We start from the raw sequence: 120896 nt of genomic DNA on the forward strand, positions 1-120896 counted from the left end.
AGGAAAGGTTATCCGCCAGATGAACACCAAGGAATTTGGTGCTCTTGACGATCTCCACTGAGGATTCATCGATGATAAGTGGAGAATGGTCACTCTGTGTTCTCCTTTAGTCAACAACCATCTCTTTAGTTTTGTCCACGTTCAGAGACAGGTTGTTGGCTCCACACCAGGCTGTTAACCGTTGCACCTCCTCTCTGTATGCTGACTCGTCGTTCTTGCTGATGAGACCCACCATGGTCGTGTCATCTGCGAACTTGATGATATGATTCAAGCTGTGCGTTGCTACACAGTCGTGAGTCAGCAGAGTGAACAGCAGTGGACTGAGCACACAGCCCTGAGGGGCTCCAGTGCTCAGTGTGGTGGTGCTGGAGATGCTGTTTCCAATCCGGACTGACTGAGGTCTTCCAGTCAAGAAGTCCAGGATCCAGTTACAGAGGCAGGTGTTCAGGCCCAGTAGGCTCAACTTCTCAATCAGGTGCTGAGGGACAATCATACTGAATGCTGAGCTGAAGTCTATAAACAGCATCCTTACATAAGAGTCCTTGTTGTACAGGTGGGTGAGGGCCAGATGAAGGGTTGTGGAGATAGCATCGTCCGTGGAGCGGTTTGAACGATACGCGAACTGCATGGGGTCCAGTGCGGGTGGAAGCTGGGTCTTGATGTGCCTCATGACAAGCCTCTCGAAGCACTTAATCACAATGGGTGTGAGTGCAATGGGACGATAGTCATTGAGGCAGGAGACAGAAGACTTCTTCGGCACAGGAATGATGGTCGTTGTCTTGAGGCACGTAGGAACAGTGGCGCTGCTCAGGGAGATGTTGAAGATATCGGTGAAAACATCCGCTAGCTGTTGTGCACATTCCCTGAGCACTCTGCCAGGAATGTTGTCTGGTCCAGCAGACTTCCGTGGGTTAACTCTGCATAGAGTTTTCATAACTTCAGCTGTGGTTAGACAGAGCACCTGGTCAGTAGGAGGAGGGATGGTCTTCCTCGCCACCATGTTGTTCTGCATGTCGAAACGGGCGTAGAAGTCGTTCAGTGCATCTGGGAGAGGCGTCATGGTCACAAGCAGGTGATGTTGTCTTGTAGTTTGTGATGACCTGGATGCCCTGCCACATGCGCCGGGTGTCTCCGCTGTCCTGGAAGTGGCCGTGGATTCTCTTGGCGTGTGCACGCTTCGCCTCTCTGATGGCACGGGACAGTTTGGCCCTTGCTGTTTTCAAGGCCGCCTTGTCCCCTGCTCTGAAGGGGGAGTCTCTTGTTTTTAGCAGCGCACACATCTTGGCGGTCATCCACGGCTTCTGGTTGGAGCGTGTAGTGATGGTCTTGGAGATGGTCACATCATCAATGCACTTGCCGATGTAGCTGGTCACTGTTGACGTGTATCGCCATTGATTGCAGCTTCCCTGAACATGTCCCAGTCAGTGCATTCAAAACAGTCCTGGAGAGCAGACATGGATCCTGCTGGCCAGGTTCTCACTTGCTTCCGAGCTGGTCTTGAATGCCGCCTGAGTGGTCTGTATGTTTGTGTGGTCTATGTTTGTGTAAACAACATCCAGCACGTTTTATCCTCTGGATGCAAAGTCCACATTCTGATAAAATTAGGGAAGCACTGTCCTGAGATTTGCGTGATTAAAATCTCCGGCGACTATAAACAATCCGTCAGGGTGTGTTTTGAAGTTCGCTAATGGTCCCGTAGAGCACGCTGAGCGCTTCCTTAGCATTAGCGCTAGGTGGTATGTACACTCCGAGCACAATAGCAGTGGTGAATTCCCATGGTAAATAAAAAGGTCTACATCTCACAACAATAAACTCTAGCAGTGATAAGCAGTAGGTAGAAGCAAGGACAGAGTTCTTACACCGTTCCTTCTTGATGTAAACAAACAGACCGCCGCCGCAAGTTTTACTGCACAGAGCTGCATTTCGGTCAGCACGAAACGCAGCTAGCCCGTCCAGCTGAATGGCGGAGTCCGGAACTCTGTCGCTCAGCCACGTGTTAGTAAACACGAAAACGCAGCAGTGTATGTACTCACACCGAGTAGCTTGTTGATGTAATCAAATTTATTGTCCAGGGAGCAGACATTAGCCAGCAGTAGAGATGGTAGAGCGGGCCGGCTAGGGTTAGCTTTTAGCCTAGCATTAGCACCCGCTCGCTTTCCGCGCTTCCACTTCCTTGTGCAGCGCTTTCGATTCCCCCTCCTCCGTCCATCCGCCGCAGGCGACGCCGAGGTCTGGAGGCCTGGTTCTTGAAGCACGCCGAGGTCGTGTAGCTTCTGCCACAGGTCATCATTTATTGTGTTGTTTGGGTTATTTCTGAGTTCTTCGCCCCGTGCAGACTCACCACTGGTGTCCCACAAGGCTCGGTACTTGGTCCCCTCCTTTTCTCCCTCTATACCCACTTCATTGGTGAAGTTATATCCTCACATGGGTTTTCTTATCACTGCTATGCAGATGACACTCAACTAATCTTTTCTTTCCCTCCATCAGATACCACAGCTTCCGCTCGGATATTAGCATGCTTGACAGACATATCTTCATGGATGAGTGCTCACCAACTAAAACTCAACCCCAGCAAAACAGAACTGCTGGTCATCCCAGGTGATTCATCTCCAGGTCAAGATCTCCAAATAACACTCCATGACTCTCTGCTCTCCCCTTCAGCCCCTGCTCATAACCTTGGAGTAACTATGGACAATGAACTGTCCTTCTTCCCACATGTCGCTAATGTTGCTCGTTCTTGTCGATTTCTTCTCTATAACATCCAAAGGATTCGACCATTTCTGTCCATACAGGCTGCCCAGGTGCTTGTTCAGTCTCTTGTCATTACAAGACTTGACTACTGCAACTCTCTGCTGGCAGGTCTTCTCCTGAACGCTATTTGTCCACTGCAAATGATCCAAAGTAGGGAATCATGCTCCCATCAACTGACAGCCACTTATTAAATGGTAGAATTTTGTATGAGCTTTTAAGCGCCTGAAATATTGGCCTCACCTTAAGGAAGCGGTTATCATCAAATCTGTTTCTTCTCATAGCAGTAGAGATGCTGTTGATGTGGACATTACCAACCAGTGACCAGATCAAATGTCGTAGTGGAGGAGTAGAATATCCAGAGGTATGAAGCACACAATAGAATACCAGCAATTCCTCCATGATTAAATTAAGAGGTTTGTCTTTGTTTCGAACTGAGTAGAGATTTGACATTTCTATGGTAAGCTCTCTCAGAGATGCTGGGTACATTGCTAGAAAACCCATCTAAGAGATTTGCATTTGTTGCTTTTAGAAGTGTGCTGCACAATGTAGTCAGGCAAATGGCTTTTTGCTGTTTTTTTTAAGTTTATGAAATGTCTACTCTTATTGTTTCTTTTAATCAGCTGAGCAGGGATGCCTTCTGCCATGGTCACTGGTATGGTGGCAGTAGCAGCTGCTATATATCTTCTATATAGCTGTTATAAATGACAATAAACATGAAGCAGCTTCGAGCATTTTTGCGATACTTCTTGTTCGGATTGTGAACAAGTTTAGTTCAACCTCTTCAAAATGATCAGATCCAAACAGTTCTGCAGTAGAATTCCAAATTCTTTATTGTAGGTGACCCGAGTCACCAGTAAAATCCATGTCAGATGCATCGCTATTACATTCACTTTCAATTGCATCCTTTTCTGTTTTTAGAACCACTGCTATATTGTAAATTGCAGGAACTGGATCATTAGCATCAAGTAAATCTAAAACCTGACTTTTGGTCAGTCTGATTAAGTCAGAATAACACAGAATCACATATGGGGGAGATGTTGTGTTATACCACCGGTCACAATTGTGACCGTCTTTATTTATCAGCAGTTTGACAACAAAATAAACCATGTAATAATATATTTTCAATATATATGTATAGATAACCCTTTCATGATGATGTATGCAAAAAAATGTATGTGCTATTGAAAAATTAACTTCACTTTCATTTCTGAGATTTTACTTAATTCTTGCATTAAGATGGCAGTACCAGGAAATACAGTTCAACCTTGATTTTTCCTTTCATACTTAAAATAAATTAATTTGAGAGGGTTACTGCAAACTGGGCTTGCACAAACACACACACACACACACACACACACACACACACACACACACACACACAAACACACACACACGTTTACATTGAAGTCTTTACAACAAATTAACCCGGCTCTTTTTTCTGTCTGTTTAAATGCTGCATTGTCTGTCTCTGCATTTGGTCTCTATTAATCTGTATGTCTTTGTCTTTGTCTTGTCCCCCCCCAATTCTTTCTTACTGTCCTGTCTGCCTGTACTTCTGTCTCTGTATCGATTTGTTTGTCTCATTCTCTCTCTCTCTCTCTCTCTCTCTCTTTACACACACACACACACACTGCGTGTGTATAGTAATTACACATGATTGTTGCCGTGACTATGTGTGTATTCGTGTCTCCGTTGGTGGTGGCCGGCATTGTCATTGGCCTGGTGCTCTTCCTCTCCCTCATCATCATCATAATTGGCAGTATAAGGAAGAAAAAACACTCAAACCTCAACACAGATGGTAAGTTCTAACAAACACACACTTCAGATACACTCTAAACACAGTGTTTCTCTAACAATTCTCTAACAGCCAGAATTAAAAAAAAAGAAGTTTCTGGATCAATGGCCCAACTAACATTGTTAGAAACCCACCATTGATAGAAATGTACCTGATGTTACAGTTTTTACAAGTCTCTTTTTTTTACAGCTACAGATGGGTTTTCTTTTGCATGTTTGACAGATGAGCTGAGGTCGGAGTGTGTGGATGAGTTTCCTCCTGCATTTGACTTTGACTCGTACCCAGAGACACTCTCCATCCCACAGATCAGTGCCCTTTATCCTGATGCACCACCTCAGTGAGTGACTTTTGACCTTTGCTCTATGTATGTGTGTTTGTTTGTTAGAATTTCTCACACTCCTGCAAGGCATTCCAACAAAAAAAATAAAATTGTAAAAAATAAAAAATAAAATTGATATTGATTTTGATATTGAAAATTTTCAGAAAAGAGAATTTTGTGTTTCTTTGTATCTTACTGTCACAGTGGTGGTGTTCGGGTATTAATTTGTTGTTCTGCCTTTGATTCTATTGTGATTTAATGAAAAAATCTGAAATTGTATAAAGGTGAAAATAATGAAGAATTATTATTTTTTATTTAAAATGAAAGAAATCTTTTTGCATTAGTCACGTTTGACTTATGTCCAAATAGCTTGTTTTCTATGGATTATCCCACTCATTCTTCGGCATGATCAGCAAGGCATAACCATATAGAACTTCCCAATGGCCAACAGTATGACAAAACAGCCTCTACTGTCCACTTCTGTAATGTCATGTCCTCTACCACACTAAATTTGTATACAGTAGAACTTATGAGTAACTTTGAATACGAGCAAATTGAAATATGAGCATTAATTTCGAATACATTTTGTATTAGGTTGCGAGTGTTTTGTATAATGTTGCGCCATATAGGCATTTTTCATGGGCAAGTACGAACGAGACTCAAGCGATGCTCAGAAAGCAGAGTCGCACGTTGCCTCGTAGAAGGAGCGTCTCATGCAAGTATTTGGAACTGTTATTTGTCCAGTTGTGACGCTATTGTTTCTTCATAGACATTTTGCACTGCACTGTAAAGTTAACAGTACTGTATAGTATCGTGACAATGGCCCGCAAGATGGAAGATGATGAAGGAGATGATTACCGTAGACATTTTTTTTAATACACTCCTACCATCTGGTTTGCAAGCAGGACCCTTGCTCTTACCTCTTTCTGGACCGGCAGTATAAACCACTTCCTCACAGTTCACACATCAAAGCCAGCCTGGGATATTTCTGGCTGGCTTGCCTCTCCATACTGCAGCATCTCTTTCTGCTGAGTATGAACTCCTTATACAGGCTGCCTTTTTGGAGCTTCTGTTGTTCTCAAATATATTGATGCTTCTCAGGCTTCATGGCATACATAGCTACCTGCTAGGGTACTGACTGCTCCTTCTCTCCAATCTCTCCATGCTTAATTAGACAAATGTGTAAATAAGTGATGGCATTAACAATGTGTTTAAAAGATTTTATGAATTTTATCAGTTTTGTTTATCTGATGTAGGAATTACTCATAAAATTGCCCCAGTTTTATTTTTTTGTTGAACTAAATGCAGCAGTACATTTTCTTCATTGTCTGTGGAGTTTATCTTTCATTTTATTTTATGTTTTAAGAGTTTTGGCATATGTGGATGTTTTGACCCTGTAAATTTCAGTAGGAGGTGACAAACAGGATAAATTATTGAACAGGATAATTAACTGAGCTGCCATTTAGATCAAACCCTCCGAGTATCCATCTATTCTGTCAGCAGGAAACACTGCCATTTATAATGCCATTTATAAAACACACACACACACACACACACACACACACACACACACACACACACACAAAGTGAGGGAGGACCAACACACTCACAGAACACACACACAAAGAGAACTCACACAAAACACACACACTACTACTATTACTACTGCTGGTACTACTTTAAACCATACTAATTTTTTTTATTCCAGTCTTCCTTCTTTTTTTTACTTTTCATTCTTTCATTCTTCACATGTACATTTATATGTGTGTCTGCATGTGTATGCTTGTGTGTGAGATAGCATCTTGGCTTAATCCCAGTCACAGATGAGAGCTTGTACAACAGTGCCAGGTCAGATATACACTCCCATGGCCCCAATGAGTGTGCTTGTGTGTGAGTGTTTTGTGTGCGTGTGTGTGTGTGTGTGTGTGTGTGTGTGTGTGTGTGTGTGTGTGTGTGTGTGTGCGCCACAGATGGTGGAGGTGAACTCTGAGCTCAGGCCGCACATATGATCCGAAAACCTGTGGAGCACATAAACCAGAGCTTCCGACAGGGAGAAAGTGCGCTCACACACACACACACACACACACACACACACACACACACACACACACACATAATTTCAAGACTTAGTTACAGTTTTTCCATTTTTATTGTTATTTACATAATGTGTTCAAGGTTTTTTTCTACATCATTCAATCTATAATACCTCAGTTTACATCCCCTTACAAACTGTATAGTTAAAACCTTTATCTTTATTTGTTATTCTATTTTACAGGGTTTTTTTACTAGTTTTCCATATTTCTATAGCACCAGCACACCATGACAAATTCCTTGTACATGCAACCCATAATACTAAACACACTCACCATTACACATGAAAAATAAATGATCAGGGACAAAAAAAACTGCGAAGATGAAAATGTGTTTTAACATAAAGACAAGACAGAAATGAAAAAGAAAGTAAATTAAAACATTTATATTATAATATTTGAGTATGGGCATGGCGAATGTGTAATAACGTCTCTAGGTTACGTATGTTACCCAGGTTCCCTGAGGGAACAAGACGCTGCGTCTACAATGCTTTGGGAGAACGATTCTGCATTGTCCATGCTCTGAATCATGTGTAATCTGTCCAACGAACAACCCCACCGGTTACGTCACGACCAGGAAGCTATAAAATGCCCATGTGGTGGAGCAAACGCTAGCTGAAAGGGAAGGAAGTGCCGCAAGTAGTGTGGCTTGGAAATGCAGCATCTCTTTCCCTCAGGGACCCTGGGTTACATACTTAACCTAGAGTCCCCAGAAGTGACAGGGCCATAGAGAGAGTGTGAAGTTCCTTGACCCTCTTCAGGGAGGAGAAGAAAGGTGGTCTTGACCGACAGAAACCTGAGGGCCACATTGGCCAAGAGTTCGAAGGGATGCTTAGACAGGGCCTCCAAAAAATGGCCAAGTCCCACTCAGGTACTCTGGGTCACCCAGTTAACTGGGTCCAACTGGTGATGCTCCCACCAAAAACAGATCAGGCACCATTTAGCGGCGTACAACCTCCTCATGGATGGAGCTCTGTAATGGTCTATACTACCTCAGTAGAGAGACCAGTATCTAAGAACTCTGGTGCCTCAGGGGCCACAGCCAGGGTGACCCCTGCCTGGGAGAGAAGATCCCTCCTTGGAAGAATCTCCCTAGAAGGTTGTTTAAAAAGGGCCACAAGGTCCAGAACCATGGTCTGCCCTGGCCATCGAGGGGACACCTGGAGATGGGCTCCGTCCCATCAAACTCTCTCCAGAACTTCCAGGAGCAGCGCAATGGGTGGAAGGCGTACAGGCACAGGCTCGGCCACGTCTGTACCATGGTGTCCAACCAAAGAGGGGCTGGGTGAGTGAGGGAAAACCAGAGGAGACTGTCCACTTGTGCTCTGCAAAGACTTCCTCCATGTCTGCTCCACCACCTCTGGGTGGAGCCTCCATTCCCCAGGCCTCACACCCCTTGCTTTGAAAGGCCATCTGGACCCTGGTTTAAGTACCCTGGGATGTAAGCTGCCCTCAAGGAAAGCAGTCTTCCCTGGGCCCACAGGAGCATCTGATGCACCAGCCTGTATAGGGAGCGAAATCACAGACCCCCCTGATGGTTGATATAGGAGACCACCTATGTGTTGTCTGTACGGACTAGCACATGGCGGTCCCTTAGGTCTGGGAAAAAGTGCTTCAACCAGAAGCACAGCTAGCATCTCCAGGCAGTTGATGTGCCAAGTGAGACAGAGCCCACTCCTCAAGATCCGAGTGGGAGACAGTTGTGCCGGCATAAAGATTGAATCCCACGCTTAAGAAGGTGGATCTCTGTACTGGAGAAAGCATACTCCCCTCGGCGTTTAGTCTTAGCGCCAGCTCCTTCATATAGACAAGAACAACTATCTCGATGCCAGGCTGCCAAAAGCTCTGATTTAGCTAATATCAACCAATCATCGAGCCTCAGTCGCATTCATGCATTTTGTGAAGGTGTAGGGTGAGAACGCAAGGCTGAATGGAAGGACCCGGTATTGGTAAGCTTTGGAACCGAAAGCAAACCTCAGCAACTTTCTGTGGGAAGGGAGGATGGATACATATCTCCTACGTGATGGATCGTAACTCTGTACTATCTTTAGGTCATGTCCCTAAATCCCTCAAGTTAACAGTTATTAAGCCCCTCATTAAAAAACCTAATTTGGATCCAAACACGCTATCAAATTACAGACCCATTTCAAATCTCCCATTTATGTCTAAGATTTTAAAAAGATTGTCGCTGCCCAGTTATGTTCCCACTTACAAGAGAACCATATATTTGAAGAGTTTCAGTCAGGTTTTAGGCCCCATCATAGAACAGAAACTGCTCTAGTTAAAATCACCAATGACCTGTTTTTAGCTTCAGACCAAGGCTTTATCTTGCTGTTAGTTTTACTAGATTTTAGTGCTGCATTCAACACTATAGATAATGATCTCCTCCTAGATAGCTTACAAAATTATATCGGCATTCAGGGACAGGCATTAAGCTGGTTTAAATCCTACCTGCCGGATCGTTACTATTTTGTAGACTTAAATGGAGAGCTATCCAGGGTAATGCTAGTAAATTATGGCGTGCCACAAGGTTCAGTTCTAGGACCCCTGCTTTTCTTCATATACATGATTCCCTTAGGAAATATTATTAGTAGGCATGGAATTAGCTTGATGATACTCAGATATATATCTTATCAAAACCAGGAGATACAGCTCAATTAGCTCGCATAACTAAGTGTATTATTGAAATAAAACACTGAATGACCCATAACTTTCTACTATTAAATTTGCTCATCAGCCCAAAAACCAGTTCACATAAGCTCCAGCATTTCAACCTGCATTTAGACGGATGTTTTGTAACTACTAGTTCAATGGTAAAAGACCTGAGAGTTATTTTAAACAGCAACTTGTTTTTCAAAATTCATATCAACCAAGTTACAAAAACAGCCTTCTTTCACCTTAGAAATATTTCTAAGCTAAGAACAATGTTATCTATATCTGATGCAGAGAAGCTCGTCCATGCGTTCATGACCTCTAGAATAGACTATTGTAATGCATTACTAGGTGGATGTCCTGCATCGTTAATAAACAAGCTTCAGTTAGTTTAGAATGCAGCAGCCAGAGTTCTCACAAGGTCAAGGAAATATGATCATATAACCCCAATCTTATCGTCCCTACACTGGCTACCTGTTAAGTTTCAAATCGACTACAAACTACTACGTCTTACTTATAAAACACTAAATGGTTTCGCTCCCATGTATCTATTCTGTCTTGTAACACACTATAATTCGTCGCGCTTCTTGAGATCCAAAACTCTGGACTTCTAGTAGTTCCTAGAATAGCAAAGTCCACTAAAGGCGGTAGATCATTCTCACATTTAGCTTCTAAACTTTGGAATAGTCTTCCTGACAGTGTTGGGGCTCAGACACACTCTCCCAGTTTAAGAACAGATTAAAAACGTATCTTTTTTAGCAAAGCCTACACATAACATACATCACATATCATAAACTTGTGCTCCAGTACATCTGCTCAAATGCACATTATCAACTTGTGCTGTTAATATCATGAACAGCAGCCACACTGATTCTCTCCACTGCTTCTCTTTCTCTCCCCATCCCGAGGCATCCTAAGGTTTGGCCAGCTCCAGTCACGTCCCACCTCATGAAGATTATCTCCCTTTAAAGAAATAGATGCGGAACTCCCAAACTTCCTGTACCACCCATAGACGTACCAGTGCCAGCTGGATCCCACTTTATGTTTGGAGTGTTGACATTGGACCTCCTGGTGTGTTTAAAGGCTCTGGCATGGAGAAGCTGGTGTTGGATCTGTCATGATCACAAATGTTGAGCTATTTTATGAGTTGCTCAGTAGCTCCTAGTTTTATAACCATAATGACTGTTTAAGACTGTAGAAAGAACATTACTTATAATTTTACACTCCAGTGCTCATGTTAGTTCTCACTCTCCAGTGTTCTGTATTGTTTAAAGATTTATGATCACACTCTTGATGTCACCAAAATGAGGATGGGTTCCCCCTTTTTGAGTCTGGTTCCTTTCAAGGTTTCTTCCTCATAACATCTAAGGGAGTTTTTCCTTGCCACAGGCTTGCTCATCAGGGATAAATGCACACCATTCACCTTGACTGTTGATTTCTGTAAAGCTGCTTTGAAACAATGTCTGTTGTAAATAGCGCTATAGAAATAAACTTGACTTGACTTGACTTGATACATCCTTTAGATCTATTGAGACAAACCAATCCTCGGATCTAAAGTAAGACACGACCTGCTTTAGGGTCAGCATTTTGAACTTAAGCTTCAGTAGTAAGCAGTTTAGCTTATGTAGATCTAGAATTGGACACTACCCCCTTCCTTTTTGGGAAGTATGAAGTACAGGCTGTAGAACTCTCTGTCTGATGGAGGGGCCACCTCAATGGCCTCCTTCCTCAGAAGAGTGTCTACCCCTTGTTCCATGACCAGAGACTGCTCAGGTCCCACTAGAGTGACGAGACACGAACTGAATCATATAGCCTCTGTCTACAGTACGCTGGACCCATCGAGACACATCTGGCAGAGCTTCCCATGCTGCAGGGTTGTCTCTTAAGGGTATCAGTCTCTTGAAACTGACCTCTGCTACGCCCTGGTGCACCTCTAGTGGCCTCCTAGGAGGCAGCGCGTCCTACGGGTCTGCTACGATACTGGGCAGAAACTGAGGAGGGTGCTCGCTAGAGCTGGCCATGCCGTTAAGCACTGAACAAGGCAGGGTTAATGGACCATGTCCCTAGGGCACCGGGGTGGGGCAGGCACCATATAAACAGGTGCACAATGTCCCTTCCTGGCAAAATCCCCAGAAAATCCTGTGTCAGGATTTCTTGGCTGAAGCCCTCCTATTAAAGATGATGGTCCTCGGATCTGTCACCCCACAGGACTCTGAACCTCCAGAAGGAGGTGCATTTTTGTGTATAGAGCAGGAGCTACACCCTGGTGCAGCCAGGACATTTATCCCTAAATATTTACTCCTCCAGATAAGCCTTTTATTTTTTATTACATGATTCCTCCCATTGGCCTCAAATATCTCAGGTTATTGATTCCTCCAGCTCCACTTATGTCTGGATAGCCCCTTTTCTTTTTTAGAATAGCAACCATAAATTAGATGTTGTGTAACAGTTATTGAGGGTACAGGAAAACTACAAATAAATATTTTCATTATGATTGCACTTCTCTTGGCAGGCAGCAGAGTTACAGTTATACATTTGTATGTGAATATTTTAGCTTTCCTTGTATGTTCATTGATTCTTACCATTAGCCCACTTGTAAGTTCTTCTGTATTACTTCTCCTTCAGATTGTTTTTCTAATGCTGCTGTCTCACAGCTGTTTTAATTAATTTCCTTGTTTGTTTATTTCCGTGTTCTCATTAGATGAACAAATAAATAATTATTGGATGATGGTTAATGTTATGTTAATTTGTTATAATTGGTAAATATTTTATTTTATTGAAATTAATTAATTGTATATATATTTTTTTCTATTCTTTCAGTTATGATGAGTGTGTGGGACGAGACGCAACACAAATATTCACTCCTACAGATGATCCGCCTCCGTATTCACACATCTCACAAATACACACCTGCATAGAGGAGCATTCTGAAGTTACTTCCTGGTGGTCTGCACATACACATGTAGCTTCCCATCATTCTATCAGATTGCAGGAGGTTTCTTCTGTGTTTGTTTTGTCTTTGGATGAACTGCCTTCATACGAGGCCGCGATGGAGCAACTGAATCGAACTATTCCACTGATTCCCAACGAAGATGCGAAACACATCACTGAATAAACACACACACTGTGTTCAGCTCCAACACTGAGAACCAAAGATATAATTAACGACTAATTATCATGTTTCAGATAAAATACTTTGTGTTAAAATATCTATAATTACTTTTGTAGTAAATCTATACAGATAATAGTTTATCAGAAAAAGATTTTTCCAACAAAAACATTTGTTAACAGATTTATTTTTAGATATATTTTTGTCTATTAATTTTCTAAAGATAGATTATTAAAATGTGGAGTGGTTGTTCAATTTAAGCAGAAACACAAAGTGGTTTTCATGACATAAAACTAAAATGCAAAGACAAAAACATGTGTAAAACAGATAAGGTAGCTTCTTAGCAAAATCATTTTTGCATTGAAATTAAAATAAAAGGGCCTCTCATTTATATGCATATGTCTGATTACCAACATCTTGCGAAATTATTTTGAAACTAATTCTGTGTGCTGATATCATGTTACATCGTTATGCTGGCAGAGTATTTTTTCTAGTTAGTTGTTCCATGCTGACTAGGCAAGAAAATGCATCATAGTTCTAATATTATAAAAATTATTCTAACATTATAATCATTATTTAAACATTATAAAAATTATTTAACCCCTTAGTGTAATGTTAGCTACCTTATTCAATAATTAGTTCATGCATGCTCTGTAACTTTAGCAACAATGTGTTAAATTTTTAACACATACGTGATAATAGTTATTTAAAGGTACAATAAATAACTATACTTTAACTATATTATTCAATGAAACATATTGTAAGCATAAAAATCACAAGAGTGCTTTAAGTCTGACTGTGATTTTCAAATGTACAAAACTTTGTTTTATTTGTACCTTTTTTGCTCATTTGTAGTTTAAAGAGCAATTTAAATTGATAAAACTTGAAATCTTTCTACTGTCATCATTTAAAGTAAATGTTAGTACTTTCCTGATGTGAAAAATTTACTAAAAGATATTTATAGAAATTCAGCTATTGTTTGATTTTCTATTTGTCTTCAGTCATCATCAACAAAAAATATTCAATGCAAATACATATATTGTTGTTTTCCTTTATCTTTAATATCATGTGGCAGTATCTTATCTAACTTGTTGCTGTGTCACAGGTTTCAATTAATGAAATAACTATAATTAAATTAATAAAATAATTACTACTAAATAATAACTAACGGTACAAATTTTTATTATTATTATTATTATTATTATTATTATTATTATTATTATTATTATTGTTGTTGCTGTTGATATCGTTATTGATTAATTATTTGTACTAGTTTTTGTTTCTGTCTTTTAAAGCTCAGATTGGCCATTTATTCCAATGTTTTTAACTTTTATTTCCTGATAATGGTGATTGTTTAAAACCCATACAATAATCTGTAAATAATCTAAGAATGACCACAAAATACAATACAATACAAATTTGTGTTAAAATTGATTTTTCATTGTGTTTATTGCTGACTTTAAAACGAAGTTGCTGATGTAAACAGTAATATGGTCAGGTTAATGGTTCTGACTATGTGACAGCGTGGCGCCCTCTCGTGGTTGTGAGCGGTTTGTGCAGGTACGCGGCTCTGTGTCATTACATCATCTGCAGTCTGATTCGTGCTATTTGCTATATAAACATCTACTGATTTACCCTGCGTGCCGTAACGATAATCCCGGACACACTGAATGTCCAAACTTTATAAATCTAAATGCTTTATCTTTGAGTTAGGGATGGAGTACAATCTGATGAACTACTAATTTTTACTGCTGCATCATCTAGAGCAGGGGTCAACAACCTTTTTTAAACTAAGAGCTTGGGTACCGATTAATGTGAAGGGCTACCAGTTTGATACACACAGTTTTCAGTTTGATCTGAAATAACAAATTTGCTAAATTTACCTTTTATTATATGTCATTATTAATAATTAATGATATTCATCTATGTGAAGACACTGGTCATGTTAATGTTCTCATGATAATGATCAACAATAATTTAACAAAGTAGGAAACAGCTATTTTTAGTTTATTTTTGTTGGTGACCCCTGATCTAGAGCATCCTGACCAAGTCCATCACTGTGTGGCTCCACAGTGTGTGAACGCAAGGCCCGGAAAATGCGGGCCAAAACCGCCCAACGCATCACTGACATCCAACTACCTGCCATTGGAACCCTTCACCACAGCAGATGTCTCGCAGAGCTCACAACATCATCTAGGACTCTCACATCCCAGTCACAAACTGTTTAAGCTCCTTCCATCAAAAATGAAATACAGCAGGTTCAGGGCCAAATTGTACTTTTCAACAGTGTCTGCACTTCTCTTTACTGCTATAGCCTTTATATTTATTCACTGTACATATGTATATATAGATATATATATATATATATATATATATATATATATATATATATATATAAAATGCTGTACATATACTTACATATTTATATGCACGTCAATTTGCGTTAACAAAAAAAATGGCAACACAGATTAGGTATGCGGATTATGTCCGAAAAATAAATTTCGATATGAGAATATCCTTAAATACAAGTTATATAAATTACTATATATATTTATTTTACATGTTCTGAAACAGAAACAAACATGAAGTCATGACGTCATTGGCATTACAAGCTTGCGGCTCGGCAAAACATTTCCATGGTAACAGCGGCGCCTCTGATTGGTGGGGATTTCTTTCGGAATTCTGGGTAATGTGGTGTTTCATGGAGAATACAACAATAAAACACTTTTTTTTTTTTTAAAGAAATGAAGTTGCAGTCACGTTGATTCATAGCTCCGGGTGGTAAATATGATTTTGCTATTTTTAAATAGTAAATAACCGAAAGCTTATCATTTATCAAAGCGAATAAAATCCTAGATTTGTGGTCAGAATTCGAGTATGTTAAGTTACTTCCGGAAACAGCTGGATTTGTCAGAATAGAAAGGAAACAGAAGTGGATTTGTTCTTGTGTTTGGAGTTAAGACTAAAGATGAAGGATTTTAGGCGTAATCCAAATGTAGAAACCAGTTCATTTTATAAGAAGCTTTTTTATTATTGTTAATGCTATTATTACAATAATTATTTGATCAGTCAGTGACAGTTGCCACATACAGGATGAGGAAGTGCAGTAAACTGCAGGACTAAATATTATTATTTCTGGTTTTGGTGAGTTTTTGGTGTTGTTTTGGTGGTGCTTGAGAAAAATGCTGCTTGAAATAACTATCTGTAAATCTACAGAATAAAAAAAAAACTTGTCATCTTTACTTTCACTTCCTGGTTTTTAGCTCTGTGCTGCTGCTTCACACACATGAGAGGAAAGCACACATCATGACCACCATGGCTGAAGGTGAGGGGGCTAAAACAGGACGTGAGGATGTCCTGGAGCGCTACGTGACTTTCTACAGCCGTCCATGGAGTGAGGGCAGAATGATGGTGTGTAAAGATGCACAGCTAATGGACCAGGCCAGGCAGGTGGTGTTTACCCAGTGTGAAGCAGCTCACACATTCACACTTCTGCCATTTTACCCAACTGTGATCGACATCATCAACACAAACACCAACATCAACATAAGCCCCACCAGTGTGCTTCAGCGCCTGAGCAAAGCCTTCGAGGTGCTCGAGCTGTTCTGCGTCAACCTGTTCCTCTTTCCTTGGAAAAAAGAGTTTAAAACACTGAAGGTGAGAGTAAAGTGTCACACACGAACATACACACACTTCCTGTTTCTGTCATTCATATTTATAATCCACAGTTTGAACATTCTACACTGCACTGACTTCAGTTTACTGAACTGAAAATACACTTTTAAACTCATTGTTAATCTTAAACTAATAAACAATAAAATAGTAACAATAATAAATAATAATACTCAGTAGTGTTAGAACTAATCTTATTCTTTTAATCTTATATTATTGAAATATATCAAATCTAAAAGTGTAGATCAAATATTCTGAAAATACTGTTTCATAACAAAATCCTGTTTTGAGGCAATAGTGTTAATTTATAAAACATAATAAATTAGACTTAATTATCTTATTAATATAAGATCACATTATGGAAATGATTAGTCATATACAATTTTCTATAGAAATTAGATTTTAGTAATCTTTCTGCAGAAATTATAATTTACAAAACTTCACCTGTGGTTTTAAAATTAAATATAATAATACATAATAATATACATTATATAATATTTTATGATTTAAATGCTTTTAAAATGTAAAAACTTTTGTTTAATACTTTAAAAAAAAATACGTAAAAAAAAATATATATATATATATATATATATATACATATATATATATATATATATATATATATATATATATATATATATATGTGTGTGTGTGTGTGTGTGTGTGTGTGTGTGTGTGTGTGTGTGTGTGTGTCATATCAATTAATTAAGCTCTGTATTCTGACTTTGGGGCACTCCCCCAGTTGAGTATAGCTTGTAATTTTTAAAAGTTGGATATTGAGTATTGAGTTTTAATTTAAATGAATTTCTTGTCTTACAGAAATTCACTGGTCATTTTGTTTACTACATCAAAGCAGTTCTGCCACTGCACACAACTTGGAGTATTCTCCAAAGCATCGGTTATGATTCTGAAACTGACACTGAGTATAAAATCTCTGACAACCCAGACCCAAAACAGGCTAAGGAAATGGGCTTTGATCTTTTTCTTGCCCGGATTGAATGTGAACATCTGATTCAGATAACAAGCCAGACATCTCATGCTGAATGCCTGGAGATAATAAAAAAACGACATTCTGCCGTGACTCCTCAGGAGGAACCGGAGCTCATTAACACCCCAAACGGGGTTCTGGAGGAAGATGGAGAACCAAAAACCAACTTACTTTTAAATCCTGAACCTAGTTTAAAACCAGTAGATCAGGAAATAAACCAGCATCAAACCTCAGAGCGTGGATCATTCCTTAGTGAAGATAAGTCTATCCTGGAGATGCAGAAGGATTACCCAGATCTCACATTTAGACAGCGGCCCATCTTTAAAACCTCGTCTGCCAGGGGGAAGCACCCCCAAGAAAAAGACATGAAGCTCAGCCGTGAAATGAGCAGCTCTCAGTCCATCGCAAAAAACACTGAAGTTTCAAAATTTGCTCTAGAACCTAATTCCTCAGTAGAAAAGCAGCTACATGTTGGAGCCGAGTCACACATTTCGGGGATAAACCGCAATGAGGACGGCTCCCTGGGAGACCTTGCTGAGAAGATGGACAAGCTGAAGCTGATAGAGTTCCCTGGCGAGGAGCCTCTAAAGTGTCCGATAGAGGAGACAGCACAGGGTGATAAGAACGAGAAAATCCCAATCCTCTGCAGCCCCTCACACGAATCCATCTGTAACATCACTGACTGCAGCAGCTGTTCTTCCTCAGAACAACTCCAGCAGCATCACAACATCACAGAGCCACCACAGTCCTTTTACATCCCCAACCGTGTGAGCAGTTCTGCTATTGAGCCCCATGTAGAGCATGAGGAGAACAACTATGTATGCTGCAAAGCAGGAGCTGACCCTGTTCTTCACCACACACCAGAGATCTGAGGATCCTGATCATCAGAACAAACTGGCTTACTTCTACAAATCACACACACACACAATAATTCTTAACACTGTGATAGTCACTCAGGTCAAAGTGTGCTTTATACATTGAATGTAAGTCATGCTAGGATGATTTCTTTAAGACAAGTTGAAATAACAAATTATTATTTTAAAGAGCATGTTTTTAGGGTAGTGGTAGCTCAGTGGTTTAGGTGCTGGGTTACTGATCGGATGGTTGGGGGTTCAAGCCCCGGTATCACCAAGCTGCCACTCTTGGGCCTTTGAGCAAGGCCCTTAACACTCTGTGCTCCAGGGGCCAACCCTGCTCTCTGACCCCAGCCTCTGAGCAAGCTGGGATATGCGAAGAACGAATTTCACTATGCTGTAATGTATATGTGACAAACAACGATAGATATCCTATCTAATATGCTGTAGAAAAACACAAATGTGTCCTGAATTTTGTAATAAAATAACTTTAAAATGGTATAGAGAGGCACTTTGTGGGATACACAAACACAAACTGCAAAGCACCTGCAGTTATATTTTTATTATTGTTTGTTTGATTAAATAAGCAATAAAACATGAAAGTTTAATAGCAACTTTGACCGTGTTGTTTTGTCAGTTATGTAATGTAATGGTGACCCCAACTAAGGATTTACATAGTCGAATATCAAGTCTTGCATATAGTCAAATCGTGTGCGTGTGTGTGTGTGTGTGTGTGTGTGATCAATAAACTTAAAAAATAACAAATAAATTTCTGCAGACACGTGTTTTGCATTTCACATTATTTAAATTTCACGTTGGCTAAATTGCCTGTGCGAGTGTGCTCTAATACAGTGCAACATTGAAGCACCAAAAAAAATAATGAAAATGTACAAAAATTTTAATGTACAGAATTTAATTTGTACATAATATTTCAGACATTGTTAAATATTTACTGCAAAGATGTGTGTGAGTGCCTGTGTCGGTCATGGATCATGGAAAGTAAAAACACAGTGGGTGGGGGGTTGATTGGATTTATTCATTCATATTAAAAATATTAATTAAAAGCTTCTTTCTTTCACATTTTATTTTTAGCATTGTCATAATAGAATGTATATTAACTTATTTGGAAACAGCCAGTAGTTCTATGTGAAATCAGACATTGAGCACCCCCATATAACCAAAATGGTATGATCCTCCTTTCATAAAACCTCTGCAAAGATTCAACTGTGAGGTTGGTAGTCGAATCAGGCTCCTCCTATCGAAGCATTGAATCTTTGACTATTCAGGGTCACCCCTAGTCTAATGTAAAAGCTGTGCTAGAAATTGTACATAAAGTCTCTGCCATGTAATTTATAATAATATGAAGTGATTGGTTAACTTGTGATTGGTCCATAAACTGTAGTTAGTTTGTTTTTTTTATTCAAGAAATCCTTTCTCTAAGGTGAAGGGCTACAGAAGCTGATTCGTATGTTTCATTAGCACTATGTTTTTGTATTAAGCACATTGTTATTTAAGACTGAAAAAACGGACCAACTCTATTTGTTTTCCTCTGCACAAGACTCTGTAAAGTTCTGAACATCTGATTAGAATGTAAAACTATAATGATCTTTTTTTCACCTGGTAAATCAGAGGTGTCAAACACATGACCAAATCATTCTTCTTTTTGAAACAATTGTTCACTTATAACTGAATTGAAGTTTTTTTTTTTTTGTTACTACACTTGGGAAAGCAATAATATGCAAACTAAAAACTCACAGCAATAATTGAGGTGGGTGGAAGCTCATCACTTCCAGGTTTAGCAGAATGGAACTGTGTTAGATAGTTCAGTCTAATGGGTTTAAAACTACAAATAAGAGGATTCTTTATAAGCCATACCAATTATTATTAAAGTAAAGAAATTCAGCATTAATGAATGGACATTCAGTGTCCTCCAGATGAGGATGGGTTCCCTGTTGTGTGTGTGGTTCCTCTCAAGGTTTTTTCATTCTAGCTTCTCAGTGAGTTTGTTGATGCCACTGGATTCTCTGGCTTACTTACAAACATATAGGTACTAATGTATTTATTTAAAATTTGTATCCCTAATTTTGTTGTATTTATTTGTGTAAAGCTATTTTTGACCATTTCCATTGTATAGCACATTTAACACAAAATTTAATTGAAAATGTATTTAAATCACACGGTTTACATTCAGGAGTCATAACCTACTAAACCATGTCAGCATATATTGAGGTTATTACCTACACTCCTCCTCAATCCACCTGACTCAAATGTTCCTGTACCCTACACATCGAGTGTTTCTAGTCAGACCCAATATGCTGCCTGAAATGAGTTTCACACCGCTGAGTTGTTTGAACAAGTAAAGGACAGCTGTTTTGTTTGTGTGTGTGTGTGTGTGTGTGTGTGTGTTAATGCTTTTGTGCCTTACTGATGCGGAATCAAAGCAGATTTTGCACCTGCGTGACGTGTAATGTGTGAACATTTATGTAAAATGTATTTATGTTTGTGTTTACCATGTGCCAGAGGTGGCAAAAGTACACACATCCTTTACTTAAGTAGAAGTACAGATACTCATGTTTTAAAATACTCAGGTAAAAGTTAAAGTACTGATTATACCTTTTTACTTAATGAAAGTAAAGAAGTCTTGGCTCTGACATGTACTTAAGTAAAAAGTAGTTATTACTTCTACCAGTTTTAGCTGTTAACTGGACCTCACATCATATTAATATTTGACAGACAGACAGACAGATAGAACTTTGTCATTGCATAGTACAGGTACACAGCAACGAAATGCAGTTTGGCAAGTGCAAAAAGTAGCAATCGTGCAAATAGTGCAGCATATGTAAAAAAGCATATGTACAGTGATTAAATATAAAGGCTATAACAGTGCAGAGATGTGTGGACATCATTAAGAGCCTTTGCTATGTTTCCACACAGACAGCTAATGAGAAAGTGCACCTCTTCAAGTCAAGAAGCTTTATATATATATATATATATATATATATATATATATATATATATATATATATATATATATATATATATATATATAGACATTTTACAGATTTGAATGAGGTTTTGTTTTTATCTGTACGATCAATAAAGACAGTAATTTATGTTCGTTTCGCCATTATGAGGGAAAAACCCACAAAACGCCACCCAGAGGGTAAATTGTGTAAATCATGGCGGATTTGGTGTTTGATTTGAGACTTGGCGCAGAAATAAAACAAAAGTTTACTGATTAAAAATATTTTTCGGTGGAGTTTATTTATTTATTTTATATCTAAGTAAAGAAGGGACGTTGTGAATAAGTGTATGTTTTGCTGAAGGTTTTAATTTCGCCTCTTTTATATTTAGTTATTTATTTATGTATTTACATTTTTTTTTTTTAAATAAAAATGGTAAAAACAGAAATGCGCGCTGAATTGATAGCGTTAATAACATCTAGTGCACAATCATCCACATTAACCCCAAACTTCTTACTGCCTTCTGCCCTGCTGATTCTTATCTTCATAAAGAGTGAGAGTCAGGACTTTATACACCAGCGGATTGAAAAAGACACGCAATGACAGGAAAGCGGTTGTTCGGCTGAAATCGGCGCGCAGTGAAAATAAAAAAAATATATTTCACCAAATCAGTGGATTAAAACTAAAGTAACGAACCTGTTTTAAAAATGTAAGAAGTAAAAAGTACAGATATTTGTGTAAAAATGTAATGAGTAAAAGTAAAAAGTTGTCTGAAAAATAAATAGTGGAGTAAAATACTGATACCAGAAAAATCTACTTAAGTACAGTAACAAAGTATTTGTACTCCGTTACTTCCCTCCTCTGCCATGTGCAAGCAACCAATTACAAAAAGTAATACAAATAATAATATTGTGATAAAATATCAGATGATAACATTTTATTTGTCTCACATAAACTGTACGGTACGACAGTGAAATGTTTTTGTGGCGTCTAATTGTCAGCACATTAATTATTTTGGATAAAGTAAATATTTTAGTAAATAAAAAAAGTTATTTACAAATTAAATTTTGTACTGTAATTGTATACTCAATTACAAAGGGCATGGCAATTTGCATGTTTTCAACTTGTTTAATAAAATTTCTTAAACAACAGTAAAAGTACAAACAGTCTCGTCCACAAAACAAAACAAAAAAGTTTTTTTGTATAAATCGAAATAACAGTAAAATTTATGAAAATGTTACACAGCTCTTGTAATGAAGGTCATATTTATGGAATGATTTGTGATTTACCAATTGATATACAAGTTAGGTAAATAAATAATAACATAAAAGTAAAGTTCAGTTTAGCTAAAACTGTTGAAGCGTTACAGCACTTACAGCACTAAGCTCAGCTCACTAACACACACCTCAACCACATACCTCTGTGTGTGTGTGTGTGTGTGTGTGTGTGTGTGTGTTTTGAAGGGATGCAACTGGCAAAAAATTAAATGTATTGATATAAGAATTCTCTTATAATAAATATGAAATGTTTTTTATTATAGTTATTATAAAACAAAATAATAATGTCTATATAACAATTGGTAAAGTCTTTTAGACAAACATTTGATGCATTGATTCACTGTCATTCTAAATATATATAATCCCGAAATCTTTTATTTTTTTTATAATTATGTTTAATAATGAACCAAACACACACACACACACACACACACACACACACACACACACACACACACACACACTTGATGTTAAAACAGGTCAGGAAACACACACAGCCTGATCAAATTCTGTCACTGGAACAAAATATTTTTATGAAACCTTTCGCTTTATGAAGCCCGAGATACAGTGAAGATCTTCTCTCTGTGTTCCTCATACTGATGGAGCATCTTCTGAAGGTCATGATCAGCTGGGATCACCTGCACACACAGACACAGTGTCCTTCACAATTTCAGTGATATAATAGTGTCAGCCTGTCTTTCTGGCTGGCTGTCTTTGGTACATTTCTGTCAGAGTTTAAAGGTGTTTTGCAAGGGAAATGTATTTAAATTTAAAGGCAAGACATTATGGGTTTAAATAGAAAATTCCAGGTGGCCTGAATTCATGATATTCATACACCTGTAAAAATTACAGGTAAAAAAATATATTATAAAGCTAAATGTATTAAAAACATTTAACTGAAATATTTGTAATTTGTATTTGTAATGATAACAATTAACTTTAATAATAATGTAATATAATAATAATACAATAAATATCTTAATAAAAGAAACATATTTACAAGAACGGGAGCAGGAACTTTAAATGAGGTTTGATTTATCAGCCAGTCTTCATGCAGATGATGAAGAGTCTCCAGGTACTCCTGAACATCACACAGACACACACGATTAAATTCAATATCACACTGCAAACAAAGGCAACTAAGCCAAATTAATAAATACACAAGAGAAGAATGAAGAGTTTTTCAGTCATACCAGTGGAATGACTTTTTCTTCTTCTCTGCATCTCTGCTTAAGACGATCCAAACACTTTTGAGGAGTTGTCTGCAGGTAAACTGCAGCACACAAAGCATGAACACACAAAACAGGGAGAACACAGCAAGTATGTTTAAGAGACAAGTAAAACATTGTCCCAAAGCAGAGATAAAGAAGGTAAAAATATATATTTATAAGTGTTTCCCTTATAAGTTTATCCTTAACAAGCAAGCCAATTTAACATTTTACTCAATTATTTTTAACTTCTTGTTTCTTTGGTATTTACAGAACTACTAAAGCCTGGTATTGGTATAAGAATTACACAGGTTTATCAAAATATAAATGAGAAGCAGCTCAACGACTTCATGGCCAAAGTGCTAAAACCAACAATTAGCAGCAATGAGAATAAATACAATGTTGCATTTTACTAGTTAACACTAGAGGTCTGATCCTGACTACTGCACCTTTAAGATCAGATTTTTTTTCCTTAATTAGCTGTATATATCATGTTTATACAGGTTACTGAAGTCAGAAACCACATCCACATTATCATCACTAAAATATTAGATTTTAATTTTAAACTCACCAATCAGATCTACAGGTATATAAATGTTACTGATGATCCACTCGAACCACTCGCTCAGGACAACATAATCCACTTCAGGCATCTTCCCACTGTTTATACAGCACACACACACACACACACACACACACACACACACACACACACACACACACACACACACACACATACACACACACACACACACTTTTTTTCCAGACTGTCTTATAATAATAATCTAACACACACATTCACACACAATTGTCTAGTATAATTACTGTGCCTCAATATCAGCTACTGTTTTCTTTCACATTTGTACACAAACAAAGTAAAATGTCAGGTAAAACAACATAATTATTTAATATACAAAGGAAAATGAATAATAAAATTAAATAAAAAAATATATAACTCAAATAAAGAATTCTGTTTTATAGATAAACTTTAAATTAATTACCTTTTATACAGATTTTCCACGAATATGTATTTTGCGCTATACAGAGATCTTTCCATCATCCTGACTGGTGCTGTCTATGCAAAGAAAATATAAATATTAATACATTTTTTACAGCAGATATAACAGTATTAACAAGAGACAGTGACTTTACACCCACACACATGAGTGAGGAAATAAAGTGATCATTAAAGATGTTAAACAGGGATGAAGCATACTATTTTAGACAGGTGATGGTCGAGGACAGTGAGCTGGATGTAAGTCTGCAGTGTAAGACCCCACCTTACCGGGTCCTCATACATCAGTGCCTGCAGGAGAACACACACACAACAACCTCTTCTCAGTCATCATCATCATCATCATCATCAATACCATACATTATCTCTAAACAGGAATAGTATGGATGGTAATCATAAGTATAGTGGAATTATCCATTATTAATAATTAATAATAGATGTTTTTACAACATTTAATTAAGTCACTGTACAACATGACATCTGTTTATGATTAAAAATAAATAAATACATATATACATACCAAATAAGAAAGATTTATAATTTTATATGTTTTAACACTGCCATGTAAAGAAATATCTATAAAGAATAATTTCTAGTACTTACTAGGGGATTATGTCCTTGAACATTTCTCCATTTGGAAACTGGCTCAGTCAGAACCTGAAAGAGTCACATTTACAGCAAAATATGTAAACTAGAACAAAAACACTCACAAGCTTACATGGTCCTCTCTCACACCTTGACCCCTCACCTGCCACTCTGTCCCACTATGAACCCTCACCTTAACTTCTGTCCCACTCCGAGCCATCCCCTTTCTCACCTATTATTGTTTTAGTAGTTAAAGAAAGTGGTTAGTACTGCCATGTCCCACGTGCCATTTCCTTATAAATCAGTGTAATATTTATGCATTAGTGTAATTTTTCTGTTAATCCCTAACACACTGATTGTCTCTCTTTACAGCAGTAAAGACAGGTGGACTGATCTCAGACAGACTGTAATCAGCATTATGCTGTGCCAGTATCATGGCTTCAGACAAATGTTTCTGTTTAGTCCCTCAGGAGCTGTGTGGGAATGTCAGACTTTCGAATTTAAAAGAGCAAACTTTCCAATCTGCTACATCTGATGCCTGTGATTAAAATATTTTTCTTATACTGCACCTCTTCCTGCTGAACTCTTTGCACTCCTTTGGTTTTTTTTTGGTTTTTTTAACAGCAACAAACCCAGGTAAAGTGAGACGGCTGTGGTAAGATTGGGATTTATTTAAAACTCTCCAGCATCTCCACCCGCTTTTAGTGTTTGTTTAGTGTTTCTTACATTAATGTTGCTGGTTTTGCTGAAATACTCCAGACATGTTGTTTTTCCACTTGCAATGTTCCCCTCAATGCAAATCTAAAAAAAATAATAATAATAATAATACAACAAATACAACAGTTTTTTAATGTGCCCAAACTGAGAGACACTTTAACTTCAACACCACCATGAGGTCTTATTTAAACACATACATGCTCATGGTAAGAACATTTACACTGAGATACTGAAGTGTGCATGAATTATTTCTTCTGGGACATGTAACAATACAGAAGAGTTTCTTTAAAAAAGATACATTTAGAATTATACTGTTTTTATCTATATTCCTAAATTAGTGAATTCATATATTTGTACAGCACAGAAGCTGTAGGACCAAACTCATAAGTCAGATCATAAATGTTGCAGTTATTCTGTCTGTCTCAAAATAACTGTCTGTAACTGATGATGAAAGTCTGAATGAATTCACAAATTTACATCAGCTGCTTTATGAGTTTAAGAAAACGATTACAGATTTTCTAATACAAATGACAATGACAGTGATGATGAGGAGAAGGATGATGATGAGATCTGATCCTGTCTGTCAGGATTCTTTGTAAAGGCATGTGCTTCAAAACTATTTACTTCCTGTAAGCTAATATTATGCAAATATTGACAAATGAGATGCCTCTGAAAATAAACGAAAGGAATATTACCAGTACTACTATTATTATATCCAAGATAAACTTACCACTGGTTTCTTGTCCTCACCATCACGGACCAGTTTACCTTGAGAAGACGACAACACAATAAAACAAGCTGAACTTGAAAGTATTAAGAAAGAAAGCAAATATAAAGCACAAACACCAAGCCTTAAACCAAGCAGGAGATAAAAACCACACGTCAATAAATAAAGGGTTCAAATATAAAACAAATAAACATAAAACTGACTCATACAGAGAGCAGAATAAGGAGAGAACAATGGACATATGTTAATGACAACAACACAAATAAAATGAAGACCTCATTCAGTATTTTTCTGGAACTATGTTTTAATAAATGATCTGATCATAATACTAATATAGGATGTTATTATTAATTTTAATAAGTGAATATGACAGTTAATGCAGATAAACAGAAGAGAGGGGAAATAAAAGATGATTACAATGTCTACTGTAAAAGCTCTATAAAATAAATGTCTATATTTTGTTATAAAATAAAAATAATGACAAAGTAGTAATAATAATAATAATAATAATAATAATAATAATAATAATAATAATGATAATAATAATAATATTCACCTGCCCTAAACTGTTTGTTGGTCTGACATCCGCGCGTGACTCTCTGATTTCTGTCCGCAGGATTTCGGAATAATGTCTTAAACACATTCACGACTGCAGTTTTGGACCCAAAAGGACTAAAAGTCGCTCCGAGTCTGTTCCCCAGCCCGATCATCTCTTAACATTACAGCAAAACTACTGCATGGCAGCGATTAAAGAGACATCACGTGACAGCACACTTCCGGGTTGTGAGTCGCGTATCAACGTCAGACGTAAACCCCGATACATCATACGTGTGCGACGAAGACATGAACCCAAATATATGTCTTATTCTGTACTTTATACACTTTTTTAAAGCAATAATACGTTTATATTATAAACTTTAATATATATTTAAAAATTCCAGAAATAATATTGTTTAATTATTGAATGATGAATATTTTAATTATTAAATTATGAACATGTTCCAGTGTGTGAAGGTAAAAGAAAAGAAAATTGTTCATCATGCTAATCATATGTTCATTATGTGCATGGTCCCAGCCTCATTTCATTTCATTTATTTTTTATTTGTATAGCGCTTTTAACAATGGACATTGTCTCAAATCAGATTTACAGAGTTAAAAATTTTATTAAATTGTATAAAAGAATGTATGTTTTTGTCCCAATACATTTGTTTCTTATAATTTTATGTTTGTCTTTAATGAGTGAGCCAGTGGTGACTGTGGCAACAAAAAACTCCTTAAGATGTCATGAGAAAGAAACCTTAAGAGTAACCAGACTCAAAATGAAATGCATCCTCATCTGGGAAGCACCAAATGTCCATTTATTACAGTGCTATTATTGTTAAGGTGTTCTGTTCAGTGATAGGCACTTAAACACAGAACTGTTCATGCAAACTGCGGTCCTAAGCCATTGTAGAGGCTGTTGATAATAATTACAGTTCAAATCCATCCTCAAAATTCTTGAGTTGCTCAGTAACTCCATGAATCTTAATGCTGTGGATGTGGAACCATCAGAAAGAAAACTTAATCCAGAAAGAAAATTTTTATTACGAAGAGAAGAAAGAGACAGGAACACTGGTCACTGGTATCTCCTTGTTTCATAAATGTTTACAGTGATCATGGTGCATTTAGGGACTTCGGTGACCCTAGCTATGGCAACTGAACTAATAGGGAGAGACGGTAACAAAGACATCATCTCTGGGATGAGACACGCCCCACCACACCACCATAGTCAACATACCTGAGTAAACCCGTGAGAGTGGGGGGATGACAGCATCCAAACATCCCAGTTCACCAAAACATTTTATATCCATCATATCTCCAGGATGGCTCCTTCACCTAAGAAAAAATTACTGACAAAAGGCTTGACTAAATATGTTTTTGAGACTGTGTTTGAGTCTCAAACAGTAATTAGAAGTCTGTTGCTTAACTGTGGAGCTTTGTAGGAGAAAGCTCTGCCCCCTGCTGTAGTCTTTATTATTTGGGTTTCTACAAATAGCCTGCATCTTTTGATCAAAGCAGGCATGGTGGATCATAACTGAAGTTTACTTATGCACTTACTAGAACGTTCAGACAGAAAGGCATTATAACAGTCCAATGTGGATGTAATGAAAGCATTAACTAGTATTTCACCATACTGTAATGACATCATATTTCTTATTTTAGTGATATTTATAAGATAAAAAAGGCAATCCTGGTAATCTATCTACATGAGCCTCAAAGGAAGTCTTAAGTGATTACTGATATATTTTGTGTTTGAACAGACTTTGCTGATGATCAGTGATAGTAGCACAGAAACAAGATTGTCAAAGATAAACTTTCTATTCTGGTTATTGCTTACAGTCCATTTTTTAGGTGAGAGGAAGTTTAACTCACACACACACACACACACATGCACACGCACACACACACGCACACTGACTGACAGTTTTTAGACATAAAAATCTAAAAGTCTATGTGAGTATTATTTATTTTACATTTCAGAAGTGTTTTGTGTATGCATTTTATAAGTTTATGGCTTTCATTACAAATCTACACAGCAACTATCTGACATTCATCAGCTGCACTGTACATGTTTGGCTATATTTAGATCAGTGCCTCATTTCCTGCTTTTAGTTGATGAACTAGAATACAGAGAAGAAAACATGTCAGAAATGCACTATATATATAGAGTCATGAACTATATAAGTTTTGCAATCTGCATTTGCATTTTGCATTGCCACAGTGTTTTTAGTTTTGTGCATAATAACTAAACATTCTTACCAGTGGTCATGGTGTAACTTGAAATGCGCATAAGAGTGTGGGTGGGTGTTTGGGTGTATGTTGTGTATGTGTTGCATAATAGTTATTTCTTCACACTGCTGAATGAGAAGGATGTCAAACCTGCAGCAGTGATATTTCATGTTTTAGTTGTTTCCTTTATTTTCTGGTCAGGAAGTAGCAGTGTTTTGTTTTAACGGCTGGTAAAAAAGAAAGAAAGAAAGAAAGAAAGAAAGAAAGAAAGAAAGAAAGAAAGAAAGAAAGAAAGAAAGACATGAGAGAGAGATGGCAGAGAATCAAAGCTTCATAGAGGTCGATAAGGCTTTCCTAAAGTCCAAACGAGGTTTACTGAAAATAGCAGAACTGGTAAGAAAACAACTGATCTTTATTTTACATACTTTCACAAAGTCACTACAAAATAACTTTGTTTATGTCACATTCAAAGGTATAGGATTATAAATAGGATTTCATTGTGTTAAAATGTGTTTATAATAATAATCAGAAGAAGAACAAGGACAAGAAAATAGCAACAAGACATAATGATTACTTTTACATTCAGTGTTCAATGGTGTGTGAATCTGTTGCAACTAACATACTAGCAGCTGTTGCAACCTTACAAGTTTTTTTTTTTTCGTCCTTTGAAGTCAATAGTTGAAAACCGTAAACGGTATTGTTTTATAATTAAACTGCAAAGATGTGTAAACTGTCCTGAGCTGGGACACTTTGTTACAGATTTGCCTCAAACTGATTGAGCGTTGACAATGGAAAATCCTTCCAGAAACATTTAAATAAAATAAAAGTGTATTAGATATAAAGAATGTTTGGTTCACTGTTAGTGTTCACAGGGAAAAAAAAAACTATTCGTTTTATCTATTCATCACTCTCTTTTCAGGTGGTTCTGTTTGTGGCATTTGTGTGTTTCACTGTGGCATCACGGCCTCCCTACATCTCAGCTACATGTTTGGAGTTCATCATCACACTGGCTCTGCTCATCCTTTACTTTCTGAAACTTCACAAATCACTCACCTTCTTTTTCTGGCCATTGATTGTGAGTCATAACCATGTACCAAACACTAGCCAAATTCTTATTATGATTCATGCAGAACTCTACACTACATGCATTGGGTGTTGTGGGTGTGTAGAGCATAACCTTCATATTGATAAGAATGTGTTTTATATTTTACTAAGAAAACTAAGTAGATGTAAATCCAAAGGTTTTAAAACTTGATGATGAATTTCTTGATCAACTGTTACAATAATAATTTGATTATTTTGTTTACAGGACGTTTTTAACTCCTTCTTTGCTGCATTGTTCTTGTGTATTATCAGCCTTGTGGCTGTGTCCACATTCACTACCAAGGGCACTTTGGTGGGAGGGGTAAGTATCCCAGTTTATTAAGACTACAGCTCTGATTATATACTGTGTTTCATAAGTATGAAATATTTTACAGTATTGTTGTACAAATATAACTTTCAATAAAAGTATTTTCTCTTTAGAAATGCAATTTATTTTTAAACATGGGTTAAAAAATGATGGAAAGTAAGAATTTGCATGATCATTTAATTTATTGTATTTATTTAATTTATTTATATCTAACTTAAAATAAACAAATCTCCTCAAAACCATAAATGAGTAACAGTTAAATGGTTTAAAATGTAGGCAGAGTTGTGCGATGGTTTAGAAGTTGGATTGTGTCAGAAGTGCTATTAAATAAGTGATAAGTGGTGCTATGAGAGAGATTGTGGGTAGGGTACAGGTGTGGTTAATTAATTTTCTACCTTTATTCAAAAACGTGATGTTTTAAATTATTAATATACCTTAAATATACTCATATCTAAGTGCCGGTCCCAAGCCAGGATAAATAGGGAGGGTTGCGTTAGAAAGGCATCCAGCGTAAAAACATGTGCCGAATCAAACATGCGGATGATCCGCTGTGGCGACCCCTAATGGGAGAAGCAGAAAGAAAGTTTAGTTTATACAGTACTCATATTTAAATGTGAATTTGATTGTTTTCACATTGTTGCTTTGATTAGCTATTTTAATCATAAAATAAATAAAGATTTCTGACCTGTAACACTCAAGAAAAGTACAAATACTCCAAAATGTTACTTAAATAATAACTATAGTTACTGATTTTATTTATTTACAAAAAAGTGAACTGAAATATGTCATATTGTAGGTTCTTTAAAGTAGCCACCTTTTGCTTAGATTACTGCTTTGCACACTCTTGGCATTCTCTTGATGCCTACTTTAAAGAACCTAGAATATGACATATTTTAAGTTCACTTTTTTTGTTATGTATATAAGTCCACATGTGTTAATTCATAATTTTGATGCCTTCAGTGTGACTATACAATTTTCATAGTCATGAAAATAAAGAAAACTCTTTGAATGAGAAGGTGTGTCCAAACTTGGTCTGTACTGTATATATAATATATATATATATATATATATATATATATATATATATATATATATATATATATATATATATATACAGTTGTGTTCAAAATTATTAAACCCCCAATGCTGTAAATGGTTTTAGGGAATTTAGTTCAATTAGTTTTGTAATACAGTAGTAAATGTTTCTTTTGTGAATTCTTCATTGACATAATTATTCAACCCCTTAAAGACTACCACTCTGAAGAACAGAGGTTCAATGAAGTGTTTTCAATCAGGTATTGAAAACACCTGTGGATATCAGGGAGCAGCAATAAAGCCTAATAAGCACCAATTAGGCAGCTTTAAAATGACTGTGATACTCAGCTCCTTCTAGACATTTACTGGTGTGGTTACAAACATGGTGAGGTCAAGAGAATGGTCCAGGAAGACAAGAGAACAGGTGATTACTCTTCACAGGAAGGGCAATGGCTATAAGAAGATTGCAAAGATGTTAAACATACCAAGAGACACCATAGGAAGCATCATTCGCAAATTCAAGGCAAAGGGCACTGTTGAAACGCTACCTGGTCGTGGCAGAAAGAAGATGCTGACTTCGACTGCTGTGCGCTACCTGAAGCGTAGAGTGGAGAAAAGTCCCCGTGTGACTGCTGAGGAACTGAGAAAAGATTTGTCAGATGTGGGTACTGAAGTTTCTGCTCAGACAATACGGCGCACCCTGCGTAATGAAGGCCTCCATGCCAGAACTCCCAGGCGCACCCCCTTGCTGTCCCCAAAGAATAAGAAGAGTCGACTGCAGTATGCCAAAAGTCATGTGGACAAACCACAGAAGTTTTGGGATAGTGTTCTGTGGACTGATGAAACAAAATTAGAACTGTTTGGGCCCATGGATCAACGCTATGTTTGGAGGAGGAAGAACAAGGCCTATGAAGAAAAGAACACCTTGCCTACTGTGAAGCATGGCGGGGGGTCAATCATGCTTTGGGGCTGTTTTGCTTCTGCAGGTACTGGGAAGCTTCAGCGTGTGCAAGGTACCATGAATTCTCTTCAGTACCAGGAGATATTGGATGACAATGTGATGCAGTCCGTCACAAACCTGAGGCTTGGAAGACGTTGGACCTTTCAACAGGACAATGATCCCAAGCATACCTCCAAGTCCACTAGAGCATGGTTGCAGATTAAAGGCTGGAACATTTTGAAGTGGCCATCGCAGTCACCAGACTTAAATCCGATTGAGAACCTCTGGTGGGACTTAAAGAAAGCAGTTGCAGTGCGCAAGCCTAAGAATGTGACTGAACTGGAGGCTTTTGCCCATGATGAATGGGCGAAGATACCCGTAGATCGCTGCAAGACACTTGTGTCAAGCTATGCTTCACGTTTAAAAGCTGTTATAACTGTAAAAGGATGTTGTACTAAGTACTAAGATTGAATGTCACTTGGGGGTTGAATAAAACTGATAATGATGTGAGCTCAGAAAAGACATTTGTGGTTATTTCATTATAAATGTTATATTTGTCTGACCTACACGTGCCTCTTTGATTTAATTGTAAGCAGGATGACTGAATGATCATAATCAATGTCAAACCGACCAAAACAATCAATTTCAGTGGGGGTTGAATAATTTTGAACACAACTGTATATATATGATAGATAGATATAGATATAGATTGATTGATTGATTGATTGATTGATTGATTGAGTGTGTGTGTGTGTGTGTGTGTGTGTGTGTGTGTGTGTGTGTGTGTGTAGGTCATGGGTTTGGCGGCTGTAGTATTGTGGTGCGTTGATGGTTATATTGTCTTTAGGAAAATCACCTTCAACCAGACGATGGGATCAACGCCTTAGTAACTCAAATGTTCACCTGCACACTTTACATGCACATGTGTACTAATGCGCCTTTTCTATTAATATATAATACATATGTAATGACTTATGAAATAGAAAAAGACTTCTTTGGCTCGGTTTTTAAACTTTTTGTGGAAAATGTTTGACTTCTAGGTATGTATATCATATAATTAATCTATATTATATGATTTCATTATATAATGTCAAATGTCAAATAAATAGTATAGTTATATTATAAAGCAATATTTATATTCAGTTGGTTTTCATCTTTACAAATTCACTGAGCTTTGCATATGAGTTTTGTTCACTTTTGTAACTTGCTGTTATACACACCCAATAAAAGCGTTAAAACATCTGTAATCAATGTTTCTTATTAACATTATTCATTTGTTTTATGAGTCGATTGAACTCGAAGACTGAAGCTTGTGCAGCTGCGCCGCTTTTTAAAGATGCCCGTTTCCGCTCTCTCTCTCTCTCTCTCTCTCTCTCTCTCTCTCTCTCTCTCTGTGTCCGTTTCCGTTTCCGTGCAGTTTTTCTGTGATATTTAAGCTTAGAGTTACTGGAATCGTGTAGAGAGGTGGTTAAAAGCTGTAACTGAGAGATATAATGGGGGATATCGAGTCTCCGGACAGGAGCGGGTCTCGCGCAAATGGCGTGTTTTCCCTTTTATTGACTAAAGAACTGATCGGATCCAGAAAAGGACAAATTTTACTGTCAGAAGTGGTAAAGTTTTTTTGTCATACTGTTCATTTATTTTTTTCCATGCATTTCAACATGAATAACAGAAACCTGGAAACTCCAGATGAAAGCTTTGTGAAAGTTTTAGGGTGTGTGTGGGTGTGTGTGTGCGGGTGCACGCGTGTGTGTGTGTGTGTGTGTGTGTGTGAGTGTGCGGGTGCACGCGTTATCTGCATGCATTATTACAGTTTTATATTCCTGATGTTTATTCCACACACACAAACACTCCCCCCCCACACACACATACACACAATCAGTTATACTGTACAGAGAATTTTACTAACAATAATATTTCACAGCTGTGATTCAAGTTTATTGCTTTTATTAATATGCTATTCACACTTTTATTCACACGCCTTAAAACATGCGTATTGCTTTTTTGCCACGTGGTTCCTACACATACTTAATTTGTCCTTGCACATAGAACATTCAAACTTATCTATATTAAGCCACATGTGTTCATTTGAGTTAATGTGTTCAGGATATAGCATGCTGAACGTCACCTTCGTAGGATCACATGTTAAATCTTAAAAATAAAGTTTATATAACTGTGCACGAATACATGAATAATAAATAAAAGTGACGTGGCTTACACACACACACACACACACACACACACACTCTCTCTCTCTCTCTCTCTCTCTCCCTCTCCTCATTTACTTGCTGATGGAATGTTCCATTGTGCTTCAAAAATTCCATATTTCTCCTCCGTGTACAAAAAAACAGACCCTGAGTCTAAACATTACTCGTTGTACTAAACATAATCTCGCCTAAAGCAGATAGATGTTTATCTACGTACACTCTTTTGGAACAGGAAGTACTTCCCTTTATGAGATTGGCGTTTTTCCCTTCACACTGTTCTTTTAACACTGACCACTGTTAAGAAATCTAGTCACAACAACATTTATTGTGTACTATGTTACACAATAACACTAGTGTTTCAGATAGAACTACAAAAAAAAAAAACAATAAATGACAAGACACAAACTACAGATCAGGGACAGAGTACTAAATTCTGGGTTGTCAGAAGGTGTGGATTATTTATTTATAACAACAGCTGTGACAGCAGCACAGGTTTATATCAATGCACTTGTTCTCATATGTTATTGTTTCTAAAATAACAGATCAATCACTGGGATTTGTTCAGCATATGTCCAATAATAATCAAAATCATGCTTTAAATGTTTCCACCTCCTGTCTTTTACTCAATGCCACAGTCTCTAAACCATACAACATCGCAGGTCTCATCACAGTCCTATAAACTTTCCCTCATATATCACTCCTGCCACTCTTCTCCACCCACTCCACCCTGCCTGCACTCTTTTCCTTACTTCTCTAACACACGCTCTATTACTTTGCACTGTACTTAAGGTACTTAAACTTTTCCACCTTTTCTCCCTGCAACCACACCACTCCACTGCCCTCCCTCTCATTCACACACATGTACTGTCTTACTCCTACTGCCTTTCATTTCTCTTCTCTTCAGCGCATATCTCCACCTCTCTAGGCTCTTCTCAACCTGCTCCCTACTCTCACCACAAATCACAATATCATCTGCAAACATTATAGTCCATGGAGACTCCTGTCTGATCTCGTCCATTAACCTGTCCATCACCACTGCAAACACCATCACCCGCTCCCTCCATCTTCTCAACACACTCTCCTCACCTGTCAACATATTTCCATCTCCATCCTTTATTGCTCTAACTTGCAGCACATCCTTCCCAACTGGGTCCCTTTTCTCCTTCCTTAGTTTCCAACCTCTCATACAGCTCCTCATATGCCTTTTCCTTGGCTTTCGTCATATCCCTCTTCACCTGCTGCCACATCTCTACATCCTAAATATGTTTTGCCAACCTCTTTCTTTTTATGCTTTCCTGCACTTTCTCATTCCACCACCAAATCTCTTTGCCTCCCTTGCTATTTCCAGATGTCACACCAACTACCTTTCTAGCTGTCTCCCTTATCACTTCTGCAGTAGTTGCCCAATCATCCAGCACCTCCTCACCACCACCGAGCCCCTCTTACCTGAATCTCACACTACAGTCTTCCTCCTTCAGTTCCCACCATCTTATTCTTCTTTCAGTCTTCACTCTCCTCCTCTTCTTCTGAACCTACAAAACCATTCTACAGACTGGCATCCGATGCTGTCTAGCTACACTGTCCCCTGCCAACACAGAACATAGAACATAGTCCACCTGTGTGCACCTTCCTCCACTCTTATACATCACCCTATGATCCTCCTTCTTCAAAAAATAAGTATTTACCACTACCATATTCTTCCTTTTAGCAAAATCTACCACTATTTGCAATTCTACATTCCTCTCCTTAAGAACATATCTACCCATCACCTCCTCATCACCTCTGTTCCCTTCACCTACATGTCCATTGAAATCTGCCCCAATCACCAGTCGTTCATTTCTAGGTACACCATCTACCACTTCATCTAACTCACTCCAGGATTTTTCCTTTTCCCCCATCTCACAACCTACTTGTGGAGCCTAGGCACTGATGACATTTATCATCACCCCTTCAACTTCCAGCTTCACGTTCATCACCCTATCAGAAACTCTCCTAACCTCTACTACACACTTACTGTACTCTTCCTTCAGAATCACCCCTACACCATTTCTCTTTCCATCCATACCATGATGGAACAGTTTAAACCCACCTCCAATGTTACTGGTCTTACTCCCTTTCCACTTGGTCTTGTGAACACACAGCATATCTTCCTTTCTCCTCTTCATCATATCAGCTCCCTCTCTCACTTTACCAGTCATAGTACCAACATTTAAAGTACCAACCTAAACCTCCACTCTTCTGCACTTCTCCTTTCTCTGCTGTCTTTGTAGACGTCTTCCTCCTCTCCTTCTGCCATCAGTCGCCTAATTTCCACCGGTACCCTGTTGGTTAACGACACCTGTGGCCTCGACCAATCCTGTATGAATTTGATAAATGCTGGATGCCCTTCTAATGCAACCTTTCCCATTTATCCAGGCTTGGGACCGGCACTAAGAGTGCACTGGCTTGTGCAACCCAAATGGCTGGGTTACTGCCAGGGTTGAAGATATCTAAAGCAAAACTTAAGAATAATAAATAATGACCTCAACAAGAATTTTAAGTTTACAATCAATTAAAGTGTGCGATTATTTTACTGAGCTAATGGATTTAGATTTCTCTCACTGTTTTCTTTTTTCTTTTTGCACAATGCATTTTTTTTTTTTTTACAATAAAAAAATTAGAGAGAAAATAATCAACAATAAAAAAAAGTAGCAAACAGTAATGCATGGTTAAAGGCAAGAACAAAAAGCAGAAATTCATGGTGTTCTTTATTAATAGCAATCAAGGGATCCTATTGAGAAATTAAAGGTGGAGGAGGTGGAGGACAGACACGCAGAACAAAACTGAATAATCCTTTACTGTAAAAGCATTTGATGACTGGAACCGAACAGAAACTAGAAAACACAAAGCACAGAAATTATACAATTAAAGATGCCACGATGAGGGTACACAAAAAAAAAACTTTACACGAACTAGACATGCAACAGGTGAACACAGCAAGGTAACAAACTTATTAATAATTGTTTCTGATTTTCTTCCTTCCAGATTTCATCCTTCATCAGTTTTGTGATTTTTTGTGCTTCGGCAGCAACAGCGTATGTCACTGCTCCACTTCTCGCCTTCATTTCCTCTCTGCTCATCCTATTTGCTCATGCCATCAAATTTAACCAAAGATTTACAGGCTTTCACTGGCCGCTGATGGTGAGAGACACATAGACAGACACACACTCACACATACACACACTCACAAATTTGTATACACTCACACATATACACTCACACACAGACACTCAATCTATTCCATTATTATTTTAATGTTTAATTTTATGTACAGTTTTTATAGTATTTTAATTATTTTATAAACATAAAATCACATTTTCCCATTTATTATTTTATTCCTTGTTTGATTATACAGTAAACATTTAGATTTTTTATTTTATTAAAAACAGAACAAATAAAACTATTAATCCAATAATTACTCTTCCAGCCATATGTGAATATGAACCTCTGTTATCAAATATTAGCTTTTTTTAATTAATAGCAATATGTAGGTACAAAGTTTCATAACCTTAACAATATAAAATATAAAAAAAATTTAAATTATTTCTGTCAAAATTTTTTCTTTATATATGGATATTATTCAATGTTTGATTAAATTCCCCAGCTAAATTGTGTTATAACATACTTTGAAAATGAAATCTAAAAAGTATATATTATTAAACTCAATAAAAGCATAAAAATTTGTCAGTCAACTAAATCAAATGTGATCTCTTTTTTTCTTACAGGACTTTTTACGCTGTATCACTGCCTCTATCGTTTTCTTCATCATCTCCATCATGGCCGTAGCAAAATATCCAGATGGAGCATCAAAAGCTGCAGGAGTAAGAAAAACACTCACACACATGTACTGTATACACGCACAACATCTTTCCATTTTTTTTACACCCAGAGTTGTGTTTCAAAATACCAAAGCATTATTTAATGATTAAATAGTTTTAGAAAATATTCATCATAAAATCTACTCAGTGGGAGTGAATAGTGAATATTGCTCATGGGGGGGAAGGGGGAATAAACATTGCAAAGTAGTGCAAACTGTATTCAATATATTTACACTGGATTGTGATTGGTGTAGGTGTTCGGGTTTGTTGCCACCATTGTGTTTGCGTTGGATTTTTACTTCATCTTTAACGAGCTTGCTGACTTCCTGAAGCGTGGCGGCTCTAATGAGGAACCTCAGAGCAAAGAAGGTAATTAAAGTTCTCTGTTACTATTATGCCTCTAGTTTGTCCATTATACCTTAGACAAGTTGTTTCCTCTCTGCCTTGTCCCTCAGACGCTGACGCAGACTCTGACTCAGAATGAAGCTGTGATTGGGATGTGAAGGAGAGGAGACTACTCCAGTGCCTAAAGGGAAATAAAGCAAACTGTGCAAGTTTACATTCAGGCTCAGGATTACTAATTGAAAATAGACAAAGTAGTAGATGAATAATGTCTGTTATTCAGAGAGGCTTGAGTATGTATGAATAAGCATATAAAAGATCTAACTTGCATTGTGTGATATATTAGCATAAATAATTGTATCACATTTTTACAATTATCCAACACTACCATTATTCTGAAATAATTTGCATATTGGACTGTTTACACAGATTTTGTGACATTGCCAAAGCCCTACCCCTACTGTCCTAAACAGTCATTGAAGAGACTTTATGTGCTGAGAGTAAATCAATTTCATGTGATACTTGTCTTGCAGTGACCAACGGATCAAAGCGGACTGTAAGCTAATGATCTTTGTACGTCAGAAGGATGTTATTTTAGTGTTCTAAAGATCCATTTATTTTATAACTGTTCTCTTTCCGCTAACATTTTTACACAGAACTCTGTTCAAGCAACAGACTGAATAACAATGCTAATTGAACTTAAAACATTTTATTCACCAAAGGCTTATTTTGTACATGTTAAAATCAGAAGCCATTCAAAGCAATTAGTGTGTGTGTGTGTGATGTGTGAGGGATTTCTTCTAAAATAACCACTGATTTATTTCCACTGTGTTTTTGTATTGTTTTGCTGCACCAAAAATATGAATTGTAACTGAATTGATGTGAAGTGTAAACGTTTAAGCCGACAGAAGGGTGTCTGGTTACATTCGTCTGTCCTCTGTTTACTCACGTATGTGCACGTGTGAGTGTATTTTATGTATTTGCATTGACTGTATATTTGAGTGAACATGACTGATATATGTGAGTTACAAACAAGGAACTTATGATGGCATTTTGACTTACATTTATTTTATATACATTTTTAAAGTAATGCTTTAAGCAATACTATTTCAAACTAGTTGGCATTGGCAAAATTGAAGTGTAAATGACTTAAATTACTCACTTTGGATTGGATTTAAAACATCAGTAAAATGAGATACCGCTTGAACATCAGAATAAGGAACATGGCAAAAAAAACTAAAAGATTTCTTCTCTTATGGTTTGTTAGTTTTAAAGTGGTAACAGTTTACAGCAAAACTGAACATAGCTTTATACTTCAGGGGTGTGTATGTGTGATCATGAAGCATGACTGTCCAAAACAGTCAATCACCTCAGCAACCACACCCTTTATAACCAAATGTGCATTTGTCTTAAGGCAATCTATGCAAGGTCAAATCAGAATCACCTAAACATGATATCTTGTAATAAGACAAAACATAACTTATAAATGGGAGTTTTTGTGGCTTGTGCCCTATTCACTGACATAGGAAGAAGTGAGGTTTAAACTGTACTGCAGCCAGCCACTAGAGGGGTTTCAGAGATTTCAGCTTCATTTCAAATACTTGTTACATTTACTCATATATACTGTCACCATTCACATCTCTGTCTGTAATGCTCTGTAATTACTGCTTTATAACACACGTGTGTCTTGTCACACTGCTCTATACGTCACTGATTATGTCACACTTGTTATTATTATTTCACAATTAGCTTCAATTTATTTGAGTAAATTCTTAATGTTATGTTGTGTTTTGTTTTGTTTAATAAAATAAGAGAAGAAATACAGAAACACTTCATTGGTTTGAAGACAAATAACTGATTTTGAAGTAAAACATAAAAGACATCTTTGTTTAATTTCAAATTTAAATCAAATTTATTTGTTTCACAAATGAACAGAGAATTTTGCAAAATGTGTTTTTGTAACACATCAGACAGTTCCATGAATACATAAATACAGATCTGAGAGCGGCTCTGCTCCTGTTTAAATCATCACAGTGTCAGATTATTAAACCTCAGATTTCAGACATGGATAAAAAAACAGGATAAATAATCAACCATATAATTACAATCAGATATTAAGTTATTATTATAATAATGCCTCAGAGTAGAGGAGGGTTTCATTACAGAGTATAAAGCACAACAAACACACACACACACACACACACACACACACACACACACAGTGCTGCTGTTGAGAAATAAAACTTTCATTAGCAAGGTTTGATTGTCCTTCGAAAAACTCACACAGTGTTCCTTAACATATTTTATTCATTATTATTATTATGGAGTTGTGCTGAATTTAGGGGTTCATCCCAAATCACACATTAAACAACACACTGTAGTTAACTTTCATGTTAGAGTACCTGAACATTTGTAGTTTATTCCAATATATTAAATTAGATAAAATGCTGGTAAATAGTTTTAGTCTCTTCCACTCTGTTTAGTAAAATATTCCTCTTTAACTTTTCCTAAATACATTTTCTATCATGAATTAGCACTGAGGTGTAGAGGTGAGAGATCAGTCAGATAATGCATTTAAAGTAAATCTTATTGCTTCAAACTCTATAAAACTGCCTGCAAGTGGACAGAAGATTGCCAAGTAGTGTACAATGTAAATGAAACACTGCAACACTAACGTTACCATAAACAGAATAAAACCAAAAGGATAAATACAATGAAATCTTAAATTCATTACCATTTCTCTCTCACACACACACACACACACACACACACACACACACACACACACACACACAGAAAATGTAAATTATAAAATTAGTACCAAAATAACATTTAAAAAAATAAAATAACACATTACAGTTAAATAACTTTTACAGAGTCTGGTCTTAATCTGAGAATTAAAAAGAAATCTGCTCCAGTTGCTTATTAAATTATTTAAATTAATGTTAATTTCTGTTAATTCGTGTTTTATTAAGTTCACAATTACTTACTTACATAATTACTTATTTTTTATTAATTGTATTCTTTATAATGAGGAAATACACCCAGATGCAAGTAACAAATTTGCAAATGCTATTAGCTAGCCCAAACACAAAACATTTGGTTGGAGTTAGCTATTACTCAAATGCTAACTACACACAGAGATTCTTACTCATCCTCAGTAATGCTAGTGAAAATACAAAAAACTAGCTAAAAATGAGTGCAAGTGAGTTTAGCTAGCATAAACACTAGTAATTAGCCCTTGCAAGCAGACATTTGAAAACTATTCCAAACACTAGCCCAAATGTAAAACTTTGTTTAGCAACTACCTGAAATGCTAATGACTAACATAAAACTGCAACAAATACTACAAATTAGAAAAAAAAACAAGTAACTAGCATATACATTCACACAAGTAGCCCAAATTATTTTAATTTGAATGATCAAGAAGTTCATGACTACTGACTAATGCAAGTGACCAGAACAAATGTGAGCCAATAACCCAAGTGTGAGTAACAAGCCTCAACACTAACAACCAGCCATTAACAGCACAGATTCAGAAATGATTCCACATTATAGCAATTAGCAGGTAATTATAAGTATATGCAAATGCTGGTGATGCAAACACTAGCTACTTACACAAAAGCCAAGAGCTACCTGAAATAGAAACTAGCACAAACGATCAGGATTCATATATATATATATATATATATATATATATATATATATATATATATACACATACACAGTAATCGGTTCGAATCTCGCACCCCTGGTTTATCACAGAATTTTCCTAGGCCCAAATATATATATGTGTTTAAGTTTGTTATATTTGGTCCTGATATAATCTTCATATCAACTCTGTGAACACTATAATGTTTGTAAAATGCAGTGTGTAGTTTGTATTGTGTAACGTGTATAGACTGAAAAGGACATTTGTTTAGTGTCTAATCTGTGTAGTGTGAAAGTTATTGTGTGTCATATGTAAACTATATTGTGTATAGTTTGTGTAGTGTGTAAAAGTGTGTAAGAAGTGTAACTTCATAATCAACATTAAATTACATCAAATGAGACATCAGCTCAGGTGTGTGTATTTATGTGTGTATAGATGTGTGTGTAAGATAGATGATACATTGTGTTTTTTATTCAGGTCGTGTCTCCACTTCACTGCGTGAGGCTGTCCTGGCGCGTGTGTATTCGCTGGTCTGTACAGGCCGCTGGTCACCTAAACGCCACTGTCTCACACACACACCCGTGTTCACACCGTACACCAACATCACCACAAAGCCGAAAATCTGCACAAACACAATCACACGTATATGTTTCAGTATATGTATTTGTGTGTGTGTGTGTGTGTGTGTGTGTGTGTGTGTGTGTGTGTGTGTGTGTGTGTGAGGAGGGGGTGGGGGTGGAGGGTTGGTGTTAGAGGCGATAGGCAGAGGAGCAGGGAAAACTCGTTTTTTTACTATTACTCCTGTACACTACGTATCCCTAAACTTTAAAATTTTTACTTTTTCTTATTTGTTTATCTTAATTTTCGTCACAATCTTCGCTTTCTGGCTTCGATTTGCCATCTAGCAGCGGCGTCTCGAGCTCGTATCTCAAGTTTTTGCTCGCGTATCAAAGCAAAAAATCGACCAAGTGACCGCTCGTACCTCAAAAAACTTGTGTTAGGGCACTCGTATGTCGAGGTACCACTATTTGTGGCTTTTGTGATGGTGATATATTTTTAATGATATGATAGTTAAACTCAATATGTGGATTTTTTTACATAAATACCCTTATACCCTCTAATAAGCAAAACATCTAATTAGTAATGTATATTTTAACTGATTAATTGGAAAAAAATAATTGTCTGATTAATCAATTATCAAAATTATATATATATATATATATATATATATATATATATATATATATATATATATATATATATACACACACACACACACACACACACACACACACACACACACACACACACACACACTCACCAGCCACTTAATTAGGTACACTTGTCCAACTGCTCGTTAACGCAAATTTCTAATCAGCCAATCACATGGCGGCAACTCAATGCATTTAGGCATGTAGACATGGTCAAGACGATCTGCTGCAGTTCAAACCGAGGGTCAGAATGGGGAAGAAAGGTGATTTAAGTGACTTTGAATGTGGCATGGTTGTTGGTGCCAGACGGGCTGGTCTGAGTATTTCAGAAACTGCTGATCTACTGGGATTTTCACGCACAACCATCTCTAGGGTTTACAGAGAATGGTCCGAAAAAGAGAAAATATCCAGTGAGCGGCAGTTCTGTGGGCGCAAATGCCTTGTTGATGCCAGAGGTCAGAGGAGAATGGCCAGACTGGTTCGAGCTGATAGAAAGGCAACAGTAACTCAAATAACCACTCGTTACAACCGAGGTATGCAGAAGAGCATCTCTGAACGCACAACACGTCGAACCTTGAGGCGGATGGGCTACAGCAGCAGAAGACCACACCGGGTGCCACTCCTGACAGCTAAGAACAGGAAACTGAGGCTACAATTCACACAGGCTCACCAAAATTGGACAACAGAAGATTGGAAAAACGTTGCCTGGTCTGATAGGTCTCGATTTCTGCTGCGACATTCGAATGGTAGGGTCAGAATTTGGCGTTAACAACATTAAAGCATGGATCCATCCTGCCTTGTATCAACGGTTCAAGGTGGTGGTGGTGGTGTAATGGTGTGGGGGATATTTTTTGGGCCCATTAGTACCAATTGAGCATCGTGTCAACGCCACAGCCTACCTGAGTATTGTTGCTTACCAGGCACATTCCTTTATCACCACAGTGTACCCATCTTCTGATGGCTACTTCCAGCAGGATAACGCGCCATGTTATAAAGCGCAACTCGTCTCAGACAGGTTTCTTGAACATGACAATGAGTTCACTGTACTCAAATGGCCTCCACAGTCACCAGATCTCAATCCAATAGAGCACTTTTTGGATTTGGTGGAACTTGAGATTCACATCATGGATGTGCAGCCGACAAATCTGCAGCAACTGTGTGATGCCATCATGTCAATATGGACCAAAATCTCTGAGGAATGTTTCCAGTACCTTGTTGAATCTATGCCACAAAGGATTAAGGCAGTTCTGAAGGCAAAAGGAAGTCCAACCCATAACTAGTAAGGTGTACCTAATAAAGTGGCCGGTGAGTGTGTGTGTGTGTGTGTGTGTGTGTGTGTATATATATATATATATATATATATATATATATATATATATATATATATATATATATATATGTATATATATATATATATATATATATATATATATATATATATATATATATATATATATGTATATATATATATATATATATATATATATATATATATATATATATATATATATATATATATATATATATATATATATATATATATATATATGTATATATATATATATATATATATATATATATATATATATATATATATATATATAAAAAAACACAGTGTCACTGTGGCTACTCACTCCGTGAAATAAGAATTATTTTACGCATACATACAAATAGCGCTATTGATTCTTTAGCGTTTGCATGCATGCCCAAAACAATTATTAGTTCAGTACAGAGTAAGCTATTAATTCAAGTTTTTTATTTGTCACAAACAGTTATATGCAGGATACAAACCCAGCCATTAGGGAGGCACAAGCCAGTGCATTCTTAGTGCGGTCCCAAGCCGGGTAAATGGGGAGGGTTGCGTTAGGAAGGGCATCCAGCGTAAAACACGTGCCAAATCAAATATCACGGATCACAAATGAGAATTTCATACCGGATCGGTCGAGGCCCGGGTTAACAACGACCGCCACAGGTATCGTTAGCCGACAGGGTACCGGTGGAAATTGGGCTACTGTTGGCGAAGGAGGAGAAGGAGAGGAGGAAGGCGTCTACAGAGGCGGCAGGAAAGGAGCAGTGTAGGAGAGTGGAGGTTCGGGTTGGTACTTTAAATGTTGGTACTATGACGGGTAAAGGGAGAGAGGTAGCTGATATGATGGAGAGGAGAAAGGTAGATATGTTGTGTGTTCAGGAGACCAAGTGGAAAGGGAGTAAGGCCAGGAACATTGGAGGTGGGTTTAAACTGTTTTATCATGGTGTGGATGGAAGAGAAATGGTGTAGGGGTGATTCTGAAGGAAGAGTACAGTAAGAGTGTAGTGGAGGTGAAGAGTTTCTGATAGGGTGATGATCGTGAAGGTGGAAGTTGAAGGGATGATGATAAATGTCATCAGTGCCTATGCTCCACAAGTTGGCTGTGAGATGGAGGAGAAGGAAAGATTCTGGAGTGAATTAGATGAAGTGGTAGATGGTGTACCTAGGAAAGAACGGTTAGTGATTGGGGCGGACTTTAATGGGCATGTGGGTGAAGGAACAGAGGTGATGAGGAGGTGATGGGTAGGTATGGTTTTAAGGAGAGGAATGTGGAAGGGCAGATGGTGGTAGATTTTGCTAAAAGGATGGAAATGGCAGTGGTGAACACTTATTTTAAAAGAAGGAGGATCATAGGGTGACGTATAAGAGTGGAGGAAGGTGCACACAGGTGGACTATGTGCTATGCAGGAGATGCAACCTGAAGGAGATTGGCGACTGTAAGGTGTTGGCAGGGGACAGTGTAGCTAGACAGCATAGGATGGTGGTCTGTGGGATGGTTTTGGAGGCGAGGATGAAGAGGAGGAGAGTGAGGACTGAAAGAAGAATAAGATGGTGGAAACTGAAGGAGGAAGAGTGTAGTGTGAGGTTCAGGGAAGAGGTCAGAGAGGCTCAGTGGTGTTAAGGAGGTGTTGGATGATTGGGCAACTACTGCAGGAGTGATGAGGAGGCAGCTAGAAAAGTACTTGGTGTGACATCTGGAAATAGAAAGGAAGACAAGGAGACGTGGTGGTGGAATGAGGAAGTGCAGGAGAGCATAAGGAGAAAGAGGTTGGCAAAACAGAAGTGGGATAGACAGAGTGATGAGAAAAGTAGGCAGGAGTACAAGGAGATGCGGCAGCAGGTTAAGAGGATGTGGCGAAAGCCAAGGAAAAGGCATATGAGGAGCTGTATGAGAGGTTGGACACTAAGGAAGGAGAAAAGGATTTGTACCGATTGGCCAGGCAGAGGGACCGAGCTGGAAAGGATGTACTGCAAGTTAGAGCAGTAAAGGATGGAGAGGAAATGTGTTGACTAGTGAGGAGAGTGTGTTGAGAAGGTGGAGGAGTATTTTGAGCAGCTGATGAATGAGGAAAATCAGAGAGAGAAGGTTGGATGATGTGGAGATGGTGAAGCAGGATGTAGATAAGATTAGTAAGGAGGAAGTGAGAGCAGCGATTAAGAGGATGAAGAGTGGAAAGTCGGTTGGACCAGATGACATACCGGTGGAAGCGTGGAGATGTTTAGGAGAGATGGCAGTGGGGTTTTGACCAGATTGTTTAACAGGATTTTGGAAGGTGAGAAGATGCCTGAGGAATGGAGAAGAGTGTGCTGGTACCGATCTTTAAGCATAAAGGAGATGTGCAGACCTGCAGTAACTACAGGGGTATTAAGTTGATCAGTCACACCATGAAGTTATGGGAAAAAGTAGTGGAAGCCAGGCTGAGAGAAGAGGTGACCATCTGTGAGCAACAGTATGGTTTCATGCCGAGGAAGAGCACCACAGATGCCATATTTGCTTTGAGAATGTTGATGGAGAAGTATAGAGAAGGACAGAAGGAATTGCATTGTGTATTTGTGGATTTAGAGAAGGCGTCGACAGGGTGCCAAGAGAGGAGTTGTGGTACTGTATGAGGAAGTCAGGTGTGTCAGAGAAGTATGTAAGGGTGGTGCAGGACATGAACGAGGACAGTGTGACGGCAGTGAAGTGTGCAGCAGGTACGACAGACTGGTTTAGAGTGAAGGTTGGACTGCATCAAGGATCGGCCCTGAGCCCTTTCCTGTTTGCAGTGGTGATGGACAGGTTGACGGACGAGGTCAGACAGGAGTCTCCCTGGACTATGATGTTTGCGGATGATATTGTGATTTGTTGTGAGAGTAGGGAGCAGGTTGAGAAGAGCCTGGAGAGGTGGAGATATGCACTGGAGAAGGGAATGAAACTCAGTAGGAGTAAGACAGAGTACATGTGTGTGAATGAGAGGGAGGGCAGTGGAGTGGTGCGGTTGCAGGAGAAGACCACACCGGTGCCACTCCTGACAGCTAAGAACAGGAAACTGAGGCTACAATTCGCACAGGCTCACCAAAATTGGACAATAGAAGATTGGAAAAACGTTGCCTGGTCTGATGAGTCTCGATTTCTGCTGCGACATTCGGATGGTAGGGTCAGAATTTGGCGTCAACAACATGAAAGCATGGATCCATCCTGCCTTGTATCAACGGTTCAAGGTGGTGGTGGTGGTGTAATGGTGTGGGGATATTTCTTTGGGCCCATTAGTACCAATTGAGCATCGTGTCAACGCCACAGCCTACCTGAGTATTGTTGCTGACCATGTCCATCCCTTTATGACCACAGTGTACCCATCTTCTGATGGCTACTTCCAGCAGGATAACGCGCCATGTCATAAAGCGCGAATCATCTCAGACTGGTTTCTTGAACATGACAATGAGTTCACTGTACTCAAATGGCCTCCACAGTCACCAGATCTCAATCCAATAGAGCACTTTTGGGATGTGGTGGAACTTGAGATTCGCATCATGGATGTGCAGCCGACAAATCTGCAGCAACTGCGTGATGCTATCATGTCAATATGGACCAAAATCTCTGAGGAATGTTTCCAGTACCTTGTTGAATCTATGCCACAAAGGATTAAGGCAGTTCTGAAGGCAAAAGGGGGTCCAACCCGTAACTAGTAAGGTGTACCTAATAAAGTGGCCGGTGAGTGTGTGTGTGTGTGTGTGTGTGTGTGTGTGTGTGTGTGTGTGTGTGTGTGTATATATATATATATATATATATATATATATATATATATATATATATATATATATATAAAAACACAGTGTCACTGTGGCTACTCCTCCGTACGAAATAAGAATTATTTTACGCATACATACAAATAGCGCTATTGATTCTTTAGCGTTTGCATGCATGCCCAAAACAATTATTAGTTCCAGTACAGAGTAAGCTATTAATTCAAGTTTTTTATTTGTCACAAACAGTTATATGCAGGATACAACTTGCAGTGAGATTTTATTTATATATATATATATATATATATATATATATATATATAATTGAAAAAATGAACAATCTTTTTTGGTTAGCGCTATCGATTCATTAGTTTATGTCCGGCTTCACATATCAAGGGAGTGAATGCATGAAGGATGGAAGGATAGAAGACATTTGTTAAAGTATGCTAAAATAAGTGGAACAATCAAGTAGATCATTAAATTTGAAATGTGAAACACACACTTATATAAACGCCTGTATTACTCAGTGGTGGGCCGTCAGGGCCAGCAAGGCCTTCTCTGTTGGCCTAAACACTATCAGAAGCACTGACCTATACTTACAACCCAAAATCTAATATTTGTTTCATGAAATTGTATTAATTTATTCCCAACAGTTTTTTCTCTTCATTTCGTAGCGTTTCTCTTGACTGCACTGCTTCCAGTACGTGTGAAAATCTATGTGCAAAACTGTTACAGCAAAGTTCGCCTCGCAAAACACGTGTGTAGCGATCTGCACACATTAATACATCAGAGTTAGACTTTTTTACACTCACACTGGCTGAAAGAGGAAAAGAAACTTATTTAATCTCAGACATACTTAAAAATAAATTTTCAAGAAAAGCTAGACATCATGAGAAGAGGTCGGCCTGAAACTAGCTAGCTTGTCTCAGCCCGGAAAGGGTTCGTTCACCACTTCCAGACCAAAGCCTATGAGCATTACCACTGGCTTGTTACCAATACTTCTCTCTCTGTAATTTCACGTGTTGTTATATTGCATTTTTGTATAGTGTTGATGGTTTCTATAATTGCGACGTGATAGTGGCGGTATTAAGAGGTCAATTAAGTCGGGTAAGTACCCACTAAATGTCTAGGTACCAAATGCACCTCCAGCCACTGGTATTACCCAAATAGGGTATTACAAATGTAGACTAAAATAAATTTTCCTTTTATTAAATCAATTCCATTTGTTCCAATTAAATTCTTAATATAATAAAAAGTGTATTGTATTTTATTTTATTCTATTTTTTTTAAATATTATATTATATATTATTAACAAAGCGGGCATTTTATTAAAAATTGTTTTAAAAATGTAAACTGTTGATATATACAAATATTCATAATAATGAGTACATCCCTTACATTTCAACAACCATTTTCTCAAGGGACAGTACACTAAATATTAAACCTAGATATATTTTAGTCAATATAAGGCCTGTATAGCAGTATAGATTGTCTGTCCTCTGAAAATAAGTCGACATACAGCCATTATTGTCTAAATAGCAAACAATAAAAGTGAATACACCTTTAGTAAACCTGTCAAAACTGTGTACAAAATGTCAATATTTTGTGTGAGCACCATTGTTATCTTAAGCACTGCCTTAATCCTCCTGGGCATGGAATTCATTAGAGCTGCATAAGTTGTTCCTGGGATCCTCTTCCACTCTTCCATAATGACATCACAGAGCTGCTGGATGTTAGAAACATGGCACTTTTCCACTTTTCACTCGAGGATGCCCCAACAGGTGCTCAATAGGGTTCCGGTCAGGAGACATACTTGGCCACACCATCACCTTCACCTTCAGCTTCAGCAAGGCAGTTGTCCTCTTGGCGGTGTGTTGGGGTCGTTATTATGTTGGAAAACTGCCGTTTGGCCCAGGTTCTGAAGGGAGGGCATCAAGTTCTGCCTCAAAATGCCACAGTACATGTTGGAATCAATGTTTCCCTCAATGAACCACAGCTCCCCAGTACCAGCAGCACTCATGCAGCCCAGAGCGATTATTTTCCAGGGGCTCCTTACCAGGCTAAACAAGTTTAACATATTCTTAACAGACCACTTGACATGGTTCCAGTAATTCATGCTCTTGAACAGGTTGTCTTCTGCCAGCTTCAAAAGAGGCTTCCATTGGGACGATGGCCATGCAAACCGAATTGTTGCTGTGGGCAGAGTATGGTCTAAGCACTGACAAGTGGACCTTCTGCTTCTGCAGCCTCTAAAGCAATGCTAGCAGCACTCATGTGTTTCTGCACCTGATGCACAGCATGAGGACTCAATTTCTTTCATGGACCCTTGCAAGGCCTTTTCTGAGTGGAACCCGTCTTGGAAAGCCTCTGTATGACCCTCACCACTGTACTGTAACTCAGTTTCAGGATGTTAACAATCTTCTTATAGCCTCCGCCATCTTTGTGCAGAGCAACAATTATAATTTTCAAATCCTAAGAGAGTTCTTTGCCATGAGATGCCATGTTGAAAATCCAGTAGTCAATATGAGAGAATTGTACTCTACCGAAATTGATCATTACAGACGTATAGCACAAGTGTAGCGAATACAATAATTTTTGATTATTATTGCAATTTGATTTGTTTGATTTGTTTCGCAGATGCATGAAATGACTAAAGAATCCATAGCAAGTCACGTGGAACCACAGAGGAAGATGGCAGCGTAGCTGTTTAGCTCCATAGGCCAACCAATATTTAAAATTTATTCAAGCATATTCGCTCCACATTTTTATTAGAACTAACATCCATGTTGAAGTAAAACAAAGATGGAAAGCTTTATATCCAAAATAAGTAAAATTAACAAGTAGTGGCCAAAGTGAAGGCAATCCAGCCGAGGGCTACATCTCCAACATGGAAGACATAAACACAGAGCTCATTGGTGATGTGGAACGGCATGATAAACACTTGGAAGCTACGTGGAATTAAATTAAGGGTTTAGAAAACAGGACTTGCTGCAAGAATGTGAGGATGATCGGTCCCAAAGAGGGGCTGGAGGCAGGTAAAATGATCAAGTGCATATATAAAATTATATCGGACGGACTGGGCATTGATCCGGAGCAAGAGTTTGAGATTAAAAGGGTGCATCATGCTACCACTTCCAGGACCAATATCGACCGAACACCGAGAATAGATTTGATTAGGTTTCTGTGCTCGTCAGCCAGGGAGAAAGTACTACAAGGGGACAAAAGGAAAAGGAATGATTGAAAGGGAGGGATGTAGGATTTCCTTCTTCCACGACATGTCCAGAGAGCTGGCCAGAAAAAGGAAGGAATTCACTGCGTCTCGGAGGATGCTGAGAAGCGCTAATGCTAAGTTTACACTGGCATATCTGGCTTCACTCATCTATTTCACATGGCAAGGACATAACAGAGTGTTTACATCGAGTGCGGATGCAGAGAAGTTCATCATGGTTTTTGTTTCTAAAATGTTTAACCGCTGTTTGCGCAACTTTCAAAAAATGTACATCACGGTTTAACGGGTCACTCCTCTGTAGGAGCAGACACTTAACGTATTGGATTACATGCATGATTATGTGCATTTAATCTATATTGTAAATTGGTAGTCACATTAGGTTCATAACATTGAATATTAACGGATGTGGAAACCCAATTAAAAGAAAAAAGGTCCTGTCTAATCTCAAACATAAGCAAGAAGATGTTGCTTTTGTGCAAGAAAGTATTTTAACAGAAAATGAATTACTGAAATTTAAGTGAGACTGGGTGGGACATGGTACGAGCAAACAAAGTGAGGTAATGAATAGAATCTTGTTTATCTTATTTATAAAAACTGTATGCGCCATATTGGGGGGAATATATATTACATAATATAATTTTAACTCCATTAATTAAGAGTTTCTATGCATATAGTCCTTCTAGCATCATCTTTAGTTTCTGTTAACATTAAAAAAGACAAATAAGAGGTTTTATTAATAAGATAAACAAGATTCTTGGGAAAAAAGAGTGGCAAATAATTTTGGCCAGATTGTGGATGGGGTTTTGAATAAGAGCAAATATAAAGGATCTTCTATACCAAGGGATAGGGCTGCCCTTAATATGCTAACAGAGGATATTGGATTGACATATATATGGCACCTGTTAAATCCAGCATAAAGAGAATACACCTAATTCTCAATGCCATATATCCCACTCTAGAATTTATTTTTTCTTGCTTTCAAACTCTATTATTGATCAAGTCATAGATTGTAAATTTAGAGCAATAGAATTATCAGATCATGCAACCGTGCTATTGGATATAGTTCTAAACACAGAAGCTGGTAGAAAGGGAATTTGGCATCTACATACTGCATTATTACTGGAGGAGAGTTTTGGCACATTGCTGGCTGATGATCTGACCTCTTTCTTTAAATGGAACATTGAAAGCACTGATAAGGTTGGTAATATTGTGAGAAGGCTAAATTCATCAGAGAACACTTAGATTGCAGCTATATCCTTGAACAGGCTTTTTACAGGGTGGAGTGGGGCTTTTTAATCACAGTCATGTCAGATTATGGGTTTGGTCATATTTTCAGGTCATGGGTTAGTTTCTTATATAAAGATCCTAGAGCGTTAGTTAAGACAAATGGCATGGCTTAAAATTTCAAGGGGCACTCACTGGGGATCCCCACTGTCCCCATTATTATTCACAACAGTTTTAGAGACTTTGGCCGTTATGATCAGGGCAGACCCAAACATTATAGGAGTAAGGGGGTGGAGGAGGAGATGGAACACAAGTTAATGTTATTTGCAGACGATATTTTATTGTTATCTTATGACCCTTTAAAGATTTTACCTCAATTGATGAGAATTATTCAGTTATATTCTAATGCGTCAGGATACAAGATTAACTGGGAGAAATCTGAGGCTATGCCAGTGTCTAGAACTTTCATATGTCATTCCTATATAGTGACTCAATTTGGCTTTAAATGGATTCCAGAAGGTATGAAATATCTTGGATAACTCAGAGAAGATAACTCAGAATTTGGATGACATAATGGTGTTGAATTATGACCCAGTGTTATCAAAGATAAAAAACAATCTGGAAAAATGGGAACAACTAAAGCTATCTCTGTGGGGCAAAGTGAACCTGGTTAAAATGGTTGTTGCTCCACAGTTCAATTATATATCCATGATGATACCTGTGAACATCCCAGACTCTATCTTCAAGAGATATGATAAAATTATTAAGGATTTTCTATGGGAAAGAAAAAGACATTTAAATTAAGTAAAATGATTTACACAAGGGACAGAGGGGGCCTTGGATTACCGGATGTAAAGATGTATAATTTCTCTTTCGAAATGGCCAAACTGGTAAAACACCGCGGGGAGACTGATGTTGAGTTAGACTGGATCAAAATAGAGATAGAATCAAAATAGAAACATGCCTCAACATTCCATCCCATTTGAATCCTTTTGCAAACTCAAATCCAATAATAATGCACTCAAGACATGTCTAGAGTAAAGTTCATAAATTGAGCAAGACATGTATATATATATATATATATATATATATATATATATATATATATGTGTGTGTATATGTATATATATATATATATATATATATATATATATATATATATATATATATATATATATATATATATGAGAGAGAGAGAGAGAGAGAGAGTTTATAATCAGTAATTAAAAAAGAAATGAGTATTTAAATGAAAAATAACTAATGTGGTTACCACAGCAGCAATTTCTGCTCCACTCTTGTGATTGAGTGCTGCTAACACCACTGAGGCGATAAAGTAGAAGATCGTGCTGCATGCAGCATTAGTCAGGTCCTGCACACAACACACACACACACATTATTTATAATAATGTCACTGAAAACACAAATCAATAAAAAAATATACACTGAAGTTTGTGTGTGTGAGTGTGTGTAGTGTATTTGTGTATTGGTGTAAAATAATGACAAAATCATTTAGTCATTAAGATTGGACCATCCAACTGAGGGAATTAAATTCAGTTTCATTTGCAATACAATAAACGTTGTCACAATATTCAAAACAGACTATTAATAGAAACACATACATTTATCCCTACAAATGTAAACATAATGAGCAAACTTTGCAAAGGTGGCAAGGAAATAAATTCTATTATGAACACGTGCATGCCGCCATAAGGTGGTGCACTAACACTAAACTAACATTAAAATATATCACTAACATTCAACTAGTAAAAAAAACTAATAAAACAACACTTACACTAACACTAAGTACCACTAGACTAGCAATTTTTGAATTTACTCCTTTTTAACGTACCAATGTATTACGATTGAAGATCATTAAACAATGTAGTGGTTGAAATACAGAGAGTATAATGTTCATCATGCTGTATGGTAAAAAAAAAAAAGTGCTGTATTTAAATTTCACATGAACATGTTCTGTGCATGTGTGCGTATGCATGTGTCTCACACACATGGGGAAACAATAGTTCCAGTTGACTGGTTAACCCAGTGACTGAACACATGATGCGAATGACCGAACACACCGTATCACATGACACACTCTCTCTCTCTCTCTCTCTCTCTCTCTCTCTCTCGTTCTGCCTTTCTGCCTCATTCTTTCTTTTTTTCACACTCGTATGGTTTTTCGCCTTAGCTCATAACAAAGTCAAAGCCCTTCTGTGTCAAACGCACCAGACGCACACAAAAAAAACAAACACACGTGAAATTTTCCTTTTTTTTATTTTTTACAATGAACATTAAACGCCATTTGTATGTTTGCCACGCTCGCTACCACTTCCATTTCCATTCTAACCAGAATTTTTGCGTTATTAAAAGATGTTTTAAACAAGCCATTTCACCTGAATTCAACTGACCTGATTTCACTTACTGACAGCAAACACCCTAGAAAGAAAGAAAAAAGTGAAGAGAGCTGCAGTAAAAGACATGGCAGAACACCAGTAGGGAAGAAATCTTGATGTCTCGGAATTCTGAGGTGTACAGCATAAAGCTACATTAAAATAAATGATTTTTGATATAGTAAAGATGTGTACAAGTTTGCAGAGGCTTAAGAGGCTTTAAAGACGGAGTCTCTAATGTCAGCACTTTGTAACATTTAGAGGTATAGCTTGCAAACTATGTTTTCTGACATCTTCAGGACAGAGCTTTTTACACTACATACTAAGATGACAAGATGTTCTGAGTCTAATTACATTTAAGTGAGAAAATAAAGAGAAGCTGGTGAGAGAAGGACTGCTATAATGTAAGCGATGACAGAAACTCAAAAGTTAAAAAGTTGTGATTAAAATATGTGCTTGAGATGTAAGTTATAAAAACACTTGGATGTGGAAGGAATTTAATCATGTCACTGATCCAAATTCATCAGACCACTGATCCATTCATCACATACACACACACACACACACACACACACACACACACACACACACGCATACTAATTCTAACAAAAAAATATCAACTCACTGGTGTGGTTGTGAAGGTGAATGTCACACTGTGGGAAAAAAACAAGCTGGATATCAACCATATCATGAACTGTGTCATTTCGTTCAAGATTCAGCAAGAATACTGACCATTCTGGAATGTAATCATTATACATAAAAAAAACACTTCGAGACGCAGATAAAAAACGTTTTCGCTATGCTTACGTGTGTTTGTGTGTGTGTGAGCTTAAGTTCGAATAGAAAAAGTCTATTTGGAAAGGAAATTGAAATATCACATGGAAGGTAGCAGTGTGTGTGTGTGTGTGTGTGTGTGTGTGTGTGTGTGTGTGTGTGTGTGTGTGTGTGTGTGTGTGGTTTTGGTTGGAAAGGAAAATGTCCTTCAGGAATGTGCTGCTCTCTGGAAATAAAAGTTTAACTTTTCCCTTTGCTTTTCCTCAAATAAATAAATGCGAGCACTTTTGCTTTTAAAAATCCATCATATTCAACAAAATATAAAAAAAAAATTAGTACAAGCACATTGTACCTTTTAACCTTCTACAGGACTTTAACAAGCATTTTACAACTATGGTGTAATGTTGTATAATGGTTTATAATGGCTGTGTAATGGTATCTAATGGCATGTGTAATGATGTGTTTAATGGTGTGCAATGGTGATTAATTGCGTAAGCTTTAATACTAAGGTACCTTTCTGTTTCATCAAATGCAGTAACAAAAGGCCATGCTGTGATTTCTGGATCCGTATATCTGCGGTCATTCATTTTTTGAGTGTCTAAAGATTTTGTTCTCAACATATAAAATAGTTATTGATCAGTTCATTTAATTACACAATCACACAAATATGATTGATGTCCTAAGGGCATGAAGCATGGAGCGGGTGCTACTACACCACGAGGCAACAGGTCCGCCATGCCCTCGACCCTCTGCTGTTTGCATTTCAGGAGAAGGTGGTTGTGGAAGACGTCATTATCTACATATTACACCGATCCCTGTCTTACTGGCTGTGAGAATAAAGTTTTTTTACTTGTCCAGCACTTTCAACACCATCCAGCCAATGCTTCTCAGACATAAACTGACAGAGATGGGAGTGGGCTCATACCTGGTGGTGTGAAATATGCACTACCTGACAGGCAGACATCAGAACGTGCGACTGGCGGACTGCAGGTCTGACACTGCGGTCAGCAGTACGGGAGCACTGCAAGGGACTGTGCTCTCTCTGGTCCTGTTCACCCTGTACCTGTTAGACTTTCAATATAACTCAGAGTCCTGCCATATGCAAAAGTTCAGGGACAACACTGTTATAATGAGTCAGATACCACAGCTTCTGCTCGGATCTCGGCATGCTTGACAGACATATCTTCATGGATGAGTGCTCATCAACTATGGACAATGAACTGTCCTTCTTCCCACATGTTGCTAATGTTGCTCGTTGCTGTCGATTTCTTCTCTACAACACCCGAAGGATTCAACCATTTCTGTCCACACAGGCTGCCCAGGTGCTTGTTCAGTCTCTTGTCATTTCAAGACTGGACTACTGCAACTCTCTGCTGGTAGGTCTTTCTCTGAACACTATTCATCCACTGCAAATGATCCAAAACGCAGCTGCACGACTTGTGTTCAATCTGCCCAAGTTCTCCCACACCACCCCACTGCTGCGCTCCCTGCACTGGCTTCCAGTAGCTGCACGTATGAGATTCAAAACTGATGCTCGCCTACAAGGCCAAAAATGGATGAGCACCATGTTACCTCAGAGACCTCATCACACCTCGCACTGCACCACGCTGTCTGAGATCCTCCAGCACTGTTTGACTGGTACCACCTTCTTTTAGAATGAGAGGTAAGTATACTTCAAGGCTCTTCTCTGTTCTGGCACCGAGGTGGTAGAATGAACTTCCCTAGATGTCCGTACAGCAGAGTCCCTGGCTATCTTCAAGCGACGGTTAAAGACCTACCTCTTCCTGAAACACTTAAATTTGCACTTTCCAAGTTTGCTTTGTAGAATTCAAGAGTTATATTTATATGAATTTTGTAATCTAGCGTACCAGTGTAGATTTATTCATTGCTAGAGACTCAAAGCATTTTGTACGTCACTCTGGACAAGGGTGTCTGCTAAATCCCGCAAATGTAAATGCAAATGTAAATAATGGGCTGGAGGAGAAGGAGTACAGGAAACTGATCCAGGACTTCATGGTGTGACTTCAACCACCTGCACCTCAACACCACCAAGATCAATGGTGACTGTGTGGAGTTTGTAAAGACTTACAAATACCTGGGAGTGCAGCTGGATAATAAAATGGACTGGACTGCCAACACCGACGCTCTGTGCAGGAGAGGACAGAGCTGGCTGCACTTCCTCAGAACCTTTAACAGCTGCAGAAAGCTGCAAATGTTCTTTCAGACTGTTCTGGCGAGTTCCCTCTTCTATGTGGTGGTGTGTGGGGAGGCAGCATTAATAAGTAGGATGTCTCACGCCATCTATCTATCTATCTATCTATCTATCTATCTATCTATCTATCTATCTATCTATCTATCTACCTATCTATCTGCACAAATGATCAATAATATGCTACAAACTAGAGAAAAAGGTGTTGGGTGGGGTGGTGCAGGGCTTTTTCTGTAATGAGTGTCTGCAATAAGAGTTACTGTTGCTTTTAAAAAGCATGTATTGATTAATATTAACTTCCTTGGGCAAAGTCAAAATGTTGGATGAAGTCACTGATGGTTGACGATTGATCAGTTATTTTACATTTAGGTAATTCAAGAGTACCACAGATGCCAAGAAACTATAAATGAGGCATATATGAAATATTTTACATTTTAAACTGATTTTTATGTTCAAAGCACAAAATCAAACGAACACAATGTATACAACCTTATAGTCAATCCTTATTGACTCCAGTTTTTCTTTAAAGCTTGTACAGCTAATATTACTAGGAAAACTCTTTTTTAAACACAGCAATATTGCTAAGATAAAAAAAAAAGTACTTTGTTACATGATGCAAAAAGTCTAGTTCAAGCTTTTGTTACCTCTATGTTGGTCTTATTGTCTGAAAGTTCTAGTATGTGCATAAACAAGCTCAAATTCATCCGGTATGAAGCAAGTGTCCTTGCTAGAAATAACCACATGTCCCCTATCTTATCCAGAATGCATTGGCTACCAAACAAATCTCGCATAAATGACATAAAAACTACTACTGATATATAAAGCACTGAATGTTCTCACTGAATGGTCTTATGTTGAAGTACGTACATGGATTAAAAAGATGGAGGCTGTTTGTTGGTAGTTGGTAAGATTACAGCAGGGGCCAAGCTTTTCCTCACAAAGTCCCACAGTTTCAGAACAGCCTTCCAATCAGTGTTTAGGAATCAATTTGGGTTCAGTGTTTAAAGTGTAGGTTGTAAAAATACTTGTTTAGTCAAGTCTTTGGTAAAAATGTTTTTCTTAGGTAAAGGAGCAGATCTTGAAGGATTAATGTTACAGAGTGATCTGGTGAACTGAGATGTTTGGATGCTGTTGCTTCCTGCTCTCACAAGTTAACTCAGGTTGTATTAGTTTTGGCAGTCCCTTTTAGTTATGCTGTCATAACTAGTCTTGCCAGGGTCCCAATGTCCACTCTGATCACTATGTGCATTATTGCTAAACATGACATGACAATAAGTATACATAATATTCCATGTTTCTCTCTCTGTCACTCCCTATCTATCAAGCTACACATGATTCTGATATGCCAGTGAAATTCCCCTTCTTCTCTCTGTCTGTTCATTCGAGTTTCTCCTTTTGTGGATGGAGTTCCCAAAAATTGGAAACTAGTTGCTCCACATGACCAGCCTAATAAATAATACTGAAGATGGATTTGGACCGTTTTTCTACAGTGGCTCAGAACTACAGTTGCCACAACCCAAATTCCAAAAAGAATGCAATAATTTGCAAACCTCATTTTAGTAGAACATGGAGAACATATCAAATGTTTAAACTTAACAAATGTACCATTTTAAGAAAAAAAATAAGATCATTTTATATATGATGGCAGCAAATGTCTCATAAAAGCTAGGAAAGGTCCATGTTTACCACTGTATAGCTTTCCCTCACCTTTTAACAACATTTAATAACTGACGAGACCAGTTGCTGGACTTAGTTCCTCCACCTGTAGTGCTGGTAACAATTGCTTTCACTGACTTTTGTTGCAGCCATCAAATTCAAATATTAATATTTGAATACATTGCTGTTTGAAATAAATTTAATTTGAAATTTAGTTTGAAATAAAAAAAATAATTTGCCTCAATGCTTTGTTTAGCCCATTTAACTACACATGCACTGTGTTTCCCACGGACAGTTATTACTGATGCACCACCCACTAAACTCTGGAGCGATCTGGGCAGGTAACACAGAAGACACTGCAGAATGAAAAATGGGGGAACGGGGAGAAAACAGCAAAGGGGTGAGGAGCAAAGAAATTCAGACCAAAGAAAACTGCAGAACGTTTGAAAAGTTTGGAAATTTCTAACTAAAACATAAAGAAAACACCGTACAGTGCGACTACCATTTTTAAAGTAATTTGAAATTGATTTTAATATTTTTATTTATATACAGTGCAGTCAAAAAGGCCCTTCTCAGTGGGGTGTAGAGCAAGTAGCAGAGAAAAAATTGTGTAAAATTGCAAGCAGCTTTCTGGAGATAAGAATATCACATCATGATACTGTGTGAGGTTTAATAAATAAATGCATAAGTGAAAATAATTATAAGTTTCATTAAACAAATAGTTTCCTATAACCTACTATACGCAGCCACCGCGGAGGAACTTTAACACACTTTAAGAACTTTGTACTTTGATGTAATATCACTATTAAATGCACTAAATGGGTTTAGTTTTCTAAAAAGAAAAACTAATTTTAAGAGACCGTCTTATTTTCTCTCTCTTATTTAGTATTGCTCTTTAATAAAGAAAAAGTACGTCTTATCCGATTACTCGATGGATCAATTAAATATTCGTAAGAACACTTGATTACTAAAATAATCGATAGCAGCAGCCCTAATTTAAATATATTGCTATTAATATTATTAATATTTGTAAAATATTATGTTTAAAAATAATATTAAAAAACAATTTTTCCTTAAAATGTTCTTAGTTTAAACTTTTGACATACTTTCTATGTTCTATTGTGAATAAAATCACTGCATTCTGTTCTTATGTACATATTTCCTTTTCACAACTTTTTTGGAATTCGTGCTGTATAATGAATGAATATTCAGTGTCACCCAGATGACAATGGGTTACATTTTGTGTCTGGTTCTCCTATCATCATATCAAGAAGATTTTCCTTGCCACAGTCACCACTGCTTTGCTCAATTGGTATAAAATATAGATGGAGACTAATTTTTTTTTTTTATGTATTTGTTCTACACCGATAAGGCATAACTTTATGGCCACTGATCAGGCACAACATTATGACCACCTACCTAGCCTTTTGTTGTTCCTTCTTTTGCTGCCAAAATAGTCCTGAACCGTCAAGCATTGACAGCATTATCTTCTTCAGCAATTTGAGCTACAGGAGCTTGTCTATTGGATCGGACCACATGAGTCAGCTTTGACTCCCCACGTGCATCAATGAGTCTCAGCCGCCCATGACCCTGTTGCCAGTTCACCAATGTTTGTTCCTTGGACCACTTTTGAAAGATACTGACCTCTGCAGAGCGTCAACATTCGAAAACAGCTGCAGTTTTGGAGATGCACTGACCCAGTTGTCTAGACGTCACACTTTGGCTCTTGTCAAACTCTCTTAAATCTTTACGCTTGCCTATTTTTCCTGCTTCTAACACATCAACTTTGAGGACAAAATGTTCACTTGCTGCCTGATATATCCCACCCACTGACAGGTGACATGATGAAGAGATAATCAGTGTTATTCACTTCACCGGTCATAATGTTATGTCATAATGTTATGCCTGATGAGTGTATAAAACTGTTTTGTTACAATGTCAAATGTTACAATTCCTATACAAATAAATTATATAAATAATGTTTCTTTTTTTTTTTGTAATGGTGTATAATGTGTGATTGCGTATAAAGGTGTGCAATGGTGTTTAATGGAATGTGTAATGCAGTTTAATAGTGTTTAATGGCATGTAATAATGTGCAATGTTTTGTGATGGTGTATAATGTAGTGTAACGGTGTTTTACATAGTTTAATGATGTGTGTGGTGAATAATGGGGTGTGTAATGATGTTACATTGTAAATACAGCTGACTTACCACTAATCTCCAGTTGATCTGTGTGAGGTTGCTATGGAGATTAAGGATGAAGAGCAGGAGTAAAAGTCCCGTCACCACAAAAGAGCTGCAGCTAACAAACTCAAATAGATAAACTCCAGCGCAGGGAGAACACATCATCACCGTCTCAATGCAGATAAACGCAATGAGAGATAGAACCTGCCAAAACAACACACACATTATACAACACTGAACAGTACACATATTCAGTTGACATTAATACACGTCACTAACTGTAATCCTGTGATATGTACCTGTGTGTGTGTGTGTGTGTGTGTGTGTGTGTGTGTGTGTGTGTGTGTGTGCGTGCGTGTTTTCATAGATGATTTTGGGTGTCTTGATTTTGTTCAACTCTCTCTGAATCACAAAGACATGAAACAGGTCACCATCACATAAAACGTGGCAGATCGTAATCATAACAAAAAACTGTATTTTGTAACACAGCATTTCATTGTGTCAGTCGCCACCTGCTCGCTCATCAGGGACAAACTTACACTTACAAAGAACATATACATTTTTTATCACCACATTATCTGTGTAAAGCTGCTTTGAGACAATGTTCATTGTTAAAAGCGCTATACAAATAAAAATAAATTGAACTGAATTGTTATAATGTGATTATATTAGAGCAGGGGTACCCAATACGTCGATCTCGATCAAACGGTAGCTTACAAAGATAGTATGGGTAGATCACGTGCCATTAAAAAAAGTTTAAGAACACTTCTCTTCTAACACCCAGGTCATCACAGCTACTACTAGATGTGAAGGCATTTTAAAAGAAGCCAACACCCCTGTGTTCATTAGTGCTGCATGAATGTGTTTCTGGTTTGTGTAGATTGTGGTAGTGCATTAGTCAGTACTGTTGTGTATTAATGTGTATTAATTTTACTAGAAGTGAAGTTTTGTAGGTTATGCAGGATGGTCATGTAATTCTCTCTCTCTCTCTGTCACTCTCTCTCACACACACACACACACACACACACACACACACACACATACACACACCCACAACAGGACATACCAGTTTGGTTTGTTTATTCTCTACTAATTTAGTATCCTGCTCTACCTGAACATTTAACATACAGGTGCTTACCATTTTTCAAGTCAACACTGACTTTCTGTGATTTTCTGTTAACATTATGGCACTTGCTTTAGTCCTTAGCTCTGTATTCTGTTATGTAGCTTTATGTTGTGTGATGTAGCTCCATGTTGTTTAATGCAGCACCAGGGTTCTGGAGGAACGGTGGCTCATTTCACTGAGTAATGAGTCAGCTATATACAGTGGGGCAAAAAATGTATTAAGTTCTCCCGCTTAAAAAGATGGGAGAGGCCTGTAATTTTCATCATGGGTAACACTTCAACTATGAGAGACAAAATAAAATAAAAAAAATCCTGAGAATCACATTGTCTGATTTTTAAAGAATTTATTTGCAAATTATGGTGGAGAAAAAGTATTTGGCTCTCACAGACCTGTAACTTCTTTTTTATGAGTCTCCTCTGTCCTCCACTTGTTACCTGTATTAATGGAACCTGTTTGAACTCGTAATCAGTATAAAAGACACCTGTCCACAACCTCAAACAGTCAGACTCCAATCTCCACTATGGCCAAGAACAAAGAGATGTCAAAGGACACCAGAAACAAAATTGGAGACCTGCACCAGGCTGGGAAGACTGAATCTGCAATAGGTAACCAGCCTGGTGTGAAGAAATCAACTGTGGGAGCAATTATTAGAAAATGGAAGACATACAAGACCACTGATAAACTCCCTCGATCTGGGGCTCCATGCAAGATCTCATCCCGTGTGGTCAAAATGATCACAAGAATGGTGAGCAAAAATCCCAGAACCACACGGGGGACCTAGTGAATGACCTGCAGAGAGCTGGGACCAAAGTGACAAAGGCTACCATCAGTAACACACTATGCTGCCAGGGACTCAAATCCTGCAGTGCCAGACGTGTCCCCCTGCTTAAGCCAGTACATGTCCGGGCCCATCTGAAGTTTGCTAGAAAGCATTTGGATGATCCAGAAGAGGATTGGGAGAATGTCATATGGTCAGATGAAACCAAAATAGAACTTTTTGTTAAAAACTCAACTTGTAGTGTTTGGAGGAGAAAGAATGCTGAGTTGCATCCAAAGAACACCATACCTACTGTGAAGCATGGGGGTGGAAACATCATGCTTTGGGGCTGTTTTTCTGCCAAGGGACCAGGACAACTGATCAGTGTAAAGAAAAGAATGAATGGGGCCATGATAGATTTTGAGTGAAAACCTCCTTCCATCAGCAAGGGCATTAAAGATGAAACGTGGCTGGGTATTTCAGCATGACAATGATCCCAAACACACCGCAATGGAGGAGTGGCTTTGTAAGAAGCATTTCAAGGTCCTAGAGTGGCCTAGCCAGTCTCCAGATCTTAACCCCATAGAAAATCTTTGGAGGGAGTTAAAAATCCGTGTTGCCCAGCGACAGCCCCAAAACATCACTGCTCTAGAGGAGATCTGCATAGAGGAATGTTCCAAACTACCAGCAACAGTGTATAAAAACCATAATCTGCAAATAAATTCTTTAAAAATCAGACAAAGTGATTTTCTGGATTTTTTTTCTTATTTTGTCTCTCATAGTTGAAGTGTACCTATGATGAAAATTACAGGCCTCTCTCATCTTTTTAAGTGGGAGAACTTGCACAATTGGTGGCTGACCAAATACTTTTTTGCCCCACTGTATGATAGAAATGATGATAATAGCTTCTTGACTTGACCTGGTAAATACAATGTCAAAATACAATTATAAAATTTTAAAGTAATGATAAATGTTTACACTTTACAAAAAAATATTTTATAATTATGAAAAAAAAGCACTTTTTTTTGATTTTGTTCAACTCATCAAAAAACACTTTTTGCATGTCATGACATTCTTGACGTATATGCACACAAACGCACACACACACACACACACACACACACAAACACAATAAATGGTAAAGGTTTTCAGCAAACTACACATTACTGTGGCTAAATTTTGCTCCATCTGAACCAAACCTAAAACCTCAAGAAAAAAACGACACGCACACACAGCAAAATCTCCTGAAAAAAATTGTATTTCCAAGATGATGAAAAATGTGTAAGTGATGAGAGAGTGAACTGAGTATCTGAGGCTAACTCAGACGTTAGATTAAGGGTCTGTGATGCATCTGAAATCACTTTTAAGAAATCTGATTTATTTCTGTTGAGCTGCTTCACCTACTGTCATTTATCTCACACACATTTCTTGGAAAAGCTTAGAAAAGCACAACAGAATGTATTTTTTTCTGAATCTCTCACACATATAAAAAAGCATCTGGAATTCTCATCTCACTCCACAGACACACACACACACACACACACACACACACACACACACACACACACACACACTTTAGAGTCCTTAAAATAATATTGAACTTTCCCTTGCTAGCTTTTGAACTGAAACCCCCTAGCTTCTAGAATAATGTATTTGGTATTATGTAATATTGCCAATTTGTGTATATTTCTAAGCATGGAATTGTTTTTCCCACAACTATTGTAAGCTATTGTGAGCATTGACTAAGACTCATTGATGCACTAATTGGGAGTAAATCTATTTTATGACAGACAGATTCAATGATTTAATGATGTTACAGAAAGTGTCAATTTATCACTGAATTGCTGAATGCCACCAATGTAAATCTTAATAATTGCGGAGCAACTGATAACTGAATTGATTAACTTATAAGGAACAAACTTATAGGCAATAAACTTATACATTCCAACATTATCAGCTTTTTTTAAAACTCTGTAAAGCTGCTTTGGGACAATGTCAAATGTAAAATATTCTGTAAAAATAAAACTGAATTGAACTAAAATGATGCACTGATTTTCTGGAATCTTGATCTTGCCTGAATAGCTGCTTATTAACAAAATAGCTGCTTGGGTCACTTTGCTCTGCTTTTTCCTGCATTAAATAATCTTAACAGCCAATCAGAGCTCTCTCTTGCCTTTAGGCTATCAGTGCTGATCAAGCTTTAATAACAGATCAAGTCAAAGAAAAAAAAAAAAGGCTTTACATGCATCACGATACACAGCCTGGCTGTCAGTGTGCTGGTTCTGGAAAGTGAAGGTCAGTCAGGACTTCGGGTGAGTTACTCAATAACCTCAAGATGTAAAAACATTTAAACTTGCAACAATGAAAGTGAAAATCTCAAACCTGATGAATCATTACTATAAGCAAAGAAACATGACACTTTCATACCTGTCTGAATGGAAAACTGAAATGTTATAGCTGTAGTTAATCATGAAGCAATTCTCAAATCAGTATTCAGACCTCAGATGTAGCTTGTCATAGAGTTTGTCAAATAAACATTAATATTTTTTTAATAATACAAATGAAAATAGTAAATAAAGAGTTATAAAATCTCTAACTGTGTCTATGTTCTGAAATGGTAATAGGAAAGAATCCAGCATGTACACTTCATGGCCTTGAAGTTTTCTTCCTGAACATAAACTGTGTCCTTTTACTGACCTTCAGTAAAGTAAATATCTCATAAATGTGTGATAAGACCAGAAGCAGCCCACGTCAAATCATTCCCTCCTACTACAAGTTTCTTTCCAGCAAAACAACTATAAAAGTTTAATAAACATTTTTTTAATTAAAATTGTAATTGTTTTTAAATAATTATTTATTTTAATAATTTAATTTTAATTTAATTGTTCAATTTATAAACAATTGAACAATTCTGAAATAATGTCATCTTCACTGCTCAACAGTTGAAGGACTTTTTGTCCTGTCTATACCATGCTACCAGAACACCTTTTCCACAAAATAACTAAGGCATTTAAAAAAACAAAAATTATTTTGCAGAAAACACACTGATCAAAATTAGAGAACACTTTCAGATACCTCCCAGTTATTGGTGTTAATCTGGTACCTGGTGCTAATTTCCTTGATTATCTGTCAACCCCTATTTAACTGGCAGCCTAACTTCCAGTTTCACTGACTCTGCAAGATGGTGGGCCGTTCTAAAGTGACTGAAAGCCTCCGGCAGCATGTTGTCCAGATGAAGGCCAAAGGGATGACCCTATCAGCCAAAGCAAGACAAGTTGGTCGTTCCAAATCTGTGATCAAAAGGCTAGACTAAGCATGTTGTGTGGACAGAGAAGAACTGGTCCAAAGTTCACTTCAGTGATGAAAGTAAGTTTAATTTATTTGGGTCTGATGGGAAACATTATGTTCAGCGACAAACTGGAGAAAGACTGAACCCAAAGTGTGTAAAGAAGTCAGTGAAAAGTGGAGGAGGAAGTGTCATGGTTTGGTGCATGTTTTCTGCAGCAGGAGTTGGGCCTCTTATACAGATACATGGCAGAGTGAATGCAAATGTTTATCAGAACCTTCTTCAACAACATATGGTTCCTTCCCTGCATTCATCACCCAATCAGCCCGCAGTGTTCATGCAGGACAACGCTCCATGCCACACAGCAAAACGGGTAAAGCAGTTCCTTGAAACTGAAAACATTGAAATAATGACATGGCCTGCCCAGAGTCCTGATCTCAACCCAATAGAGAACCTCTGGAAAATCCTTGGTGACAAAGTTATGGCCAAGAAACCCACTACAGTCACAGCACTGTGGAGGAGACTGGAAGAAGAGTGGACCAAAATCACACCAGAGCAGTGTGAGAGACTAGTGCTGTCCTGTGGCCGCAGATGTGCTGAAGTCATTCAGAGCAGAGGCCTGTACACTTCCTACTAATTGCTGACTGTTGTAACCTTCAGAACATTTTGTTGTAATCTTTTTCCATGCTACAGTCATTGTTGTTCTCTAATTTTGATCAGTGTGTTTTCTGCAAAATAATGTTTTTGTGGAAAAGGTGTTCTGGTAGCATGGTATAGACAGGACAAAAACTCATTCAACTGTTGAGCAGTGAAGATGACATTATTTCAGAATTGTTCAATTGTTTATAAATTGTTCTCTAATTTTGATCTCCAGTGTATATTAATGCAGACATGCTCTTAATTGACACCATCTTAATTTGCTGATAATAATCCTGTCTGTCTGTGACCTGTCTCTGCCCTGTCTCCATCCTGTCTCTGACCTGTTTTGGTGTCTCTGCCCAGTCTCTCCTGTTTTCCTGCCCAGTTTATACCATATCTGTCATGTCTCTGTGCCGTCCCTGCAATGGTTCCCTTATGTTTCTGCCCTGATTCTGCTGTGTCTCTGCGCTGTCTCTGCCGTGTCTGTGCCTTGTTTAATGATTTCCTCAGTTTCATGGCATTTCCTGTTGGGATGCAGGTCTCCACTGTAAACCTTAGAGCTGAGTATGCACACTTACAGAGCTGGTGTGTGTGTGTGTGTGTGTGTGTGTCACACTGATGCATCGCTGCTTAAATTGTCTTTCGCTCATTCTCCAAAAGACTTGTGGCTTTAATCGGTGAAAAAAGTTTCTTCAACAAAGTGAAAATTTAAAAGAAATTATCAAATAATTTAAACAAGCGTCTTTCATGTTGTCATTATGGGGTATTGTTTGTAGAATTTTGAGGAAAAGAATGAATTTAATCCATTTTGAAATAAGGCTCTATAACAAAATGTGAAAAAGGTGCTGTAAATACATTCCGGATATGTAAACCCAACCTAAAATCTGATCAGAGGAGTAAATCAGCATTAATGCAATTTGAGGAAAAACTATTGAAGCAAATTAGCAAATTCTTTCAGTGTGTTACAAAATCTCTCTTTGTTATATAACTTTACAGTGTGTTACAAAGTGTGTTTCTGTGTGTTGTAAAGTGTCTCTGTTACAGAAATGTGTGTTATAAAGTGTGTTACAAAATGTCTCTGCGTGATCATGAATAAACAGATGGAGAGGAGATTGAAGAATACATTTAGATGAAAGCTGTAGGTGATTACACAAAAGTCAGAGCTAAAGATAAACATGTAGAACTAATGCAGATAATGATTTAAATCTTTACTGTAAATACATGAAAGCCTCTCTATCAACTTAGTTTGAATTATTTTTCAGAAATGTATGCTCTGTGAGATTATTTTAAATAGGTTAAGTAATAGATTGACTAAAATATAGTCTAAAATATAGGTTCTATCTCTAAATGGTTTGGAGGATAGGGGGACATGAGGTGAGGTAATACCTAGAAATAAACACGTTTCTGGTTATCAGTGACACTCCATCTTTCAGTTACATAGTGGAGTATACAGCTGATGATTCTAGTGACAGTGGTTCATGAATTAGACTTCTATTAATACTTGTTAGCCACATCATCATTAGCCTCAAAACCTCAATCAATAATCTTAAAATAACAAATACAAACTTCCCACACTAACTGCCTGCGCTTGTGTTACAGTAGCAGCAGCCGGATGTGACTTTTTACTGAACTGCTCCTTTAACCTCATTTGAGGATCAGCGATGAGTAAAATGGAGATAATAAGAAGTTGATTACAGTGTAATTATTCTGATTTGTGAGACTCACCGCTTCCACGATCTTTAGGATGCCGAGCTGTGAAGTAAGGTAGTGTGTGTTCCAGCTCAGGCTCCTGAACACACTCCGGGAGAGAACAGGCTCTGTAGTAGGCTGATAAGGACTACTCGCCCCTGACACCATTGCCGTGTTAGAGGCCTCGCCATCTAAACCTTCTGCCTCTCCACTGCTCCTCATCCTCACCCGGCTGTGGAGCTTTCAACAATAAACACCGCTCAGACAAGCTGACTCCGGAGCTGAGTGACAGAGGAAAAGAGTTCATCTTTGTTTTATTGTTTACACAGTATCTGTGTGTTACAAAATGTCTCCGTGTGCAACATAATGTCTGTGTTACCAAATAAGCGTTAAACTTTAGTGTTTGTGTTACAAAATGTGGTAAAGTAGTTTTATCACAAAATGCCTCTGTGTTACCAAGTGAGCTCTCTCTCACAAAGTCTCTCTGTTTTGAAATGTTTTCAAGTGTTTCTCTCTGCTACAAAACGAATAACAAACTATCCCGTGTTACAAAATGTGTTATAGTGGTGCTCTGTGTTACAAGCTATTACAAAATGTCTGTTACATTTGTTACAGAGTTTGTTAAGAGTTTCTGTATGTCATACGGTCTGTGTCACAAAATGGGCTACAAACTGTGTTACAAAAAGTGAATGAAAATGTGTCTGTGTTATACAATGTGTTTGTGTTTCTCTGTGTTATTAAATGTGTGAATATGAATACACAGATGAAGAGAAGGTTGAAGGTTGAAGATCTGTTGGGAATACATTAAAATGTAAGATGTAATTGGTGATATATAAGTTAAGATTAAAGGTGGATGAGAGTGATGGAGAAATGAAGCTGAAGATCCAGCAGAGTATTAAACAGTAGGTGGTGATGGAGATAAGGAATAGTGTAAATGAGACCCACACAGATTAGAGATTAAAGATCAAACCTACGGACGTAGATGAGCGAGATATCTACTTTACCTGAAGGTATGAAGCTGCAGATGTATGTAGATCTTCTCAGTTTCTCGAAAGCTCCTGGGTTGTGAATTTGTCCAGAACTGTGCAGACTGAAGCCGAGTTTCAGTTCCTCAGTCTGCGGCATCACTCACACCAACAGTGCGCTGATGGAGCAGCTTCTCATTCTGATGGAGATGGTGGACATGGTGTTTAAGGTGATGATGATGGAGATGATGGTGTTGATGGAGTTGGTGTTTTGGGTTTCAGTCCTGCAAAGGCGCCCAAGTCTCGGAAAAACTCTTCATCAAACCAGAAACATACAAAAATCCATTAATAAAAACACGCCAAGTGTAAATCCGAGATCCAGAGAATGCAAGGAGACCGCAAGGCCGGAGTGTGTGTGTGTGTGTGTGTGTGTAAAACCTGCCTCCTCTGGTGCGGGTTGCCAGGTTACTCGTGATTTAAATAAACTGTTCGAGTATTTAATCGATATATAAGCTGCTTTGTTTAACCTTTTATAAATATATTAATTAATTATTTACTATTGCTAAGTAAAAGAATAGGAACATTAATTTGATAATTCATTTTATTTATTCTCTTTGCCCCATTTTATTAAAAAAAAGTTTGTCTGTTTAAATATAGTTTTTCTCTCTAACAATAATTAATATAATTATTATAAAAGTATAATTGTAATATATATTATGTATAATTATGATAACCTAATAAACAATGTTATTTCCGTTATAGTATGTTACAATTATATCATATTGTTTCCAGTCTATGTTAATGTTTTACATTTATTATTTCTTTAATTTAATTGATGTCCTACCTGTGGATGAGGTTCTCTTCAGATGGAAACTACTGAGGATGGTTACTGTCCACCACTGGCAATTAATATCAACAGTCTACTGCAATAGATTTCTGTGTCCATCCGAACAGAAGACCTCAACAATAAAATAAACTATAATGAATGGACATTTGGTGTCATCCAGACAAATTTAGGTTCCTTCTGAGTCTGGTTCCTCGCAAGGTTTCTTCCTCATGCCATCTAAAGGAGCTTATATTTTCTTTCCACTGTGGCCACTGGCTCGCTCATTAGGGATAAACTTATAGGGGCTGATTTATACATTTACAAATTATATTTGTAATCTATTTGTCTCTAAAAAAGCTGATTGGCCCAATGCATATTGTTAAAAGTGCAATACAAATGAAATTGAATTACATTTGAATGTCTGTAAAACAGAAGGATTACAAAGTACACACTTTATAACTGACTAAAGGCTCTGCTTTTTTGTGCAGATGTTTTACAGATGTTTATTACAAAGATTCTATGAAAGTGTGACTTAATTAATTGAAACCCTTTTCTGTTTATAATATATATATATATATATATATATATATATATATATATATATATATATATGTGTGTATATATATATATATAGATAGATAGATAGATAGATAGATAGATAGATAGATAGATAGATAGATAGATAGATAGATAATTAAATTCAATTTAAATGTATTTCAAATTGTGTGTACACCAATGTGTTTTTTATTTAGAAATTTTATTTAGAAATAAAAAAACATCTGAAAAGTCAGAAACCAGAAGTTTATTCATTTCACAGGGACTAAATGCAGGACAAACTCAAAGTAACTTGACTAGTTTGTGGACCCGGGAGACGTCGGAGCCCCTGCGCTACCTGATTGGGCAGAAAGATTTACTGGAGCCAATTGTTTTGATCGTTGTTTCTGCTTATAATGAGTTAGTTTGTTTATAAGAAAGAGTTCCCTAATGTGATTGGTCGCTCGTCGGAGGCATCATAATCGCAGCTCCGAGACGCTCTTTGTTGTAAGAAAATGGCGGATGGACTGTTACTAATGTAAACACCGAGTCGTGTTGCCAGATTGGACTCTTTCATATTTATTTCAATTTATTGTAACAAATAATTAATCGACAAGCAGATTGAAAATTAGTATAGTACAATATTAATTTTTACTAGATACAGTATTATTTTACTAACCATAATGCAAAAATATTATGACGTAATTGAAAACGTAATTAAACTTTTTAATCCTGTACAATTATACACAAGAAAACTTTCCAATAAATGTTTGTGTAGGTGTTGAATTTGTTTAAGTAAAGTGAACATGAGTTTATTAACATGTACCACAAAGATTAGGTTTTATTCCTTCACTATCTATCCAAGTTGACATATCTCAGCAGTCCTGTTAAACAGCTGTAGAGCCGGTGTGCTCAGTGTCGCCCCCTGTAGGACTGTAAGAATAAAAAAACCTCACATTTCAGCTAAACAGTTATTTTTTAATACTATCAAGTAGTAATCTTTTCATGTCTACAAAATATGGGAAACTATTCTTTATTATTAATTACGCATTTAAAACTCATCATGTACCATTTACACAGGTTTTGTACCTGTAAAGCTTATTTTCTGTATTTTATTTTAACATTGTTTTCTATCCACAGAAAAGAATTACTTCTGACTGGTATTCTGTTCTCAAAAATGCCGTGTTTCCACAAGGCTCAAATTATTGCGATTTTTTTATTTATTTAAATAAGAAAATATTTATTCCTGATGCTTCACGCAAATAAGTGATGCACACAATCTGATATGGTGGTGTAATGCGAGTTACAGTACTCATTCTGAACTTTATTATTTTTCTACGTCATGTATCCGCCATGACTGTTCGCATGTAAGATGTAGCACTGGAAACTCCTTCCTTCAGAATAGTTTTAAGAAATCTGAAATACATCTCAGTGGCATGCTCACAAACAGAGGAGCACAATAAAGAGCAGAGACACGGTAAATGGAGTCTGGATTTGTTTTATTGAAGCATTTGCTTTTTTTGGCAGAAAAGCGAGCAGATCTGCAAAACCGTTATACTTCAGGTGAAAAAAAGGCATACAGTGACACCGATTTAATATAGAGAGAGAACAAAGTGTGAAAACCCGTTCATAAAGGAATTGGACTCTTTCTGTTTGAGGCTGATGAGGGGAAGTGCTTCAGTTACATGTTATACAGCGGATTATACTCCAAGTATAAAAAAAAACCTACTCCATCTGCCATGTCTAATGCACGCACCACTTGTATTCAATGGGATCAATTTACATACAAAACTCATGGTTTTAAAAATAAAAATAAAAATAAAAGAATTCCACCACACATCCTGATAACTTTGATAAAAACACATTCATAGACTTCACTTTCTCTGACGTACAGTATTCATCTTTTTCATAAACATGAAGGTTTAGATAAATGTGAGTAAATTCAGCTGTAAAGCAGAACAGCGTCCATCATCAGCTTCAACACCAATACCTCTCTGACATCTAATCACTCCCAATCACATCCCAACAACTGTGATGTCTCTCCAATAAAATCACATACTGTGATATAAGGTTAGTTAGTAATATACGTGAGTTGATTTGCTGACACATGGCTTGAGTTTAAATGGAGTTTATTATTAATGCGCTTTTACTGGAAGTGCTTTAACAAATAAAAAGTGAACTGGACCAGACTGTGCTTACAAATGTGCAGGAAAGAAATCTTACAAATCTTGATTTTTTTTATACAGCAAATAATACTAATAACAATAATATCCATGCAAAATGAATTCAAAATGTAAAAAAAAATAATAAAAAAAAATAAAGTAGACTCTGCACACTTTGTGGTCTTTTCCCTTAAAGAGACTAAAAGCAATGGGAGAGGATTTATTTGTTTATTTAAATAGGAAAGGATTTGGAAATGAAAGACGTGAGAAAGACAGGGTGAAGATAAATATAGCATGTGTGAGTGCTGGAATGATAATTTCACCAGGTGGAAAAAATTATTAAACTCAAACTCCACCTGGGTCGAGTTTAGGACGCGACTATGACACACACAAATACAGAGATCGCATGTCTTTGGTTCCAATTTTCCTTTTTTCGCTCAAGATTACTTATTTACGTTTCCGCTTAGAATTTAATTACGGGTTGCATGTCCTCGATTTAATTTTCTTTTTTCCTTTTCACAAATAAAGCAAAAAAAACCAAAAACTTTTTAATGTACATTAATAAGATATGAAACACGATCAGCAGAGATTGTAACAAAAATAGAAAAGAAAATAAGCATAATCAATATTTATCCTACATGGCGCTCGTGTGTAATAATGAGGAATGTTTCACGAACACAATCCATTTTTATATATATTGTTTTTCTATTACAGAAAGCAGAATCGAGATGATGCGATGATCTGAGAGTCGAAAGAACAAATGTTGAAAAATGTATTAAGTCGAGTCAGACAAATAAAATAATGAAGCGGTGTTTCAATACTGCTCATCTCACTCCCTTATCCACTTCCCCTAATAATAATTAATCAGCAGCAGCAGTTATAACGGTTGGTTTACATTGGACGTAAGCAGGTTTTTTAGGTGAAAATCAAGCCAATGACACGGCAGACTTTAAGAGCATGACCCAGAATGCATTGCAGCACTAATTACCAGTTCTAACAAAATGGCACATCAAAAATATCTAATCACGTCCAATCTGTTCTACTTCTATACAGTATAAAGTAAATGAACTGAAATATTTTTGCAGTACTGTGAACTCTAAAAGCCTAAGAAAACATCAGCAGCTTCCATGGTTACCGTTGACACAGAAGATTAACATCAGGACTTTAACTATGGGTCTATTAAACAATCTAACATATTCAGGTGGTAGTATTTCTGTTAATCCTTACACTACCTTAAGTGGTACCATAGGTTAATAGTATAGATTAGTGTGTTTCCATAGAAGCACTGAGTATTGCTGGATCGTGCATCTGAAATCATACAGCTAAAAACAAATGCTAAATTTATTACTGATTTTAATTCTACAGATAAGTGCCAGAATCTGACGAGGCTAAAAAGTGCTCAATACCAAAACCTACTTATAAAATGAGTGCAAAGTGCAATCAAGGAACAAGTTTATGATTATTATTCTTTTTGTTCCACATTTTGTAGATGGAAGACAAACTTGAATTTACCAAAGTTTAACAACTATGACACCCATATTATTAGAGCATATTATTAGAGTCTGTTTACAACGATGAATCAGATATCTGGTTATGTTTTTCGGGCAGTAGACAGTGAGATTCTGAAGGATTTAATTGTGATGTATTTGCATCACATTACTTTTAAACACTTCAATAAGGATGTCGAGCTTGAGACAACTACAAACAGAAATAATAGTAATAAATGACTAAGTAAACCAGGTGAAATGTCTCAGCTCAGTCAGGTATAGTGTGGAGAGTACATGCTCGTCTAGGAAGTGAACAAGTCAGGAATAGCAGTACTGAAACTTAAAGTGGTGTAAAATAATCATCAACAAACAGCTGTGGCATGAAAGACAAATGGAGGACAAGAAAAGTCGGAATGAAAATATCTAATAGCTGAAATAAGTAAAAAAAAAAAAATAATAATAATAATAAATTAGCAAGAAAAAGGGAAGTTGAGACCAACAGTGCTACAGTGCATATCCCCTACAACAGGCACTTTGGGAGTTGAGGAACAAAATAAACAAAAACAAAATAAGCTCCATGTCATGCCAATACTTTAGTCAAAATCTGAAGGTCTTCTTCATAAATTTGAACATCATACAAAAAAAAAAAAAAAAAAAAAAAAACACGAGACCATAGCAAATACTATTTTGTGCATATTTACAAAATCGATTTTACGCAAATAAAAAAGGCATTGGATTAGTGTCATGACGTCAGCGGTGTTATGTGAGAGACAGCTCTGAAAAAGCTCCTGTTTTCCTTAAGAATATAAATACACCAGTTTCGCATCGTCGCCATGTTCATGTTAATACACACTGACGGAAATCCACTCTTTTATTTAACACACCCCACATTTTTCTTCTTCTTTAGTTTCTTTTCTGTTTCAATCATCAGGTAAAGCAGAACGAGAAACAGCAGCATGTTTGCAGGAACATGAGTGTAAAGAGTTACACACACACACACACACACACACACACACACACACACACACACACACACACACACACACACACTCTGAATGGATGTTCATTGTTTAACTTTACCATAAATTATCAACAATATATGAAATCAATATTCAAATAAACCTAATCACCTGCAATTTTACAAGCGCTCTCTCTCTCTCGCTCTCTCTCACGCACACACACACACAAACACACACACACACTAAGTGTGGGAATTTGGTCATTATATTAATGTTTTTTGTTTAGGTTTTCCTGTGTGTACGTGTGTGTATGTTTGTGTGTGTGTGTGTGTGTGTGTGTGTGTGTGTGTGTGTGTGTGTGTGTGTACATGTATGTGCCTCTGTGGTGTGTTTACGCCTCGTTCTCCGGCGCTGTGCTGTGATTGGCCGTGGCGGAGTCAGTTTTGTGCGTCATGCGGTCCAGTTCAGCTTGCACGTCACTCAGAGCCGGCTTCTGCCCTTAGACAGAGATAGAAAAGGAAAGAGAGAGGAAGAGAGAGAGAGAAGTAATCTGTAGTATCTGCGAGCTCACACTCATACCAGAAAAAGAAAGTTACCAGAAGTCCACATTCTCTGGATTCACAACAGATCTGTAGCAGAATCTTCTAAATGTAGTTTCTGTACATCTCTGCATATATTACCCAAATGTGCTATTTTATTCAATTAATGCACAATCTACAACCAATCGCTACATATTAAAAAATAATGCCATGAAATACATTTATAACATTATACATTAGGAGTGTAACGGTAAACATATTCACACCAAACCGTTTCGATACAGGGCTTTCAGTTCGGTGCACGTGTACCGAATGCAATCCATTTTACGTGCGAAACGTTAACACTAAAATTTGAGTTCCTTCAGGAACGTATTACGTGGCGGACCGCAAGTTTGTTAAGTCTCCACCTCGCACTTCAATTAATTTATTTGTATAGCGCTTTCAACAATGGACATTGTCTCAAAGCTGTTGTGTAGTGGCACAGATTTTTTTAAACCTACACAACAATTCCAGGGGTATAAAAAAGAAACTGGAGTTAGCGCAGTGTCATTGTGGCTACTCACTCCGTACTGGAAACACAATTTGTAGTGCGTTGTTTGTGCTTGCGTGAAATTGCTGCCACTTCCTGCCATCACCAACGCTAGTGATATGGATTCTTTTGCGTTTTATGTCCAGCTTCAAGAGTTTATCTTAAAAGGAGAACATCTTGACAATTCCACATATCGAGGGAGTGAATTAATGAAGGATGAAAGGAATAAAAACATTTGTTAAGGTATGCTGAAATAAGTAGAACAGTTAATTAGAATATATCTTTAGAAAATAAATATTAAATGTTAAACACACATTTATATACACACCTGTATTACCCAAGGTAATAACAAATGTAAACTACTTAATTACATTTTTTTTTATCAATTTAATTTATGCCAATTTAATCAATTACTCAATTTTATCAATATAATAAAAAAATGTATTGCATTAATAAGATTTATTTTATTTTTAGAAAATATTATAAAGGATTATTTTATATATTTAACCAAGCAGGCATTTTATTTAAAATTGTTTAAAATTGTTTTTAAAAAATACATTTTGCATTTCTTTCCTCTAACCGTACCAAATTGAACTAAACCATGACTTAAAAACTACAGTACGCATCAAAAGATGAATTTTGTGTACCGTTACACCCCATTTATACAAAAAATGATGTAACATACGTGGTCACGCTTTGCACTGTGTGTGTGTACCTGTTTTCTTTGCTGATCCCTGTACTGCTGTCCCTGGACTTCCAGGAGCTCCGGTCTTTTTACTCAAAAGACTGTTAAAGAAGTTTGCCAAAACACCTTCATTTGCAGCAGCACCTGATCACACACATACATGTGTACATAAATGTTTCTGCAAACAAGCACTTTGTAATGTAATCATGTAATCATTTAATCGCATTACAAATATTCCCAGAAGACAAGATCCTGTATTTTTAAAGAAACATCTAATCTAATACAGCTGTTTCTTTTCACTTTATAGCACAGAACACACTTGTGTCTGGTGTTAAACACACTTGTGTTTGTGATGTGTGCACATGCACGTCACCTCACACCCCATCAATGTGTTTAAGCCAATGTAAAACACACAGCGTGCTTATGGGTTAGAAGCCAGTAGATGGCTCACCTTTCATGTTAGGGTCTGGTTTCTTTACAGTCGTCATGGGAGACACGCTCGCGACGTTGGTGGGACCAGTGCGTACATTGGGCCGAGGAGATCCAGATGCTGCCCGTGAAGGAGATTCCTAGCGTGTGCGCACACACACAGAGTTGGGATATTTGCAACTTCATTTGAAATGCTGCTTGTATGTTACAATTAATTTAACACTCAATGATGCAAATCACATTAGACTATAAGCACTTAAACAGGTTAATTCATTTTAAGAAGTTTAGGATAATGTTTATGTTTGGTGTATAAACACTGTAATGCAAATATCAGTGAATTTATTTTTTATAGACTCCAGAGACTCTGCACAGTTCTGTGGAATAAAATTAATCATTCCCAAGATATGGTATGAGGACAATAAGGTAACATGAAATCACAATTCTTAGGCATTTTTCTCCCAAAATAACAGACTCAGAAACAGGCCTAACAGTTTTGTTTTTTTAATGAATATAATGGATAGAAAGTGCAAACAGGAAGTAATGTGACTTACTGTTGCTCGTGATGGAGTGGCCGGCTGCTTGGCTAACAAAGACTGCAGGATTAAAAACACCACATCATAATTAAATACATACTATAACAGCTCCTGTCAAAGTTCACACTGTGTTTCATCGTCTTTGAGTCACATGCATGTTCCGTTTGTTTATATGCATTAAGTTTAATTATTAAGTAAAATGCAAAAACGCACAAGAATTGGACAGTGAATGTCTGGAAAAAAAGTTACAGTAAACAGGTGAGTACAAATTTGACATTTCTGGCTATAACAGATGAACTTAAGTAAGACAAACACAGAAGAGATGATGTTTGTGGAAGCTATTATTCATGCTAAAGGAGGATTTTCAATTAAAGTAAATTTTAACGTGTACATTTATAATATTTGCTTGGTCAAGTAAATCTTCACAGATAAACTACCTATTTTGTTGCATGTTAAAAAAAGGATCATGAAAGTGTCTCAGACAGTAAATGATATATAAATATGTACATTTCAGATTGGCTTTAATTATATTCCAATGCTGATATACTAACAAGATTTCAAACAAATTGGATTACAGCATGAAGGACGTTCCAATTTCATTATTGCATGTACAAACCTGCTGCTTCATGAGGAAGACCTGCTCATCTTCAGCATTGATCTCTTTGTCATGCACTAACTGCAAAAAAAAACAAACAAACAAAAAAAGGAAGAAAAAAGGTCAGAAATGTAATAAACAGTTAATGTGTGTGTGTGTGTGTGTGTGTGTGTGTGTGTGTGTGTGTGTGTGTGTGTGTGTGTGTGCGTGCGTGTTGGGGGGGGTCTCACCTTGCGTACTGGTGGTTTAATAATAAAATCCTCAAACGGATCTTCAGGTCGGACGGTTGTGAAATTTTCATGTAAGATTGAGATTTTTTTCTCGTTGTCCCACCCGGATGGACTGCAAACAAATATTTTGTGAATTTTCCTCGTGGATGTATAAACTTGATGTATTAATTAATCTCTCTCTCTCTCTCTCTCTCTCTCTCTCTCTTCTCTCACCCCAAAAGAGATCAATTAACACTGTCCAATATTATATATATTCATTTAAAAAATTGTCCTTGTGTTTGTGTGTCAATCTGATTTGGTGACATGACCTCAGTTTTTTTTGATGCAACAAAAAAAAATTTCGTCACTGGACCAATCATGCCCAATATAGAAATTATTAGATGAGGCTTTGTGGAAACCAAATGCTTTAAGCTAGAGACCCCATGTTCAAATCTGACTACTGTAATTTCCGGACAATAAAGCGCACCCTTATATAAGCCGCTTATATAATTTGACAAAGATTTTTATTTTTAACATAAATAAGCCGCACCTGTCTATAAGTCTACACTGAAACTAATGAACTTTACACAGGTTTTAATGAAAGACACTAAATGCAATATGTTGCTCTTCTATCAGGAGCATAGCGGTATTTTGGGAATAGGCTGCCACTGCATTCTTCCGCTATTACTGCGTGTGTGGAGACTGAGGATTATGTCCTTATTATTTTCTGATGCTCATTTCTAAGTTTCTTTGATTAACCCATAACGCTGTTGCAAAGAAAAATAAAAAAGCACGAGTTTTGGAAACCTGTCTGTGCTTATATGATTTCTGTTATAACTGGAGTTAGTGAGCTCTCCCTTCACCCAGACTCAACACGCTACAACGGCTTGTATCTAAACAGTGACCAACCAAGAAAGTCATTGTTCACTGTCTTCCTCCTTCCTTTCACAACTACAGTGGTACCTTGACCTACGAGTGCATTAATGTATGAGTTTTCCGAGGTACGAGCGGTCACTCAGACAATTTTTTTGCTTTGTTACGCGAGCAAAAAATTGAGGTACGAGCTCGAGACGCCGCTGCTAGATGGCAAAGCGAAGCCAGAAAGTGAAGATCGTGACGAAAATTAAAGCAAGCAAAGAAGAAAAAGTAAAAATTTTTAAGTTTAGGGATACTTAGTGTACAGGAGTGATGTAGTGCCTCTACCCCCCTCCACACACACACCCCACCGGCGTTTCGTTAGCTCAAGTCGTCTCATCTCCAAGAAAATTACACTGAATAAAACCTTATTATATCTTTACATACTCTTTCTATTATGTTTTTATACAAGATTTGTTATTTAGAAATGTATTTTCCATTTTAATAACATGAAACATAAAACGGGTGTAATTTTGAGGGTTGGAACGGATTAATGCCATTTTAAGTATTTTCAATATGGAAAACTGATTTAACATGCGAGCAAATTGAGATACGAGCTAGTCCATGGAACGAATTCAACTTGTAGCTATAGATACCACTGTATTTCTCTGGGGAGTTTATCTTTTGTCATCGTCATGCGCCACCGGTGGAAGGTTTTTCTCCCGATGCCATGCAGCTCAGAACACAGGTGAAGTGCGTTTTTTCGTTTCTGTTTGGAAATTTCATTGGTCTAATGTTATGTCGCTCAGTTTTTTGGCTTGAAGTTTGTGAAACCAGGAAAAACCCAGGAAAAATCCTTAGCCGCTACGTTGTTTAAGCCACGGGGTTAAAAACGTGGGGAAAAAGTAACGGCTTATAGTCCGAAAAATACAGTAGTTTATATACAGTATCTAACAAAGGTGAGTACACCCCTTACATCTCAGCAACCATTTTAGTATCTACTCAAGGGACAATACTATAGAAATGTAACTTGAGTATATTTTAGTCAATGTGCAGCTTGTGTAGAGGTACAGATTTACTGTCTTCTGAATATGACTCAACATACAGCCATTTTTGTCAAAATTGCTGGCAACAAAATTGAGTACACCCTAAGAGATAACAGATGTATCACAAGGCAAAGCCACGTGTCATATTCATCATGCAAGTTGCTGTCTGCTTGACAGGACCATACAAATTTGTTTATCATATATTAGAGCAGTTCAAATTTGGTGCTTTGTGTACAATTCACTCATACTGACTACTGGATGGTTCAACATCGCATCTCATGGCAAATAACTCTCTGAGGATTTGAGAATTATAATTGTTGTTCTCTACAAAGATGGTTGAGGCTTTAAGAAGATCAGTAACATCCTGAAACTGAGTTACAATACAGTGGCCAGGGTCATACAGAGGTTCTCCAAGACGGCTTCCACTCAGAACAGGCCTTGCAAGTGTCCATCAAAGAAGGTGATTCCTCAAGCTGTGCATCAGGTGCAGAAGCTGCTTCAAACAACAAATTCATGAGTGGTGCCAGCTTTGCTTTAGAGGTTGCAGATGCGAAAGGTCTGCTCATCAGTGCTCAGACCATACACTGCTCATGGCAACAAGTCTGTTTGCATTGCCGTCCTTGGAGAAGGAAGCCTCTTCTGAAACTCTGGTGAATAATGCAGTGCTAAGTAACAATGGTGCTCACAAAAGGTATTGACACTGTACAGTTTTGACATTTCACTTACGTTGAACTCACTCTTGTTTCCAGCTTTTTTTTTTTTTTTTATACAGTAATGGCCGTGTGTTTCTTTTTAGAGAATAGTAAATCTGTACTGCTATACAAGCCGCACACTGACTACTCTGTCCCTTGAGAAAATCTACTAAAATGATTGATGAAATGTGAAGGGTGTACTCACTTTTGAGAGATACTGTAACTCAGTAGTAGTTAGACAGTAGTGCTAAAAAAATAAGACAATGAGGATGTACATAAAGGCTATTCTGTGTGAGCAGAATACTTTGGATACAATTACACCCCTCTTCCCCCCCTTACTAGCAGCTCACTAGCTAATCAGCTGGTTATATTCGGTTAGAAGCATAATGCAAATGCAAAAAAATAAATAAATAAATAAATAAAACAGTTAATCCTAATTATTAAAGTAGTGAGCATATGTGCGTGTGGTGTCTCACATGAACACTGCATCTTTTTCCACCACTAAGGCCGGTGTGTTGAAATGGAAGTCATACAGTTTGTGCACCATGTACTTGTACAGGAGGTCCAAGTTCTTCTCCTCCTTTACAGAAGTGTAGATCAAAGCAGCTCCATCTATGAGACATGGTTAAGGAAGACACAAACAAGGAAATCTGTTCCTTATTATTAAAGACAGGCATATTCTACATGTTTGCTCTAATTTAACACTTTACTCAGATTTAAAAACAGCCATGAAGAAAAATATATAAAAGGAAAAAATAACGTTTACCGTAATTTCCGGACTATTAAGTGCAGCCAAATATAAGCCGCACCCACTGAATTTTACAAAGATTTTTATTTTGAACATAAATAAGCCGCACCTCTCTATAAGTCGCAGGTGTCTACACTGAAACTAATGAACTTTACACAGGCTTTAACAAAAGACAGTGACTGTAACACAGCTTGTATCTAAACAGTAGCCTACCAAGAAATAACCGGGAAAAACCCAGGAAAAATCCATAAATTACCTGCTTCATTGTTTAAGCGTGGGTTCAAAGCATGGGAAGAAAGTAGCGGCTTATAGTCCGGAAAATACGGTAATTCATTGTGGCATCATGTTGAGTATTTTCTCAGAGAGTAAATTGGATGTTTGTTCAAATTTTTATCTTAAAAATCTACAAATAAATAATAATAATAATAATAATAATAATAATAATAATAATCATCCCCGCTTTACCGCGGTTCGAATCTCATGCCCCCGGTTTATCACGGAACTACATTTGCCACATAACTACTTTGTTTTGCTGATTTTCCCAATCTCTCGCAGATAGACCAAAAAACTTATAGGGAATTGTTTTTATGGAGTTTTATGTTAAAATAATGAAATGTTTTAATATAAATATAATTATTAATTATAAAATGAAGTCAAATGTTAATACAGTACAGTACTGTATACATAAAATAGCATTTTTGGGTGGCATCCGTTTATTGCTGGTGGTTTTGGAACATAACCACCACGATAAACGGGGATTACTTTATAAGCGTTGTTTCTGTTTATAAACCGAGCTTGAAAGTGGAGGATACACTGCAGGCAAAATCTCCTGAGGTGCGACTGAATAAAGTCAAAATGCTCCTCTTTGTAGTCATGATCTTTCTCCAGCACAGTGACAGCATCACACTACACACAAACACACACATGCACACACAGAAAGAGAGAGAGATCATTAGATGCTTTTAAGTCAGCTGTTCTCTCATGAGATTCTCTCATAAAAAGACTAACAATAAAAAATACTGCTTTTATTCCTCATCTCTCCAACTGATCACAACTGATCCAAAATATAGGACAACTAAAGAAATGCTAAACAAAAACAATTCCATAATTACTAATTCACTTTATTTGATAATGAATACTATATAATAACTGATGAAAAATGTCATACTGTGTCTAAATTAGTAACAGTAACTATACTGAACTGACTCTGAAGGAAAGCTACGTTCCACCAACAAAACCCCTGAAAGGTGTAATCTGTGATTTTTTTAAGGCTGTTTCTCCAGTTCAGAAACTTGCTCCACCTTCGTTTAAAACAGACCTATTTAGAAACCACACACACAGCACCAATCTTAACACTTGTTCTTTTCATAATTTTTTTCTTGATGACCAACAACTGACAGTGACTGCAAAGGCACATTTTCAGTCAGTGAGAGTCAGAGGCATGAGGCAATCATCAGACTGATGAAGCATGTGAGAATGCTGGTGGATCTGCAGCTTCATTGCTAAAGGGTAAGCAAACTGAACAATGGTGTGCAAAGCCTGAGAACAGCTTAGAGACTTAAGACTGAAAATAATCAGCCAGTTATCAGAGAACACAGTTCACACTCAGAAAGAATGGCTTACAGTTGGTGCCTTTGGCTAGTATGATTGATATGATTAGTATTAAAATCATACAATAATGTCCGTACCTTGGTGCAGACGATTAGCACAGGGATCCCCAAGTTGTGTGTAAGGACGTTTTCTCCCAGTGGCAACACCACAGACTCATCATCTCCTCCTGCAGGAGCACTTCTTCTCTGAGGGGAGGATGAAGTTGCCTCCTCAGGCTCTACATACTCCTGAAAATTCTTCACCACTAAACACATCATACACACAGACAAAATAATTCAGGAGTTAATCGTCAGAGCATGTATTTGCATACTGGTGTAAATATTTTAGTGATATCTGACCATAGTCCACATTGCAGTCAGGACGTAATTATACAGTGTTAAAGCTTATTATTAAAATGACAAAGTTTTAATTAGTGACTTTGCACAAAAGATTCCTGCAATTTTAAAGATTTCAAAGATTTCCTGAGTCTTCAGACTCGAGTCTTTATGAGTGAATTCATTTACTCAATGTCATGTTTATCAGAGGGACTTAATAAACGAATGAGTGTCTATAAAAGAACTTCAGTGTATCTGCTACTCTTCCAACAGAACTTAATAATCACACAAACGTATTTCTTTTAAATAGGTTACAATGAAATAGGTTACCGCTAATAATCACTTATGTACTGAGTTTAGCTCCGCAGTAAAACAGACCTTGTTAAAGGGAAATTTTTGGGGTTATTTAAAGCTTCAGTATCAATTTATCCAGATATCTTCCTCTACATTGCAGATCTTTAAGGTTGGCATCAATAGAAGCTGTTGATGATGAGACAACAGATCAGAATTTCAGATCAAAATTTCCTGACCACACCTGTATGTGTTACCTATACTTAAACAATTGAGCTTGAACCGACACATTTTTCAAGAAATATAATTCAAGGAAAAATAATAGAACATGTTTTTGCATGTGCTCTAGAGCAGCAATCCCCAACCTTTTTATGCCACGAATTGGTTTAATGTCAGACAATATTTTCATGGACCGGCCTTTTAGGTGTGGCGTATAAATACAACACAATAAAATGATAGGGCCGGCATAAAAACTAATGTATAATGTGTTAGCGGTCGGAGCAGCACCTTTAAGAAGGTAGAGGATGTAGTGACATCAACAACCTCCATGAGGCAAAAGTAAATGCATCACAATCCACCATTCAAAGACCTCAGCAAGATGCAAACCACTCATCAGCAGTAAATAAAAAATCTACAGGCCAGTTTGATATTTTATATATATAAAAAAAATACATAAATTAGCCAAAAGAATTCTGGAATGAAGTTTGAAGCAGTTATGATTTAGAATGATATAATGTTCCTTTAGACTTTTGACTGTCACTTTACAGAAAAAAGCATCAAATATAATTAGGACAAACCTCATCATGCTGAATAACAACCATTACTGCTCTAATTACCAGCACCATTATCTTACCAAGATTACATATGAATATAATCATGACTCTACAGCCTGCTTTAAGACAGTAAAAATATCTGTATTCTCTTCTCTCATTGAAGAAGAACACAACTCCTCAAGAGAAAACAAGATTTTCAGTTCAATTAGGCAAAAACCTAAACTAATCCAAACATACTACTAAAAGGTTTATTTATGAAGATAAAGAGCAGTACAGGAGACCTGCTGTACCAACACCAACATATGTTTTATATTCACACAATCACAGCCTTAATATTAATTCAAAACTTTATTATTATGTAACTGTAATGCTAAACATGCTATATAAACATGAGGCTTATAATCTTAGTACATTTTACTGTGTAAACAATCAATTTCTATTGATTCATCTGCTGCAAATCCATCTGGGTAAAGCTGTTCACCTGAAGTAATTCAACTCAATCCCTCATCTTACTTTAACAAACTTCACTAAAGTGTGATGGAACAGGATAGAAGATGTTAAAGCTGACTCAACTAAGGGGAAGTGAATAGGGGAAGTAGATGAGGGGGTGTTAAACACACTTCTGGCCCTAATTCCCATTACTGAATCACTCTTACATACTTCAGAACTTACTAATATACTACTAACATTAGTGACAGTAACTCCAATTACTCTCGGTCCAATTACTCTCGGTCCTAACTGTGCATGCTTGTGTGTAGTCATGTTTATTGGTCAGTGAACGTGTGTGTAAATAAGAGAAAGTAATGAAAACAGTGTGACTTTGACTGACTGGTTTACACACACTTTTACATCAAAACAAATTAAATAAGCCCAAAACCTCAATGACACTCATTTTTAAGGAGAAACCTTTGGAATTTTGAGCTTTTCTGTTTCCACACCAAGTGAAGAACATTTAGAAACATGTAAACACAGACACACATGTTAACTGACTCAGACAATCTGTGGTTTCAAACTAAAGACTGAAAATACACCAGAGAATAGCAGAGCTTCAAAAGCTGACATACACACACTATAATAATTAAAGTAGGATTTTTGACAGGTTTTTATATACATCCTTCAATCACACTCTGTTTTAATTAAAACATTTGTTTACAGACAAGATTTTATTCTGCCTCAACATTATAATAATAAAATATATCCTTAAAATCAAACTAACATTTCAAACCATATTTACCTCTTTTAAATATACTACTACTATTTATTATAATAATAATAATAATAAAACAACAATAATAACTCACTCCTCTGCTCCATGTCCCTCATGTCCTCAGGGGGAATCTTCAGTTTGTCCATGTGTTCTCTCAGGACACTCGTCCACTTCTGCAAAGACTCCATGGTGGACCAGGGTCTAGACATGTCCACAACAAAGACAGCTACACTGTCCTTCAGAGACTCGGAGGACACTGCAAACTTGAGCAGGCCTTTGTGAAAAACGTCTCCATCCAGAATCCACACATTACAACGTGTCAGGTCTGAAAACCAGTAAGAACACAATACAATTCCAAATGTCTCAAATACCTCAAAATATCATAGCACAAATAAAAAATAAGTGATTCCCCAACCCATTCCTGCCTCCTGGCATTCTCCACAGAATTCCCAAATCCCACTTCAGAGCCTTGGAGAATTTCATATTTGCCCTTGATACCGAATCTTCTCTCTCTATTCTGCTCTATCTCTGTCCAGGCCTTGCTACCACGATCATCTGCACGTCCACCTGTCCTCTCCAAACCCCATTACTATCTTCAGTCCCAGCCTCATGCTCATTCTGTTTTCATCCCCAGTCTATTCCAAACCAATTCCAATACACACACAGCTCACACACCCACAAAGCTAACACAAACACACTTCATTAATATCAGTAATAAGCTGAACAGTGACTATTTGTTTACATATATACATATTACATGTTGTACATATGCTACATATTTATCTGCACTATTGCTAGTTTTTGCACTTCTGGCAGATGCAAAACTGCATTTCGTTGCTGTGTACCTGTGTACCAGGCAATGACAATAAAGTTCTATCTATCCATCTTTACCATCTCGGTCTTCATCATGGACGTTCAGGTAAAGGTACTCCAATCCTCTGCCCTTTTTGTTGTGCTCCGCCCCTTGGAGTTTCGTCATCAACGTTGTTTTCCCCGACCCGTCATCACCTAAAGGTAATAGAGCCATGATGATCAGTCAAGATTACAAAAACAAGACTCTTACCACAATCACCAACAAACTATAGCCTTTAATCAGATCAACATTACTCCATGATAATAATTCTACAAACTGCAGGAAAAGAAAAGGAGAACGCAGACATACCGAAGAGCAGGATGTTTCTCCCAGATGGTAGTTTGCTACTGGAACGTGTCGACACCTCACTGAGGATTGAGGACCTGTAACAGAAACAGGAAGTAGAATTAACAACAAGAGCAGATCTACAGATTTACATACACACACATATACAAACACATATATATACACACACACACAAATACACACACTTAATACAACATTTATTATATTGAACTTAACAATATTAACATCTTTTATTACCAGTCAAATAAATCAATATACTGCATAATTTTGAATAATTAAAGCAGATTAAATAATACAGTATAATAAAAGCATTTCGCTTTTATTTTATATAATAAGTGTGGATTATTATTTAACTATTAATTATTCAGACAATTAAAAACATTTAATTTGATCTCAGTTTATCCTAAAATCAGCCACGCTTTTGACAGTACTGAGGGGAAGGGAAGGGTGGAACACACACACACACACGTGTGTGTGTGTGTGTGTGTGTGTGTGTGTGTATGTATGTATGTATATATGGTGTATAAACAATAAACAGACAGGTAAATATGTATAGATTGATGGATAAATGCTTTTATAAACGGTTTTTATATATGACTTGTGTATACAGCTAAATAAACTGTTGAGAGTGTGTGTGTGTGTGTGTGTGTGTGTGTGTGTGTGTGTGTGTGTGTGTTTAAATCGGCCGGCAGTGACAAAGCAACTTCATCATCCCTGCAGCTACAATCTCCTTCTCAAGCGCGTGATTTGGGTTTCTTTCATGAGCAGGTAAAAATGTTACTCTACCACAGATTTTGTCCTTCGTCCTCCTCGGCGCTGTTATCCATGGTGTGGCTTTCTGTCCCGGCTGCACCCAGCAACTTCTTCTCCAACACCGGAGCCATCTTGTATCACAACCTAAACCACAAAGGGAGGCGGCATTTTCCCTGCACCCGTATTCTGACTAACCACGCCCTCCTCTTTCGGGATTGGATACGTAAAATCCCACTGCGTGCGCTACGATTGGTTGATGATTACGTCACTCACACGCGGGACGCACATTTGGATTGCGCGCGAGCAGGAACTTTCAAGCCGATCCCATCGAACAGGGCGGAATTTGCCGAAATATGGGTGGAGAAAGAAAAAGCTATATTGGGAGAGGTAGTGTCTCGGGACTGTCTGAAGGACCCAAATATTGAAAATAAAAAAGAGTCATTTTTAAAATAGCGAATAAATACAAAACTACTCGTATGTACCCAGTTCATACTTGTACATATCTTTAAAATAATCCATAACATGACAACAACACTGATTTAGATTCGCGCGATATATTGTTAATTATGATATGGCAATTGAATGGACGGCTCAGTCCGCGTTGGCTTGAATGATGTCATTTAGTTAAATGGCGCCGCCTGGCGCTGAGAATAGGAACAGACGCAGGCGACAGATTGATATCGGAAATGGGTTTATTTTAGTCCAGTGTTTTTTAAGTCCTTATAGCGCACACAGTCTGGAAATATAGAATTTTATATTTTATCTTTTATCTTTTAACATCTTGTAGGAAATGTGTGTTGTCTTTTATGGGTTTCTCTGGAAAACTAGTAGAAGTAAACATTGTTCATGCACAAACACTCCTGCAGAATAAATACTACATACTTAAATTAAAAGATGAGCTGAATTTGTGTATAAATAATGCAGAGGTTGATTAGTCGTGTCTCTGCGACTAAATGAGCAGTTCAGCTCAGTCTTTTTCATCCTATTACACTGTAGACATCTAATACACAATGACGTACGACATGTCCCCTGCTGGCTCAGACCTGGTACTGCAGGACAAACAAGGCTGCATGTAGAAATACAGAAATAAATCACACACACACACACACACACACACACACACACACACACACACACGCGTTAAATAAATGTACGTTTTTAATTATAATTATTTATGTATTATTATTATTAATTATTAATAATAATATATTTAGATTATATATTTATTTAATTAATGCATTCAACATTTATACGTTTATTTATTCCTGCATTTCGTTTTTATACATTTTGACATTTTGTGTCTGTACATGTTAATAAGGTGGGCAGCCTAAACCTCACTCTAAACCATGACTGATCAGGTGAGTCAAGTTGAAGTCAAAGAGCAGCAACCAAATCCTCTCTACGCACTGTAACTGCTTGTGTTGTTACACTTAAGATAGTCCTGTGTACAGGCCTCCTTATTTCCTTATTCCCTGAGTTCTGTGTTGTCTCGCGTAACTCTGTTTCCTTTGTAGCATCATGGTCCTGAGGAATGTTGTATCATGTTACTGTGTACAGTACAAACTGTTGTAAGAAAAAATGAAGAGGACAACGAAGATCGCAATAAAGAAGTTTATAACAGCGTAGCAGTGACAAAATACACGAAGCACTTTGGGTTCATCGGAGTCAGAAAGAACCCAGAGCAAACTCTGCCCAGATATTTTATATTGTTCTTCCCTTTGAAGTATAGACCGGAGTTATCCTTTAAATGTAAATTAGATATAGAACATGCGTGAGGAAACAAAAGGCTGGGAAGACCATTCTCGGGCGGAGGTCAGCAGGTGGTAATCACTGGTATTCGCACCTTTGCTGGTGCCAGCCCCAAGCAGGTCAGGAAGGGTATTGTGTGAATGATAATCATGGTCTCAGATACCTTTTGGTTAGAAATGGTCCTTGAAGGCTTGCTGTCTCTTCCAGACAGATTCAATCAAGACTATGATTAGATTGATACAACTGAAATTCTACATAACTACTTTTGTGAAATGTAAGCCGTTTTGGATGAGCTTATTTTGATATAGTGTGGGGTGGAATCTGGGTTGAGGCAGTCTGTAATTCTTACAGTCCCCCCTTTGATGCTTTTGGCCCTGAAGCATCACATCCACTCCCTTTACACAGATTACACCTCCTGTCTTAGGCAGGTGCCCAGTGGCGGTGAAGCCCTGCCTTAGGTTGTCCTCCTTCGGCCCTCAGAGAATCTTACCCGTCATTGGAACATTCACCTCATGCACACCGGTTATCGCTTCATCCCATTCGGCATGCTTACCATGCAGGTTTCTCCTAAAATTTTTGTTATATGTAAAATCTTATCCATCAATCGGTCATCACCTTAGGCACACCTGTTTCATATAAAATATTTGGCTATAAAATATTTGGCTATATGTAAAATTTTATCTGGAATAGAGGCCTTCAGGAACCATCATAACCAATAGAGGCATCCTACATTGAATATTGAATCATACGCAATCTGACATCTTAACATAAAACAAATACAATAGAACATAATACACTGTCAAAAATAGGAAAATGACATACACAAACAGTAAAGTCTTTCATAAACGATGGGAATGTCCTATATGTCCTATATAGACATCTTAACATGGAACACATACAACATAATTTTTGGCCAATAATGAGGAATATAACATACATACATACATACAGTGATCTTTAAAGTTACATCCCATATTAAACCGGAATAGGAAAAATACAATTCTGGGATATTTTTTTATCAAACTAATTGCTCTTCTGGTTTGAATAATGTCTGTTGATATGGTCTCATCTTCACCGAACCAGCAAGAAGTGCTGGTTGTAGCTCTGCATATTCTTGCATCATTCTCGTCACTGGAAAGGCCAATGCTACCTTCCATTCAGCCATCTTTGTTTGGTGATTCTGAAAAACTCAGGGAAACAAAAAGAATTGCCCCCCTCCCCTTTTCACATAAAAGTTCTCAGTGTATCTGGAGTTTCCTCTGAAAACACTGGGTACAATAACAATAAATAAACATTGAATGGGATGAAAGCCCATTACCAAAGCATAACTTAAGTTGAAGGTGTAGCACCTCTAAATGCTGTGGGGGAAGCATTACATGTTAAAATTCAGCAGTTAACTCTACTCTTTACTGTGGTATTGATGGTGTTACTTATGGTAGAAATAACCCATACAATTCCACCTTGAGAGGTTGGTTCAACATAGTTAACACACACATTGAATAATCTAATGACTAAACAATTGTTCTATTAGCTCAGCGGTTTCGATCGACATACAAGCGTAGACCTTTCCTCTTATCTTAGCTTGTCAGCAGTCACTTTAAAACATGGCTAATAGGACAAAACTTAGCTAGATCATTATCAAATTGTAGTTTAAATCTCCAACATAAGATTACTGATTATGGTTAACATTTACAGCTCTGAAAGGCCTAAATGCTACAATTCAACACCAAATCCAGTCTTATGCAACAATTTTAACTACTTTGATGTAAATGTATTACAGTGCATTAACAACTACAGCATAACAATTAATCTAAATGAATACACAACAGTAGAAACTTTAGCTACATTAGCCTTAATGCACTTGAGCACATTAACAACTGTTCAACACCAGCTAAATTCACATTAGTCTACATCTATGTTTGTTACGTGTAACTTATAGCATATGTTTCCATAAGAACAACTGCAAGGACTGTAATTTTAACAATATAAGTTTAATTTCAAAGTTGCTTTAAACTAAATATTAATTGGACATCACAGAAATCTTTGTCGGGGCCGTAATGCATAAAATGCAGTAAGTCGTTAACCAAGGCAACATTAGCAAACAGAGTTTTTACTCTTAGGGACAGCTAACCATTTTACTATAGACCCCATAGCCTTATTAAATACTGCTGTGAGTTCACATAAAGTTTCTTTTAGATGCACAGTTACCTGATCTGGGTTATCAGAATGCATATTTCTGCGTCGAAGGAAATAGGGTGGTGGACGTCCCTTTCCTAAAGACCAGCATTTGTGGACTACGTGGCCAATCTTGTGGCAAAAGGAACAAAATTTACTTTGCTTATGATGCAACTTCAATTGCTCACATTCTTCTGTGGCCTTAAAGTCTGGCTTCTCAACACCTAGTGCTGATACAGGATGAGACGTCTTTGAACTAGGATTACTGTTGTAAAACTGTATCATCTTAGTAATAATGTCATTGTATTCAGATAAATGTGTCACATGCATTGCTATAGTAGAGTGGGTAAGGGGATCACATTTCTTAATCAAGGCAGATTTGAAGCTAACATCATTCTGAGTAATATCAGGATTGCCACTGAAAGTTTTAAATGCATCAAATAATCGCTCAGAAAATGCCACTGGGTGCTCCCTATTTTGCATGTGAATGTCAGCTATTTTATCCCAGTTAACTGACATCAGCCCTAACACTTCGAGCAGTGCCTGTTTCCTCTCAAACTTATTTGCATTTCTGTCCTTTACTTTCTGAGTTAAGGCTCCAGACAAGGTGTCAGGCAAACAAAGGGTTAACAAAATGCATGTGTCACCATCCGTACATTTGTAAATGTCGGCATATCGTTCCAGATTTTTCAGAAAATCTAAGGGATCCTGTTTTACAGGATCAAATTTCCCAATATTCTTAATCACAGTTTCTAGTTCATTGGGGCTAAACCCTCTGACCAGAGTCGAGACCATTGGCTCCTCCCCTCTTTCATTAGCTCTCACAGTCGTAGTGACGTGAATTGGTGCTACTGGAAATCTAACTTTATAGTCAGAGTCTTTACTATTGAGTAACTGAGACTCTCTTTCCAAACCCTCATCACTGTCTTTCTGCAAATGTAATATTCCTGGAACTCGGTTATACAGTGAAACATCTACCAACCTTTGACTGTGATTTTCCTCCATTCTGCCATTCTTTATCAGAAACTGACAGGCAGCATTAGATTCCTCCAAATCATTAAACAAGGATTCAACAGAAGATTTGAGCATACTGTTGTTAGTTTTCAGAAATGCGATCTCTTTCTGCATTCTGTCCTTTTCTTCTTTCCATAATATTTCACTGACTTGGTAGTTTTTTGTATAAATGTCTCCAATACTGACTCTAGAATGAAGCTGCTTATTTTCAGACTCAAGCTCATCTAGCTTCCTCCTGGTTACCTTATACGAGGCAAAAACTCCCTGAAGGGCATTTGCAATTTTTCCTTGTTTGTTCCGAGGCATCTTTGGATAACTTTCAAACTTCGAAACAGCCCACTCATAGGGCTTATCACCAACCTTCTCTATTCCATCAAACATCCCTTGTGAACCGTGTTTAGCGATGTACTTAATAATCAGCTCTTCCATTTCCAAAATACTCCAAAGTTACAACTACTTGTTATGTAGATACATTAAGATAACAGTTTGTCTATTTATTCACCGTAACAATAGTTGTAGTACACAATGAATAAACTTCAGCAAGATACCACAAACAGTTATAAATGCAACACTGTCACAATACAAGACAAAACCACACTATGTGTTTAAAACAGTGTCACAGTCCGTCGGACAAAACTGTTATTAACGCGTTTTTTCCCAACTACACGTTATCTAGTTGCCTAAAAATAGCCGTGAGTCTATAAACCGATTAAACTTCTGAAATAATTTAAACTAACTGTTCAAAATATTACACTGTCACAATACCATGTTATATCCTAAACCAGTACGTAGCCACAGTACTTCGGGCTTAAAACATGAGTTTAAAACAGTGTCACAGTGCGTCGGACACACCACAGTACTTCGGGTTACTGTTTTGAACTTTACAGAGCCGCTGTGCGTCGCGCTCTTTACACTATTACCAGTTTCACTTACGTTAGAAACTGTAATAGTACTCTCACAGAAAGTTTCAATTACTTTAGAAACTTATAAACTTAAGCACTTTGCTTCAGTTACTTTAGAAACAATACAATTCCAATACAACTCTGCCACCACACTACGTCAGGCTGATTCAGTTCCGTTAGAATCTTACACAGAAATGTACAGAATAGGCTTAAGAACTCCTCCTGCTTATACTGAATAAACTAAATACTTTTCTGCCCTTAAAATCTTTCTTTTCTAGGTTTTTTAAACGAGGGGGTTCCCTGAAATAAAATAAAAGCATAGAAGAAAGAAACTGTTTTCTTACCTTTCCCCGCTTTTTTTTTTCCGGAAATCCCTCGCTGGGTGGCTCGCCAATGTAAGAAAAAATGAAGAGGACAACGAAGATCGTAATAAAGAAGTTTATAACAGCGTAGCAGTGACAAAATACACGAAGCACTTTGGGTTCATCGGAGTCAGAAAGAACCCAGAGCAAACTCTGCCCAGATATTTTATATTGTTCTTCCCTTTGAAGTATAGACCGGAGTTATCCTTTAAATGTAAATTAGATATAGGACATGCGTGAGGAAACAAAAGGCTGGGGAAGACCCTTCTCGGGGGCGGAGGTCAGCAGGTGGTAATCACTGGTATTCGCACCTTTGCTGGTGCCGGCCCCGCAGTAGGTCAGGAAGGGGTATTGTGTGAATGATAATCATGGTCTCAGATACCTTTTGGTTAGAAATGGTCCTTGAAGGCTTGCTGTCTCCCAGACAGATTCAATCAAGACTATGATTAGTTTTGATACAACTGAAATTCTACATAACTACTTTTGTGAAATGTAAGCCGTTTTGCGGATGAGCTTATTTTGATATAGTGTAGGGTGGAATCTGGGTTGAGGCAGTCTGTAATTCTTACACTGTATACTGTTAAAATGACAATAGAAACCAATTAGCTAAGTTATTGACTCTGAATAATTCAATCTTGTCTTGTGTTATTGTCATACCTAGAGTTAGAAGGTTAGCATAGCTTTCTTATCTCAAGAGGAATCAGTTGCTTCTGTCTGCATCTCAACAGATGACCAGTTTGACCAGTTTAAACAATGTGGTGAAACTTTTATTTACTTTGCTCATATTCATGTCCAAATGCCTTACAAAATGTCTCTAAAATATTTCTAGGTTTGTATTTGTCAAGTTGTTAAAGCTTGAAGTTGGAAAGTTGTTTGATTTATTTCTTCAGAATCAGAATCAGGTGTATTGGATAATTAGTTGTTTAATTAAATCAAACAACTTTCCAATTTCTTACATTTTTCATTCTTGTCAGCAACGCTTTGTTTGTAGCCACTGTGTATAATACAATTAGAAGTAGCTGATTTAGAAGAAAAGGGTACATTTATGGGGTGATGGACACAAACTGGATGAGAAGAACTAATGGAACAAGGAACCTAATCACATAAATACAGTAATAGACAGGAATTGTTGTTACACAAAAGTAGACTAAAAACACCCCCTTACCCCTTACTGTTTTTGTGTACATTTTAAACATCTTAACTTTTTTGGAATTGGGGTTGTAATAATGAAATGATAAAAATGGATAGATGTTTTACAGTTCTTATAATCACTGATGTTTTTTTGCTAAGACATGCTTATTAATAATTTATAGAAAAAGCCCTGGTTTCACGTGCACTCAGTCTCTGTTACACTTTCGGAAATTTAACACTACCCTGACGGGGGGTCAATGATTAGTTTACATTATTATTAGTAACAGTTTGCAATGATTAGAATATCTTATAAACCCATATGCTGTTTATGAAAAAACACAAAATCAAATGTTTAAACTAAGAACATTTACCATTTTAAGAAAAGTATAACATAATTTAGATTTTGGTGGCTACAACATATAGCATAACCCTTTTATTTTAATATCAGTCTGTATGGTGTTTCTTTGTCATATTCTTGTTTCATGATCAGAAAATAGTTTCAGTTGGTGAAAGGTCTGATTATTGTAATAGATGGATGCAGTGTGCCATTTAGCATTGATGAAATATGCAAAGCCTTTCCTAAAAATGACATTATCTGGATGGCATATGTTGAAAATTATATACAGGTTCTTAAACCTGTATATAACTTTTAACATTAATAAAGCCTTTCCATATGTAACAGCTGCCTATTCTATAGGCATTAATGCACCCCAACCCATCAGAGATGCAATAACTGATGCAGATAACAAGCTGGATGGTTTTCCACTTTGCTGCAGTCCATTTTAAATTAGCTTTGGCCCAGAGAAGACAGTGGAGTTTTTTGGATCATGTTCACATATGGCTTCTTCTTTGAGTAATACACATTTAACCTGCATATGTGGATGGTGCAGTGAAATGTGTTTACAGACAGTGACAGTGTTTCTGAGCCTATGAAGTGATTTCCCATGCTCCTAAAAAAGGTTACAAAACCATCTCTAAACCATCTTTCAAAATAGTTCAGACTCCACAAATCCACAGTCAGACAGATTGTTTACAAATCGAGAAAATTTTATTCAATTGTCCGCAAGGTCATAAAGGAACCGAGGATAACTTCTAAGTAAGTAATAAATATCTCTCTTAGGTGGGTTAATGTTAATGTTCATGAGTGTGCTATACAGAGAACACTGAACAACCTTGTGTGCATGGCAGGATTGCAAAGAGAAAGCTACTACTCTCCCAAAAAAATATGATTACGCCGATAATCCTGCTAAAGGACTGCTAAAAAATAGAATATGTAATTATGTAAATCATTATGTAAATCATATAGAGTTATTTTCAGAGGACAGCAAGTCTTTAAGTTAAATTTAAGTTACCTCTTTGTAGTAGCTGGTATGGAGTGTGTATGGAGTGTGATCACAATGACAATGAGTAATCAGGGCAAACACACTGGTGTAACACGCTAGTAATATCTGGTGGGCAAAACACAGAAAAGACAGAATGCTGACAGATACCAATGTTAAGAAATGATCAGAGTTACAAGATACAAGTGCAGATTTGTTTATTTACAGTGTAAATATAACAGCCTTTTTGCATGCAAACAACTGCCAACAACAACCACAAAAAAGAAACATGAGCAAAACTGTCAGGTCCAAAATGAGGCTTACAGTAAATACATGTGCTCATTAACTGGGAAAAAAAAACTCTGTCCTCACAACTAACAACATTACAACTGAATCCTAAATGCTAATGATGCTTATTAGCCTTATTTGTAAAGGGACTTATGTATTGGAAAAAAATATATATTATTTGCTCCTTAATTTGCTTTGTATCTATAAGAAACTAATTCACAAGGCAATGCTATAAGAAGGATTCAACATTTGTAAGCAGTCCAGTGAAATTAACTATGTACCTACTGGTGCACAATAATGATAATATACTTTTCAGAGATTGATGATTTACAATCACATTTACAAAGCATTTACATTTAGCAGACGCCCTTGTGCAGAGCGACGTTCAAAAGTGCTTTGAGTCTCTAGCAATTAATGAATCTACACTGGTATGCTAGATCACAAATTTAATATAAATCAGACTATAACGCTTAATTTTAAGAGTTATAGTCAAGTTTAAAAAGCAAGCTTAAAAAGCAAACTTGGTATACAAGTTTTTTTATTTAAGTGTTTCAGGAAGAAATATGTTGAAATGAGTCTTTAAAGTTATTTGGTTGGTCGGGTTTTATCTTCATGGTAGTATTATGCATTTGCCTGCTTGATTGTTTGTTTGTTTGTTTAATAATTCAGTGAACTTTTTTGACGTTTAAGTTTACAATAACCACAAGAGGGCAGTCATATAAAGAAAGAAAAATGTATAAAGAGGACTGATTCTCACCTGGGATTTTTTTTACACATTTACTAAATGTAAATATCAACTATTTCTTCCTCCAGTGTGCCTCCACTAATCATACAAACGTACAAAAGTCCGCATTCTGTCGCCCAGTCATACATTTTGAGATGAGTGGGTTTAATTTACTTTCTGATTGACTTTTTTAACAAAGCATGAGAGATGGAGCAAATGGGTGAAAATGGCTCCTGCTCCTTTACAAAAACCTATAAAGTGGAAAGAATGTAGAAACATGACAGTTTTAATATTGTTTATGTGAGATTTTGTCAAATATTTGTTTGATTAATGTTTTAAATATTTTTTAAATAAATGTAAGAAAGACAAAGTCCCATCCATTGTACTCTTTCATATTATAATGACGGCTTTCCAAAATACTGGTATTGATATTGATATCAATCTTGATATCGGTATAATGGCCTTGATAGTACTTGGTATGAAAGTAAAAAGAAAACAAGTGTTACCAACCAACCCTACTGAAGACTGTAGGTTATGCAATATTTATGTGTACAGAATAATGTAATGCTGGTCCTCCATTATAGTGAATGCATATTTAAAATATAATTTTAAAATTTGAAGCAAAAACAAAGAATAGGATTTAAGGTCTGTTTTTGTTTTGTTATCTTACTAAACATGTCTACGTTTCTATTATTTTCTGCATGAGAGCAATTAATTTATAAATTACAGTTATTCAATTATTTTTTTAGTGTGAGACTGAAAGTGTATAGAGTATAAAATCACTGAAACTGGATTTAAGTTATTGCTTAAATCTGCAGCCTGTAAGAATAAAGTATCCTCTTGCTGTGATAATAACACTGATCACACTGCTGTTTCCTGCTGTCCATCTGCCCCTCACACACACACACACATGGGTGTGGGGCAGGGCAGCTGTGAAAGTAGTGGGTGGGGCATTGTGCCTGGCTCCATATGGTGTGCAAGTGTTGTGTAGTGTTGTGTTTCTACACTGTACAACACACACACAATTAGCTATATTTAACACTTTTACCACATCGTTTCACATATTCCCATCTTACTTAACAATAAATCAAATCATTGCAGATGTGCAATAGATATCTTTAATGTTATTTAATTTTTAAAGTGAGGCGTGTAAAATATCTTTTTTAAGATTTAATTGAACCTAACAAACATAGAGTCTATAACAGACATACATTTACATACTATAACAGATGGTATTTATTGATTATTGATGTTTGTGATTGATTTGTGTGTGTGTGTGTGTGTGTGTGTGTGTGTTTGTGTGTGTGTGTGTGTGTGTGTGTGTGTGTGTGTGTGTGTGTGTGTGTGTCTGTGTGTGTGAGAGAGAGAGAGAGTGAGAGAGAGAGAGAGAAAGAGAATTCTCTTTTTGTTCATACAAAAACCCCATCATTTTAAAATCACAAACCGGCACAATCCAAAAGTCAGCAGCGGTGTGGAGAATAATATATATAAGGTAAGATATGAAATCAGGTACAGAACCAAGATCAAGAATAATCCTCCTGTAAAGATGATGTCAGTATAACCACATCCAACAGTGTCATCAGTGTCATGTGAGGTTTTCTATCACAAGTCCTGCCCATTTATCCCCCTATTTCATGGTGTGAATGCATTGTAGTTATGTGTGTGTGTGTGTGTGTGTGTGTGTGTGTGTGTGTGTGTGTGTGTGTGTGTGAGAGAGAGAGAGAGAGAGAGAGAGAGAGAAAGAGAGAGTTTAATAAACAAGAAGTTTCCAACAGATTCCCAATTAATTATGACTAATATAATGTCACTGATTCTGGAAAATGGGTGTGTTTTGGGTTAAACATGCCCTTATTTACCATATATGTACACATAAGACACATTCTCTCTGACACACACACTGACACATACACACACACACACACACACACACTGTAGAATTTTTGTGTTGTCTATTAACACCAGGCAGTCGAGTCACATTCTGTGTCACAGTGTTAAGTGCAAAGCATTATTACCACTAAACCCTCGCTCACGTGTGTGTGTGTGTGTGTGTGTGTGTGTGTGTGTGTGTGTGTGTGTGTGTGGGTGTGTGTGTATCTGAAGTGAGTATACCGCATTCTACACCACACACAAGTTCCCTTCACTATTATGACGCTATCTATCACCTCCTCTCTCACACACTTTTATTGTCAATTTTCTATTTTGTGCTGCAGTTTGATGAAAAAAAAAAATTATTATTAAAAACACTAAAAACTGATTTAACACATTGCACTGCAAACCAAATCATTACATAATATAATGTATTTTCTCATATCTTCTCTTACTTTCTTTCTTTTCTCCCCTTATTCATTATTTTTTATATTTATCGATTGTACTTAATGCATGATTTCTAAGCAGTCACCTGCATGTAACTATGTAGGAAATAAAAAATCTTGAATCTTGACTCAAATATTAGTTACATTAGTTAAAACCATTATGGCAGTAAATCCCATACATATGACACTATTAAAACCACCTGCCTAATGAAAGAAAGACGGTTTAACCTATCAAGACATGGACCAGATCGCTATAGGTGTACTGTGACATCTAGCACCAAAATAGTCATTAACAGTTAATCCTAAAAGCAGAAAATTCTAAAAGTCTTTTAAATTACCAAGTTGTCCCTCCATGGATCAGGTTTGTTTGTCCAGCACATCCCACAGATGATCGCTCAAATTGAGACCTAGGGAATTTGAAGGCCAAGTTAACTTGGCCTTCAGGGTTTTGTCTCTTTACTTGTTTTGCTCGACCTTAGTGCAGCTTTTGACACTATTGATCACACTATACTGCTTGCTAGACTTGAGAATGTTGTTGGAATAAATGGAACGGCTCTCTCTTGGCTCGGTCTTATTTGACTGATCGCTATCAGTTTGTTGATGTAAATGGTGAGTTCTCCACACTCTCTGAGGTAAAGTTTGGTGTTCCTCAAGGATCTGTCTTAGGCCCACTGCTTTTCTCTTTATATATGCTGCCTCTTGGTGAAATTATACATAAACATGGTATTCGCTTCCATTGCTATGCTGATGATACACAGTTGTATATTTCAGCAAAGCCAGACGAGAGAGATCAGCTTAACAATGTTAAGAAGTGTGTAAAGGACATTAGATAGTGGATGCTTGATAACTTTGTTCTGCTCAACTCTAATAAGACGGAAGTACTTTTACTAGGACCACATGCAGCTAGAAGCAAACTTTCCGATTACGTAGCATCTCTGTATGGTGTTTCTGTTTCAGCGTGTACGGCTGTCAAAGACCTAGGTGTTATTATTGACCCTAGACTTTCCTTTGAGGCTCACGTGAATAATATCTCCAGGATCGCCTTCTTTCACCTTAGAAATATTGCTAAAATTAGAAATATGATGTCGTTACAGGATGCAGAAAAACTAGTTCATGCTTTTGTTACTTCTAGATTAGACTACTGTAACGCTCTACTGTCTGGGTGTGCGAGTAAGTACATAAATCAGCTTCAGTTAGTTCAGAATGCAGCAGCAAGGGTCCTCACTAGATCTAGGAAATATGACCACATCATCCCTGTTTTAATCAGTCTACACTGGCTCCCAATTAAATCTCGCACTGAATATAAAATACTACTACTGACGTATAAAGCACCTAACGGTCTCGCGCCGCAGTATCTGAGTGAACTTCTGTACCAGTATGATCCTCCACGCCTCATTAGATCAAAAGGTGCTGGCTATCTTTTGGTTCCTCAAATAATGAAGACTACAGCAGGGGGCAGATCTTTCTCTTATAAAGCCCCACAGTTATGGAACAGCCTTCCAATCAGTGTTCGGGACTCGGACACAGTCTCAGTGTTCAAGTCGAGGTTAAAAAACACATTTATTTAATCAAGCCTTTGATCAGTAGATTTTTTTTAAGTAAAGCCGCAGATCTGGAGGGAACATGGATATAAAGTGTTTGGTGAACTGGGATATTTGTATGCTGTCGTCCCCTCACATTCACATGTTCACTCAGGTTCGTTGATGGTGGTGTGGTGGGCCGTCTCTGATCCCAAAGATCCCTCATGTCTGTGTTACCTTCTGGTTCTCCCTTGTATTTATGCTGCCATAGCGAGTCCAAACTGCATAGTGATATTAACTTTCATACAACAATAAGGACACTTAATAATCCATATCCTTCTCTTCCTGTCACCCTCTTTCTCTCTCTCTCTCTCTCTCTCTCTCTCTCTCTCTCTCTCTCTCTCTCTCGGTCGAATTAAACATGCTCCTGAGGCTCCAGTGACCACTGTTTCTGCCCCTCTCCCCTCTGTGGATCTTCCCTCTTCATCCAGGCCTGCCTCTGGATAGTGTTCTCTTCGATTGGAGGCCACTCTGTGCAGCTTGGTATGGTTTCTCATCAACACCTTGGGTGGTTCCATGAAATTCCGGAGTAAGAACGGATGCTTTAAGTATGGATTGGACTGTAGTTAATGTCAACAGTCGGCTACACTGACTCAGGACTACTTTTCGCTTCTGATCGTCATCACTGTACCCCACAACATCGTATATCTGCCACAAATGGACATTCGGTGCAACCCAGATGAGGATGGGTTCCCTCTTGAGTCTGGTTCCTCTCACGGTTTCTTCCTTATGCCATCTCAGGGAGTTTTCCCTTTCACAGTCGCCTCCCCGTTGCTCCTCAGGGACAAACTTACTTATAAAGAACATATTCACTTTTAATCACCACATTATCTGTGTAAAGCTGCTTTGAGACAATGTTCATTGTTAAAAACGCTATACAAATAAAAATGAATTGAATTGAATTAACACTTTGACCTGTTTGTCATGTTTTTTCTAGCCATTCATGTAAAGTTTTTATCAGTGGGGACTTGCTGAAAGCATTATCCTGCTGAGAAAAGCCATTGCCATCAGGCAATAGTGTTGCCATGAAGAGATGAAACTTGGTCTGCAGCATTGTTTAAGTTGTATGTTTCAAAGTAACATCCACAATGAATGCCAAGACCCAAGGCATTGCCGCCTTCTTATAACAAATTCTATAGTATAGCCTAGCCCTTGACAGGTGCCACTGTAACAAGATAATCAGTGTTATTCACTTCACCTGTCAGTGTTTCTAATGCTATGGCTAGTCGGTGTATTATAACGACAGCTGAACTTCTGTCAAGCTGCTTTGTGGCATATTATGCTACCTTGTTTAACTTTTTCTCCTGTAGCCATTTACAGGCACTGAAAATCAATTACTATTCACATTTATTACTGACTTATTAACTACATTTTTACAACCATGTAAAAAAAAAGGTAAAAAATATATTCAGTGGTAATGTTTTTAAAGTTGTTTAGATATATAAGGTTTCTTTGCAGTGCTCAAATTGAGGTGGGGCATTAGGGAACCCCCATGACAACTAAAAAATAGACTTATGGGGGTCCCCAAGATTATTTTAGTAAAAAAATATATGAATTGCACAATAACTGGGGACCCCCCATAAGATTTGACTGAATTTGAGCACTGGTTCTTAGTTTGCTTAGAACTACATGGAGTTCTACATGGACATTTTCAAGGGTTCGTTATAGGACATGCCTTGCTTCTGTGTGAGTCTCTGTTGCTCTATTTCTGCCTATCTTGGCTTTCGTTTTTTCACTCCCTCTTTCTCAACCTCACTCCTTTGTCCTCTCTCTGTCTAACGGTCTTTCTGTCTCTCTCTCTTTCTTTCTCACTCTCCCTCTCTCACGCATGCTCTCTCTGCCTCTCTGCCTGTCTCTCTCTCGCTGTCTCTCTTTCTGTCTCCCCAGATAGAGGCACTACAGGGTGAAGGGTTAGATAAATATGAGCTCTGGTCCTAAAAGGAGCAAAATGTGCATAATGTAGGGAGTGAGGGGGAGGGTGTAGGGTATGGGGAGTGAGGGGGAGGGATGTAGGGAGGGAGGGATGTAGGGAGGGAGGGAGGGATGTAGGGAGGGTAGGGAGGGTGCAGTAGGGGGTGGGTCAGCACTGTACAGCCACATGTCTCACAAGGTGGCGAGGCTTTAAAAGGAGGAGGCTCAGAAAAAGGGGAGCTCACAGAGAAAGAGATAGAAAGAGGGAGAGAGAGAGAGAGAGAGAGAGAGAGAGAGAGCAGCTCTGTTCACTTCATCATCATTTTTCTCACTCATTTGGATTACTGAGGGTCAGACAGACAGGTGGGTCGACTTCTATGCATCTACACACACAGACTATTAACTACAAACACACACATCTCATCTCAGTTGCACTACAGGTTTAGATAATGAGAACAGAGAGCAGAGAGAGAGAGAGGGATGAGAGTGCCGGCTCTTTGTTCTCTCTATTGCTCTGCTCAGTTCCCATATGCACTTCAAACACACACACACACACACACACACACACACACACACACACACACACACACAAACAAACACACATTTTAGCACATTATGATACATTTGTAAAATTCAGGGTAACTTTCATTTAGGGCACTTCTTAATCTGAAGTGATTCTTTGTGTCTGATAAAATGGGAGGAGGTGTGTAGGAACCCCCTGCCCTGCCCTGAGAGCTCCCTGCATGGTTCTGGAGCAGGTTCTCTGCGTTCTCTTTAAAAAAAATGTTAATGGTTCTGAAAGTTTTAACACATTTCCATCAAACATTTCAGGTCAGTTTTAATTATTTTGTATTTTCTTAATCCGATTTTCATCATTAGATCCTACCATCACGTTTCTTTATTATTTTCTATTTTAATTTATATTAAGTATTGTATTTTATAGTTTTATTTAGTGAAAAATCATCGTGCATCTTTTGTCATCATAAAAAGTATATATTTGAAGCTCGAACACGCCGTTCAAGCTGCTGAGCGAGTTCACGCCTCTTATCTTCTACTCTCGCGAGATTTCTCTGGAATTCGCGTTACCGAGGAAACGCCTCGGTCCGAGTCGCCATGGCAACACATTTTTTCATCTAGCAAACGATTTTATATATCGTTATAAACTAAAAAATATATATATTTTTTAAATTTCTTACATGTTTATCTGACTAATATTTGAAGAATATGGATATAGTAAAAAATTATGAATAATAATAAATAGTAAGTCAAATTATTTATTTACTTGATAATTTATGAAGCTTAAAAAACAATCAGTTGATGATGACATCTGTTCACCTGTCACTTACAAATATTGTATCGTTGTTATATTCTAATAATGTATTATAATTCACTCTAAATCATCCTTGGTGGGGGAAAGGCATTGCCATTTTTCTAGATAACAGCTGAGAGCTCGTGCTCATGTGCAGATCGTCTGGTTCTGACCTGGATGTATTAGTGAACAGCAACAGTATTTAAAAACATGCAGAACTTTGGACTGTTTCCACTTCATTTATTTCGACCTTGAATTAGCATTTTACTGTCAGCTAACCACCCACGGCACAATGCCCACTACTGATTATAACCACAGTAGCACACAACATAATAGAGTAATGCATACACCTAGTTATTTTAGCTGGATAAATTGTATATTAAAAATAAAACCTGGTATTGGACAGTCTGAGTATTTCATGTGTTATCATAGTGTAAATATACAGCATGATCATGGTGCAAAGGTGGTCTTAACAAAAACAATTTTAACAGCACACTGATTTATATTATTCAGTGAATATCTCCAGAATGAGGTAAAAAGTGAATTGGTTATTCCAGTTTTTATATAGATGCAATTTTTTTGGCCCGAGTACATATATGTATCCCAACCCCATTTAGTCTGGTTCCTTGCTGCAGTGTAGCTGTATAAATCTAATGTAGGCGCCAGTGTTTCCTTCTCCTTGTCTCCCTTTAAATATGTATAAACCACCAAATCATTAACCAAATTGCATGAATAACTTTAAGTGTTAGATTCCTTGACATTATATTTTCTGTTTGAATGATAGATTTAAGCATTTAACAGAGCCCAGCTCAGCACTTGGATTGATTTTGGCATTATGCTGGTGCATGACTGCGCATCCTCTAATGCATGCACCAGTGCAGCAGCACTTTAGGCTGTACATTCCTGCTGTATAGTCACATTGCTGCAGACATGACAATGTCAGCAAGTGCATACAGATTTATTTAAAATCTTAAAATTTGGACACAGTGTTAATGTACATTTTATTAAGAATTCATGCTCAGGACAGGAATATTTTCTACACAAAGCTGGGTGTTGAAAGGGTGCTGTGTTCTCATTTCTTATTTAAGAAATACAACCTAAAATACTTTTAATTTAACATTGTGTATAAATAAGTGAGCAGAGTAAATCCTTACAAGGTTTTGTGTTTGGTGTACTCTTTGGCAAAGTTGCAGTATACATATCTAATCAGCCGTTTTTTTCCACCCTTATCTTCTCACTGCACTAAACTCAGCCAGTCGTCCATGAATGTCGCATGGCTCGTATCAGCCCTACATTAGTACACTAGCAGCAGCACTCTGGCACTTGAGCTAGGGACAGAAGGAACGCTGCACATCCAGCCTGCCTGTATGAGAAGATTATTTTCTGTTTGTATTTCTCTCATGGCTATAAACCGGCTCATATTTTCCCACGACACTGAGGTTAAAATTCTCTCATAATTCATCGTCCAGTTTGTGTCTTTCTCATGAGAGACTAAATAAAAAAAACTTAAAACATAAATGCTGTGGGTGAGAAGTGAGTAAGGAGCTGGGCAGCTTATTGGTGTATGACTTACTCAACATTCCAGACCCTTTACAAGAACCATGTGAAGTTTCCATCCAGCAGCCATTTGTCTTTCATTTGTCCTCGTCTCCTGCAGCTTTTGGATGGCATTCAAACGTTCTCTTTTTGGCAGAGTTAGCTATGGTGAATTAAGTGAATACCCTTTAAAAGGCGACGGTGCAGGCGAAGCTGGCAGCCACACACAGTGCGTACTTTTATCAGTTTTCACTTCCATCATGGCTAATTAATCTCGTGTTCCAGTCCCAGTTTAAATGCGCTATCAATGGATTGCCCTCAGTGCTTCACTTAGGTCAAATTTCGATTTATTCTCATTACTGTATTAGATAAAAAAAGAACAATTCCAGAAGCCCAAACTACAGAGAGAACATTGTGGGCCAAAACAGTTTCTTTAATAAAAAACCACAGACCTTCTATATAATGCTTAGCAGTTGTCAGGCTAGCTATATAGGTTACAAAACTGATTTGACTGCAAACAGTGCAGTGGATATTTAATGTTCCAATCTCCTTCATGTGAGGCAGGTCAACACATTAATTGAGAGTTTACATTCCTTGAGGGTTACTAAAACACTAGGATTCAGATATCAATTTTCTCAGCTGTGTGTAATCATTTTCATTATCAAACCAAATTAAATTAATGATACATTTTGTTCATTTTCACTAAGCCATTTCCACAAAATTCCACAAATGGTAAAAGCAAAATAGAGTTGAAAACAACAAAATGGGGACTAAATTGGGAAATAGCTCATTCTATGCAAGATATGTGGTAAATAACATGCAGTAATACAGTTCAGCCAACATGCATTCTCCTCCTCTTCAAACTCAGAGTTATATCTCATCCTGCAAATGATTCACCAGTTGATTCATTCATAAGCAGTTTTATATACAAAACCATAAGCATGTTGAATCGTGTTAAAGAGATTATTATAATAGTATAATAGTCACATTATGCTGACTTAATCACCTCAAATAAATTTTCATGGTTTTGCAGGTATTAATATGGGCGGAAAGCTGAGCAAGAGGAAGAAGGGATACGATGTCAGTGACCCTAAAGAAAAAAAGGAGGAGAGCGCTGTGGTAGCAACAGCTTCAACAGAGCAAAAAGCTGACAATTCCGATGCAAAACAGGATGGAGCTGTAGAGAATGAAGCAGAGCAAGTGTCCCAAAGTGCTGCAGTTTCTCCTGAACCTCCATCGAAAGCTCAAACTGAGCAAAATGCCTCAATAAATGAAGAAGAAATTAAGGAAAAGCCTGCAGAGGCTGCTGGTGCCACATTGGAAGCTGCTTCTGTTCCACAGGAACCTGTGAAAGAAGAGCCTACAACAAACTTAGAAAAAATAACAGCAGCCCCGGAGGAACCTACAGATGCCCCTGTGGAACCTGCTCTTGGCCAAGAGGAACCTACACATGCTTCAGAACCAGCAGCTGCACTAGAGGAAACTGGGCATGCCTCAGTACCAGCAGCTGCCTCAGAGGAACATATACCTGCCTCGGAATCAGCAGCTGCCCCAGAGGAAACTACACTTGCTTCAGAACCAGCAACTGCACCAGAGGAACCTACATCAGCCTCAGGAAATTTAGCAGCTGCCCCAGAGCAATCTGCATCTGCCTCAAAAGAACCAGTAGTTGCCCCAGAGGAATCTGCATCTGCCTCAGAAGAACCAGTAGCTGCCCCAGTTGAACCTGCACCTGTTTCTGAAGAACCGGTAGCTGCCGCAATGGAGCCTGAACCTGCCTTTGAAGAACCAGTAGCTGCCCATGTGGAACCTGTTCCTGTCTCAGAAGAACCAACTGCTGTCCCAGTGGAACCTGTCTTTGAAGAACCATTAGCTTCCCCTGTAAAACCTGATCCTGTCTTAAAAGAAGTAGTGGCTGCTCCAGTGGAATCTATGCCTGACACTGAAGTTGTCCCAGAGGTACCCACTCCTGCCTTAGAAGAACAAGTAAATGCCCCAGAGGTACCTATACCTGCCTTAGAAGAAACAGTTGATACCACAGAGGAATCTGAACCTGCCTCAGTAGAACCAGAAACAAATGATTCAATTGCTTCTCCAATGCAAGCTACTCTAGAAGAACCACTGTTTCAAGAGGCTGTTTTGTCCCTGGTGGAGGCTGCAACTCCCTCAGATAAACCAGAGGAACCACCATCTCCAGCTGAAGCTGTTTCTGCCCTAGAGTGTTCTGCTGCTGCCCCGGAGGACCCTGCACCTGTCGGAGAAGGGAATGTTTCTGCCCTGTTTGAGCCTAAAGTGGCACCCGAGGGACCAACAGCTGAAGAAGAAGACACTGTTTCTGTTCTGGAGGCTGAAGCTGCATCCAAAGAACCAGCAACTGCCTCAGAGGAACCGTTAGTGCCAGTAGAAGCTGCTCCTCCCATACCTGCCCCACAAGAACAAGCCGTTGCACCTGAGGAACCAGAACCACCATCTATAGTAGAGGTTATTTCTCTCCCAGTAGAGGCACTTCCTGTCTCTGAAGAACCTATAACTGCCTCAGATGAAGCTGTTCCTACTTCACCAGAACCTTTACCTGAACCAAAGGAAAGTATATCTGTCTCTGAGTTGGTTGTAAGTGCTTCCGAAAAACCTACAGATCCACAAGAAGTGGCAGCTCTTGAGGAAACATCAATTTGCCCAGTGGAGCCTGCAGCTGCCACAGAGCAGTGTGGAACTACACCAGACGAGCCTGTAATTACTTTGGAAGAACCTGAAGCAGAACAAGTAGAGCTTGCAGCAGAACAAGTAGTACAGGAAGCAGTCCAGGAGGTTTTAAATGCAATGGAAGTTACACAGTTACCCACCAAGATTACAGAACCTTCAGATATTTTGGAATTTGAAGAAAAAACAGAGTCTTCTGAACCACTTCCTGAGTCCGAACCAGTTTCAGTACCACCTTCCGCTCCTGAACCAAAAGCTGAACCTGAATCTAATGTAGATGTTGAGGAGACCATTCCTGATATTGTCATTTCAGAATCCACCAATGAGCTCATACCTACAGAACCTTGCAAGGTTATGGAGGAGAAGGTGGAAAATGGAGAATGGGAACACGCTGGATCAGCAGAAGAACCATTACTAGCTGTAGCTAAAGAAAACGGAGTGTGTGAGGTTCAAGTGATGGAAGATGCTCCTGTAGATGCTCCAGTAAATGGCCCAGTAAATGCTCCAGTAGCTGATCTTCATGATAAGGAGTTTGTGAATGGTGTTGTGGCTGAACAGGAACTTAACTGTGAACTTAAAAAGGATTTAAACATAGCTGATGATATTGGAGATGTGGTGGAGTGTCTCAGTGCTACAGTGAGCCAGGCTGTAGACACGGCATGAAAATAAACCCCAAACCCTTCACATGTGAATTCCAATTCCAAAACAGTACCAGCTTATTGAAATTTAAACATCCAAACTTGAAGTGACTCAGGTTCAGAGAGTTTATAGTTACAACCACTAAAGAAGAACAAGACATGAAGTATAAAGAGAATTGTTGAGAATGAAAAAAATGTGATTAAAAAAAAAGAGAAGAGAGAAGAAAAAGATGGAGAATATTTGCCATGTTGTGCTTGCCACTGTGGAACTTAACTGCCTGAGCTGGTTAAATATAGAAACCAGAAAAAATTTGAATGCTGGTTAAACAACAAAAACAACAAAAAAAATCCATACTGGACATAAACCCTAAAAAAATGAAATTGTTGAAATAATGAAATAATTCTTGTGTTTGCTTGTGAGTTTGATGAAAATGAAAGTGGTTATTGAATTAGCATTTAAATATACATAATCAAATTTAGACTTTCACATATTTTTTTTTTGTCTATGTAATGGAGTAATAAAGTTTTGTGCTTTTAGAGCTGAAACTGAGAGAAATGTTCTCATAACTTGACGTAGATAATAAAACAAACAAACAAAAAAATGTTAAACTTGGATTTTTAATTTCAATGATTCTAGGAGAGTGCTTGAGACTAAACCAGTCTACTGCTCATTTCTGTTATATTTAAATGTTTATTTGAAATAAACTTCTCTGCACTTGGGGGCAGAAAATTTAAATAACACAATGGAAGTCTTGTGTTTTACTGCAGTACCAGAACCAGATCAGTATGCATAATTCTAAGTTCTAAATCATGACACTGTTGTGTAAAATTGATATTATATATTAAAATGGAGTGTAATACAGAGTAATACACTGCTGAATTCTAAATGGTTAAAAGTTTCTACAGTAGTGCAGCTGCAAATGACAGCTTTATTTGAATGTGCTTGATTTCATATGTTATCATTTTTATAGCAACAGCTTATTTTAAAAAAAGTGTATAAAAAAACTCCACATTTAAATGTGTTTATACTTTGTTGTTTCTCTGTAACATGACATTTGTCTCATTAACCTAAAGAGAGAAAATAAAAAGGGGTGGATGAGGGAACAATAGTTTATAGCTGCTATAACATAAGTGACAACAGAAAACCATATCTTCATGGAGTTTGTTTGTGCACAGGGGCATTGTCATACTTGAACAGGTTCGGTCTCCTATTTTTTGCTAAAGGAATATTTTATGTTAGTGGAAAACAGAGACCTCCTTTAGAATTTGTGTGTATGTAGTAACAGTTTGGGAAAGAACCGCATATGACTGGGAAGTCAGGTTTCAATCTTTTGTCCATACAGTGTAACCTGCACAACATTAAATGTAAGTAAAGAGGAATAAAACTATGACAATGCACTTTTGAAAAAATGCTAACATTTCAGGGCAAATTTCAGTGGTATTAAAGCTCATAGACTCTACTGTTTTTTCATTCTGTCCATTTACACACAGCAGCAGAACAGCACATGTCTGCACTGTACATGTACACACACACGTACACACACACACACACACACACACACACACACACACACACACACACACACACACACACAAAGAGCTCTCGAGTTTCTCTACAAAAATGCAAAGCTGCAGATTTATGAAAAGAATGTTCTTGAAAGTATAGGATTGGGGATAAACTCACTGCCTTCACATACACACATCCATTTTCTTGCTCCAATGCTCAAAAGCATAGAATATTGCAAGGTTTGGAGTGGGTTAGAAATCTTTTTCTTTCTTTCTTTCTTTCTTTGTCTCACCCATCACTACCCTCACTTGTATGCAGGTTGCATACATGTTTGTGTGTGTGTGTGTGTGTGTGTGTGTGTGTGTGTGTGTGTGTGTGTGTGTTTGCAGCTGCAATCCTTGGTTCCTCGTCACACTGCGGTGTCTGTAGCAGTTCAGCTGTCCCCCTCCCTCAATCACTCCCTTTCTTTCTTCTCTTCATCTCATTCAGTGTCTCTTCCGTTAAACACTTTTAAAAGAACTGGGAAGCTGGAGCTAGAACTGATGCATACAAACACACACACACACACACACACACACACACACACACACACACACACACATATATACACAAAGATAGGCTGTCTATTTGTTTGTCTCTGTTTCACTCTCAAATCAGCTATTTCATATTTTTTATTTTGGTTCTTCTTTAACCATCTCATTTTGTATGACTGAGACTTGAAGTGTGTATAAGATGTACAGTGGTGAAAAAAAAGTGTTTGCCCTCTTCCTGTTTTCTTATTATTTTGCATGTTTGTCACACTGTAATGTTTCAGATCATCAAACTAATTCAAATATTAGTGAAAGATAAAACAAGTGAACACAACATGCATTTTTTAATTGAAGGTTTTTATTATTGAGGGAAAACAAAATCTAAAACTATATGGCTCTGTGTGGAAAAAGTGTGCCCACTAAACCTAATAACTGGTTGGGACACCCTTAGCAGCAACAACTGTATTCGAGCGTTTGCGACTTGCAATGAGTCTGTTACAGCGCTGTGGAGGAATTTTGATCCACTCATCTATGCAGAATTGTTGTAATTCAGCCCCATTGGAGGGTTTTTGAGCATGAACTGCCTTTTTAAGGTCATGCCACAGCATCTCAGTAGGATTCAGGTCAGGACTTTGACTAGGCCACTTCAAAGTCTAGATTGTGGTTTTCTTCAGCCATTCAGAGGTGGACTTGCTGGTGTGTTTTGGATAAGAACCCAAGTTCGCTTCAGCTTGAGGTCACGAACAGATGGCTGGACATTCTCCATCAGAATTTTTTGGTAAACAGCAGAATTCATGGTTCCATTTATCACAGCAAGTCTTCCAGGTCCTGAAGCAGCAAAACAGCCCCAGACCATCACACTACCACCACTATATCATGATTTTCTTTTTCTTAAAGGTGGTGTTACTTTTACACCAGACGTAATGGGACACACCTTCCAAAAAGTTAACATTTTGTCTTGTCAGTCCACAGAGTATTTCCCCTTAAGTCTTGGGGATCAACAAGATGTTTTCTGGTAAAACTGAGACAAGCCTTTATGTTCTTTTTGCTCAAGAGCGGTTTTTCGTCTTGGAACTCTGCCATGCAGATCATTTTTGCCCATTCTCTTTCTTATGGTGGATTCATGAAGACTGACCTTAACTGAGGCAAGTGAGACCTGCAGTTCTTTGTATGTTGTTGTGGGGTCTTTTGTGACCTAGTGGATGAGTCGTCGCTGTGCTATTGGGGTAATTTTAGTCGGCCGGGCCACTCCTGGGAAGGTTCTCCACTGTTTTGTCATTTGTGAATAATGGCTCTCACTGTGGTTCTCTAGTCCAAAAGCTTTAAAAATGGCTTTAAACCCTTTTCCAGACTAATAGAGCTTGATTACTTTCTTTTTTGTTCAGGCCTGGGTGTGGCTAGAGAAATTGTGGTATCTTTTACTAATATTTAAATGAGTTTGATGATCTGAAACATTAAAGTTTGACAAACAGGCAAAAAAAAAGAAATCAGGAAGGGGGCAAACATTTTTTCACACTGTATAATATATTGCTCTTACCTCTAGATGATGACAAGTGCACACACACACACACACACACACACACACACACACACACACACACACACACACACACACACACACAGGAAAGCAGCAGTAATAATTGACCAGAGTAGTGCTGTTTGTTCCCCTTCTACATGATCTACATGATGTGTGTTTGTGAGAGTAAAGATTAGGCACGGTCACCTTGACCAAATTCTTCCATTGGTCTTGGAGCATAAAATACACAGCATCCAGAAAACTCCAGATCTGCCAGTATTTATTAAATACACACACACACACGCACACACACACACACACACACACACACACACACACACACACACACACACACACACACACACACAAACTAACAGGAACGTTAACAAGTTTAGCTGGTCCTCAGTGAGTTCTGCAAGACCGGTTAGGACTTGGGTTACATCTTACCATGTTTTTTACACATTATACATTAAGCATAATTTAGAAGTTCATATGATCAGGCTCCTGATTGAAGTTTGTCTTGTGGCTGGTTAAAGACTAGTTACTATAGTTAAATTACTAGTTAAACACAAATTAAATACAATTGTGTGAAGGATTTACATCATGTTTTCAGATTGGATTAGCAAAGCGAGTTAAGTGTAATAGTTAGAGGCAACAATCTCTACTACTTCCTTCTAAAACTAATATTTCTGTCTAAAGTGCCATTTTATCATACAGAAAGAATGAGATAGTGTCTGACAGGATAAGGTTCAAAATATCTGTTCTTTCATTTTTAGAAAGTAAAGTTCTGAGAAATTAACTAAAGAAATGTTGCACCACACAGCATTGGATTGGCCCAAATAATTAGATTACTGCTGCGTAATACTTAATTCAATTCAATTCATTTTTATTTGTATAGCGCTCTTAACAATGAGCAGTTTTACACAGATAAAGCGGTGATAAAGATTAAATAATGGTTCTTTATGTGTAAGTTTGTCCCTTCAATTCAATGTCTGGTTTGAATTAAAGTGATTTTCCAAATTGCACATGGAGAGCAAAAGCACCATGGCTTTCTACCATGGATTCTATGAGCAATGAGCTAACCCACTATCTGTGATGCAAATACATGTTTATATGTTCTTCTCCAAACACAAAAATGTCTTTGTTTGCTGTAGCATTGAAATTTCCCTTCAGTGGAACTAAGAACCTGTTCCAGCATGACAAAGTCCCTGTGACCTTAAGATAAACACAGCATAAATGTCACTGTTGCTGAAATCATGGTCCAGTACACAGAAAATAAACAACTGCTCACTAGTGTGAATGTAGCTTCACAGGTCAGATCGGTAGCTTATTAAGTACTTTTCACTATTCACATTTCCTGTCTGTCTTTTTAATACACAGTGTTAAAATGTATATTTTTCAAACACAGAGCTCAGAATGTATGTATGCAGAACCAATCAGAGCCAAATTTCACAATTCTGAATCTCGAAGCCAGAAAAGTAAACAATAAAGCAGAGACACAACAAGGACCTGTGAGCTCTTCTAATTTTACGCTACAAAGTATGAGCTCTCTCTGTGTGTGTGTGTGTGTGTGTGTTTGTGTGTGTGTGTGTGTGTGTGTGTGTGTGTGTGTGTGTGTGTGTGTGTGTGTGTGTGTGAGAGAAAGTGTCAGGGGCAGATGTCTCACCCAGTAAGAGAAAACTAAAATAATTCAGCTATCATAGAAACAATGAAACAATATTGACTATAGATCACAAAACAGTGTGTGTGTGGGTGTGTGTGTGTGTAATAGGTTTGCTGTTGAACAAAGTGTGAACAATCTTGTGGTGCAGTATTAATTCCGGTCATGTTCCCTTGTGAAGTGTGTGCATGAACTTTGATAAGCAGTCTTTATAACACACTTTTGACATTTGAGACAAAACCAAAAAGTACAGCATGTAAACAAGACAAGTGATGCAGAAGAAAAAGTTGATAGCTTTTCATGATAAAACAACTAATCAGTATGATGTTTGTGCATAATGTGATAATCTGTTAAAACAAAGGTAAAAAAAACAAAACAAAGGAAACGTGTCATTACAGTGTAAAGAGCATGTCGCACTCACACACACACACACATATACAGATAGATAGATAGATAGATAGATAGATAGATAGATAGATAGATAGATAGATAGATAGATAGATAGATAGATATCCTGTGTGGAGATGGGTCAGTGTTCCAGAAGGACAACCATCACTGCAGCCCTCCACCAATCTGGGCTTCATGGCAGTGTGGTTAGACGGAAGCTTCTCCTTAGTGCAAAACACATAAAAGCCTGCTTATAGTTTGCCAACAGGCACCTAAAGAAATTGTGGTCCTTTTAGGACTATGTGCAACTAAAGTCTGATGAAACTATAATTGTTGATTGATGAAACCATAAACTGTTTGGTCTCAATTCTAAATGTAATGTCTGGAGAATATCAGGTGCCGCTTATCACCTGCCCCAAAACCATCCAAAATATAAAACATGATGGTGGCAGCATTATGTAGTGTGGTAATTTTTCTGCAGCAGAGACTTGGCATCTGGTCATGGTTGACAGAAAACTGAATGGAGCAAAGTACACAGATATCCTCAATAAACAATTGTTCTACAGTGTTCAGGACCTCAGTCTGTTCCGAAGGTTCACCTTCCTACTTGACATCTACCTCAAGCACACAGCCAACACAGAAGTGGTTTAGGGAAAACTCTGTAAATGTTTTAGAGTGGCCCAGCCAGAGCCCTGACTTGAACCCTATTGGGCATCTCTGGTGAGACCTAAAAGTGGCTGTCAACCAACGGTTCCCATCCAACCTGCAAGGATTTCCCATAAAGAATAGCAGAAATTCCCCCAATCCAGGTGTGTAAAGCTCGGTGCCTCAAACCCAAAAAGACTTGAGGCTGTAGTTGTTGCCAAAGAGTAAAGGGTCTCAATAATTGTGTACATGAGAAAAAATTTTATTTAAAAAAATGTATATCTAGAATTCTGTAATTATTTTACTGATTCCCGATTAATGAGAAAAAATTATATTTGACTCATTGAAGTACCAGGATGCAAGATAACAAAATTGATAAAAGTGTAGGGGTCTGAGCAATATCTGAATACTATATCATAACTATATATATATATATATATATATATATATATATATATATATATATATATATATATATATATAAACACATATATATGTATAGTGTGTGTGTGTGTGTGTGTGTGTGTGTGTGTGTGTGTGTGTGTGTTTGTGTGTGAGATTAAATACTCGTCGTCTCTTAGAGAGGTCACACGGCATGTTTATGCCACATACCTGATAAATTCAACATTTCTCATGTTCTCATCAACAGCTTACTGTGGAGTCACTTTCCATAGACACATACAAAGACACACAAGCACACATTCCTGAAACACACACTCCCAACATAGCAAATCAGGTTTCCTCCTCATTATTATTATATATTCTTTATGTGTATGCCCCTGTCTTTCAGAATGCATTAGAATGCTTTCAATCTCACCTAAAATCCATACACACCAACAAAGTCATACACAGACACACACACACACACACACATTCTCTGAGTGCCATTCTTATCTCTCATACTCAGTTCCCTTCATCTGCCATCACAGGCATTAGTGTGTCAGATTCCACACACATACAGATGCACATGCACACATCACGTACACACACTTAGTTTTTAAGGTATAAAGGTAATAAAACTAACCTACACTACTAATGTTAACGATGGTAAAATGAACTAGGAAACATTTTACTGATTTCAGGCAACACACCTGCAGCACACAGGTCACCAAACGATTCACCTGTTCAGATTCACCTGTTTAAACAGAAAAAACACACATATCCTGTAGTGATGAGTACTCCACACCTGTTTATGTCGAGGTATTCTCAGGTATAGTTATTCTCAATTCTAGATACCTTTGGGTCTGTTTTTGTTTTAATGTTTCAGAAAAATTCTGAATTATAAAATGCCAGAGGCCTTCAATAAACACACAAAATATTGTGTATGTTTGTGTAGTGAGCCTAAAGTCTTAATAACTGACTTGTTTTCAAAACTGTACACTTTACATAAATACTACCTTGTGCTTTTTGTACTCATGGTAATATATATATATATATATATATATATATATATATATATATATATATATATATATATATATATATATTTAAATATGTAACATTTACATATTTAAAGTGTTAATGTTCACATCAGATGCCAAATTTAGTTAATAATTTAAAGAACTTTAGTGTGTATTTACATGATGTACACGTGAAAGGGTTTATAATTGCCACAAAGATGGATTAACAAGATTATGTCCCCATGAGTGCTAAACAAGCAGACTATTTACTCAGTAAAAGAATCAAAACTTTAGAAATCAGCGGTTCTAAAACATTTTTCTATAAGTACACTGCGAAAGAGTATCGACTGTAGAAGAGGTTACATTCTAGAACCTGTTTCTGATCTAGTGAGTGCTGTATTTGTGCACAACAAAGTCACTAAGTAAAGAGAACTGGGGACATTTAAAACAAGTGTATGATTTTAACTGTTACACAGAAGCGTGTGAATGTTAACATGGATGTGTGTGTGTGTTTACACACAGAGTGGAGAAAGTGAGTTCTTTAAAGCTTAGAGTTGAAAATCATGTTACTTTACCTTCTGTTGAACTCTATACTGTAATTGTTTAAAAGGTGTTGATTGTTTTCTTGTAACAGCCGCTCTGACAATAGTGGAGCTGAAAATCACAAGTTTTTATTGAGGCACTTGTTCTAATACTTATTCTTAAGGCACTTGTTCTACTAGTAACATCTCATTCACCTGTACAAACGACGATTCACAAAAATTGGATTAAAACCATTCAGTCATTTATATGGAGAGGTTTTCTGTGAATTGAGTTTATTTAACATGTATAGAAATAGTTTTCAGTGCCAGTGCTTTATAACGGTCAGAGGTAAAACTGTAGCTAAAGCTGTATTTACACCTTCAGGTTAGAGCAGTTTAACACCTCTTTTATGTTTCTTAGTAGCATGACAAGCTTACTAACTTTAAGAAAGAGAATAAAGAGAGCTAATATAATGCATGAGACATCTGGAAATTATTTGCATCACTGGCATTCCACAACTTTAATTGTAACTATTAATGGATAAACATACAATGTCTTGTTATTTAATAAATAATAAGTTACTGTCAGCAAACTTAAGTTAAGCATAGGTGGCTTAAAAAACTAGTGGAGTGCTGTTTATTCTAGTAGTAGTAGAAGTACTAGTAGAAATATATCTGGGTGTATACTTGGTTTAGTTTTTCTCTCTCTTTCTGTCTCTGCATTTCACTCTGTCTAAAGCCCTAATGAATAACAAAGAGACACAATGAGACATAAATAAAAATAAAAAAAACACAAATAAAACACAGCAAGACATACAAACTCAGAGTACTGCTGGAT

At 37.4% G+C, this 120896-nt stretch overlaps 8 protein-coding genes across 11 annotated transcripts; 5 read left to right on the forward strand and 3 right to left on the reverse strand.

Annotated features, from left to right (window-relative positions):
• Positions 1–3032: 3032 nt before the first annotated feature.
• bean1 (brain expressed, associated with NEDD4, 1) lies at positions 3033–12722 on the forward strand. The gene is made up of 4 exons (XM_046840044.1): positions 3033–3112; positions 4396–4549; positions 4769–4883; positions 12428–12722. Exons 2-4 carry the CDS (start codon positions 4405–4407, stop codon positions 12720–12722), a joined length of 555 nt encoding a protein of 184 aa, XP_046696000.1. The 5' UTR covers positions 3033–3112; positions 4396–4404.
• Positions 12723–15369: 2647 nt separating this feature from the next.
• On the forward strand, positions 15370–18522 carry si:ch211-189a15.5. Of its 2 annotated transcripts, none has more exons than XM_046840046.1 (3): positions 15370–15497; positions 15980–16373; positions 17208–18522. In XM_046840046.1, exons 2-3 carry the CDS (start codon positions 16023–16025, stop codon positions 18246–18248), a joined length of 1392 nt encoding a protein of 463 aa, XP_046696002.1. In that variant the 5' UTR covers positions 15370–15497; positions 15980–16022; the 3' UTR covers positions 18249–18522. The 2 variants fall into 2 exon arrangements, with proteins under 2 accessions (XP_046696002.1, XP_046696004.1); XM_046840048.1 differs by lacking the exon at positions 15370–15497 and adding an exon at positions 15528–15860.
• A 4185-nt stretch (positions 18523–22707) lies between these two features.
• On the reverse strand, positions 22708–27509 carry tk2 (thymidine kinase 2). Its single transcript, XM_046840098.1, has 10 exons — positions 27279–27509; positions 26726–26763; positions 26005–26079; positions 25297–25350; positions 24895–24984; positions 24680–24753; positions 24250–24338; positions 23664–23743; positions 23471–23551; positions 22708–23108 (listed from the first exon to the last, which is right to left on the reverse strand). The coding sequence occupies exons 1-10, from the start codon at positions 27430–27432 to the stop codon at positions 23019–23021; spliced, it is 825 nt and encodes a 274-aa protein (XP_046696054.1). The 5' UTR covers positions 27433–27509; the 3' UTR covers positions 22708–23018.
• A 2079-nt stretch (positions 27510–29588) lies between these two features.
• On the forward strand, positions 29589–34124 carry LOC124379658 (chemokine-like factor). Its single transcript, XM_046840102.1, has 4 exons — positions 29589–29884; positions 30411–30566; positions 30801–30896; positions 33669–34124. The coding sequence occupies exons 1-4, from the start codon at positions 29804–29806 to the stop codon at positions 33762–33764; spliced, it is 429 nt and encodes a 142-aa protein (XP_046696058.1). The 5' UTR covers positions 29589–29803; the 3' UTR covers positions 33765–34124.
• Positions 34125–34271: 147 nt separating this feature from the next.
• cmtm3 (CKLF-like MARVEL transmembrane domain containing 3) lies at positions 34272–41064 on the forward strand. Its single transcript, XM_046840101.1, has 5 exons — positions 34272–34487; positions 38109–38264; positions 38849–38944; positions 39196–39310; positions 39397–41064. The coding sequence occupies exons 1-5, from the start codon at positions 34371–34373 to the stop codon at positions 39423–39425; spliced, it is 513 nt and encodes a 170-aa protein (XP_046696057.1). The 5' UTR covers positions 34272–34370; the 3' UTR covers positions 39426–41064.
• Positions 41065–41167: 103 nt separating this feature from the next.
• On the reverse strand, positions 41168–71748 carry cmtm4 (CKLF-like MARVEL transmembrane domain containing 4). Of its 2 annotated transcripts, XM_046840099.1 has the most exons (5): positions 71346–71748; positions 70378–70622; positions 62872–63048; positions 54902–55000; positions 41168–43557 (listed from the first exon to the last, which is right to left on the reverse strand). In XM_046840099.1, exons 2-5 carry the CDS (start codon positions 70561–70563, stop codon positions 43405–43407), a joined length of 615 nt encoding a protein of 204 aa, XP_046696055.1. In that variant the 5' UTR covers positions 70564–70622; positions 71346–71748; the 3' UTR covers positions 41168–43404. The 2 variants fall into 2 exon arrangements, with proteins under 2 accessions (XP_046696055.1, XP_046696056.1); XM_046840100.1 differs by lacking the exon at positions 54902–55000.
• A 2400-nt stretch (positions 71749–74148) lies between these two features.
• On the reverse strand, positions 74149–90428 carry dync1li2 (dynein, cytoplasmic 1, light intermediate chain 2). 2 transcript variants are annotated; one of them, XM_046840552.1, is made up of 13 exons: positions 90276–90428; positions 89493–89566; positions 89222–89338; positions 88425–88655; positions 85823–85989; positions 84947–85040; positions 83863–83998; positions 80815–80926; positions 80606–80665; positions 80008–80049; positions 79479–79596; positions 79058–79171; positions 74149–77772 (listed from the first exon to the last, which is right to left on the reverse strand). In XM_046840552.1, the coding sequence occupies exons 1-13, from the start codon at positions 90371–90373 to the stop codon at positions 77666–77668; spliced, it is 1470 nt and encodes a 489-aa protein (XP_046696508.1). In that variant the 5' UTR covers positions 90374–90428; the 3' UTR covers positions 74149–77665. The 2 variants fall into 2 exon arrangements, with proteins under 2 accessions (XP_046696508.1, XP_046696509.1); XM_046840553.1 differs by having other exon boundaries at positions 77578–77767.
• Positions 90429–105908: 15480 nt separating this feature from the next.
• Positions 105909–112633, forward strand: si:dkey-56m19.5 (calphotin). The gene is made up of 2 exons (XM_046841042.1): positions 105909–106072; positions 109588–112633. The coding sequence occupies exon 2, from the start codon at positions 109596–109598 to the stop codon at positions 111915–111917; it is 2322 nt and encodes a 773-aa protein (XP_046696998.1). The 5' UTR covers positions 105909–106072; positions 109588–109595; the 3' UTR covers positions 111918–112633.
• The last annotated feature ends 8263 nt before the right edge of the window (positions 112634–120896 follow it).

This window comes from Silurus meridionalis, chromosome 26 (assembly GCF_014805685.1).
Source record: "Silurus meridionalis isolate SWU-2019-XX chromosome 26, ASM1480568v1, whole genome shotgun sequence".
NCBI lineage: Eukaryota > Metazoa > Chordata > Actinopteri > Siluriformes > Siluridae > Silurus > Silurus meridionalis.

What these genes read in the sequence shown, in the direction of transcription:
- bean1 (XM_046840044.1), top strand. Translation starts at nt 4,405, where the DNA reads ATGATTGTTGCCGTGACTATGTGTGTATTCGTGTCTCCGTTGGTGGTG. An exon ending in CTCAAACCTCAACACAGATG is followed by an intron (nt 4,550 to 4,768) that starts GTAAGTTCTAAC and finishes CATGTTTGACAG; the next exon opens with ATGAGCTGAGGTCGGAGTGT. An exon ending in TATCCTGATGCACCACCTCA is followed by an intron (nt 4,884 to 12,427) that starts GTGAGTGACTTT and finishes CTATTCTTTCAG; the next exon opens with TTATGATGAGTGTGTGGGAC.
- si:ch211-189a15.5 (XM_046840046.1), top strand. Translation starts at nt 16,023, where the DNA reads ATGACCACCATGGCTGAAGGTGAGGGGGCTAAAACAGGACGTGAGGAT. An exon ending in AAGAGTTTAAAACACTGAAG is followed by an intron (nt 16,374 to 17,207) that starts GTGAGAGTAAAG and finishes CTTGTCTTACAG; the next exon opens with AAATTCACTGGTCATTTTGT.
- tk2 (XM_046840098.1), bottom strand. Translation starts at nt 27,432, where the DNA reads ATGATCGGGCTGGGGAACAGACTCGGAGCGACTTTTAGTCCTTTTGGG. An exon ending in ACCATCACCTGTCTAAAATA is followed by an intron (nt 24,754 to 24,894) that starts GTATGCTTCATC and finishes TTCTTTGCATAG; the next exon opens with ACAGCACCAGTCAGGATGAT. An exon ending in AAGTTCCTGCTCCCGTTCTT is followed by an intron (nt 23,109 to 23,470) that starts GTAAATATGTTT and finishes CTGTGTGTGCAG; the next exon opens with GTGATCCCAGCTGATCATGA.
- LOC124379658 (XM_046840102.1), top strand. Translation starts at nt 29,804, where the DNA reads ATGGCAGAGAATCAAAGCTTCATAGAGGTCGATAAGGCTTTCCTAAAG. An exon ending in TACTGAAAATAGCAGAACTG is followed by an intron (nt 29,885 to 30,410) that starts GTAAGAAAACAA and finishes CTCTCTTTTCAG; the next exon opens with GTGGTTCTGTTTGTGGCATT. An exon ending in AGGGCACTTTGGTGGGAGGG is followed by an intron (nt 30,897 to 33,668) that starts GTAAGTATCCCA and finishes GTGTGTGTGTAG; the next exon opens with GTCATGGGTTTGGCGGCTGT.
- cmtm3 (XM_046840101.1), top strand. Translation starts at nt 34,371, where the DNA reads ATGGGGGATATCGAGTCTCCGGACAGGAGCGGGTCTCGCGCAAATGGC. An exon ending in AAATTTTACTGTCAGAAGTG is followed by an intron (nt 34,488 to 38,108) that starts GTAAAGTTTTTT and finishes TCTTCCTTCCAG; the next exon opens with ATTTCATCCTTCATCAGTTT. An exon ending in GCTTTCACTGGCCGCTGATG is followed by an intron (nt 38,265 to 38,848) that starts GTGAGAGACACA and finishes TTTTTCTTACAG; the next exon opens with GACTTTTTACGCTGTATCAC.
- cmtm4 (XM_046840099.1), bottom strand. Translation starts at nt 70,563, where the DNA reads ATGAGGAGCAGTGGAGAGGCAGAAGGTTTAGATGGCGAGGCCTCTAAC. An exon ending in TCCTAAAGATCGTGGAAGCG is followed by an intron (nt 63,049 to 70,377) that starts GTGAGTCTCACA and finishes TTGTTTTGGCAG; the next exon opens with GTTCTATCTCTCATTGCGTT. An exon ending in GAGCAGAAATTGCTGCTGTG is followed by an intron (nt 43,558 to 54,901) that starts GTAACCACATTA and finishes GTGTTTGTGCAG; the next exon opens with ATTTTCGGCTTTGTGGTGAT.
- dync1li2 (XM_046840552.1), bottom strand. Translation starts at nt 90,373, where the DNA reads ATGGCTCCGGTGTTGGAGAAGAAGTTGCTGGGTGCAGCCGGGACAGAA. An exon ending in GAGGGACATGGAGCAGAGGA is followed by an intron (nt 85,990 to 88,424) that starts GTGAGTTATTAT and finishes TGATGTGTTTAG; the next exon opens with TGGTGAAGAATTTTCAGGAG. An exon ending in GAAAAAGATGCAGTGTTCAT is followed by an intron (nt 80,927 to 83,862) that starts GTGAGACACCAC and finishes ATTTGTTTGCAG; the next exon opens with TCCATCCGGGTGGGACAACG.
- si:dkey-56m19.5 (XM_046841042.1), top strand. Translation starts at nt 109,596, where the DNA reads ATGGGCGGAAAGCTGAGCAAGAGGAAGAAGGGATACGATGTCAGTGAC.